The sequence below is a fragment of the Lacerta agilis genome, chromosome 2 (assembly GCF_009819535.1).
Source record: "Lacerta agilis isolate rLacAgi1 chromosome 2, rLacAgi1.pri, whole genome shotgun sequence".
Classification (NCBI taxonomy): Eukaryota; Metazoa; Chordata; class Lepidosauria; order Squamata; family Lacertidae; genus Lacerta; species Lacerta agilis.
Window position 1 is genome coordinate 13,367,768 of NC_046313.1, and position 142,956 is coordinate 13,510,723.

Sequence of the window (142,956 nt, forward strand, 5' to 3'; positions counted from 1 at the left end):
GATGGAAACCAGAGCACACAGAAACGCCATTTACCTTCCTGCTGCAGTGGTACCTATTTATCTACTTGTACTGGTGTGCTTTTGAACTACTAGGTTGGCAGCAGCTGGGACATAGCAATGGGAGCTCACTCCGTCACTGGGATTCGAACCACCAACCTTCCAATCACCAAGCCCAAGAGGCTCAGTGGTTTAGATCACAGCGCCACCCGCATTCCACAAATGGCTTAAGAAGGTAGATGTTCAAAGGGAAGAGTTGTAGCTCCATGGAAGAGAACCTCTAAAGTTCATTCCCAAGCATCTCCAACAAAGGCTGCGATGCCCCCTATGTGAAATCATGCAGAGCGGCTGCCAGCCATGGTGGACAATACTGAGCCTGATGGACGAATGGTCTGACTTGGTAGAAGACATCAGACCCTCCAAGTGTCACTATTTTTCAGGGACAGTTCTGGATTTGCAAAAGCCATCCCAGTTTCTGTTTTAATCTGGAAATGTCCCACTTTCCCTTAGGATGTTGCTATTTTCATCAAAAAATGTTGGAGGGTATGGTAGGGCAGTGTTTTTCAACCTTTTTTGGGCAAAGGCACACTTGTTTCATGAAAAAAATCACGAGGCACACCACCATTAGAAAATGTTAAAAAATTTAACTCTGTGCCTATATTGACTATATATAAAGTCATTTTTCAATTTTTCCCACGGCACACCAGGCAACATCTCGCGGCACACTAGTGTGCCGCGGAACAGTGGTTGAAAAACACTGTGGTAGGGCACCTCTATTTTCATTGGAGAAATATTGGAGTATGTGGAGTTATGCAACCTCCAAGCCAAGGAGCTAAGTAATTATACAACCTTTAGAAGACATCTGAACACAGCTCTCTATAGGGTAGCTTTGTAATGTTTTAAATTTTACTATGTTTTTTATAAATGTTGGAAGCTGCCCAGAGTGGCTGGGGTAGCCCAGCCAGATGGGCAGGGTATAACTATCAACAACAACAACAACAACAACAACAACAGAACAGGAGAACAAAGGGAATATTTTCATGGGAGAAATGTTGGATAGTATGCACCAGCTGCCACTGCAAGAGTCTCTGCCAACCTTTTTGACAGGTGGGAACCATTATGGTTTGAATACACACACACACGCACAAACACACAGAGAGAGAGAGAGAGAGAGAGAGAGAGGAATGACTGTGTTGAATCACCATGTTGGACTACGACCTGCAAGACCAGGGGTGGATCTACACCCAGGGGGGGAAAACGCTATAAATAAGTCAGAAATCAAATCGTTAAAACATAAGAAAGAAAAAAAAAACGCTATGGAAAACCGCTCAGAAATAATTCTTTTGCTCTCCAGTGTCATCTGGTGGTACATATTTATAACGCATTCAAAACGCTGTTCCTTGACTAATGTAGCTGAGTCCCAGGTTTCACATTCCTACTCAGCCATGAAAATAACAAAGTGGCCTTGGGTGAGACACTGTCTCTCAGTCTGACCTACCTCTCAGGGTGATTGTGAGGATAAAATGGGGAAGAGAACCACGGAAGCCACCTTGAGCTCTCTGCATGAGAGCTGGGATATCAATGTAACAATAAATAAGAGTTGTGGCCTCATATTGGCAGAGGCAAAAGGCTCCTCACTGCTTCGGCTGGCAAATAAGCCCAAGCAAGAAGCTTTTCTAAGAGTCAAGGAGGATTACTTTAGCCACTTCAGCCAACAGATGCAAAGAAGATTCTTTGCTGGTTTCTCTGCAGTTCTCCCCTTTGTCCCAAGCTGGGAGGTGGCAAGTGGACCAGATTCCTAACTAACATTCCCCCGGAATGACAGTCCAGCCAGGACTCACTTGAGCCTCGACACTTCGTCCCTGAGATAGGCAAATTGCAGGTGTGCTCTCTCTTATCCACTTGCACCCAAACCGCTCCAAGTCGAATCGTATGAAGAAATCAGATTTGCAGCTGTTTCTCTTTCTCCAAATGTTTTATCCAAGCAATAGCCTTCTTGTAGCTCTTCGTTTCCCAGCAACTGGCGTTCAGAGGCATGTGGGCGCCTCTGACTTTGGAGAGCCTTCAGCTTTTGTTGTGTGTGCGTGTGTGTGTAGGCACACCACATGGAAGTCACACACTGGGTTTTATCAAAGCTGCCTTTAAGACATGCAACATAATCTTAAACTGCTTTCAACAGAGGTTCACATTGGACGTAACTCCCTTGTGAGTTTAGGGTTCAGTCTTCATTGATAATAAATCAAACGATCCCTGTTTATAGTACATCCAACACACGCGGGTGGCGCTTTGGGTTAAATCACAGAGCCTAGGGCTTGTCGATCAGAAGGTCAGCGGTTCGAATCCCCACAATGGGGTGAGCGTTCGTTGCTCAGTCCCTGCTCCTGCCAACCTAGCAGTTCGAAAGCATGTCAAAGTGCAAGTAGATAAATAGGTACTGCTCCGGCAGGAAGGTAAACGGCGTTTCCGTGTGCTGCTCTGGTTCACCAGAAGCGGCTTTGTCATGCTGGCCACATGACCCGGAAGCTGTACGCCGGCTCCCTCAGCCAATAAAGCAAGATGAGTGCCGCAACCCCAGAGTCGTCCATGACTGGACCTAATGGTCAGGGGTCCCTTTACCTTTTAACACACGTTTAAAGCATATGGTCCCCCAAAGAATCCTGGGAGTTGTAGTTTCTTAAGGATACTGGGAATTATAGCTTTGTGGGTGGGGGAACTACAACCACCAGGATTCTCTGGGGGAAGTCATGTGCTTCAAATGCATGGTGTAGATTTATTTACTAGTAAAAGACTGATTGTGGTTGATAACAATGGTACAGCTTTATTTTATTTTTTGAATATGTTAATGCAAATGAGGCAAATGCCATCTTAGAAGGGGCATTTCCTCCTGTAAGAAAAAGAAGTGACGCTTCTCTCCTGAGACTCTGCCTGCTGTGCATAAAGTTCTTCATCTTTTTCTTCGGAACGATTGGCTTTTTTCTCGAGCGCAAGTTTAGAGCCAGTCAATTCATTTACCAATTGGCTGAAACTCCTACAATTAATAAATGGAAATAAAAGTGGGAAATGATGTGTGTGCCTTTCTCTCTGTGTGTATACTGTAGTCACTTTTCAAGGTAGGGTTGCCAACATTTCTCCCCGCTCCTGTAAAGGTGTGACCAGAAAGTTCGGTGAATGGTCACAGAAATCAGACAGCGAGAAATATTCGAACATACAATCGGATCAGAAATCCACGAAATGCTCACAATTGTGTACGGAGATGAATCTGTAACTCAAAAGACAGTGTATGTATGAGTGGTTTGTTTCCATGAAGGGCGACAAACCATCGAAAATGACCCTCGGTCTGGCAGACCGTCAATGAGCAGAACGGCAGCAAATGTTGACAGAGTTATTGAGTTATTGATGCGGGATCCGCGTTTGTCCGTCCGAATGACGGTGGAAGAATTGCATATTCCGCGAGAAATCGTTACTGAGGTTGCTGAGTTGTCCCACCCACCATATTCTCCTAATCTGGCCCCACCGGATTTCTTTCTTTTTTCCAGAACTGAAATCTGCACTGAAAGGGCACAGATTTTCCAACATTTCACACGTCCAAGCTGCTGTGACGAGGGAACCGAAAGCAGTACGAAAAGAGGACTTCTCCAGAAGTTTCCAACAGTTCTACGAATGTTATCAATGGTGCATTGTCTCAGAGGGGGCCTTCTTTGAAGGCCTGTAAGGTATGTATGTTCGAATATTTCTTGCTGTCCGATTTCTGTGACCATTCACCAAACTTTCCGGTCACACCTTGTATATCCAGTTGGCGATATGCTCAAGACATTAGCAGATCATAGAACTGTAGAACTGGAAGGGACCACGAGGCACACCCAGTCCAACCCCCTGCAATGCCAGGATCTTTTGCCCAACATGGGGCACGAACTAAGATTATGAGTCTCATGATTTACTGTCTGAGCTATGTTCCTATTTATCTACATGCTGCAAAAAGTTACATCTATGGATCCCTACATATTAAACCGCTGCAAGGGGAACTGGAGGAGGCCAAGTTGACCCTCCCTCCCTCTTTTGGTTTGTTTGTTGACAACCCTATTTTTTAAGGTGAGCGACGAAACATTTCTTCTAATTGCCACAAGGGCAGTAGAGTGGTGCCTTGGTTCTTGAACTCGATCTGTTCCGGGAGTCCGATCGACTCCCGGAACGGTTTGAAAACCAAGGCGCGGCTTCCGATTGGCTGCAGGAGCTTCCTGCACTCATTCGGAAGCTGTGGAAGCCATGTCGGACGTTCAAATTCTAAAAAACGTCCGCAAATTTCTGGGTTTGCGGCGCTTGGGAACAAATTTGTTTGGCAACTAAACCGTTCGGGAACCGAGGTACCATTGTACACAGTGCCATGTGCACTGCTGAAACCTCCCTCCCCAGCCTTCTTTTGCACCTTAAACTGCATTTTCCCTTTCCCAAGCACTGCTGCTTGGGGGTGGCTGGGTTCTCTTCCCTACCAATAGAGCCTCTGGCTCCAGCCTTCTGTTTCATCTGTGTGCTAGGCTCCCCCCCCTTTCCCTTTTCAACCCTCCCCCATTAGCAACATGAATTTTAAGCACAACCAGATGTAGGAGGTGAGGCTGACGGACCCTGCCCCTCTGCCTTTGTGCTCTCCGAGGAGGTTCTTAGGGGAGAGTTACCATCTCAAACCTCTCCTTCTTGCAATTTCCCCCCCCAGTTTTGAAAATCAGCATCTTTATTTGTTCCAGGCAGGCGATAGAGCCAGTTTATATATTGACCTCACAGGATGGACTAGAATTGGTTCAGTATGTTTGAAGCGGCAGTGTCTTAAAATGGTTGGAATCCTATATTTGTGCATTAGTAAAAAAAAAAGAGGAGGGGTAAAAAACACTTTGGCTGTCCTCTTCATCGCCATGGAGTCTGAATTCAACACTTCTTGCTCATGGAATTGCTTTTTGGAAATGACTACATATATATGGAGGGACGCGGGTGGCGCTGTGGGTTAAACCACAGAGCCTAGGGCTTGCCAATCAGAAGTTCGGCGATTCGAATCCCCGCGACGCGGTGAGCTCCTGTTGCTCGTTCCCAAATCCTGCCCACATAGCAGTTCGAAAGCACATCAAAGTGCAAGTAGATAAATAGGTACCGCTCCAGCAGGAAGGTAAACGGCGTTTCCTTGTGCTGCTCTGGTTTGCCAGAAGTGGTTTTGTCATGCTCGCCACATGACCCGGAAGCTGTACGCCGGCTCCCTTGGCCAATAAAGCGAGATGAGCGCCGCAACCCCAGAGTCGTCCACGACTGGACCTAATGGTCAGGGGTCCCTTTACCTTTACATATATATGGGGGGAAATTGTTCTTTACATGCAGCATTTTCAGAGGGAAATTCATGAGCAGGCCCTAACAGGAATCTAGGGGTCATTAACAAGAATGGCCCCATGGCTATAGGACTGAGAAATCCAGTTTTTTTTTACGCTACAACATCCCATTTAGAATGACCAACCTTCCCTTTCAGTCTTGAGTCATGTACGCAAGATCACTAAATGTAAAGGGGTTTTGACAGCAATTCTAATCTGCTTTTATGTTTAACATGCTTAAGGTGGTACAGTGGAACCTCGGCTTTCAAAAGCCGAAACCCCGGAAGTAATTGTTTTCGAACGTGCCTCAGAAGTCAAACAGCTTCTGAGGCACATTTCCCCATTTTCTCAATGGATTCTGCGGACCGTCCATTGTGCCTCAGTTGTTGGATGTTTCGGAGGTCAAACGCTCTTCCAGAATGGATTACGTTCGACAACCGAGGTACCACTGTGTTTGTAATACTAGGGTTCAGCCAAATTTCTCAGAAAACAGTTTTCTTCTATTTCTTTTCTTTTTGAAGTTCATCTCAAACTGTTACCAAGAACTTCGGTCTTCCTCTGGAGACCAGTCAATGAAATGGTATCCCCCCAATCCTGCTATATATTGGTTTTGGGTGCAACTGTGGATTCCATGTTGACATTGTTGGATATTATTTTAATATAGCTGAAGGAAACAATGGGCTTGGCCCCCAACTTCTCCTGGTGTTCCTCTCTTAATTCACTGCTTCCTTCATTCACCCATATGAACTAACAACAATAGACAGAAACTCTGAGATTACATCTTCAAGCTCCTTTAGTATGCTTGAAACAAAATAAAATAAAAAATTCCTTCCAGTAGCACCTTAGAGACCAACTAAGTTTGTTCTTGGTATGAGCTTTCTTCAGATCTGAAGAAGTGTGCATGCACACGAAAGCTCATACCAAGAACAAACTTAGTTGGTCTCTAAGGTGCTACTGGAAGGAATTTTTTATTTTATTTTGTTTTGACTATGGCAGACCAACACGGCTACCTACCTGTAATTAGCATACTTGGTTTTAGCTCATCAGGCCATGGAGATTTAAATTCATTTAAAGTTCCCAAGTGTTCCTTTACCACCTCTTTTCCTATCTTGGGCTGCAATTCCCTCTTTGCATCACAAAGAAGTGATGGGTGAAGAAAGAGGCAAGCAAAGCAGGTGCTGAGCAATTTGACCTTTTCTCTGTCACCCAACGGCATTTCTCCATCTTCTCCACACAAGGGACATACTACTTGCTGTGAAGGTAACATGAAGGTGCTGGAGGTGAAATAGTTAAACCAGGTTACCAATCAGAACCCAGAGACAGTTGGCAGTTGAGATAGAGAGCTAGTTAGTTGGGGGAGTGGGTTGGAATTGGGAGGTTGGCTGGAGTGGGAGGGAGTTAGGAAAGAGTGTGCGTAGGTGAAGTTAATGTAACAGGAAAACTGAGTCAAGACCAGTTAGGAGAATGGAAGACAAGTAAATAGCTGAGAGGTGATTAAGTGAGGGAGAGCTGGTAGAGGGTGTTATAGGTCTGGGAAGACACCCATGTTTGACGTTGTTTGCAATCCTTTATGAAACCACATGCTTGTTATTCTGTAATAAATAAACATAAGTTTGATGTTACAATTTAACCCTGACTGGACTGGTAGGGCCTGGTTGGTGGCAGCAAGGGAAGAGAGCATGGTGGCACAGGGATCAATCGACCGTGAAATGTCCGGGGACCCTGTGTGCGATCGCCACACTTGCGTGTTCTTCCTCCTTCTTTGAACGTAAGCAAATAAACCTTCCTTATTGCTTCTTACCCTCTCATGCAAGCCCAAGTTCATGGCTAGAACTGTGCTGTAAGTGAGTCAATTGCCTTGGAATCCAGAGTCATTTGTCTTGGAGTGGAAACGAGACCTCTGTTCTTTAAATGAAAAGAGGCACCACACGCATTCAATAAATAAATTGCCATATTTTTGCCCCTTCTTTTTTATCACACTGCTATGGAAAGAACAACTCTGCCTTGCCTCATTTGTGAGCTATGTCAGCAGAAAGAATTTGAAATTCGAAGAAAAGCTTGGCGCTGCACCGATGGAGAGGGATGGAGAGATAAGTAGTTTAGGCCCCTCTTAACAGACCACATCCCCCCCCCCAATTAGTGGCATAGCGATATTTGTTAAGCATGCAGATGCATTCATACTTGCGAGAGGTTGAAAAGCACATCCCAATTTTTCCTCTCTGGGGAGGAATAAGAAGGGAGAGTGTTAAATCAACCACCCAACACAACTTTACGTAACGTTAATAAATCAGACAAATGAAATTAGCTCAGGCCACATAAGCTGTTAATCAGCTTGCCACTCTGGCATGGCACTTGAAAATAAATTGGCAGACGCAAGACCACCTAGGTGTGAGCTGGGAAGTTTTCTTTTAATGAACATTGTAGTACAGTCGTACCTTGGCTCCCGAACGCCTTGGGAGTTGAACGTTTTGGCTCCCAATCAATCAAAAACCAGAAGCGAGTGTTCCAGTCTTTGAACGTTCTTTTGGAAGCCAAATGTCCGACAGGGCTTCCGATTGGCTGCAGGAGCTTCCTGCAACCAATCGGAAGCCGTGCTTTGGAAGTTGAACGTTTCGGAAGTCAAACGGATTTCCGGAACGGATTATGTTTGACTTCCAAGGTACGACTGTACAGGATTATGATCTCTCTGTCTTTCTGGTGGTCTTCTTGTCCCCAGTTTAATCATCGCACACATACCTGCTTGCAAGAAACTAGTCAATGCTAGATCTTTGATTTCTTGTTAGTCCCTTTTTAGAAGAGGGGCTGCTTGAAATCTGCAAGACTGGGAGCAGTTCATATTCAAATCTGAAAGCTGCACCTCCCAGACCCAGTTAATGGTTGTTGGTGTTCCCTAGAGCAAAAACATGGTGTAATCAGACTTGTGTCTTTGAGGAGATTTTCTCATCTCGAGCTGGTAATTTGTGAGATATGCACAACTGACAGCTCTCCCTTAGCGCCTCGTCAACACAATGGTTACCTATCCTCTGTAGTTTGCAGAGAAGTCAGGATTTTTGCAATAAATAGGAGAAAAAAATAGCTGGAATGTTTGCCCTCAAATGGCATATAAACCGACCCAGATTCTGCCTTCATCATCTGCTTTAATAACCGCTTCTAGTCTTGTTTTCACACTTCAGTCCAAAGCACTTAACAGTGTCCCTGCTACACATAGCTTTTTGTGATTTTTGCACTAGTGTTCCTTGGCGTGTGCCACCATCAACACAATGTGTGTTATCTTTTTTGGGGGGGTATTGTGTTTGCTGTTGTTGTTGTGTTGTGTGCTTTGTACTTTTTATACTAGTGGTTTTTCCCCCCAAAACGTAGGTTGGGTCTCCAACTGTTTTTGGACTACAACTCCCATCAGCCCTAGCTAGCAAGACCAATGGTCAGAAAAGATGGGAATTGTAGTCCTAAAACTGAACCAGAGACCCAAGTTTGGGAAACGGTGCTTTATACTGCAAACCACCCTGTGATCTTGGGATGAAGGGCAGTATATTAATTTGATAGAAGATAATAATAATAATAATAATAATAATAATAATAATAATAATAGTAATAATAATAATATGCGGGTGAAGTACCTCCTGAATACAATGTTTGTTTGATGATGCCACCCTCCTCCTCGTTTTAGGCACCCAGGAAAGTTACGAATGAGACACCTGTCATGGAAGGGGAACTTGTTTTTGTTAGAAAACTTTAAACTATACAGTGGAACCTTGGTTGTCGAATGTAATCTGTTCTGGTAGACCGTTGGACTTCTGAGGAGCGTTCGAAAATGGAAGCAATAACTTATGGGTTTTCGGTGTTCAAAAACGGAAATGTTTTGCTTCCGAGATGCTCGAAAACTGAGGTTCCACTGTACATGGTGTTTGGTTTTTTTTTTTTAATGTGCCTTTGTTAAATGCAACCTGGATCATTCTGTAGCAGCTGAAACCGAGGTGCAACAATCCTGTGGAAATATTGAGCACGTTTGTCTCCTTCCTCATAGCTTAAGGCAAACGAGTCCCGAACCAGGTGCCGGAGCTGTGCGAAAGTCTGAAGTGTGTCTTAGAAAATTAAGCCACTGCTCTGGATGCGTCCTCCCCACGGCGCCTGTGGGAGTGAGGAAGTCCAACGCCACATTGATTCCCCTTTTCTCCGCTGACATAAAGGCAGTGACAAGAGAACAAGGGGAGGCACTCTGGGATTCTCTAATGCAGCCAGCACAATTGCTGACAGCTACAGGGGGATAGAGACAGAAGCACGCTCATTGCCTGGACAGCCAAGTCCCGTCCTTGAGCCTTGACTGATTGGACAAACGGGAGATGCCAGGAGGCAGCAATAATTGGGCTACCCTTCAGTTGCAAGGCGGACGTTTGCTTATTGTCCTGGAAGCTGATTGAATGGACACACAAACACACACATATATAGGCATGTTGTGGGAATGTTGAGGAAGGTAGGATAGGATATATTGATTAAATATTATCTCTCCTCACACTAGTGAGCAAGCAGCAGAGCACATCCCTTGCAGATTGCTGGAAGCAAGTTGATGGATTCGTTAGAATCATTTAAATCAAGCAATCCCGTCTGGATCGTTTCTGGTAAGTTTCCCCTTTCATTTCCCTCTTAAAATAATAATAACAACACGGCAGTCTTCTTTAAAAGTAAGAGTAAAGTTTACTTACGTTCAGTTCACAGCAGTAATCTGAAGGCAGGCTTTATCTTGTGGTTACATTTGTAACATTGCAGTTACATTTGTAGAGAAAATAAGTCTGAGCGAAGCTTCGGACTTTCTGCCTCGTAGAACAGAGGAGCCATGTGCTGGCTAAGAGCCAGAAGAGGAGGTCCAAGAGAGAAGTCCACAAGGTGAAAATGGAAAAAAAGGGAAGATGCCTGAGTGGCTAGCCCGTTTACAGGATCTGCTAGGGTCACGCCCAGTGCCAGATTTACGTATAAGCTAAACAAGCTTTGGCTTAGGGCCACACTCTCTTGGGGGCTCCCCAAAAATTTAAAGGAAAAAAACACACCTGGACGTACATTTCCCGAAATTAAAGATAAAAAAACAAATAAAATAAAACCTACATACAGCAACAGTGTTTTGTTTTGTGTAGGCTCCTATGTTGTAAGTTCAGGGGTACCTCGATTTACGAACTTAATCTGTTCCGGAAGTCCGTTCTTAAACCAAAACCGTTCTTGTACCAAGGTGTACTTTCCCTGATGAGGCCTCCCACCGCCAGTGCCCTTCCACCATTCGGATTCCATTCTTAGACTGAGGTAAAGTTCGCAAACTGGGACACTACTTCTGGTTTTGCCGAATCGTCTGTAAACAGGACTGTTCTTGAACCAAGGTACCACTGCAATGGGCCCCGCCTGCTATCCTGCTCCCTAAAATATCACTGATTTGCTCATTTCTACAGTATATACAGTGGTACCTTGGTTCTCAAACTTAAATTTCAGTTCAACAATTACTTTGAAAAAATACGTATTTTGTTATGTGCAAATGGCTTTAGATACCTATTAGGTCCATAAATTACCATATATTCAACACAAAAACAGTCACAATCTGTTGTTGACAAAGGACAGTTGGACATATAAAGGGCCCCATTTGGCTGAAAGTTCATCTTAATCCTCAGGCCCTTGGCCCATTGATATTAAAAGATAAACATCGCTCCTCTTGGAGCAAAGCCATAGAAAACAAGATGACGAGCATAGGTCTACATCCAGCTTACCTGTGTTCACATAGTTACAACACAGCAAGGGCATTAGTCAAGCAGAGGTTAATGGCTATCGAGAGGCAAAATGACTTAAGTAAAGTGATGACGTACTATAATCTAGCATCAAAATATGAGGAATTAAAAGGGATAAAGGAAAAGGAGAGAGAAAATAACTGGAAGTCATTTAAGGATTATATCAAATTACATATTGAAAAGGCTTATCTCTTGGCAGAGTTGTAAAGGCTCAAGTAAATGGGAAAAAGAAGAAATAAAAGCAGATATAAGGGCATGCAGATAGAACAAGGAGCAAATACAAATGTTGTAATGGGGAGGTTGAGAAGCAACTGGGGGGGGGGAGAGAAATCTCCCAAGGAGGGGGGGAAAGGGGAATGAGTGTAAAAAGGATGTGAGATGTATGTTTTTGTCTTTGTCTATGTAACTTTTGTGTAATTTTTTTTTAAAATTTTTGACTCTGTAAGACATGAAATTAAATAAAATTAATTTTAAAAAAAGAATTCAATGTCTTGTATATTTCTGTAACACACACAGGCGTTGGGCTTTAGTGAATCCTTGAGAAGAGAAGAATTTCGAAGTAGGAGGCAAGCCGTTTACCACTTCTTGCTACGCCACTTGTATAATGAGATATTTAAAACAGGGTCTCCATATTTCAAAAAAAGTAAAAACCAGGACGCCCTGATTGCTGAGCTTTTTTTTTTTAGACAAACCCCAAAGTTGATGAGCTGCTCCTCCTCCTCCTTACAAAAATGTGATTTTTTTTTCCAATTGGCTTTCCTGAGACTTAGGACAAAGCGCCACATTTCAGAAATTCCCCCCGGATGTCAATTCTGCCTTTGAAATTCCGGGGAAATGGCGGCCCTAATTTAAAAGAAATCCGAATTCATTTTTGAAGTTGTGATGGAACGTGACGGTGGAAGCAGCCTCTGGGTCCAGGCTGACTAAGGCTTTATAGGTCATCATATTCTGCATTATTTGCCTTCCCATTCCTCACGGCGGGGCCCTGAACTAGATGTTTTAGTGAGCTATCAGCAGTGACACCAGGCTCTGTTTCCTGAATAGCGGCACAGCTATAAAGTGGGTCTTAATAGGCCCATCAATTAGAAGGAATGACTGTTAAGTGTGACCGTTCTTTGACCAACATGCTACGAACCTCTTGAGCTAAAAGCATTAATGTCTGCAGCTTGAACAAAAGTGTCGGGGGGTTGCGAGGCTCAGAACCATATGTAACCCAGGTCTCAAACCTTTGCTTGTCACTTGTTCGTCACCTCACGTACGGAACGGGGACCCGAGATTCTGTCCCAGCAAGGAAGAAGGGGGATTACGGACAACGAAGAGCCTTGCTTCCACCAGGAGACTCTTGACGCTTAATAGCACAGTGGTACCTCGGCTTACGAATTACTCGACATACGAATTTTTCGACTTACGAATGAAAAAAGTGCCTGCACGCCTACGAATTTTTCGACATCCGAAGGACATCCGTTGGCGGTTTTAGATGGGGTTTACTCAACTTACGAATTTTAGATATGGTTTACTCGACTTACGATTTTTTCTGAATTTTTCGTTTCCAATGCATTCCTATGGGGAAATCGCTTTTTTCGACTTACGAATTTTTCGACCTACGAATGTGCATTCGGAACAGATTAAATTCGTAAGTCAAGGTACCACTGTATTTTCCCCCTAGGAGCAAAGCTGCTCGCATTTTCTTAGCACAACTGTGCATTGCCTACTGAAATATAATCTAAGCTGTTGATCTGTCACCCCCCTGCCCCAGGTGAACCAACAGGCCAGGGCGGGGTGGGGAAGAGGAGGGAATTATCTGCGGTCACATGTTCTTTCTTTCTTTAAAATAAAAAATAAAATTCCTGGACTTGGGATTATCATATTTTTCTCCTTTTTTTGCTGTCAGACCACTAATGAGCTTCGAGGAATGTCAACTTCCCCGCAGGATCAACCTGATGTTTTAACAGGGAGGTGTCAGCCTGGATTTCTGCTGATGGTGTCTATGGCTGATCAAACGGAGAGGTAATTAAACAGCAGAGACTTTTTGATCATTGTGTTACTTTTGAAGGGGATCAGGAAGGGGAGGGGTTGCAGGGGAAGGGATTTTTAATCATAACGCTGGTTCGGCACCTGCGTTGTAAACGATTTTTTTTTAATGAATTGGAATAAATCAAGATATGATGCTATGTTGCTGCTGCTATAATATCCTGTTTAATTCTCATCATGGCTTATGGCAGCGACAATTTTGTTGTTGTTGTTCAGTCGTTCAGTCGTGTCCGACTCTTCGTGACCCCATGGACCAGAGCACGCCAGGCACGCCTATCCTTCACTGCCTTCCGCAGTTTGGCCAAACTCATGTTAGTAGCTTCAAGAACACTGTCCAGCCATCTCATCCTCTGCCGTCCCCTTCTCCTTGCGCCCTCCATCTTTCCCAACATCAGGGTCTTTTCCAGGGAGTCTTCTCTTCTCATGAGGTGGCACATGAGGTGATCCCCTTCATGGATCACTGCCTTGTCGTGGCGAAGGGGCTTGAATTACTCAGGGAAGCTATGGACAGGTCAAGATGGACAGGTCATAGTGGAGAGTTTGGACCAAACGTGATCCACCTGGAGGAGGAACTGGCAACCCACTCCAGTATCCCTGCCAAGAAAACTCCATAGACAAAGACAACAGGCAGTGACAATAAAACCCCATATACATAAACAACAACTTAAAGCATTAAATCAAAGCAAAAAAGGAAAATGCTTACAATCACAGCAAGGGACAATCACCTCAAACAGCAGCCAGTTTTCACATAAATCATATTGTAGAGTTTGTCCTAAATCCCGTGTCCTGTTCCCTTAAGTCAGGCATGGCCAAACTTGGCCCTCCAGCTGTTTTGGGACTACAATTCCCACCATCCCTGACCACTGGTCCTGTTAGCTAGGGATGATGGGAGTTGTAGTCCCAAAACAACTGGAGGGCCAAGTGGCGATGAACTTCCAGTTTATGCAACCTTGGTAAAAATAGGTACAGTATCAACTATTGTAATTACGTTACTATCGCCTGGAAATGCATTTCTTTTTTTTTCATATTCTTTTTATTGCATTTCACAAATATACATTTATTATTTACAGTTTATTACATATTAAATAGCATGTATTTTGGCCTCTTCAGGCCTGGACTTCCAACAACCCTTCCATCTGGTTTCAACAATATCAATTCCTTTGTTTTTATATTTATTACATAAATTATTGCTTTTATTTTCACATCTTAAATGATTAATCTTTATTTTATCTTGCAATAATAGTTATTTGTATCTACAAAGCTTCCTGTAATCCTATCAACGTATTCAATTGTACATATTTCCTTAGATAATTTGTAAATTTTTTCCAATCTTCAATAAATTTTTGGTCTCGCTGGTCCCTGATTCTCCCTGTCATTTTATCTAGCTCCGCATAAGTCATCATTTTCATAACCCATTCATCTTTTGTCGGTAAAATTTCCTGCTGCCTGGAAATGCATTTCACCACGGCATTCGCTTGACAGTATGCATCCTCATTTATTTCTCAAAACAAAATAAAAAATTATTTCCAGTAGCACCTTAGAGACCAACTAAGTTTGTTCTTGGTATGAGCTTTCGTGTGTGCATGCACACAAAAGCTCATACCAAGAACAAACTTAGTTGGTCTCTAAGGTGCTACTGGAAATAATTTTTTATTTTGTTTTGACTATGGCAGACCAACACGGCTACCCACCTGTAACTGGATTTATTTCTCAGTCGCTTCCTGGGCATCTTGAGTTTTTGTGCCCCTTTCACTAGCCAGCAGGTCCCATCTTCCAATTCCTCAAGGTTTGGAACGCACCACATACTATGCCATGCTTCGGTATTCAAAGTGCCATGCTTCAGTATTCAAAGCTTGTAGTGGCACTTTTGAATTATGGTGCTGGAGGAGACTCTTGAGAGTCCCATGGACTACAAGAAGATCAAACCTATTCATTCTGAAGGAAATCAGCCCTGAGTGCTCACTGGAAGGACAGATCCTGAAGTTGAGGCTCCAGTACTTTGGCCACCTCATGAGAAGAGAAGACTCCCTGGAAAAGACCCTGATGTTGGGAAAGATGGAGGGCACAAGGAGAAGGGGACGACAGAGGACGAGATGGTTGGACAGTGTTCTCGAAGCTACTAACGTGAGTTTGACCAAACTGCGGGAGGCAGTGGAAGACAGGAGTGCCTGGCGTGCTCTGGTCCATGGGGTCACTAAGAGTCGGACACGACTAAACCCCTAAACAACAACAAGCGGCGCAGTGCTTATTTGGGTGGAAAAACATTTGCGCAATATCCTTTATGCCAGGCTTCCTCAACCTCGGCCCTCCAGATGTTTTGAGACCACAATTCCCATCATCCCTGACCACTGGTCCTGCTAGCTAGGGATCATGGGAGTTGTAGGCCAAAAATAGCTTTATGCTCAGCAGGAGGTGGGAATCTCCTATGCGAGAGCAGTATCATTTCCCTCCTTGTTATAACCAACTAAAAAAAAAATACGGTGGCTGCAATCCTAACCCCACTTACCTGGGTGTAAGCTCCATGGGAACTTACTTTTGAGTAGACATAGCTAGGATTGCACTGTAAGTGTCTCCTTTGGGTTCATGCCTGCTGCTCTTCTTTCCTTCGGTTTAGAATTCTGGGCTTTCATTCTTCAAGTACCCGTGGCTTTCAAAACAACAACAGAAATAACTTCAACACCAGCAGTGATTTGGTATCAAAGATCCATTTTCCCAGTTGGAAAGCCATGTAGCTCCACTGAGCCTTCAATCACAAGTGTTTGCAATTGAGATACTGGTTTCGCAGTTGGTTCTGACTGAGGCCCTGTTCTGGTTCCCCATTTCCCTTTTGTTTTTGTTTTTTACTCTCCTGGTCTCTTCCACATCCCCCCCATTTCCCAGCCTGCAGGATTTTATTCATGCTGGTAGTAAATGGTTACTTGGGTAATTTTCTCCCTGGCTCAGTCCTCTTCCGTGCCCCTCCTTCTGGGGATCCTCTCCTGTTTCTATGGAGACAACCTGTAAATGTGAAGCCCACCGAGGCCAAAGGCAAAAGCTGCCACTAATTTTGACTGCAGCGGTGTGCCAATCTCCGGCGGTATCTTCTCTTACAAACAGTTGGGTGTCCGTACAACATTGTACTGAACAATAATCACTAACATAATGGAAAGCACACAGTAATACATCTGAAATATCACCACAGTCCCCAGTATAGTCTATGTATCCTCCAATTAATCCAACCCCAGAATAGCACCAAAAGCATATACTGTCCCAGAAAACTGGCCCTTCTTTGTGTGTCTCCTCCATGTAAGGTCTGGAGGGTGGCAACACAAGAACGGGCCTTTTTTGTAGTGGCTCCCTGTTTGTGGAATGCTTTCCCCAGGGAGCTTTGCCTGGCACCTTCATTATATGTCTTTTGGCACTAGATGAAAACAATCCTCTTTAACCAGGCCTTTGGCTGATTAATATCCTACAGCCTTTTAAATGTATCTATGGGAAGGCGGGGGTATTGTTTTGGTTGAATTAATTATTTGTGTTTTAACTGGTATTTTATTCTGCGAACTGCCCTGAGATCTTTTGATGAAGGGTGATATATAAATTTAATATTTAATATTTAACAACAACAACAACAATGAAATTACTTCCTAGTCATGTTGGGGTTATGCAGTCCATGTCTAGCTTTTTTAAAACAATCTTTTGTTATATAAAATAATGTTTTGAAAAACCCTCCAAACAATAACAACTTAGATATAGGTAGACTCTGTATAATCTGGTGCAATGGCATGAAGTTAAGAGGTGAATTTTGTAATATTCCTGTGCAGCATTCTCCAACCTGACACCCCCCATGTGTTTGGGACTACATTTCCCAGCAATCTCAGCTGCACAGCATCATTTGGAGTTGTTATTCCAGAGGATACCCTTTCAGACTGAGCATTTGTGACAGGGGTGGCCTGTCCTGTTGCAGCCTGAGGCAAAATGGGAAGGTGCCTTCTCTCCCCCCCCCCATGTGCCAGATTTATGTATAGGCTAAGTCAGTGTTTTTCAACCTTTTTTGGGCAAAGGCACACTTGTTTCATGAAAAAAATCACGAGGCACACCACCATTAGAAAATGTTAAAAATTTTAACTCTGTGCCTATATTGACTATATATAAAGTAATTTCCCACGGCACACCAGGCAACATCTCGCGGAACAGTGGTTGAAAAACACTGGGCTAAGTAGGCTGAAGCCTAGGGCCTCTAAATCTAGGGGATCTCGCCAGCGGGTAATCTCCCCTCTCCCAAAATTGCAAACCCAGGACTTCATGCTATGGTTAAATGCCATGAAGGCTGAACTTGATTCCTTAGAGAGGAGCAAGACATGGGAACCAGTTGCAGGCCTGCCCAGGCCACAAAAGGTGTACAAAGTTCAGTTATTGCAAAAGTTTTTTAGTGTTAATTTTATGCATTTTAAAAAAAAATCACCGTGGTATTTAACAACAATATCTTATTTCCTTTAGAGGAGAAATTGTGAACTGCAGAATTTTTAACACGTACCCGTCATCACCCTTGGCTTCGCTCAATTTTGTTTATAGCACTCTTCCATTTTCTTCTAGTTGTGAGGGTGGGGGACGCAGAGGGGCCTCACAAGTGGAGTAGCTTAGGGCCTCTCTTCATCTAAATCTGGCCCTGTCTCCCCCCCTTTCCAGTGGTGGGAGCAGGGGTGCCATGGATGGGGGGGCTGGGGAACCAAGGCCGCCCTAAAATTTTCAAGTAGGGAGCTGGGCCTCCTCAATATTCCGCAGCCCATCAGGACTACCCACAGCCTTTGTGGGCTCTGTTGGACCTTCCCACGGCTACAAAGGGCCCCGCTGGGCGTACCTGGGGCCACGATGCACCTTGTGAGACCTACTTGCAGCAGGCTGCGCCTGGCCTACCCACCGCTAAAGAGATCAGTAACTATACAACCTTTAGAAGACATCTGAAGGTAGCCTTGCATAGGTAAGCGCTTTTTAAAACATGATTAAGGTTTTATTATGTTTCTAGATATGTTGAAGGCCATCCAGAGTGGCTGGAGCAATCCAGTCAGATGCGTGAGATGTAAACAATACAATGATGATGATAATGATGGAATATGACTCCCTATTTTTATCAGGGGAATGCTTTTACATTTTGGATTTATAGGTACATAAGGGGGGGGGGGAAATGCTTTGCGTGAATTTAAACAAACGCTAACAAGCACCTTTGGAGAGGTGGATCTATACATGGGTGTAGCCAGGATTTGTTTTAGGGGGCACAGGCTTTATGTTGGGGACAGAACCGAGTTATCTGCCATGCAATTGGTCATTTAGTTAAGTATTTTTGTTTATTTACTTTTGTATTTTATTTCATTCACCCCCTTGGATACGCCTATGGATCTGTATCTACATATCTTTAATTGTGTATACACTTAACCAGATTACCTGGCCGTGATGTTTTAAGGGGGGGGGGGATTCCTTCTTTCCTAGGCAGCCTTCGACAACATTTTGCGGGGTTTCTCCGCGCGCCCAACGCGCTGTCACCTCCCCTCGCCTCCTCCCCTGGTACGCGAGGGGAAGATAAGCCCGAGTGGATGGATGGATGGATCGACGGACGGACGGACGAACGGGAAGGGTTAGGTCATCGGAGGCGGGGGGATCGAATGGGCGGTGAATCTGGAGCTGGGAGCCGAAGGGGAGGGGGGTGGAGCCGGCGAGAGAGGCGGGTGGGCGCATCGGGGAAAGGGGCGGGTCGGGAGCGGGAGACGCCGAGCGAGACGGGGAGGCAGAGCCTGCCTGGGCAAGCGGAGGGCGGCACGCAGCCTGGAGCTGCTCGACCAGCGGAGGCAGTAGCAGATCACGGCTCCGGCTCCGCGTTGTCCCGGCCGGGCGGCGGCAGGAGGATGCCGAGTTCCGCGGCCACCCACAGCTGCGCCGCGCCCGCCTGCGCCGCCGCAGCGCCCCGGCCACGCGGACCAGGGGGCTGCGCCGGGTTCCGCTAGGGACGCGCCGGGATGAGTAGGTGAGTTAGGGGGCGAGGCGCTGACAGCGGGCCGCTTAGGCGACGGGCCGGGCCGGGTTCCGGGCGGCCCTCCCAAGATCGTCCGGAGGGGGTTGGGCTGGGGATCGGAGAAAGGGAGCGCAACTCCGGACGGGACCTTTTGGACTTTGGAGTCTCCCCCGGGGCAGTGGGGGGTGGGAGACGGCGCTCGGGCTGCCTCGCGTCGGGGCGGGGAGGCGAGCCCTGGGAGACGGGGATCTGGTGTGCTCCCGATCCACCAGATCATCGGCAACGTAGGGTGGGCTGGGTTTCCCCGTCCAAAACATGCAGCTGCGAAGGCTTCCTTTCCCTGGAAACTAGCCTGTTGTCGTTTGTGCGATGGAGCCAACTCCTGGGGGGCGAGGGGTCTTCGCTCCCCCATAAAATATTTGAGGGGGCGCCCCCCACCCAAGTTGATGGGCATTGCCATTCAAATAGTGTGCACCGCGTAGTGTGATCGATTATGCGGGGGACGGCTTCCCACCCCACCCCCAATTTTTTTTTAGGTTGGCACCCCTGAGGGGAAAACACACATACATATGGGGGGGGGGGGTTCCTTTGCTTTGCAAAACGGCCTCTCCCGGGGCTGAGACCCGTGTTGGGGGACATATAGGGAGGGGGTTTTTTTTTTTTTTTTTTGCTTTTGCTTTCCCCCTTTTTTGGTCGAGAAACAGGAGTGTCTGAAGCTTCTGTGTTTACGTTGCGCAGGATAGGCGTGCGCCTGGTGACAGGGTTCTCCTCGTGGGTTTTACGCGCGACCTTTATGTCGTGCCAGACGCGAAACCTCTAAACCTCCTAGATCGCGGGTGGTGGTTTGGAATCTCCCGATGGCCCTTAATATCTAGATTACTGTTCTGGCGACGTTACTCTCTGAGAAGCAAAGGGGGTGGGGTCATTTTTCACTGGGGCGTGCGGGTTCAGTATTTGGGGATCATTCCCGTGCCGTCGGGGCATAAACTCTGCGCGCAAGAGCAAAGGTCGCCGGGGCTTGTGGGGCGGGGAGAGAGACCTTCCCTGCACGGCTTGTGGGTCTTCGGGAGGCTCGCTCTGTGCGTGTCTGGGGCTGGGAGATGTCCACTATTGCGCGTGGATTGCCTTTCGGAAGTGGGGCAGCAGATTTAGCCATCTGGGGAGCTCGGGAAGGGCCGTGGATGTTATAGGTTTGTGGAAAGTGCAGAATTAGTGCACTACATATGGAGAGATGTCTGTGGATGAGGGCAATGTAGGGCTTTTAAAGGGAACCGGGTGGGGTGCGAGGGGGGAGGAGATGCACTGCTTCTGTGTGAGTGCGTTTGTGTACATTTATTTAGCGCCAGTTGGAGAGCAGGGAGCAAACGCGGGTATATTTGGGGGCAACCAGAAACCAGGGCCCTTTGTTTGGATGCTGTGTCTGCCCTGACCCCTGGGGCGAGAGAAGCAGCCGTCTCTGGAGGAATTTTGATTCAGCGTGGCAGTGGCTGTTCCCTTTTCTTTGCCACCGTCCAGGGTCCCTCGCTTGCAGGCGGTGGGAGGGAGGGAGCGTGCGGGGTGGGGGGGGGCTTAAAAAAAAACCGGGAGCCTCCCTTGGCTACACATGCATTTCCTATTGATTGCCTTTGAAAATCCCCTCAGGTTGTGGGTTTAGTGAGTTGTCAATTAGCCCAACTTGCAGGGAGCACGCAGAGCGGCTTCAAACCATGTCAGTTTGAGGCAGCGTCTCTCCCATCATCCATGACATTATTTTGCACACGCAGGCAGGGGAAGGGGAGGAGGAGGGGAGCTGCTGAAGCCTGCGCAGGAATGGAGGGGATGGATGGGGATCATCTCTGGGGGCCCCTTCAAGTATTTGATTCTTGAGTGCTTCGTAGCCTGTTATTCGCATGCATGCATGTGTATGTGTGTGAGGCAGCTTTCATAAATGCACATGCGTACATGCGCATGCAGTTTATGGAGGCTGCAAAGGAGAAGATGCCTTTTGGGGGGGGGAAGTCTTCCTGGAATTCCTAAAGGAAAGCTTAGGTCGCTCTGATTAATCCCTATTTGTTTCTCTGTACCTCTTGCAAATAACAATAACAACAAATTTTATTATTTATACCCCAGCTGCTCTGGGTGGCTTCCAGCACATATAAAAACATAATAAAAACGCCCAACATTAAAAGCTTCCCAATGCAGGGCTGCCTTCAGATGTCTTCTAAAAGTTACCGTAGTTTTTTACCTCCTTGACATTTGATGGGAAGGCGTTCCACAGGGAGGGCTCCACAAATACGAAGGTCCACGTTGTTGTGGACGGGAAGGGTGGCAGATTTCGAGCACTGTGTTTTCTCCACTAACTTCAAATTAAGAAACCCACCTGGAGCCTATCCCAGGGATTATTCAGCCAGCAGGGCCTGTGGTCAGAGTTGATGGGAGTCGCAGTTCAGCAGTGTCTGGAAGGCACCAGTTTGGCTTCAGGAGAAGCTGCTTGCCCCCCCCCCCTGGTGTGGCATGGAAAAAAGCATCAGCATCAGGTGAGCCAATTTCTGGCTCATAAGGAGCATCGTCTTAAAACAGTGACCGTGATTAGGCTAGGCTGCCTAACAATTGTGCTTTCTGCCACTGGCATAGTTCTAAATCAGCCTTCCCCTGATTTTGTTGGGGCTGTGGCTCTCATCTTCCCTGACAATTGGCCATGGTGGTTGGGGGTGATGGGAGCCCAACAACATCCCAAGACTTAAACATGCTGCTTAAGGTGGGCGGGGTGTGTGTGTGGGGGAAGCTAGCTTTTGCGAAGCACCATTGCGCAGCTAAGTATTTTTTTTCTGAGGTAATTCAGCTGCCCACTGTTAGATCAAGCTGGCTGGTCCTAGTGGGTGTTTCTGCTGTTAAAATCTAGGAATGCTGAAAAGTAGGCTTGACCTAGATTTATATCCCTTCTTCTCTGCTTCAGGAATCTGTCCAGCAGACATATTAATAATGTTCCTCTCCCACCACTCCCAGTTGCCCCTGGGAAGAATTACTATACCCTAAGCCCAAACATGGCCCCTAGGTTATGTATCCATGGGTTTTTGAGCCCAGGCATTGTTTCTGTTTAATGTGCACATATTTACCGAAGGAAAGTGATCTCCAACGTGCTGTGCCTGTAATGGTGAGAAGATCTGTCTTTAATTACCAAATTGATTATGCCGATATGGGACATATGTGCTCCCCCCCTCCGAAATGACAGAGAATGCTTTGTGTGAATTCTGCAGTTTTTTAAGTTGAGGTGCCTGCCTGGTTTTAATTTTTTATCCTAATTTTATCTTCTGCAGTCCTGAAAGTGCTATATACCACTAGGGTGGACTCAACCACAGTTTCCTTGGCTGCGGCTTCTTCTTCTTCTTCTTCTTCTTTTTTTTTTGGTAAATTGTCAATGGCTGGCCAAATAGCTGCAGTTCAGTCATCAGGCAAAGCAGCCCAATACAGTGGTATCTCGGGTTACATACACTTCAGGTTACAGACTCCACTAACCCAGAAATAATGCTTCAGGTTAAGAACTTTGCTTCAGGATAAGAACAGAAATTGTGTGGCAGCGGGAGGCCCCATTAGCTAAAGTGGTGCTTCAGGTTAAGAACAGTTTCAGGTTAAGAACGGACCTCCAGAACGAATTAAGTACTTAACCAGAGGTACCACTGTACAAGGAAGGTTCTTCAATTGATTGTTTTGTATATTATATATTGTAACTACTGAATGGTTAAAAGAGAGACTGCAAGATTTAATTGGGTTAATCAGTAGACGGATCAATGAAAGTTTTAGTTGATTAATTGCTGGTACCAATGCTAATCACTGAGATTCTGAGTTAAGGCTACACTTGCTTTAAAAAACAAACAAACAAACAAACAACTATCATGCTTTTGGTGCATTACTGTAATAGGGAGTTTTAAACCCCCCCCCCCATTAAATATGATCTTGCAACAATGAGTGGAAGCATTTGATTGTTATGTTACAGGTAGGTAACTGTGTTGGTCTGCCATAGTCAAAACAAAATAAAAAATCCTTCCAGTAGCACTTTAGAGACCAACTAAGTTTGTTCTTGGTATGAGCTTTCGTGTGCATGCACTTTGAAGAAGTGTGCATGCACACGAAAGCTCATACCGAGAACAAACATAGTTGGTCTCTAAGGCGCTACTGGAAGGATATTTTTTTATTTTTTATTTTGTTTTGATTGTTAAGTTATCCTGCACTCCCTTCAGTATCACAAATGGATGCCTCTACTTAGGTTTTGACAAGATGCAAACGTGTTTCTATCTAATCAGTTGGCTGATCAACTAAACATTATTGAAGTGACAGGCACTGTTTCAACCGAAGCAACCCTGTGCACATTTACGTGGGAGTAAGTCTCGTTGATCTCAGTGGGATTTACCTTCTGAATGAGCATGCGTCGGATTATGCTGTTACAAAGGTTACTTTATTGCAAAAGCGGAGGTTTTCGTGATGCGGATCCTTGAAGGATTGTGAAAGAGAGTGCATCCTATAATTACTTTGAAGAAAATAAGTACTTAAGCTTTTTTGCACAGTTGTCCCTGATAAGAGATTCCCCCCTCCCCCTCCAAATTGAAGCATTTTTGTGAAAAGTCTGAAGGGAAACAGTTTTGCCTTTTTTAAAAAACAAACAAACAAACCTGTTACTCTGACTTCGGCAATTACCAGGATTAGTGATAAGGAGCATACCTACTAGCGTAGCGCATTTATTAAACTGAGCATTTGCCTTGGATCAATTTATGAACCGTGAACGATTTATTAACCATGGACGAGGTTATACTTTCTCTTGCCGCTTGACAAATAGTGTATTAACATCATTTGGAAAGGGGTTTGCTGTACAGTACAGCGAAGTAGGACAATATCTTTCTCAAACGCAGCCTTGGAGACTCTAGGAGGCCGAAAATGGTCAGTTTGGAGCTTTGCATGATGCAGTTAAAACTTGTGATCGATGACGTGCGTTACGTTCGCTTTCTGTAGCTGGCGACCTTTAATCAAGAATCCTGCCAGAATTTCCCTACATATAACCGAGGTGTTTTGTTTTGTTTTCTAGTGCAGGAAAAGGGAGCCTTGGCTTCTGGGGCTTCCTGGTCTTGAATGTGCCAGCGAGTGGGGTGGGGTGGGGGTGGGTGGGTGCCGTTCATGCAGCTTAAGCTGCAAAGAATCAGAAAGCTGCAGCTCCTTTTCACAATGAGTTTTTCTTTTAACTCGGCTCCAGAGAACGCTTTAACTAGCAGGCTTTGTCCCGGCTCCCATTCTCTCCTAGGAAGCCCCCCCCCTTCCCCTTCCCCTGCATTCTTTGGCCATTATCATTTTGGTTAAACAGAAAGGCAACTTGTGTACCATATGGATCATGTTAACAATTGCTTATCTGGGGAGACCTCTGTTTTCTACCCGCTTCTCCCGCACCTTCTCTGGCAGTTGGTATTTTTAATAATAGCATCTTAAGGCAAGCAAGTGCTGCTTGTGGAGCCAGTTTGACAAGGATTCTATTAAGAGAGAGAGAGAGAGACAAGGGGGCACATATAGAGCTTTCCTTCTGCCTGCGTTTCGCTTCCCACTGGATAGAAATGTTAGTTTTCTGTTTCTGCTGCTTAGCATGTCATGGATAGGAGTGTTCAATTAGTCCTGGAGAAAACATCAAGGCAGCCACAAGAGTTTGTGCTCCCCAAAGTTACTTGGAAACACTGTAGGACACTAGGTGAAAGCCAACCTTTTTTTTCAGGGGCCTTGGGGAGTGTGAGTGTGGGAGGCTGTTCCCGACACTCACAAACGAAGTCTGATTTTGCAATGTTTGTTGATGCGGGTTTAGCTTGGTAGCGACTCCCCAGGAAAGAGAGCTTTGGGAGTCTGGAAGGGTTGCGGCGGAAGAAGCTCATTGGAACATGTCAACTCTGTAGTATTGCTGCGGTAGCAAAACCTTCCGTGTTGCAGATTGTTAGGGCAGAGGCTGAGAATAAGGCAAGCAAGCATTATGTCACTAAACGGTGTTAGAAATTCAGATATATAAGCTAGGCGCCAAATGGCTCCTTAAACCAGGGTGACAGTCGCCAAAACGGAACACCTAGTTGCCATCTGGGAGCCAAACGGCTCCAAATTCAATCTTTTCAATACGACTTTTCAGTTTCTGAAACTAATTCTGGTTGCGCAGCTAAAATATAAGAGATAGAATTTTACAGGACGTGTTGTTAGCGTGTGAAAACAGTCAAGATCCAAGGATCCCCAGGCATGCACCTCCAGATGGTGGAGACATCAGGCACCATCCTTGCGCCCGGGCATCTTCACTTGGTCATAAGTGGTTGATAGCCAGGGGCAAAATGCCCCTGGCACCTGCTGAATTTCAAACCCTGGTCACTAGGCACATCTAAGATGCATTTTAGAGTACAGTCGTACCTTGGATTTCAAACACCTTAGCTCCTAAACAAATCAGCTCCCGAACCATCAAAACCTAGAAGTGAGTGTTCCGGTTTTCCAACTATTTTGGGAAGCCGAATGTCTGGCATGGCTTCCGATTGGCTGCAGGAGTGTCCTGCAGCCAATCGGGTGCCACGCCTTGCTTTTCGAACAGTTTCGGGAGTCGAATGGACTCCTGGAATGCATTCTGTTTGAGAACAAAGGTACGACTGTAGTTCAATTTTTTTTAAAAATGGGGCAAATGAGTTCTGAATTACCTCCCCTATTTCACCCCCCCTTCTTTGAGAATGATTTTTGGACCCAGGAGTCTGATTATAAAGCCTCAGTCCCTTAGACCAGGCACATCAAACTCCCAAGAGACTGTGATCTACTCCCATATATATATATATATATATATATATATATATATATATATATATATATATAAAACTGGCAGTGATCTACCCATTGTCATTGCCAAGAGTTGTTGATCTTTTTTTGGGGGGGTTGATCAGAGTTTTTTGGGGGAGGGTGACCCAGAGTTGAGCTTTTCTGGAGGATCAATCAAGAGCACCCCAGAGATTTTGCGATCTACCTGGCACACCCCTGCGATCTACTGGTAGTTCGCGATCTACCTGATGGACGAGCCTGCCTTAGACCAAAGCCCACTCCATTGTACCAACCATGTATCTCCTCCTGATCTCTTCCTTGCTATCTCTTGACTCCTTTTACTCAAATCCAGTAGGCCAGCTCTTCTCTAGCCTATCTCCAGGACGCTCCTCCATCGTGCTCCTGGGCCTCTCCGCTCTCGCTATTCCACAAAGTGCTGGGCCTCTTCTCCCCCTCGTTTGTTGGGTGACTTATGCCCAGACTTCCCAGTTTCCTCAGAAAAAAACCCTTCCAACCCCCCCCCCCCCCCCGCCAGCTTTCTCCTTGAGTTCTGTACATCCTACCCATGTTGCATTAGCATGACAAAATAGCATAAGCCCACAGCTGGCATGAAGCAGCTTTATACTGAGTTTAGACCATTGGTCCATCTAGCTCAGTATTGTCTATACTGACCACCAGCAGTGGTTCTTCTCCAGGGTTTCAGCATGGAAAGTAGACGCTCTAATTCTGAGCTTCTGTACCTTCCCACTGGGCCATGTGTTTAAGCTGCGCAGCTTTGTTTATGCTGCTCGCCAGACTCAGGGCACTTTCTAGGGATGCTGTTTGATGGCCACATCTTCCTTGTCCTCTCCTCCAAGTGAAGCATGGCTGGTTTCCTGAGGATCTGGCACCACCAAAGTAGGAAGGTTAGCTAGATTACAAGTACTGCTGGAGGAGAGAGTCGAAGCCAGCTGATGGTTGCATAGATCTCCTCCTTTCAGAAGTTTTGGGCTGCAGCAGCGGCAAAGAAGGCTTTGTTCTCTGCACTGCCACAGCATCTGCAGTGTGTCATTTGCTGGGGGTTTTCTTGATGGTGAATGGCCTGGTAAATCCGGGCTGTTTTCACCCAGAGCCAGAGATAAGTCCTGTCTGCTGTGATGAATTTGCCACCTACTTAGCAGATGAAGCTGCTGTTTCAGGGGGACTTGGGGAGGCAGCCGGCAGTTTGAACAGGGTGGCAAGGGAATTTGTCTTGCTCTGTTTCAGCTAATCTCTGTGGTGGAATGCAGGTGGCCTTTCTTGTGAGTTGGAGGCGTACGTTTTTCCCGGATGATGAAGCTAGGGCTGTTGCCCTGCTGTGGTGAGCTGTGTGTGTGCTATAAAGGCCTTCTATAAAGTTAAGCTGAATCCCTTTTTCCCTGAGCAGTGCACCGCTTTGGAAAATTTAAGGCTTCCAAATTTCCTGGTTTAATGCCTTCATGTGGTTTCCCTCTAAGTGAGCTTGGATGCTTGAATTCCCTGCTGTTTCTTGTGATGTTTCAGGCTCCCTGTCTTACTTGGCTCCACTTCACTTGTTCCCGACTTTCCCTGTGCCTGTGAAATCATCCTGCTTAGTAGACTTTTTGCCAAACATTCTGAGACAGCAGGAGACCAGCGAACCAACCCCCTTTATGGGAAACCTGATTTTGGATCTCCTGCTATTAGCAGGAGTCTGTCCAATCAAAGCCTCTAAATAATAATAATAATAATAATAATAATAATAATAATAATAATAATAAATATGTATTTATACCCCGTCCACCTGGCTGGGTTTCCCCAGGCACTCCGGGCGGCTCCCAACAGAATATTAAAAAAACGATAAAGCATCAAACATTAAAAACTTCCCTAAACAGGGCTGCCTTCAGATGTCTTCAGATAGTTGTTTATTTCCTTGACATCTGATGGGAGGGTGTTCCACAGGGCGGGTGCCGCTACCGAGAAGGCCCTCTGTCTGGTTCCCTGTAACCTCACTTCTCGCAGTGAGGGAACCGCCAGAAGGCTCTCGGAGCTGGACCTCAGTTGCTGTTTCCACATTGTCTCCTGACCCTGCAGTCTGTCACCTAGATTCCCAGTCTCACCAGTCCCTGCCCCTTTCTTACCTGTCTGGACTGCTTTCCAGGAGTTGGCGTGAATTCCATCAATGGATGATGTGTTGTGTGAAGAAAAGCACTTCCTGTTTTGTTTGCCCTGAATTCTCTGAATTTCTCGGTCCTGAACTGATAATGCTCATCCGTTTTATTGGATAACCTCCAAATTATAAGTCAGTGGTGAGGAACTTGTGGCCCTCCAGATGTTTTGGGATTCCATTAGTCCCAGCCAGCATTGGCCAGTTGCCCAAGGGAGTCTAGGAGTTGGAGTCAACATCTGGAGAACCACGGATCCCCCATTCCTGCTCTGGTATTGTGAAAGAGGGAGTAAAGACCTGTCTCTTGCCGTTTTCACCACACTGTCCAGATCTTTATTGAGCTCTGTCAAGTCCTGTCAAACCCCTGTCATGACCTGTCGTCCCCCCTCCTGTTAAACCAAGAAAGCCCAAACATGTTAGCTTTTCCCTTGAAGTGAAGGTCCCTTCGTCCCTTTGATCATTTGGTTTTCCCTTTCTAGCTCTGCGATATCCTTTTAAAAATGGGGCTACCAGAACTCCACCGACTTCCTAGCCTTATGTCCTGTCATCAGCTGCAGTTGGAGTGAAATGGGACATGTTTTCAACCTGCCTTTCTTCAGACAGTATTAACCCTGGCTGCCTGTTATCAGGAGACGCTGATCTTTATTGCACCATTTCAGCCTCCAACCCACCCAATGGACACGGGATGAATTGCTTTCTAGATCATGAAATAGTGCCATTAAACATACAGCTGTTTCCTCAAGTAGGTAAACAAACTTCTTCTACCTGAAATACCGCCTAAAATTAATTTCTAGCTTTGCTAGTGAAACTTACCACCCTAAAAAAAAAATCTATTCATTATATTTTATTATTAATATAATGAGAGCAATTTCACATGTGCTCTCCAAAACATAATAATTTTTCCTTTGGTCCCCCCCCCCCTGAATCCCCCTCCCATTTTTCATGGTGTTTTTACATTGTCCCCCATTGCTGCACCCTGTCTTCTCTCTCTCTTATATCATAACCACCACACAATAATTCCTCATTCCTTCTGTTGCTCACAGTTCAAATCCTGCTCACGAATTCATCGGACTATAATATTTCTTTAAATATTCTGGAAAAGGGCTTCCATTCTTCCGCAAAACAATCGCCATCACAGTGGTACCTCTTATTGAGAACTTAATTTGTTCTGGAGGTCCGTTCTTAACCTGAAACTGTTCTTAAACTGAGGTACCACTTTAGCAAATGGGGCCTCCCACTGCTGCCACATCACCACCGCGTGATTTTTGTTCTCATCCTGAAGCAAAGTTCTTAACCCGAGGTACTGTTTCTGGGTTAGCGGAGTTTGTAACCTGAAGCGTCTCTAACCCGAGGTACCACTGTAGGTTCTCTTATTTTAGCTGTTGGATTTGCTGATTCCACATAGTGTATCACATTCTACTTTGGTGAGGAAACGGCTTCCTTAAATTTTTGTGTACAGAAAATTCTAGCTTTCTGCCGTTACATACCGTATTTTCCGGCGTATAAGATGACTGGGTGTATAAGACGACCCCCAACGTTTCCAGTTAAAATATAGAGTTTGAGATATACTTGACTGCAGATTTTCCACCCGGCCTATAAGACGACCCCCGACTTTTGAGAAGATTTCCCTGGATTAAAAAGTAGTCTTATATGCCAGAATATACAGTACTTAAACAGCTTAGTCATCTTTTTTTTGGAACTTCTGTCCTGATAATCCCTAAGAGAAAAACTCCAGAGTAGGTTTTTTTTTGGGGGGGTAATAATCACTATAAACATATTTTTCATCTAATCATGTATCATATCCCAAAATAAGTATCATATCTTACAAGTCTACCACATATGGGGGGGGGGGAGATCAGGTATCATCACCATTCAAGCCCTCACATTTAAATTGCAAAAACATTGTGGAACACACAAATCTGTCTATCTATCTATCTATCTATCTATCTATCTGTCATCTATCTATATCATCTACCATCAACTAGCAGAGCTTAATGCTTCTTATGGAAAGAACACACACCAGAATTTGTATACAGTAACATACTGCTGTTGCCAATCATTTTGGAAAAAGCAAACCAACAGGAAAATAACTTGTTGTTGTTGTTGTTCAGTCGTTCAGTCGTGTCTGACTCTTCGTGACCCCATGGACCAGAGCACGCCAGGCACCCCTATCCTCCACTGCCTCCCGCAGTTTGGCCAAACTCATGCCAGTCGCTTCGAGAACACTGTCCAACCATCTCATCCTCTGTCGTCCCCTTCTCCTTGTGCCCTCCATCTTTCCCAACATCAGGGTCTTTCCCAGGGAACTTAAAAGAACTTATTACCAAACAAAAGCTTTCGTCAGGGTATTTGGTACGTAGTCGTATTGTTCCAGGGCCTCTGTTCTAAAACGGACTTGGGTGGATGACATGCTGTCAAAAAGGATGTTGCCGGGAGGGTGGATAGTGGAAGAATAATGGGATGTGAGAATATTTGTGAGCATGTATGTGGCTGTTTGAGCACCCTGATAGGCACAGCAACGCAGCCCTGCAGTTGTGCATGATGCTCTGTAATTGACAGGTAAAGAAGAGAGGTACTTGACTGCTTGCTAGACCCTTAATGCTTCCCCCCCCCATTTTCCTTTTTTTGAATGGGATAAAGCTCCAGTAATTGATGGCATCAGGATTAATGGTTGCAAAGATGTGTAATTAAAGGGCCAGGGGTGATGCACTGCTAACCCGATCAGTGCAGTGGAGGTTAGCGAGGTTGAGTGTTTTGAAGGTGATGTGTCTTCTCTGGAGTCACAGCTTGGATGGGAAGGTTTGGCGCTTGTTCCGGATGGCGGCTCCTGTTCGGCAAGCTGGCGAAGTTTGTTGGATACGCAGGAGCAAAAAACTCAGTTTAAAAGTGTGGCATAGTGATCACCTGTGACCCTTTTCTAAACCACAGGCATGCAAATGTTTCCGTTCTTCAAATGAGGATCGGCTACAATTCTTAGGAAGCAGAATTCTGTACAGTGGTACCTCGGGTTACATACGCTTCAGGTTACAGACTCCGCTAACCCAGAAAAAAACGCTTCAGGTTAAGAACTTTGCTTCAGGATAAGAACAGAAATCGTGCTCTGGCGGCGCAGCAGCAGCGGGAGGTCCCATTAGCTAAAGTGGTGCTTCAGGTTAAGAATAGTTTCAGGTTAAGAACGGACCTCCGGAACGAATTTACGTAACCAGAGGTACCACTGTATTCTGTACCTCATCTTCTAGTTTCTCTGTGTTTCTGCAGTGCTGTAGCATGCACAAAACACCCACTGTTTCTCTACTGCAAAGGTGTCCTATTTGAGAACGGGAAATTGGCAGCTGAGTGCCTTTACAACTGTGTGTGAGTGAGTGTGTGAATTTTGCAGAATGGCAGGAACTCAGGTGTCCATGGAAAAAACAGGACTACAATAATTGCTGGCCATCGTGGTTGCCAGAAATCTTTCTGGGATATGATGTAGTATTTGAGATGGAATTAAAAATAAAAATAAAAATAAAAATAAAAATAAAAATAAATAAATTTGTTCCCCCCTACCAATCTGGCTGGGTTGCCCCAGCAACTCTGGGCACAACACATATAAAAACATAATAAAACACCAATCATTAAAAACGATGTCTTCTAAAGGTTGCATAGTTACTTATCCCCTTGACTCAGGGACTCACACAATTCTGTACCCCTGAATGAAAATAGGGCTGCCTTCAGATGTCTTCTAAAAGTCAGATAGTTGTTTATTTCCTTGACATCTAATTGGAGGGTGCCACCACCAAGGAGGCCCTCTGTTTGGTTCCCTGTAATTTTACTTCTTGCAGTGAGGGAACTGCCAAAAGGCCCTCGGAGGTGGACTTCAGTGTCCAGGCTGAACGATGGAGGTGGAGATGCTCCTTCAGGTACACAGGGCTGAGGCCGTATAGGGCTTTAAAGCTCAGCACCAACACTTTGAATTGTGCTCGGAAACGAAAATGAGCGTGAAACTTGTATGGTGAATTAGAACTCAGTGCGCTAGTCTAAGAAGGAGAAGACTAGCCTCCACCATTGGTTTAGTGAGTTCCAGCCCCTCTGTCTTGCCTCAAAAGACATTATTAGGAGTTGTGTTTTCTAGTAAGCAGAAATTGAAGCACAACAGCAGCGTAGTGCAAGGAAATGTACCATAGGGACGCCATGCTATTTCTGTTCCTGATGCCAGGCTTAAGCGTGATTCTTTTGTAAGCCGCTTCGATAGCCTTTCGAGTGCTTCCCTTCTTGTGGAATATTCTCCCCAGGGATGCACACCTGATACTATCATTATCTGCTTTTAGGCACAAGACAAAAATTTCTATCCTCTCCTTTGCCCCTTAGTCTGGAGCAGGCATAGGCAAACTTGGCCCTCCAGATGTTTTTGGCCTACAACTCCCTCAATCCCTAGCTAGCAGGACCAGTGGTCAGGGATGGTGGGAATTGTAGTCTCAAAACATCTGGAGGGCCGAGTTTGCCTATGCCTGGTTTGGAGGGTATTTGGTATATTTGTGGCATGCTATTTGGCCGTCTTTTTAGTGGAATTGGCTGAGATACCCTCGCTTACTATTTTGTAGCTGGCCAGTGGATCTCTGGATTTTAGTTTAAAAAAAATAGTGAGCAAAGTAGATACCACAAACTTAAAAGTCTGCCTTAAATGTGGGCCTGAGACCCAGAAAAAAAAGATATATTAGCTCATAACACAGGGTGAGTATGGATGATATTATATTTTGCCCGCTGCTCTGGTTTGCCAGAAGCGGCTTAGTCATGCTGGCCACATGACCCCGGAAGCTGCCTGCGGACAAACGCCGGCTCCCTCGGCCAGTAAAGCGAGATGAACGCCGCAACCCCAGAGTCGTTTGCGACTGGACTTAACAATCAGTTGTCTTCCCAGAACGTTTCCGAGCACAATTCAAAGTGTTGGTGCTGACCTTTAAGGCCCTAAACGGCCTCGGTCCTGTATACCTGAAGGAGCGTCTCCACCCCCATCATTCAGCCCGGACACTGAGATCCAGCGCCAAGGGCCTTCTGTCGGTTCCCTCACTGCGAGAAGCAAAACTACAGGGAACCAGACAGAGGGCCTTCTCGGTAGTGGCGCCCGCCCTGTGGAACGCCCTCCCATCAGAAGTCAAGGGAATAAACAACTACCTGACATTCAGGAAATACCTGAAGGCAGCCCTGTTTAGGGAAATTTTTAAACTGTGATATTTTAAATGTATTTTAATGTTTGGTGGAAGCCGCCCAGAGTGGCTGGGGAGACCCGGCCAGATGGGCGGGGTACAAATAATAAATTATTATTATTATTAACTAGTGAACTAGAATTGTAGGGGTAGAAAACCATCAGACCATGGTCTCTGTTGTAAGACCGCATCTGCTGTATGCTAAACTACCTTTCCTAACACCAGTTGTCCAAGGAAAGAGTTGTGGTAGAAGGAGCCATTATAACCTGCTTATCAGTAAGGGGATACTGGGTACTTAACTCGATTCCGCTGCAGGATCAACTGTAGGGGAATACATCAATAATCCACCAGGTTCAATTTCCGATGCAGATATTATTTTTCTGCTGCTGCAGACAGTGATCCTGAATTTTCCTTCTGTCTGATTTACCGGTTCTTTCGGTTCAGCGACTGTAATAATTGGTGGCTGGGGGCATAAACTCTTTTGCAAGCTTGATGGAGATGGGGGAAACAGTCCGAATGCAGATGTTTCCCACCACTGCATTACTAGCAAAGGGATGCACATTTGAATATTCTTGCCTATAAGCACAACTAGGCACATGCAGCTGAACCTGAATGTGTTTTAGGCAGCATAAACAAACAAAGCCATAGTTATCTTGCGCTTGCAGCTAGCACTTTTCAGAATGGTCTGTGTGCCTCAAGATCCATATCTTCTCAAATTGTACAGATGTTTGTACATCATGGCAGGGTGGCAAAATTGAGTAGAAATTGTGGGGCCACCGGAGGAATGTTGCACTTGAAAAAATATCATGATGCATGGCTGCTGGAATAGCTCAGCTGACAGAGCTTGAGACTCTCAATCTCAGGGTTGTGGGTTTGAGCCCCATGCTGGGCAAAAGATTCCTGCATTGCAGGGGGTTGGACTAGATAAGCCTTTGTCCTTTCCAACTTTACAATTCTAGAATCTATTACCTCTGTGTCAGCTTGCTGCTCTAATTCACATTGTTTTGGATAACAACTTTTTCAGGGAGGGGGAGAACACATGCACAGAGGTTGTACAGAAAAGGCTATCCAAGGTACTCCCATGGAGATCTGAGAGCGTGGGGAGACAAAGGGGACAAATAAGTAGAAACTAGGGGACAGGTGTCACAAAAGGTTGCTGTTAGAATGGTAAAATGACCCCATGGACAGTGATGGCCTAAGATCTGTCTCTGAAAATGGTACATTTCCGTGCCATTGTAGCACATGCATCTGTGTATGCGTTGTGGATAGAGCTTGGAAGCTTGTTACGGAGATTTCGATGTATCTGAAATCATATGCACAGGAAATGTTTGTCCAACATTAGACTTTGTTAACTACAACACTTGCCCCGTTTATCCAGATTTCTTGGTCATTTGAACACTTTTGATAGCTCTCCAGATGAACGGGACAAATGAGATTGTGGCAGTGGAAAATTAAAAAAACAACAACACCCACCAGGCTGACTCTGAAGCCTAGCGACAGTATATAGGCCCTCGGTGGAAATTATATTAATAGCATGATGCTGCAGGCAATTTGCACCCCCCCCCTTTCTTGCAGGGTGACAACTCTTTAATGAGCAGCTGCTGAAAACATATACAGTTAGCTCCAGGGAGAAGGAGGGGGTCTGGCGCTAAGAAGTGGTTTTGTACGGAACTGGCAATACTCCGTGTAACCTTTGCTCAACACAGCAAGATTCTTAAGAGGCAAAGAAGGCGCCAAACCTCGCCTTTCTCAGAGGCAGAGGAATTTTCTTCTCTCTATGAAGAAACTGAAAACCAACAGGTTTATTTTGTTGCAAGGAATTATGTTTCCTATGTTAAGCTTGTGAAACTTGAAGCCAAAGAGATAGTGGATATACTTGTGGTTTTTTAGTGTGGTTTTTTTAAAATAGTATTTTGCATATCATTGACTTGCATGTCAATGAGGCTGCATGTACAACATCTGACATACAATGGTTTGACGTGCATGGCAGGGAGAACTTGTCATGTGGTCAGTGTTGGATATATAAACTAGGCCCCAAATGGCTCTTTAAACCAAGGTCACAGTTGCCAAAACAGAATGTCGAGCTGACATTTTTGGGCAAGACGCCTCTGAAGTCTTATTTTTCAAATGATGGACTGACTGTGACTGAATATCAGTTAAACATCTGGCTAGTTCAGATGACAAACCTGAGCTAGGTTAAGAACTTACGGAACTTAAAGAAGAAAATTCCCTTTGTTGTTCACTGCTCCTGCTCAGGCTGCACAGAAAAAGCATTTTGGTACCTCAAATTCGTTCTGATTGTGCAGATAAAATACAACAGAATTCTGCAGGATGTGGTATTATTGTGTGAAAACAGTCCAGATCCAAGGATCCCCAGGCATGAACCTCCAGATGGTGGAGATGTCAGGCGATGGCGCCCGGGCATCTTCACTTGGTCGCAAGTGGTCGATAGCCAGTTGCAAAATGCGCCTGGCGCCTGGCTAATTTCTAACACTGCTTTCGGCCTTCCAGATGTTCTTTGACACCAGTTCTCAAAAGCTTCAGCTGCTGTGGCCAGTTGTCAGAGATTATGGGACATGTACGGAGGGGCTCACAGGCTAGCTCCTTCCAGTCTAGACTGTGAGAAAGAGGCCCACCAAATTTTTTAACAGCAGAGCCATGTGACAAGAAAAGTGGGCTTTTTGCATAATTTTCCCTCTTCTGTTTTTCATACTTTATTTTGCACAGTTCTGTTACTGCTAACTGTAGTGAGGGTCAAAGTACAAGAACACTGAAACTCTGCTCCCCCCTCCCGCCACAACAAACACTGGAATCCTTATTTATTTAAAGCAACTCCTCTGGCTTCTGAGACGTAGGCAGGGATTGCCCATATACTTTCAGGCATAATTGCAATCACAAGTACTGTACCAGATTTATTTATTACTTATTTTGAAAGAAAGCTTGAGATCCTGGAAGAGGTGAAATCTGCACCCAGCACAACATTCTGTGGGTTTTTCTGTGCTCCTGAGAAATTGTGGCTTACACAGACTCCAGCTTCTGAGTAATGATCAGTGGGAATGCTTGCTTTGGCTGGCGGTAATTTATTTATGCAACACTGCCTAAATATTTTATGTTGACTTTTTTAATGTCACATCGTTGGGAAAGGCAAATTGTACAGCCAGGTGTTTATGGCATTCCTGTGTTTTCGAGGATGAGCAGAAGGGATGATTGATACCAGCTATGTGGTTTCTACAGTGAATCGCTATGAATGAACAAACTGATGCTAATTCCTGTTATGCGAGATGGGATTCCGAGAGACTAACCCACCAGATTGTACTGAATATACTGAATAACTTGAGTGATGATAGTGGAAAGTGTGCCTTCCTTTCTGGGCTTGTGTAGTAGGCTCTGGCTGGCTAGTATTTTGGGATTTGAACCAGGGAGGCTTGGGTTCAAAACACCACTCAGGGGTCTTTTTTCTTTTTTAAAAATAGGTATATAGTATATTTGTGTCAATGCTACTGAGGCCTTCTCGGTAGCATTGACACAAGACAGCATTACAAGAACCTAGAGAAAACGAAATGGCAAGGAGATGATTAAAACCTTTATTAAAATTCAAGAGCAGACAGCAGGACAGTAAAATCAACAACACAGATGCAATGAAAGAACAGTCATAAAATGCCTTAAGTGAAAATGAAATAAAACTCTCCTAAGAACCAGATTAGGGGACATGGGTGGCGCTGTGGTCTAAACCACAGAGCCTAGGGCTTGCCGATCGGAAGGTCGGCGGTTTGAATCCCCACAACGGGGTGAGCTCCCGTTGTTCGGTCCCAGCTCCTGCCCACCTAGCAGTTCGAAAGCACACCAGTGCAAGTAGATAAATTGGTACCGCTCCGGCGGGAAGGTAAATGGTGTTTCCGTGTGCTGCTCTGGTTCACCAGAAGCGGCTTAGTCATGCTGGGCACATGACCCGGAAGCTGTCTGCGGACAAATGCCGGCTCCCTTGGCCTATAGAGTGAGATGAGTGCGCAACCCCAGAGTCGTTTGCGACTGGACCTAATGGTCGGGGTACCTTTACTTTTACCTTTAAGGACCAGATTAAAGCATGGGGAAGGATGGGAACAGGCATAGGGAGGTCATTCCATAATCTGGAACCCACCGTTGAACAATGCCTTTCTCTCCTTCCCGCTAATTGAACCTCTGTTAGTGACCATAAGTCTCTACATGTGATGCCTTCAGAGTGCATTCAAAGAGCATTCTTTCATTCAAAGAGTTCTGAGCATTGTAGTTTACCCGTCACGGAGTAACAATTCCCGGCAGCCCTTAACAAAACTACGGTGCCCAGAATTCTTGGAGGGAAAGAATGTGCTTTGAACATAGGCACTGGGTTCTGCCCAACTTTGGAGGGGGGGGGGCCACATGCGTGACCTCATGCGCACAATGCACATATGTGATGTCATGCAGTGGGAGGAGGCCTCAAGATCCTTCAAAGCTGCAGGTAGGCCTGGCGAGGCCCGATGGGGAGGCCCTATGAGACCCAGCCCCTTGAGATGGGGTGTGTGCGCTCAGCTCTGTCCCAATGTATTGTTTTTGTGGGGCTGAGGACCTTAGCCCCATAGGGTTGGCACTTATGACTTTAAATGTGCTTTAAAGGTATATTAGTGTGTACAAAACCTGGAGTTTCCTGGAGATGGTGAACCTATGCCTGGATTGTACACAGGGGCGTAGCAAGGGGGGCAGGGGGGGCGGTCTGCCCCGAGTTCCAGGGGAGGGGGGTGACACTTTGGCCGCCCCCCCCCCGCCCCGCTGGGCGGGCCCCGAATGGGGGCATGTCGCCTTTTCCCCCTTCCAGCGGCTATTTTTCGGGGTGAGGGGCGGGCCAGCGAGGAGGGGGCGTCACGCTTGTCACTGGCATGACACCCCCTCCTCGCTGGCCCACCCCCCACCAAAAAAAAGCCGCGGAAAGGGGGAAATTCCCCCTTTGGCATCCACGTGCGTCGTGATGTCACGACGACGTCATGACACACGTGTCGTGCCCCTCCCCCAGGGGGGTGCCTCTGCGCCGCCCCCAGCAGCGCAGAGGCTTGCTACGCCCCTGATTGTACTTCTTACCCAATAATAATAATAATCAGAACACAGAAAATTACCGTAATATGTGGAAAGCTAGGATAGAACCTCTCTCTACTTGACATCTAGCTTCTAGTGAAGAGGGAATTCCTTCTTGTGCAATGAAGGAATATTATTTGGAAACTGGTATAGACACAGCTTTATCACCTCAAGGAGAGCTAAACCTCAGGACTGACCCTGGGATAGGCAATCTCTCTCTTGGCATGATTTGTTTTGAAACTAATATGGGGAACGCCCCCCCACATTGAATCCTACCAAGAGCTCCTTGGAAGGCTAGCATGATAATAAATGAAATAAAAACAGGTTGAAATTCACTTAGGCTATCGAGCATCGGCGCGAGGTAGCGAGAAAGCAAGCGGGCCGGCCAGAAGGAGATCCCAAGGGATTTTGTCTGAGATGCTTCCTTAATACACATGCATGCAAGCACACACACACACCTTTTGAGGTGGAATCCAGTGGGTTGTCGTGATAGGGACCGAGTGTGAGGGACACACACACACACACACACACAGGCCTGCTAAAGTGGTTAGGCAAGGAAAAAACCTGGCGGTTGGAAAAGCCATCAGCAAATGTTGCAGAGCAACACTCCAGGCCTTTCAGCCCATAGAGGTGGCATTTAGAAAAGAGCTGTCAGTCAGGGAAACAAAGGAAGCCTGGAGAGGCCTAAATGGGCCTAACATGAGCCAGATTGAACATGTCGTTCTCTGAGGCACTTCTTAGGGGTGGGGACTCCTGAAAGCTTCCTCCGCTTATAAGGAAAGGCCTGGAGCTTTGGGAATACGAGATTCCTTTTGATCTCTGCAGAGGGAACGCTGGCTTTTTTTGGATGAGGGGTGTGGGGGGGGGATTCAGATTTTTTTTTTTTTTTGGCAGGACCCCAATCCCCGAGGCAGGTTATAGCAATGCACAGCGCAGCCCAGGGTTGTAGAATGTAACTGGGCTCATATTCACTGTTGTTGCTGCTGCTGCTGTGTGTGAATGGGAACAATGTTCTGAAAGTGTGGGCCTGAGATAAATGTTGAATATCATTCGGTAGCAGCCACAACGCCAGCCGTGCTCATGTATGTATGACAGCTACTTTGAGGCCATTGCCCTTTGCTCCATGGTGAATCAGGCATGTTCATACAATGCTTTTGTTACCCCTAGATAATTGCATAGATTTCACAGAGTCCAAGGTCAGAAAGGGTCAGCTCATCATCCAGCCTGGCCACTTTTATTTTATATATATACTCCGATTTGCCATAGCAGCATATACATGGAACAGCTGCTGGCACACTCTAGCTTTTATGTTGCAAAAATAACTTCACTTTTCTTTTTTGATTTGCACGTTTTGGAAGCTGGTCTTTCTTTGTGGTAGTACGGAACAAAGCCGATTAAGCCAATAACATACCCCAACAACCATTTGTTAATTGTGGATAGCAGGGAGCCAGCGTTAGGTGCGCATGGATACACCTGAGGAAGCAGCTCTGATTTCCATGTGCAGGTGTGGAGGAACCATTTCCATGCAACCGTTCATGGCTTCTTCCCAGCAGAAAGTGGTACCATAAGCCTCGGCCCAGTGTACCTGAAGCAGCATCCCCACCCCCATCACTCAGCCCAGACACTGAGGTCCAACTCCGAGGGCCTTCTGCTGGTTCCCTCACTGCGAGAAGTGAGGTTACAGGGAAGCAGGCAGAGGGCCTTCTCGGTGGTGGCGTCCTCCCATCAGATATCAAGGAAATAAACAACTGTCTGACTTTTCGAAGACATCTGAAGGCAGCCCTGTTTAGGGAAGTTTTTAACATTAAATGTTTTATCACTATAATAATAATTCGTGTGCATGCACACTTCTTCAGATTGTTGTCGTTCAGTCATTCAGTCGTGTCCGACTCTTCGTGACCCCATGGACCAGAGCACGCCAGGCACGCCTATCCTCCACTGCCTCTCGCAGTTTGGCCAAACTCATGCCAGTCGCTTCAAGAACACTGTCCAACCATCTCATCCGCTGTTGTCCTCTTGTGCCCTCCATCTTTCCCAACACCAGGGTCTTTTCCAGGGAGTCTTCTCTTCTCATGAGGTGGCCAAAGTACTGGAGCCTCAACTTCAGGATCTGTCCTTCCAGTGAGCACTCAGGGCTGATTTCTTTAAGGATGGATAAGTTTGATCTTTTTGCAGTCCATGGGACTGTATCTGTATCTGTATCTGAAGAAGCATGCACGGACACGAAAGCTTATACCCAGAACAAACTTTTTTGGTCTCTAAGGTGCTACTGGACAATTTATGTATTTATTTATTTATTTCGACTGCGCCAGGCCAACACGGCTACCTACCTGAATCAATAAAATAATAATAATAATAATAATAATAATAAAAATAAAAATACATACATCTGCAGATAGACATTCCTGCAGTTTCTGAGCAAGTGATCACTTAGGAGCCCATTGCATTCATATAAGAGGAGGTTATACCTTTGGGTTGAGATCAGCTGGCTTTGGTGAAAGCGCCAGGAGTCCTGCTCCGAATCCTTCTGTACTCTCACCAACTTCCACATTCACTGCAGCCCCTTGTCCTGACCATTTAGAGTAGGGGTCAGTATCTGGATGCGGGGTGTGGGCTCTGCTCCCAAATGCCCTCACCCACCCGTGACGGGACACGTTGTCAAGTGGGCAGTGTTCAGAATTAGCCAGGCACCAGGCACATTTTGCGACTAGCGCACATCCGATTGCGACCACGTGGAGATCTCTGGATGCCAGCTTGGTGACTGGGGAAAGCAAAACGTCACTTAGAGAAGGATATGAAATATTGCCATTGAAGCTTGCATTTGTTTTATTCTGGATTGTTTTATTTGATGTTTTAATGTGTTGTAAACAGCTTTGAGATTTGTTCTTTGAAATATACGGGTAAAGTGGTATGGAAATTAAAATAATAATAATAATAATAATAATAATAATAATAATAATAATAAAGTCCATTGCAAAACAAAACTAACAAAAATGGTGCCTAGACATTCCATTGTTGTGACCGTATCCCAGGTTTAAGGTGCCATTTGGCAATTAGATTATATGTCTCTGCAGACCTACTGCAGGTAGGTCTGTCACCTGACATCATTATGGCCCCGTAATGGTCATTTGCAGGCACGGTTTGAATCCAGCCTGCACCTGCAGATGGACAACTTCAGAGGGGCTTCCCTATCAGCGCCAGTCAGCTGATTGGTGCTGTGAGTGACACCCGCTTGCGAAGGAACAGTTTGGAGAGTGCTTTAAGGCTGATTGCTCCTTTTTAGGCGTGGGGTAGTTGGGAGCAGTTTGGGGAAGACTAATTGGGACCCCTGGACCTGAGGTTCCCCACCGCTTGTTTAGAGATCTCAGTGGCCTGCCTCATCTCGGGAAGCGGAAGTGTGAAAAACGGAAAAGATGTTTGCAACTTCTTTGCTTCAATGCAGTTTTAAAACGCTGCAAAAGTGCTCTGGGGACGGGGAGGGATTTCAAAGCCACAGCCAATTCATTGCTATGCAGAGACAGCATCTTCTTCTAAGTGGGACTCCTTTCCCACAACCTTGGTCTGGGAGATGTCGAAATGTAGAGCCGAGCAGAGCAACTCCTCCTTGTATGTTTGTCTGCATGCATGAGCTTTCTGCCCTTATCTCACAAAATATTCCTCCTGAGGATCTGTGCTCCTTGCATTTTACCATTGCATGTTGCTGAGAAATCTCTTTTTGCCCCTTGCTGCCTCTTACGAATTTGCTTGCTTGTCCTTTTTATGTGATACTCATGAGCAGATGCAAAGGGGGAGGAGGATAGCGGCGTACCGAGGGGGGAGGCGATGGGGGCGGAGCGCCACGGGTGCTAGCCTGGGGGGACGTTGACACTCGGCGCCACCCCCCATTCGTGCGCTGCAGCCTTAAAAGTTGCCGCCGCTGCACGGAAGGGGTGCCGTCCGCTCGCGCCCAGCATCTTAGGTGGAGTGCGCATGTCCGCACATGCACACTCCACCCTGGATGCTGCACATGCGTCGTGACGTCAGGGTGCGTCATTTCCATTTTCATAACTGTTTAAATAAATATAAAAATGTATTAATCATTGACATTGTAAGTCAACCCTACTAGTGTTGTTAATTGTTTACAATTTCCCTTCAAATGTTGTACAAGTTTACTCCAGTCTTTTTGGAAAGCTTGATCACTCTGGTTTCAGATTTTCCCAGTCAGCTTCGCCAATTCTGCATATTCCATCATCTTCGCCTGCCACTCTTCTATTGTTGGAAGTTCCTGTTGCTTCCATTTTGGGGCTAAAATAATCCTAGCTGCTGTTGTTGCATACATAAACAATTTTTGATCTCTCTTCGGAATTTCCTCACCTACTATATCCAATAAAAATGCTTCTGGTTTTTTAAACAAATGTACTTTTGAACATTTTCTTTAACTCATTATAAATCATTTCCCAGTAAGCTTTTACTTTAGTGCAAGTCCACCACATATGGTAGAAATTCCCCTCCTTTTCTTCACATTTCCAACATACCTTATTTCTAGACTTATACATTTGGTGGCATATTTCTAAAGTCTCCTGCTAGTATCCCACGCTTACAGGAGTTAATGCCCACAGGTGGTATAACACCTGCATTACCCAGCTGGGTATATTTTGATTTTCTCTCTCTCTCTCTCTCTCTCTCTCTCTCGCACACACACATCACAGCCATGTACTGCAGTAGGTGTGCTCAATTCCGATGATCTACTGCTGCTCTTCGTTGCTATTATTGTTCAGTCCAGTGGTATACCTTCAGCTGTCACTGTGACGTCTGTCAAAACATGGCTGCGTTGGTGCCATGAGCTTCAACGAAAGCCTTGTTTGTTCTTTCGCTTTTGTTAACCTCCAGGCTTTGTTATCAGCAGGTTGAGTGGCTCAGATATGTTAATTCTCTCCCTTGGGGATCGAGCCTCTGTGTCTGTCTGTGTGTGTGTATGCATGTTGTGTGTAAATTCTCCGGAGCCTGGTTGCCATTGGGCAGGTGCCTAAAATGAATGTAAGCTGCTTCCCTGCCTCTTGTATCACAAGCAGAGGATTATTAATTCATTATAATCATATCAGGGGAAGGTTTTAAGATAAATGGAATAATTTCTTTGTTTGCACCTGTCTAGTTGTTCCTGGATTAGTTTGCCAACATGAGTTCCCTTTTAGAACCAGGCTATCAATAGACTCTTGAGAGTCCCATGGACTGCAAGAAGATCAAACCTATCCATTCTCAAAGAAATCAGCCCTGAGTGCTCACTAGAAGGACAGATCCTGAAGTTGAGGCTCCAGTACTTTGGCCACCTCATGAGGAGAGAAGACTCCCTAGAAAAGACCCTGATGTTGGGAAAGATGGAGGGCACAAGGAGAAGGGGACGACAGAGGATGAGATGGTTGGACAGTGTTCTCGAAGCTACTAACATGAGTTTGGCCAAACTGCGAGAGGCAGTGAAGGATGGGCGTGCCTGGCGTGCTCTGGTCCATGGGGTCACGAAGAGTTGGACACGACTGAACAACAACAACAACAATCAATATGTCACGTGCTTCAATGTGCCTTCTTAGTGGGTTTTTTTTTTTACTTTGGAAATGGTATGCTTGAAGGCTGGTGTGAATCCTGGTGTCTAGGGCTGACCGTTATATTATCCAAAACCCGTTTGGAAGTCCATATTGTGAGATCAGTTTGATAATTTTTGACCTGGCAATATATCACAAATCATGATTTGTATCAGGGCTGGGAGGTATATCGACATATCGTCCCAAACTGAAGTGCATATCATGATATCGGCTTCATAATTTTTGAGCTGGCGATATATCGCAAATCATGGTGTGTGTGTGTGTGTGCTCTGCAAAAATCACAGTGTGTGAAAAACCTTGAAGCCAGCCAATACCTCTACATAGCTCCATCCTTATTTCAGACATTGTGATATATTGGTATATTGTAATGTTTAGCTGGTGATATATCACAATGTTGAAAACCAGGTATCGCCCAGCCCTACTGTTTGCCTCTACATAGTTCCATCCTTATTTCAGACATTGTGATATATCAAAATATTGTGATGTTTAGATGGTGATATATCATGATGTTGAAAACCAGATACTGCTCAGCCCTGCTGGTTCCCACATTTCATTGTCACAATAAACACCAGTGTGTCCCCTCACTCTGTACAGGTTAACATATTCTCTGTTTTCCCTGGAACAGCTTCTGATTTAGGTCCTTTCCAAATAACCAGTTCTAATAATACATTTGTTGTTGTTCAGTCGTTCAGTCGTGTCCGACTCTTCGTGACCCCATGGACCAGAGCACGCCAGGCACGCCTATCCTCCACTGCCTCCCGCAGTTTGGCCAAACTCATGTTAGTAGCTTCGAGAACACTGTCCAACCATCTCATCCTCTGTCGTCCCCTTCTCCTTGTGCCCTCCATCTTTCCCAACATCAGGGTCTTTTCTAGGGAGTCTTCTCTTCTCATGAGGTGGCCAAAGTACTGGAGCCTCAACTTCAGGATCTGTCCTTCTAGTGAGCACTCAGGGCTGATTTCTTTGAGAATGGATAGGTTTGATCTTCTTGCAGTCCATGGGACTCTCAAGAGTCTCCTCCAGCACCATAATTCAAAAGCATCAATTCTTCGGCGATCAGCCTTCTTTATGGTCCAGCTCTCACTTCCGTACATTACATAGTTGTTACTAAAGCATAGTGGGGGGATTCTGATGTCTCACTTTCTGACATGCTGTTATTTTCCTGATTTCAAGCTGCAATTTTTGGTGGCTGGGATCGCCACCTCACACAACTAGAGTACAAATTGAGAAAGTATATTTTGGAAAGCGATCTCATGAGCCGCGTTCGAAATCAGCCAGGTGCCAGGCGTGTTTTGCGACCACGTGGAGATCTCTGGATGCCAGGTTGGCGACTGGGGAAAGCAAAACATCACTTAGAGAAGGATCTGAAATATTTTCCTTGAAGCTTGAATTCGTTTTATTCTGGATTGTTTTATTTGCTGTTTTAATGTGTTGGAAAGTGTTTTGAGATTTGTTTGTTAAAATACACGGCACTATAGAAATGAAATTAACAACACCAACACCAACACCAACAACACAATTGAAAGAAAATAGACGTTCCATTGTGGCGACCGTCACCTGGGTTTAAGGTGCCATTTGGCGATTAGTTTATACACCTGAGTTTCTGACATTGCTGGATACTTGTATAAGTGAATCTGGTCTAAAAGCAGAATAACGAATTGGATCTAAGTTAAGGGATTTTCGGAAACCCACGGTGTTTTATGAGTTAATGGGCACCCCAGTTTGAGTGGCAGATATCTCATGGGAGGCGGGACATTCCGCTCTTTAAAAGGAGGGAGCAGCCGTTAGAGAGGGTGTGTGGTGACTGGAAGAAGGAGGGCGTGGGGCCAGGATAGTGGTGGGTAGGTTGGGATAGGTTGAAGATGTGTATATGATGCTGAAAGAAAGAGTTTACACTGTTATGAAACTAAGCTTATAAACGATTGCATTACTGAAACCATTATGTTCTGAAAGAAATAAAGACTTCTTATTGTTGAGCTAAGAAAATATCGTCGTTCATTTGGTCCAGCGAGTTATGTATGCTCATGAGGAGGTGAACTCAGGGAAAGGACAAAACTGACCTGCAGGGTGATAGTTTGTGTCTTGGGAGTTCCCTCAGGAGGGGCTAGGGGGCGGAAACCTTGGCATCGCCACAGAGTTGCTAAGAGGGCTTAGCTAACTGATATAGTGAGGGATCTAATGAAAGAGAGACCCCGAACTGTAGGCAAAGAAGAGTTTAACCCCTGAAGCCCAGAGCGGAGGATATAACCGGCCACGGCCGCTGGACAGGAAAACTCCCGTTACTAAGAGATCCCCAGATTATAAATAAAAGGGGATTGACATCACAGACAGACCTCAGAGGGACAGGTGGGGTGGATTGAAATTTGACCCAGAACACCTGATTAGAAATTCACTTAGTAACAAGGGGAGAGTGTGAAGGGGAGGTTTGTCGCAACTGCCTTTCACAGCCACCTAGGTTCAGGGGGGTAAGAGTTAACGTCTACCTAAGGCTAGTGCAGCCTGCAAGTCAGGTTCTACAGGTGCGATGGGACTGTTAAATTGGCCACTCTTCCTTCAAAAGGAGTCTCTTATCCCCTGCGGTAAGGTTGCCAGATGGTCCCTTATATCTTTGAGTAATGTCAGTTATTTTAGAAAGATTATGAAAAAAGGCAACGCGTGGACCAAATAATGTAGGGCAAAATGTTTCTTATAATGTCAAATAATATGCAGCGAAATTTCTTATTATTGTCAAATAATATGCAGCAAAGACAGCATTCCGGATAAGTACACAGCATTCCGGATAAGTACACTGTTAATATACATGCTCCTTACGTGGAGCAGTGGTCATAGCCGTATGTAGTGAGTAGTAGTTACATACGGCTATGACCACTACTCCACGTAAGGAGCATGTATATTAAGTTATGAACTGAAGATTACACCGAAACAGTGTACTTCTCCGGAATGCTGTCTTCGCTGCATATTATTTGACATTAGTAAGAAATTTCGCTTCATATTATTTGACATTATAAGAAACATTTTGCCCTACATTATTTGGTCCACGTGTTGCCTTTTTTCATATCCTGCTTGTAGTTTGCAACACAGGGGTATCTTTTTTGTAGTTGTTTTAGAAAGGCTTTTGTGCATCGGAGCACAAAAGCTATCTAGAATGTTACGTGAGCTTCTCCTTTCAAGAAGCCTGCTCTTCATGTACCTCTGGCCTTCCCATTGGCTCAGTGCCTGTGACTGTCACAGAATGTTCGTGCATGCTCCGAGTGTTGAGCGAAAGGGCCTGTTGCAGTGTATTAATAATAGCAAGCGTAGCAGCTGCCGTGAGGAATTTTGAAGGCTGAGAGGGATGTGTTCAGTTACAGGGTCTAGTAACGAGAGGAACACCATCATACAATATTTTGGTGCTAGTTCAGTATGACGTTGGTGGAATGCCATTGACAAAGTAGGGCCGTGGAAGGAGTGTTTTTATTTATTTTGTAGGGACGCGGGTGGCGCTGTGGTCTGAACCACTGAGCCTCTTGGGGTTGCCGATCAGAAGGTTGGCGGTTCGGATCCCTGCAGCTGGGTGAGCTCCCGTTGCTCTGTCCCAGTTCCTGCCAACCAGCAGTTTCGAAAACACGCCAGTGCAAGTAGATAAATAGGTACCGCTGCGGCGGGAAGGTAAGCGGCGTTCCCGTGCGCTCTGGTTTCCGTTACGGTGTCCCGTTGCGCCAGAAGCGGTTTAGTCATGCTGGCCACGTTAATTGGAAAGCTGTCTGTGGACAAACGCCGGCTCCCTCGGCCTAAAAGTGAGATGAGCGCAGAGCAACCCCATGGTCACCTTTGACTGGACTTAACCACCCAGGGGTCCTTTACCTTTACCTTTACATTTTTATTTATTTATTTAAAAACATTTACCTCCCCCCCCCCCATGACTGCTTCTGCCACCGTTACGTCAAAGGCATTTTATTTTGAGATTTATTTGTGGGAAGGAGCATATTTAAAAGGCCCGGAGCCATTGACAGACAGCACCAGCTAATTCCAGTTTCATCCCCATCCTCCTCACTGCTGAGTTCTACCCTGAGACAGAAGAGGAGCTGGAAGCCTACAGGCAGTGGACTGGTTGTATGTAAGAAGGCAGTCCGTCAGGGGCTGGCTGAGGGCAGATTGAGGTTGCCCCAGTTGCCCTAATGGACCAGCCTCCATTTGGGTTTAATATAAGCCAGTCTTTCCTTTTGGTTAGATAAACCTTTTTCGCCAGGGTAACACGTAGGGATAGTTGTTAAATCGGTAGTAGGAAGGTCTGTCGTTCTTGATGGTTGGCATTTTTCTCATTCTTTAGCTCTCTTTCCCTTGCGCGCAAGCAGCCTGCGGTTCTCTCCTCTCCGCTCCCATCTGTTTCAGAGCGGACCCCGCCTTCCCTCTCCGGTCTTTGGCTGTCCACTTCCCATGAAAAATGCCCAGAGTTCTTGGTTCAGTGTTTACCTCGGGAAGTGTTCCCTTTGTTCTTGCTCAGGCCCCCGATGTGCTTTTGCCCAGCTACACAAGATGCTTTCATTCTTTCCTCCTGGAAATAAAGAAGGGCCGTCCCTTTCTTTCCCCTTTGTGAAAAGGAAAGAGGCCGGCTCAGCCAAAAAGAGGTGTCCGTGGTCCTTGCGGAGAGATTGGATCGGCTAGTTCACTTCCCTGCGCTGCCCACGTGGTGGAAGGCAGCATGTCCCTCCTCTGGCATTGTGTTTGCCAGCTGCAAAATGAGAGCTGCCAGAGTAGCTGTGTTAGACCGCAAAGGGCATGTCTACGCTACAAGATTATTTGGTTCTATTAAGCTGTCATAGCTTCCCTTCAAAATTCTCCAGGCGCACCTGGCTATCGGCTACTTGCGACCAAGTGAAGATGCCCGGGCACTAGGATGGCATCTGACGTCTCTACCCTCTGGAGGTGCAGGCCTGGGGCTCATTGGATCTCGCCTGATTTTGCACACTAACAGCACATCCTGTAGAATTCTATGCATGATGTTTTGTCTGCACAATCAGAACGGATTTCAGGAACCAAAAAGGTTTTCTGTAAACTATTGAAATTAAACATTCCTATTTGGTGACTTTAACCCTGGCTTAAAGAGGCATCTGGCACCTAGCTTATACAGGTGAAGCGGGTCCGAAGCGCCCTGTCCATCCCGGGGGTCAGGAGCCCCGCTACCGCAAAGCGGGGCTCCGGTTGGGGTGCGGGAAGAGCGTCCCGCACCCTGGGCTCCCCGGCAGCGCCCGCGGAGGCTCCGAACCCTTCCCTCGCTCCCCCTGTAAAGGGGGAGTGGGGGTGAAGGGACAACCGGAGCCGGGCTTCGGGGACATGCCCCAACCGGGATGCAAATGCGGCGACAGAGCCCGCGGTGAGCGTCTAAGTTCTACCTGTGAAGAATGGAGCTAAAGGAACCCGGTGGTCGTGAGTAAAGAATTTGAGTAGAAATCGTGCTTTTGGGACGATCCGGGGGGAAGGAGAAGGGCAGCCTGCCTCCCTCCCTTCGAGCTCAAGAATCTAACCAATTTGAGTGATTACTGCTACAGAACTGGTTACAATGTATTTAAAATCGACACATGAGACTGGCAAACTTTTCTTTCGGGAAGTTAACTAGAGGAAAATATCTCCATTTAAAGTTGCGGTATTTGCGCTCCAGCTCAGGAAAATGGCGACGAACAAAGAGGGGAGTAGAAATACGACACCCACTTCCTCCTCCTCTGCCAGTATGTTGGGTTTCGTCCTTGAACTGGTATTGAACTCTGGACTAACGGATGAACAGAGACTCACTGCCTTGAAGGTGGAACTGCTTTGTAGAAAAGTCAAAGTCTTGTGTGGGGGTCTGAAATGGAACCAATTGCCCACAGAGGAGGCTTTTAAAACTTTTGACATTTTGGAAGAATGCCTTGCCAAGGAGCTGAGAGGGTTGATGCAAAGTTGGAGAGAAATGAGTGAGCTACTTCGGAGAAGAAATTCGCTTTCTGGGGGTGGCAGCCCCAAGGCGACGTCAAGATTTCTTATATCCAGTCCCCGAGGTGTGAGCTCGGGGGCCAGGGACAGAGAATTAAGGTATTTACAAGAAGAAAAGAAATGTTACAAAGAACCGAAGAAGCTGAGAGATGATGAGATGGATACCTCTGATCTCGTGGCAAGGAGAGATTTGGACTGTGCCTGGATCTGTGGACGTTTGGAGAGGGAAGCTACATGGAAGTTTAGTGCTGAAGCCACCAGGAGAAGAATAATGGACAGAGGGGGTGTGGGGTGAAGCATTAAGTAAAATTTAAGGTAGCCTGATATGGTAAACTGAAATCGGAGGGTGAATACTGTCAACAATTTTCTGTTATATTTTTTATTTGAACATGAAAGGAGATATTTCAAGTTATCATGTTATTAGCAGCAATCTTAAGGATAGAAGAGATAGATTTGATCGAATGAGTTGTGAAGATCTGTGAGGGGGAGTATAAGTAAAGTGAATTTAAGTGGATTAAGTTTATGGATTAAGAGGATTGAGATCAAGATGTAGATTAAGATAAGAAATCGATAAGAATAAATGAAGAAGAATTATGACGAGGTATTATTATGATGATGTATTTTTAGTAAAATGTTGAAGATATAATTGATTGTAATTATACAACTGAATTTAATTTCTTTTTTCTTTTTTAGGAGAAATGGTTATAAAATAGATTAAGGATATAAACTCGAAGGTGAAAAGGCAGGGGAAGTCAACAGTCAAGATATGGAAATAGAAATTTTTTTTTTTTTTCTAGAAAGATGCAATAAGAAAACTTGACATTGTTTGTATTTGTTTTATTTGTTTTGCATTTGTTTAATTGTAGGTGTGGGTGTGGGTATATGTTGTTATAGAAAAATGCCAATAAATTCTTATAAAAAAAAAAAAAAGAAACTCGAAAAATTAGAATATCGTGGAAAAGTCCATTTATGTAAGCAATTGTTTTCATTAGCTACTGGAGTTTAATATATGAGATAGACTCATGACATGCAAAGCGAGATATGTCAAGCCTTTGTTTGTTATAATTGTGATGATTATGGTGTACAGCTGATGAAAACCCCAAAGTTGAAATTGTTAATTTGGGGTTCTCATCAGCTGTACGCCATAATCATCACAATTAAAACAAAGGCTTGACATATCTCGCTTTGCATGTCATGAGTATATCTCACATATTAGTTTCACCTTTTAAGTTGAATTACTGAAAGAAATGAACCTTTCCACGATATTCTAATTTTCCGAGTTTCACCTGTATATACAGCGGTACCTCTAGTTACGAACTTAATTTGTTCCAGAGGTCCGTTCTTAACCTGAAACTGTTCTTAACTAGAAGCATGCTTTTGCTAATGGGGCCTCTTGCTGCCGCTGTGCCGCTGGCTCATGATTTCTGTTCTCATCCTGGGGCAAAGTTCTCAACTCGAGGTAACTCTTCCAGGTTAGCGGAGTCTGTAACCTGAGGCGTTTGTAACTCAAGGTGCCACTGTATCTGAGTTTCTATAACACTACCTGAGAATGGTGGTTTAGGGCAGGGGTCCCCAAACTAAGGCCCGGGGGGCCGGATGTGGCCCATTCGCCTTCTAAATCCGGCCCGCGGATGGTCCGGGAATCAGCGTGTTTTTACATGAGTAGAATGTGTCCTTTTATTTAAAATGCATCTCTGGGTTATTTGTGGGGCCTGCCTGGTGTTTTTACATGAGTAGAATGTGTGCTTTTATTTAAAATGCATCTCTGGGTTATTTGTGGGGCATAGGCATTCGTTCATATATTTTTTTCAAAATATAGTCTGGCCCCCGACAAGGTCTGAGGGACAGTGGACTGGCCCCCTGAAGAAAAAGTTTGCTGACCCCTGTTTAGGGAGTGGTACAGATTGTTAGCTCCCCTCAGAGAAGTAAAACTCCCACTGGAAGACGAAAACGTCTTACATTCATTGGATGAAGCACAAGAAGAACAAAAATGTCAGCTGATAGATAAATCTTTGCAAAGGAAGCCCTTTGCTCTTTGGCTGCTGTCCCCTGCAATCTCCATTGCAGACTTTGGGAATCCTTGGCTTTAAACTATCTGTACGGAGCAAATCTGCATTAGTTGCTGTAAGGTTCTCAGTTAGTTGCTCATGAGTAAGCAGCCAGGACTCCGCTGTTTCCTTTAAAGATTTTATTGTGCAAACTATGTGCAGTGCAGAGCTAAAAAGTTCATGTCTGTATCAAGCAGTGTCAGTATCCGGGAATGGCCCCTTCCGGTTCTGACCCCAACAAAAGAGTTTCGAAAACCCCGCCTTCCATCCTTTCTTTTCACCCCATGACGTCTTTGGGGCGACGGAAATTGCGTTCCCCCTGTATCGCCCTCGGAACTGGGTGAGTGCTGGGTCTCTCTTACATCCCCAGAGCCTCTACTCCCTTTCCCCTGTGAACTGTCCCCCTCCTCGCTGGACATCTCGCAGCTCCTCTCGCTACCAGAGGAGGTGCTGCTGGCAAGGTGGGACTGGGGCTCTCTGTAGCATCCGGAGAGCCCTTCCACCACCTTGCGCTGCATAGGGGACAGTTCCCCGACAGTTGCCATGCATTATTTTATTAAGTTTTGTCACCAGGGGTAGCACAGTTAGTTGACGGAGAGTCTTGACGGAGGAAATACAGTAAGCTCACTCATTTCAGTGCTAACATACAGCATTTATACGCTAAGGCAGAAATGGGGAACTTATTAGTTCCCATAAAGCACTCTAGCCAGCATGGCCAGTAGTCAGAGATGCCCCCCCAAATCTGCAGTGCTACAGGTTTTCTATTCAACCATGCTGCGTTTGGAGACTTTTTTTTGCTCCAATTCTTTTTATTTTTTAAGGAAAATTTCCTATTGAAGCCCGTCCAAACTGTGGGTGTTTCCCCCAACGATTTCAAATGCAAGTTTGCAGGTGTGCGAAGTAGGCATTCTAAGGGCCAGACATGGCGAGATAAAACACGTGGCACAATCTGGCAGGGCTAGAGCGAGAAGCTTTTGGTTCTGCCTGCGGCTGCAGTCAAAGCTAAAGCTTGGGGTGTCTTTTTTTTGGACTGATGCATCCTCAGGTTAGCCCTGTCTGCCCTGGACAGGAATTGGGGCGGGGGGGGGGAGAGAAAAAACTTATTGCTGCAGTAGTTCCCAGGATGATGCAGCAAAGAGGCATGTATTGGGCCCTTGCGATGGTAGCTTGCGATCCATTGGATCTGCTGCACCCATTTGCTCTGCTGCAGCACCCTAGACCAGCCCCCAGAGTCATGCGCAGTGCACAGGTACAGAACCTACAAGGGTCTCCATTTTCCATGGGCAGTCCCAGATTTACAGAAGCCATCTCGGTTTCCGAGTCGATTTTGGAATGTTTCGCTTTTCCTTAGGACGCCCCTCTTTTCATCGGAGAAATGTTTGGGGCTGTGCAGGTGTTCGGTGACAGACACGTTGATGTGGAAATTGTTCTCTGCCACAACAAAGTCCGAAAGCCACTGTTTTGGGCCCACAAGAGCTCTGCAGTCCCCCTACGAACTGCTTTGGCCCGTCATCTTGTGCGGACATACTCGCCACAAGGAAATTCACCTCTGGGTCGGCTGTAAACATTTTGCTCATAGGTAAAATTGCATGTGGGTTTTCATAAGTTGTGATCCCTGTGCTTTTGCTTTTGTGGGGGTTACATTTGGATTCATAGGCAGCGCAGGATACCGCTGAGGTGCTTGGCGCCTGTAGCAGCAGTAAAATATCAGGTATTGGATCTAGGAAATCCCACGTTTGCTATAACCTCTTCGTATGGCCATGGGCCTTGCCCTTTTTGCCTCTGTTTCTCATCTGCAGCACAGGAATAGCAGTGCCCTACATCATTTGTTCCCAAACTTTGCCTAATAATCAACTTTTCTTCTCCAGGTCAGTGGGCTGGATTCTCTTACCATCTCTAGCTCATGTTCACAGATGGTTCCTATTAGTTTCCTTAAAAGCTGTGAGGCCCCTTAGTGGGAGTGGGAGGCCGGCTGTAAGTATTCCCTGTTAGCAACTCCCTGGCACATTTTCATTATTTTCAATTCATTATTCCTATATATATATATATAGGACGAGATGCCTGCTGAATGTCCCAGTTGGAGGGCTCCCACCAATAACTTTGTAGGAGCCATAACGATAGAATGAATGTGACTTTGAAATTAATTAGGATGTTCAGAGCCTTCCTCTAAAGGAGAAAACCCAGAAGGGAGAAATCCTTACAATAAATACATGGGTGTTTCTCCCCCAACAAAAATAGGCTGAGAGGGCAAACGGGGGTTTCTGTCCATGGAGCGGTGTGTGCTTCATGCTCTCCCAGAACTCGGTGTCTAAAAACATCCCGGTGAGACCATTTTAAAGGCTTTTCTGAGCGTGCCGGAACCATTTGCGCTGAACTAAGGAGACCGCTGCTTTTTATAGATCTGTGGAATCTGAGCGCACCCATTGATAAACAGGAGTGGAAATTAGATCTGCTCTGGCCTGCTTGTCTCCCTGCCACCTTCCTGACAGGGATTCCCTGCCAAAGCCTTCATTTTAGCTTTCTAAATAGCTACTTGTCAGCAGAGCTCTGGCAGGCAAAGGCTTAGCTTCTACCCCAGTAACAGATTATCTGGAGATCAAGGCTCACATTTTGCTACATTCTCCTGTGCAAGAAAGGCAAGAGTTGGGACTCAGCGGCTTGCAAAGTTATTGTATGCCCCGGGAGAAGAAATTACTGCATAATGTGCAGTTGAGTTTCTTCTTCTTCTTTTTAAAAAGCTTACTGTTTTGTTACTTGTTTCTTCTCCCCTGCATTTGCAGATGAGACGGAAATCTTGCAGAATGCATGAAATCAGATAAAGAGATTCCTAGGCAGCTGTTAATAGGACGGCAGTTAAATTTTATTGCTGGGCGCAACATTTTGTGTTACTACATTCAGAAACCCTGAAAATCCCATTTGTAGCCCACCCCCCACCCCCCGATTTTCTACCTTCTTGGATCATTTCCCACATCTGCCACAGGATTCCTGCAGGTTCTAGGCTACACGCAGATCAGGTGTAGAATTGGCTTCACTACCACTGTGTGGAAAAGACCCTGATGTTGGGAAAGATGGAGGGCACAAGGAGAAGGGGACGACAGAGGATGAGATGGTTGGACAGTGTTCTCTAAGCGACTGGCATGAGTTTGGCCAAACTGCGGACAGCAGTGGAGGAGAGGGGTGCCTGGCGTGCTCTGGTCCATGGGGTCACGAAGAGTCGGACACGACTGAACAACACCGCTGTGTGTGAACTAGTGAACCCTAGAACATGCACAACAGTCCTCTGGGTTTGCACATTTGCCAAGAGAGATCGCTAGTGATAGATCAGTCATGGTAAGCCAGCTTGTCAACCATTGCTCAGAGTTCCCTGGAACAACGACTTAGAAGCAGTTTTCCAGTTGTTCTTTCCAAGGAAGGGAGGAAAAGAGAGAGAGAGAGAGAGAGATGGAATGCCCTTCACTAAGCAACTTGAATTCCCCTCCAATTTGACCACCGAGTCCCTGCCTCTTCTCCTATCTCCTCGTATTCACATAGCTATCGCTCTTGCATTTCTTAGTTCTATCCATTGGTTGCCAGTATCCTAGAACAACCGCCAGGTTATCGTTTTCATAACCCTGCGCTGTCTCAAGAGACGGTGCGTACGATGGGGCACCAGCAAACCACCAGGAATGACACAAGCAGAAAGTTTTGTGGATGGGTGGTTCCCATGTCCAGGAATTAGATGGATGCCCTGGTCTGGGAGGGGCTGCAGGTTTGTAATCTGGGAGTTCTCCTGGATCCCAACTTGCTAGCCTAGCCTCAAGCAGCTTCAGGAGTGTTTGTGCCCATCTTAGGCTGATTCTCCAGCGACTGCCATTCCTGGGCTGGGATAGCATAGGTGGGGCTTCCCTTGAAGACAGTCTGCAGCTAGGGCAAAACGCATCTGCTAGGCTGGTAAGGGGCACAATCCTATGGCACCATGTGTCACTGGTCCTGAAAGGACAGAACTAGCTGCCAATGAGCTTCTGGGCCAAATTTATGGCATTTCTACTACTTTTTTTATTTATTTATACCCTGTCCATCTGGCTGGGTTTCCCCAGCCACTCTGGGCGGCTCCCAACAAAGGACTAAAAACAGAATAAATATTCAAATATTAAAAACTTCCCTAAGCAGGGCTGTCTTCAGATGTCTTCTAAAAGTCAGATAGATGTTTATTTCCACAGGGCGGGTGCCACCACCGAGAAGGCCCTCTTCTTGCCTGGTTCCCTGTAACCTCACTTCTCGCAGTGAGGGAACTGCCAGAAGGCCCTCGGAGCTGGACCTCAGTGTCCGGGCTGAATGATGGGGGTGGAGACGCTCCTTCAGGTATACCGGGCCGAGGCCGTTTAGGGCTTTAAAGGTCAGCAGCAACACTTTGAATTGTGCTTGGAAACGTACCGGGAGCCAATGTAGGTCTTTCAGGACCGGTGTTATATGGTCTTGGTGGCCACTTCCAGTCACCAGTCTGGCTGCTGCATTCTGGATTAGTTATAGTTTCCAGGTCACCCTCAAAGGTAGCCTCACGTAGAGCGCATTGCAGTAATCCAAGCGGGAGATAACTAGAGCATGTATATAAACTAAAACACCTTTCCCAATATCACCTGTCTCAGACCCTACAATCAGCAGGTAAGGCCTTGTTTGTGATGGTGCCACAGGGCGCTGCCTGGTTGACATTGACCAGTGAACAGGGCCTTTTCAGTGGCGGTTCCCCATTTGTGGAAGGTTCTCTCTGAGGGAGAGAGTGCACATCTATCTCCCTCATTACTGACTTGCAGGAAGAAGTTGAAAATATTCGTGTTCACCCAGGCGTTTGATGGCTGAAAGACGCTGTTCCTGGCAACCCTAAAATCACTGGTTGAACGTTTTATGTCTTAGCTCTCTTTGCAGCACAGTGCAGCAAAATGCTTATTTAAAAATAATAAAAACATGGTTTAGATCATTGATCCATCTGCTGTCCTGGGTGGCTTCAGGAGCTGGAGGAGGGATATAAATTGAATTGGGGGAGGGAATAAACGCATGATAGTTTCCAGGTGTCAGGACAGAGGTGAACTGGGTCATTTTGTAAAATAGGTAGCACCTCTTTGACTGCCTGGGAAGCCCCCAAGTACTAAGCATGCACACAAAAGTTTTTCGGGAACTGCAGCATTGGCGAGGTAAAGTAGGTAGCAACATACAGCAGATTTTCAAACTGTGCTTTTTGAGCTCGGCATGAAGGGAACCCTGGAAAGATACCATGCTGTCCGCCATCAATCTTTTCCCCCTCCTGTAACGTGTAGTCACGGAGGTGTGTTGTGGCAGGATGCTAAGTTCTGGTGAAGCGACGCTCCAGGAATGCGCCCTAAATCATCTTAGAGGTCCCTTGGCAAACGGGTTCAAACAGAAAATGCTCTTTAAAGGTAGAAAGCATTAAAAAAAGAAAACATTGCTTTCAGGAATTCAGCGTGCCAGCGAACGAAGAAAGCCAAACTGTGCTATCCTTCCCCCATATTGCATTTCCTTCCTCTTAGTGTGTGCTATTTCATGTTCGTTTGGTTATTTTTTTTAAGGGTGGCGGGGCTTCTGCCAAATTAGCTGCTTCTCCTTATCCTAGAGAGTGTCCCAAGATCCGCCAACAGACCAAGTATATCTTGCTCTCTTGCCTCCTCTTTGCTTTTTTGCTGCTCTCCTCCTTGCATTTGGCCGAGATTATCTGCTGTCACCCTTGACAGATGGGTGATGCTCAGCTGCTGGCCACATACAAATGGATACATATTAATTTTTCAGTTTGCTGGACGGAGAGCAAAACGGCACAGATGGGAAATGGCCTATTGGTCAGTGTGATGCCCAGCTGCTCGGCCCTTGATATATGAGTGGACAGAGACTGGACATTAGAGAGCCACAGGGCTTGTGGAAACAAAACCTGGTTGGGGAGGGGGAGAGAGAAAGTGTGTGTGTCTATGTGTGTGTGTATGGGGGGAGAGAGCAAGCACTGAAACCTGATCCCAGGCAGGGGCTGTTCCAGAGGGTGGGGGCAGAATAAGGGGCACCATTGAAGTTCTCCTCAATCCTTTTAACATATGTACATTGACCCTGCTTTGATTGCAAAACCATCCTTTCCTTTTGTCAACAAGAGTCACGAGTGTGTGCATTGTCTACTGGGCAAAAAAAAGGGGGGGGGGAGCAGCAGCAGGTCCAGATCGTTTCGTTTTTAACCTCTGTACCCAGCAGCCAGGAATCTTGGGAATTTTTTATTTTTTTAAGTGCCGTCTTTCCAGCCCAGCAATAACTTTGCATTCTTTGATGGTTTGCTTGTTTGTTTGTTTGAGTGTGCGTCTTGGCTTGGATCGAGTCAGTGGGAAGGATGTTGTCATTTTTGGGAATGCCTACACAACAGATGCCTGGGCTCCTGGGTGGACATTGCAGGGCATGATTGGAAGCGCAGGAAGTCCCCCTGGGGAAAAGGGGGAAAGGCAAGTACCATTTTCTTCCAGGGACACTCCCAACGCTGGAAGCAGAGAGGTGGCTATGCAGAATCTGCAGCCTGCAATGGCCCTACTTATCTCACATCTGCGCCTTAGATGAGGACCAGCATGAGCTTAGACCCCCAGCTTCTTTTCAGTCTATTGCCTCAGCCTCTAAAATCAGCGCTGCGTTGGGTGTGCCCTTATGAAATCTTGGGATGGGCATTAAGACCATCTAGTGCAGGGATCGGCAAGGTTTACCTCACCTGGGCTGGTTCACTCCTGCAGAGATGGCTCCATGGGCTGGATTGCGTCTGCACAGACGCAATTTCCAGCGCCGCGGAAGTGAGTCCCCCCTTCGCGCTGCGGCTCAGTTCGGGGATGGCACGTGGGCCGTTTAAACGACCCCCGTGGACCGCAGGTTGCCGACCCCTGATCTAGTGAAACCATTTGTTGTTCGGTGGCATGCCTTATGTCCATTGGCATAGCGTGGGTTGCTAGTGCCCAGGGCTGCACAGAGCGGGGTGGATGGGAGGCAGGGAAACGGATGCAGTACACATGCACATCAACTGCCCCTAACAGCGTCCACGTCACCCAGGAGATCGCAGCCGCAGAGGTAAGAAAAGAAGAGTCGTTCCATTGTCTGGAGAAGCCACTTCCTGGTTCGCGTGGAGAAGCTGTTTTCAACGGAGCCCAGTGATAGAAGCTGAACTGAGGCAGCACCAGGTGTTTGAATTTCACGCCCCTAACAGTTTTGCGCCTGGCGCAACCGCCCCTGCACCCCCCACGCCACTGCTTATGTCCGTATGCTGTCACAGCATCTTTCTTTGCAGTCAGTATATAGGAGAGGGGGTCAGCAGCTGATTGCTCTTGGGCCAAATCTTGCCCCCTTTTCCAAAGGAAAGCAGGACACGGATAGCCCAGCAACTGTGGCTGTTATATTGACCAACATTGTGCTTCTGGTATGGGTGTTGCAGCTTCTAAGCAGGCAGGTCTCCCCCAGTCGAATCAGCTGCTTTCCAAAGAACTGCATTCTGTGACCAAATTGCTTTGTGGTTCAAAGGGGCACGACTGGAATGAGGAAGGCTATCCAAAGTAAAGAGCTACACTGCATATATATTCTGTGATGTGATCCTGAATGTAAAAGAACCAGTTACACATCCATTGGATATGGTGGAAAATTCCCACATCAGTGGGAAAGATCCCAGAGAGATAATACTTTGCCTGACATCCTATCTCCAGTTATGACACTGATGTCTCAAGAGGGATTTCCCCAACCTGCTTCCTCGTGTAGTTCCTGGACTCTGATTTAAGATGTGACGATATGAGCATCCCTGGTTTTGTTTTTTAGAAGAGAAGAAGAAGGGTTTGGATTTGATATCCCATTTTTCACTACCCTGAAGGAGTCTCAAAGCGGCTAACATTCTCCTTTCCCTTCCTCCCCCACAACAAACACTCTGTGAGGTGAGTGGGGCTGAGAGACTTCAGAGAAGTGTGACTAGCCCAAGGTCACCCAGCAGCTGCATGTGGAGGAGCGGAGACACGAACCCGGTTCCCCAGATTACGAGTCTGCCGCTCTTAACCACTACACCAAACTGGCTCTCAGTTTTAGGGTACTTCAATACAGAAGTTCATTATGGAACAGGTGTAGCTCTTGCACGTAAGGCCTTTACATCATCCGCACAAAGTTGCCATCAGAATGTGAGCCTTCGCTACTTCTGCGTTTAATCTGGATTTCCCTTTATTGCAGAAAAAATCCACGTAGCATCTATAATGCGCTGCACATCTGCAGTCACTGCTGGTGTAGGAACTTGTTGGCACATTTTGGGGGCTCAGCCATTTGTCGCATGTGTGACGTTTTAGCGTGTGGTACCGGTACTTCAGTCCACTCGTCACCTGAGCACCATCGGGCTGTTTTGGTTTCTGGTGATGACGCTTCTGAGTTTGTTTCTGTCTGAATTCTAGAAGGCAGCTTGATGCTGTGGAACTTGGATAGGTAGTTCAAGCAGCAGTCAAAATGCTATGGTTACAATTTAGAGAGCCCGCTTGTTGTAGTGCTTAGAGCAGGCCTCTTCAGCCTCGGCCCTCCAGATGTTTTTGGCCTACAACTCCCATGATCCCTAGCTAGCAGGACCAGTGTTCAGGGATGATGGGAATTGTAGTCTCAAAACATCTGGAGGGCCGAGGTTGAGGAAGCCTAGCTTAGAATGTTAGACTGGGACATTGGAGAGTAAGGTATAAGCTCTCGGGGTGACCTTGGGCCAGTTTACTATGCCCCCGTTACCCTACCTCGTAGGATTGTTGTAAGGATAAAATGGAAGGAAGAGCCATGTGTTGCTCATTGGAGGAAAGGTAGGGTAGAAAAGTTAGCTAAAATTGTGACTCTGTGTTTAGAGGCATTGTGGGGGTCTGTGGTTGAAGACGGGAGACGGCACATCAATTCCAGGAAATATTCATATTTGATTTCTAATTCCCTTTTTATTGTTTCTTTTATTTTGTTTGTTTGTTGCATTTAATTGTATTAGAATTTGCACTCCGTCATCCGGCATTCAGCACCATTTCTACAGCAGGCAGACACACGGGTTAGTGGTCTGCCAAGGTGCTCAGCAATTTTCAAGTGATCTGTGGGGAGAAAAAAGTTTGGGAGCCAATGATCTAGAAGGCCACGGGTTCCCCAGCCCTGAGTTAGATGGTCTCAAAATTTAGACATAAAGTGTGTGGCATGTGGAGGGCAGATTGCATGTGCTCTGAGGTACAATGTATGAAAAGTCCTACATTACCAGAGCCTCCAAATATCCCTATTTCCCGGGGACATTTCCGGATTTACAAAAGGCGCCCTGGTTTCTGATTTGATCCCAGAATGTCCCGCTTTTCCTTAGAACGTCCCTGTTTTCATTGGAGAAATATTGGAGGGTATGGAGTTACCCGACCCCTGAGGCGAGGAGATAAGTAACAACTAGACAACCTTTAGAAGACATTGGAAGGGAAGTTTTAATGTTTAATGTTTTATTATGTTTTTATATATGTTGGAAGCCGCCAACATATATAAAAACAGAGTGGCTGGGGCAACCCAGTGAGATGGGATGAGGTATTATTATTATTATTATTATTATTATTATTATTATTATTATTCAGGACACCCCTATTTTCATCAGAGAAATGTTGGAGGGTATTAATTGCTCTAATCTGTAGGAGAATCTGTATGTGCTGATCTAAAGAGAAAATGACCTTTCTGCCCGTTCCTCAGGAGGCACAGAAATATGCAACCTGATGTGAGCTCCATGTCTGTGCGAATCTTTACTTGTACTTAGAGCTCTCTTATTTCAGTGCCTCAAGCAGATAGATTTTTTTTCGGGGTGTGTGTGTGTGTGTGTGTGTGTGTGTATTTATTTTAAATGCAAGCAAACTGTTGGCTGTTAATAATTTTGATTGCTTATGCAAAGCCACGCACAGCCAAATAACGCAGAGCCAAGGGAGAATATGATGAGCTTCCTGGAATAGATTGGCAACATTTTGCTTAATAACCAACTTTCCTTTCTGTGCGTGATCTGCTCCATTAGTGCAAGTGTGTTATCACGTGTCCTTTGTGGTTAAAGGTAAAGGGACCCCTGACCATTAGGCCCAGTCGTGTCCGACTCTGGGGTTGCGGCGCTCATCTCGCGTTACTGGCCGAGGGAGCCGGCGTACAGCTTCCGGGTCATGTGGCCAGCATGACAAAGCCGCTTCTGGCGAACCAGAGCAGCGCACGGAAACACCATTTACCTTCCCACTGGAGCGGTACCTATTTATCTACTTGTACTTTGACGTGCTTTCGAACTGCTAGGTGGGCAGGAGGTGGGACCGAGCAACGGGAGCTCACCCCGTCGTGGGGATTCGAACCACCGACCTTCTGATCAGCAAGCCCTAGGATCTGTGGTTTAACCAACAGCTATCTACAAATTGCGCGGCAGAATTAAAATCATCCAGGCCTCCCCTGCATTTTGTTAGGGATGCTTCAGAGGGAGAGCATGCAAAGAGACACAGAGATGTCTATGGCTGCTCTGGGAGTTTTGTAAGGAAAAATTGAATGATGCAGACTTTGAGGGACTCTAGCTTGTTAAAACTTGTGTCTTCTTCTTTGGCGATCACTCGTAGCCGAGTAAGATTGTCTTCCATAAACACGGTTTTAACAATGAGTCTGTAAGTGACTGCGGGCCAATTCTGGATCCATACGTCCTTCCACAGTGGGGACATAGGTTTCCGGGCGGGAGTTGATCACGGTGTGGATTTGCCAAGTGTGCTTTCCTCTTAGCATGTTTCTTGCTTGTGTCCTGAGTTCAATTGTCTTCAAAGCCCATCACACCTTTGGTAAAGGCTGTTCTCCGATTGGAGCGCTTGCTAGCAAGTGTTTCCCAATTGTTGGTGTTTATAGTACATTTTTTAAAAAATTGCCTTGAGAGAGTCTTTGAACCACTTTTGTTGACCACCAGCATTGCGCTTTCCATTTTTAAGTTTGGAATAGAGTCGTTGCTTTGGAAGACGATAATCAGGCATCTGCACAAAGCTTGTGTATATACCGGTAAGTGCCAACAGTGATTTACACCCAGACAGCGAATATAACCATGTGATCAGGCACTGAAAATTCATGTCCGTCCAATTGGTGGTTCCCCCCCCCCTTGCAGGTATATTTTGCAACATGCCACAGATGCAATCATAGTGCATTGGTGGTAGGTTTATACAGGGCTGTCCACCCGTCATTCCACTTTAGTCATTGTTCAGCGATGTTACAGCATCATGGTCTTCCAGAGGTCTTCCTGCATTGTAGTGCAATAAATGTGGGATAAAAAACCCCCATCTCTAATTCAAAACACTTGTGGGATGAAAAGTTACAGGATTTCAGCAGGCAAGGGACAGGACTTGAACTGACTGGAAGCCAAGCAGGATGTCTGCTGTGAAACTTTTGCAGATGCAAACAGTATCCAAAGTGTGATCGCTTCTAATCACCCCAAAACCATCATGAGCACAAATGATCAGGAATGAACAATAAAAGGGACATCTGTCAAGACCTTTAGGCACAGGAGAAATGGCGCCCTAAATACTGAGCCCAAGTAACATGTGTGTGGCATTTCATAGAATTGTATAGCTGGAAGGGACCCCAAGAGTCATCTAGTCCAACCCCCTGCAATGCAGGAATCTCAGCTAAAGCATCCATGGCAGATGGCCATCCAACCTCTGCTTAAAACCCTCCAAGGAATGAGAGTTCACAACCTCCTAAGGGAGACCGTTCCACTGTCAAACAGCTCTTACCATCAGAAAGTCGTTCCTGACGTTTAGTTGGAATCTCCTTTTCTTATAACGTTTCTTATAAGCCATTGGATCGAGTCCTACCCTCCAGAGCAGGAGAAAACAAGCTTGCTCCACCCTCCATGTGACAGCCCTTCAGATATTTGAAGATGGCTATCATATCTCATCTCAGCCTCCTCTTTTCCAGGCTAAATGAGCTCCTTCAACCGTTCCTCATCAGGCTTGGTTTCCAGACCCTTGATCATCTTGGTTGCCCTCCTCTGCACACCTTCCTAAATTGTGGTACCCAGAAATGGACGCAGTATTTCCAGGTGTGGTCTGACCATAGATTGATAGAGTTGGAAGTGACTCCCAAGGGCCAGCTAGTCCAACCCCTTGTAATGCAGGAATCTTCTTCCCGACGTGGGGCTCGAACCCACGACCCCGAGATTAAGAGTCTCCTGCTATACCAAGCGAGCTACCTGCATCTTTGCAGCCTGTGTCAGAGCTGAACACGTCAGCTGCCTCTTGATATAGCAGCCACCGATAACCGATACACCAGGAAGTCGAAGCTTTTCAAGGTTCTCTTAGCCAGAAGCTGCTACCCTATTTCTTTGTGATTGGCCTTAAGCGAAGAGGCCAAGGTGCAAATGTCTCTCTGGAGCAGTGGGAAAGCTTGATATGAAAAGGTTCTAGAAACGAGACTTCTAGAACTGGTATTGTTTAATATCGCATTACAGTGTTGCTCACTGTAAAGATGCATATATAATTTAACGAGGGTGGGGGAACATTTTTCCCTTAAAAATATATATATTCACACTCAAGGCCAAGAGGCAAGCACTTCGATTCCCATTACAGTAATTTCAACAGGAGAGGCCGAAACGCATGTGCTTAATTCTCTTATTGAAATAAATGGGACTTAAAAATGGCTGAATGATGGCTCAAGCGTTTTGTTTCTTTCTTGATGTATCCCCCATTAGCACACGCTGTTCGGGAGAGGAGGGATCTTCTTCCCATCATTCACTCCCTCCCTCCCAGACGCAAGCTAGATGCTCTTCGCTAAGCAACTGCACAGCAGAGACATACCCTCCATCATTTCTCAGATGAAAATAGGGACATCCTAAGGAAAAGCCAGACATTCTGGGATCAGATCAGAAACCAGGACAGCTTCTGTCAATCCGGGACTGTCTCTGTAAAATAGGGTCTGCAGAGAGTGCTTTTGAATCTAGGAAAAGACATACAGTGGTACCTCTGGTTACAAACTCAGTTGGTTCTGGAGGTCCGTTCTTAACCTGAAACCGTTCTTAACCTGAGGGTACCACTTTAGCTAATGGGGCCTCCCGCTGCCGCCGGCTCGCAATTTCTGTTCTCATCCTGAGGTAAAGTTCTTAACCCGAGGTAGTACTTCCGGGTTAGCGGAGTCTGTAACCCAAAGTGTAACCCAAAGTGTTTGTAACCCGAGGTGTTTGTAACCCGAGGTGTTGTTGTTGTTGTTGTTGTTGTTCAGTCGTTCAGTCGTGTCCGACTCTTCGTGACCCCATGGACCAGAGCACGCCAGGCACGCCTATCCTTCACTGCCTCTCGCAGTTTGGCCAAACTCATGTTAGTAGCTTCGAGAACAATGTCCAACCATCTCATCCTCTGTCTCCCCCTTCTCCTTGTGCCCTCCATCTTTCCCAACATCAGGGTCTTTTCCAGGGAGTCTTCTCTTCTCATGAGGTGGCCAAAGTACTGGAGCCTCAGCTTCAGGATCTGTCCTTCTAGTGAACACTCAGGGTTGATTTCTTTGAGAATGGATAGGTTTGATCTTCTTGCAGTCCATGGGACTCTCAAGAGTCTCCTCCAGCACCATAATTCAACCCGAGGTACATGTATAGAAATATTTCCTTAGCCCCCTGCTCTTGGGCAGGCCTGGCTTTTTGGTGGCCTTTCCTGATTTTGTAAATCCGCCTACACATGTACTGTTGTTTGCTTCAGGGGTGATATTACATTTGTGCACATCGGTGCAAAGTGCACGCTGATGTGCTCGTCTTGGGGCATGTAGGTAGAAAACACGGCTGTGCCTGGGAATTTCTAGATTTTGAATTGTTTTGCAGATATGTGCTTGCATGGGATGGCGACGGCTGGCTGTTTTTTTCCTGGAGTTGGTTAGGGGCTTTTGAAATGATGGCTAGGTTTTGTTTTGTTTAAATAATAAAAAAAGCGTGGGGGGGGGGAGAGAGAGAGAAAGAGAGAGAGAGAGAGAGAGAGAGAGGAAAGGAGTTTTTACTTCTGCTATGGAAGCAGCAGCCCAGGTTTGGGGAGCAGCAGGGGTGTGGGCTGGGGGAGAAGACACCCATTCAAAACACCGAACAGTTGGAAACCCCTTTGCTGTGGGTAGCAAAAGAGCTCTTGCCTCCCCTCCCCAAACAAAAACCCAGTCCATAGTTGCTCCTGAATAGATTAACCAGATTTCCATAATTAGAGTGCCGAGAGGACAATGGGATTCTCTGCTGACCGCCCTCCCCTCCTTCCTTTTGTCTTGCGCTTTTAGATAATGGAGAAGCCAAGAGGGTGGGAAACTGACGTGCCATTTGGCCACTGGACAGTAATTTTCTCACACTGCCAAGGGAGAGCATTGAAACATCTGCCTTCTCCGGGAGGAGCAGCGTTTTATTCACGTTCCATTTCAAATGCTTGACAACTTCTCTCCTCTCCCTCCGGGCCCCTTCCCTCTCTAACTCCTGCTTTTTTTTTCTTTCTTTCTCGCCAACCCTCCTTTTCGTATTTACTTACTTATTTATTTTTACATTTATTTTAAGGGCCTGCAACTGGTTCGGCTTCTTTTGGGGGGCCGGCCTGCATTTTGCTTCTGGTTTCCATCAAATATGGCCTTAATCACACATTCCGTCTTCTTATACCATCTTTCAGATATAATTTCCTACCAGCTCCACCAAAAATTGGGACAGAGACAGAGAGAGAGAGAGATCGCTTTTATAAATACATATATTTATTTCTCATATTCAAATGTCCAAAGGGCATTTAGCTTGACCTTCCAAGCAAAGCCTGCCTCCCGGCTGCCATCAGCAAATAAAAGATCGGATACAAAGAAATCGCCCTTAGTTAAAGCATAACTTTTAGAAGAGCAACTCACCCTTCGTTTGAAAGCTGCAAATGATGGAGAATTTTTACTCCCTCCCTTGGGGTGCTGTTCCAATGGTTAATCAACCTCATTGTTAAACATTGGTGGGGTGGGGTAGAGAATTTTGTTCCGTCCACATTTTTAAGTCGATGGCTATAATTCATACCTCCCGGATCCTTTTAGAGTTCACACTTCTCCAAATTTTTCAGTGCAGTTCTCGGATCAAAAACACAGCAACTTTTGTTAAGGAAAAAAAAAAGTCAGATAATATACGTTTTGCTACCCATTTGCATCTGAGCACAGTTTTTTAAAATACGTATGAGAAACACAAATCTACGGTATATTTATTTCGCATTATTTACATGGCATTTGATTGCAATAAAACCTCTTAAGTGGTTTACAAAAAATAAATAAAACATCAAACATATCAATAAAAGACGGCTGAAAACAGGGGTTTGAAAGCATTCAAAAGAGAGTTAAAATAAACAGTAAGCAAGAGAGAGGGGGGGTAGAGGTTAAAATACAGGTCAGCATTGTACATACTTCATCATCTGGATAAGATTAAAAATGGTTTACGCATGTGCCGAAAAGAGTGGAGCGAAGGCATCTGCCTGGTGTCATGAGGCAGAGAGTTCCAAAGACTCCTTGGAAGCGTGGAATAGGCATTATGCGGCACCTGTAGCATTGCCAGTTTCATAGATCAAAGTGGTTGGCTGGGCGAATAAAGGGTAAGGTGATCCTGCAAGTAATGCCGCAACAGGATGTCACAGACTTAGGAAATGAACGCATGCAAAACGGACACTAAGATGGAAATAAGACTTGATTTGTCCACCCCTAAACATGAGTTTCTGAATTCCTGCTTTATATTCTCCCTCTGTGTCTTGAACTCTAGTCTGGTGTGTGTGTGTGTGTGTGTGTCTGTCTGTCTGTCTGTCTGTCTGTCTGTCTCTCTGCTGGTGCAATGGACTTTGGATTTCCGCCAAACATAGCTATTTCGCATGCTTACCTGGCCATGGATTTTCTCTGCACGGCAGAGGAGCAGCCCCTTCTCCCTGATTGTAGAGGATAGCGCATGTAGCAGGAATTTTGTAGGAGAAATTCCAATGCTCGGATCTTATGTTACATGGGATGTGGAGGGTGCATGCCTGCTCTGTTTGCCACACTGAGAGAGTCTTTGGCTGCCTGAGTGCATGCACATGAGCCCTTTAGGTTTGGTCAGGGATGGGGAACCTGTGGCCCTCTGGATTTGAACTCACATCAGCCCCAGCCAGCATGACCAATGGTCGGGGGTGATGGGAATTGCAGCTCAACAACATCTGAAGGGCCACAGGTTCCTCGCCCCTGGGTTAGATTGAAATGATGTGGGCACTCCACATCTTACTTCATGTTGGGACTCAGCTACACAGCCGCAAATAAAACATTTTAAATGTGTTGTGAAGTGCAGTTACACAAATGTGACAACAGGTGGCGAAAGTGAGCTATGCAACATTCAATGTGCTTTTCCAAACGTTTTAAAATACTGTAAAGCATTTTCACAGCGTTGTGTTTTTTTTTAAAATATGTGTGTAGATTGCACCTTGGAGTCTAGCATTTTTTCCCCGTGTGGAATCATAGAGTTGGAAGGGACCACGAGGATCATCTAGTAGACCAACTCCTTGCAATGCAGGAATCTTTCACCCAACGCGGGGCTCAAACCCACAACCCTGAGGTCTGTTACCACAGATTGTAAACGCCAAACGTTTAAAGTGCATTCAGATTTCCCCCAAAGAATCCTGGGAACCAGTGGCATGCAGTGAAATTTTTCATAGGGGAACAGTTAGGGCCAGAGGTGCCAGCTTGTGAGGGTGATGTGGGAGGGGGCACAACATGACAAATGTGAGCCTGGTGTCTCCCTCCCTAAACCGGGCAGAAGCTTCCCAGGTTTTGGAAAGGAGGTGCAAGTAGGAATGTTTAGGGGACTAGCTTAGTTCCTCTACTCCACTGACAGCACGCCACTGCTGGGAACTGTACTCAGTAAAGGGTGCTGGGAACTGTAGCACTGTGAGAGTGCTACAACATTCGTTTGTCTTTGGAGGAAGTCATCTGCTTCAAATACAAGGCATGTTTCTATCTGATACAGTTTAGCAATTCTTCCGTGTTCTGCTCACATTTTGACTCAGAAAAGTTCCCTTTGCATTGCGTGTTGTTGTGAGGAGAGATTTAAGGATCCCTCCATTCTGCATTGTAGCGCGGATCAGTGAAAATTGCAGGATAAGGTAGGCCCATAGTGGGCTAGAGTGGTCATAAACTCTCCTGTCTCTTATTACATACATATAGTCTGGATTTAAATGGATTGTTCTCATAGAATTAATTACTCCTGGGGTGGTTGCAGTTCTGCGAGTGGGATTAAATTTTAAAGAACCTTCCGCTAAGAATTTCCAGCAAAGTACAGTTCCCACTGTCCTTTGCGGGGAAAACCCGACGATAGTGAAGGTGCTGTAAAAGTGACAGGACGTGATTTTAAACATAGCTTAGGAGTCTCCAGTTCATAGGAAAGACCCGAGGCTATTTTCATTTTTTTTAAAAAATAAAAAATGAAGCGTTTATTTGGAAATATCAACAGAAGCTTCATAAGGAGAAAGGGGGGGGGGAAATACCTGAATTGTTTTAACAAATCGTGCTGTAAATATTAGAGCACTGCTAGCCACAAAGAACAAAGGGCATCAAGATCCCCCCCCCCTCTGCTGCTTTCAGATGTATTTTATTTTCCTCTGGGGATCCTTTCCTAGGGGACTGTTTTCCTCCAAGACCCTCCCCCCCCCACATCATTTAGTAAAGTGCTAAGGTAACCTCTCTGAGGAATCCTCAGCAGCTTGAGAGCCCAATGGCGGCCTAGGAAACACCATCGGCATAATTAAGTTCACATGCTGCGGCCTTAGAGAGATCTGCTATGAAGCAAAAGTCCGACAAGGTTCTCTCAGTGCTAGGCTGCGGCTGCAGCACGGAAGAAAGCTCAGTGTTCAAAATCTTTGGAGCTTTAAGCCGGATGGTTAAAGTGCACATTTTCAAATTTGTAAAAGCCAGCATCGGATGTTTTAGGCGAAAGAGCTACCGCGTTTCATTTTTTTAATTTTATTTTTGGAAATCATTTTTTAATTCGATTTTACAAATGCAAAATGTAAACAAACCAAATACATCTCCATATACAGAGATTACTCTGAATCTCACGACTCACCCCCATCCCCTTCGTGGGTCTTGTTCTCAACTTTTATACAGGTGAAACTCGAAAAATTAGAATATCGTGGAAAGGTTCATTTCTTTCAGTAATTCAACTGAAAAGGTGAAACTAATATATGAGATAGACTCATGACATGCAAAGCGAGATATGCCAAGCCTTTATTTGTTATAATTGTGATGATTATGGCGTACAGCTGATGAGAACCCCAAATTAACAGTTTCAACTTTGGGGTTTTCATCAGCTGTACGCCATAATCATCACAATTATAACAAATAAAGGCTTGATATATCTCGCTTTGCATGTCATGAGTCTATCTCATACATTTAAACTCCAGTAGCTAATGAAAACAATTGCTTACATAAATGGACTTTTCAACGATATTCTAATTTTTTGAGTTTCACCTGCAACTGTATATTATTCCATAATCTATATTTTATATCAATCAGTATTATCCAAAGTATTTGTTACAAGTGAAATTAAAATCCTGCTAATGTTCCCATCTGCTTGCATTGTCTCCTAAATAAATTTCCCCCCTAAGCTTCCGCATTTCAGATCTCATGTCATTGGAATCCATTTCTGAAATGGATGCGTTTCTAAGCATAATTCAAAATGCTGACCTTTAAAGCCCTAAACAGCCTTGGCCCAGTATAACTGAAGGAGCGTCTCCACCCCCATCGTTCAGCCCGGACACTGAGGTCTAGCTCTGAGGGACTTCTGGCGGTTCCCTCACTCCGAGAAGTGAGGTTACAGGGAACCAGGCAAGAAGAGGGCCTTCTCGGTGGTGGTGCCCGCCCTGTGGAAAGCCCTCCCATCAGATGTCAAGGAAATAAACAACTATCTGACTTTTAGAAGACATCTGAAGGCAGCCCTGTTTAGGGAAGCTTTTAAAGTTTGACCCTCCTGGTGGTGCCGCAATAAAACTACCATCACATTTGCAAAGCTAAGCAGGGGCGAGTATGGTTTCAAGTTGGATGGGAGACTGCATGGTGAGATTCCTGCATTGCAGCGGGTTGGACTTAGATGACTCTCTGGATCCCTTCCAACTCTTCAGTTATATGATTTATTGTGTTTTTATAAGTGTTGGAAGCCACCCAGAGTGGCTGGGGCAACCTGGACAGGGTATAAATAATAGCACCATCATCATTATCATTATTAACCCAGGGCATCCAGGCACCTGGGATTTTTATAGCCTTGGTTGAGACCTGGCTTGCTTTCAGTAGGGACCAGTCAAGAGGGAGAATTTATGGATCACTGTTCTTAACTACGCTTCCTTTTCTTGGTGTGAATAGCAACGCTTTTTTAAAGAACCAACAACAACTTTGGATCGCATGCTGCATAGAGACCTGGTTCATGTATCGCAGATACCAAGCAGCTGAGCTATGTGCATTTTGCACCTTTGAGCCCCTTGCTATTTATTTTAAATATATTTATATGCTGCTAATTCTCCCAATCAACCTCAGGTTCCACCCATATATACCTACATACACACACACACATATGTATGTATGTATGTATACTAGGCTTGGAATTGCATGTCCAAAGCGAGCGTTTTATTGGGAAGCCCCCATTGTCTTCATTTTCCCTCCGAGTCCCTTTTATTTGTTTACCCACCCGCCCATTTTAATTTTATTTATTTACTCGGCCGGGAGTGGGGTGGGGGTGGGGGTGGGGGGGTAGGGATGAGAGCACCCTCTCTGCGGACCTTCCGCCTAATTGTGGCACTTTTTAATATATAATGGGGAGTAAATGAAGGCAGGCCGCCGGAGAGAGCCCGGTTAAAGCTGCCATTTAAAATCCTCCTGTGTAATTTTTGATATCCAGAGTGAAAGTACAAATGCCATATAAGTCAATTAAAGCATTAGGTAATCTAATTGTACTGTGGCCACAAAGTGGCTTAGAGGCTGAATGGCGATGCTATAACCCTGCTTCCCCCACCCACCCACCCACACTTCAGCGTTCTGTTCCCCCCTCCCAGGGCCTTTTGTGAATGAGCAGAGGACGAGGGACCCTGGAGAAGGGGGGGGGGCTAGGGTAGTGGATCTGGTGAGCAAATGCACACACATAAACACAACACACACACTCTCTCTCTCTCTCTCTCTCTCTCACACACACACACACACACACACCAACAATGCTAGAAAATTTCCCAGAAAACTAGAAAATTTCCCAGAGAGTGGGATATATATATACACAGAGTTTATGTAAAAGAACATTGTCAAAAGATCGATCCGTTGGCAGGTTTGGGTTGAGCTTCGGTGTGCAAATAGGATAATTATATAAAATAAAATTCCTAGTAAGTCCAACAATATGGAGAAAGTAAATTTTAAGCGCGTGTTTAAGGGATTTAAATCGGGAAATGCAAGGGAAAGATCGGAGCTCTTGGCAAATTTAATCACAAAGAGGTGTACAAAGCAAGCATTCATTGGTTAATGAATGAGTAACTGTTTATTTTTTATCTCTCATTTTGCCTATACAGTGGTACCTCGGGTTACATACGCTTCAGGTTACATACTCCGCTAACCCAGAAATAACGCTTCAGGTTAAGAACTTTGCTTCAGGATAAGAACAGAAATTGCGCTCTGGCGGCGCAGCAGCAGCGGGAGGCCCCATTAGCTAAAGTGGTGCTTCAGGTTAAGAACAGTTTCAGGTTAAGAACAGACCTCCAGAACGAATTAAGTACATAACCAGAGGTACCACTGTAATATCTATTGTACACTTCTGTTACAAAGTTTTCAATCAATGAAGCATTCAAAACACACACACACACAGGAAATGAAAATCTAGGATTGCAAGCTCTCTCTTTTTTTTTTTTGCAAGGATTCTGCCAATCTCTATAATGCGATACGTGCTTCTTCTTCGTTCTGTTTTTCCTCCCCTCCTCCTCCTCCTCCGCTTCTCTCTCTCTCTCTCTCTCTCTTCGCTCCCTTTCTCTGGAGCCTCGAGGTTTTGGAATTTGCTCGGGCCCCACAGCAAGGCTCCTGAAATGTCTCTACTCATTAGATCAGGAGGACGAGAGGAAGCCACGGGGCAGGGGCACAAACACCCAGGCACAATTAAAGTTACTTAGGTCGGGGGGAACTGGTGATGCATTCCTCCAGCTCTGCCCTTGATTGCTTCATTGTGTGCATTCCGCCGCCTGCTTGCTATGGAGCAGCTGAGACCAGGAGGGAGGAGGAGGAGGGAGGGAGGGGGCTTTGAGCCCCCCTGCAAGAGGTTCAAGCCGGCATGGCTGCCTTCTGTGTCTAAAGCTGGGCCCCACTTTGTGTAAGAACGTGGTTGCCCAGTCGAGTCACACCCAGAATAATAATAATAATAATAATAATAATAATAATAATAATAATAATAATAAATTTCAAGTTTTTCATTTATGCTAGGCATATATCTTTCAGGAAGTGGAAAAATACCCCAGCATAACGCTGTACACCAGTGGTTCTCAAAGGAAGACAATTATGCCAGTGTGGTGTAGTGGTTTAGAGCGGTAGACTCGTAATCTGGTGAACCAGGTTCGTGTCTCCGCTCCTCCACATGCAGCTGCTGGGTGACCTTGGGCTAGTCACACTTCTCTGAAGTCTCTCAGCCCCACTCACCTCACAGAGTGTTTGTTGTGGGTGAGGAAGGGAAAGGAGAATGTGAGCCGCTTTGAGACTCCTTCGGGTAGTGAAAAGCAGGATATCAAATCCAAACTCTTCTTCTTCTTCTATGGCGGGAAGATTCAAGGACAATCAATACAGGCATACCTCTAGATACAAACGCTGCGTGCTGCGTTCGTCACGGGTTACGAACGTGCCGAACCCGGAAGTACTGGAACGGGTTGCTTCCGGGTTTGGCAGTTCGTGCATGCGCAGAAGCGCCGAATCGCCTTATGTGCCGAATCGCGTCGCGCACATGCGCAGACGCGGTGCTTCAGGTTGCGCGCTGCTCGTGTTGCGAACGGGGCCCCCCGGAACGGATCCTGTTCGCAACCAGAGGTATGACTGTATTATATTTTGGGAAGAATTCGTGTTCTTATGTAGCTGCATTGCTTTATCTTTCCTGGATATCCCACGATTATATTATGATGTAGCTGGGTTATGTGTAACAAATCAAGCACTGCTAGGAGTTGTATCTCTCCCCCTTCCCCCCCCCAATTGTATTTCTTATCGATTAAAAAAAACAAAACAGCGTTGCACAAGCAATCCCCCCCCCCCGAAAGTGTGGCTCCGAGGGAAAAGTTTGAGAACCATGGTGCCTGCATGTGTGCAGATAGTAAAAAAAACAAACAAAGCACCCTCTTTGATAGTGATAGATTTTAAGAATAGCAGAAACAATCCTGAAGAAATTGGACCCGTTGCCAAGACAGGCATTTCCCTGGGGAGTTTGATCAGGGGGGCTGCAATGAGAAGGCCGGTAATGAGGGCGTCAGGAGCTTCTCTTGAAAGACAGCTTGCTTGTTACTGATGGTTTTAGCTGCAGGGAGGAGATCTGGTGCCGGCACACTGTTGGGAGCAATCCTAAAGCTTTACCCCTTCCTCTCAGCCTTTCCCCCTCCCAACACTTCTGTGTTAGGCAGCTGGGTCTGGAGCCGCCATTTTAATTCCCCACAATTCCCCCTGTGGGACGTGGTTCCGGGGCACCCTGGTGAAATTAAAACGATGTCCGCCTCCCAGTAGAGATCTGGCAGCTGCCATTTTGATTCCCCGCAATTCCCCGCCAGTGTCGCGACGTCTGCATGATTTTAATTTCCTGGACCGACGTTACATCGGGGGAATTGTGGGGAAATAAAATGGCAGCTTCCTGGCTGCCTAGTATTTGATTTGAGTGCTGCCACCAAGTAGGTCAGACTCGGGGGGCGGGCACCAAGAGAGCGTTGTGTATACGGTCGTACCTTGGAAGTCGAACGGAATCCGTTCCGGAAGTCCGTTCGACTTCCAAAATGTTCGGAAACCAAGGCGTGGCTTCTGATTGGCAGCAGGAAGCATTCTTGCTGCTGTAGTGGCATGCATAAATAAATTCCTATACAATTTAGGTAGTTCTGTCCCTATTATTCCCAAAAGACAAAACCTAATCCTGGTTTTCTTTGCTGCTCTTTCCTTAGCTCTTTTGTCAAACATGCACTGGACACCCGAGCATGCTCAGCCCCTGAACCAGTGGCCGGAGCAGCACCTTGATGTCTCCTCCACCACCTCGTCACCTGCCCACAAGTCCGACCTCTACCACAGCAGCCGGCAGCGCTTCAACTACGCCTGGGCCAACGATGACATCTCTGCCCTGACCGCCTCCAACCTGCTGAAGAGGTATGCCGAGAAGTACTCCGGAGTACTGGACTCCCCTTATGACAGGCCGCCGGGGCTCAGCACCTACGGGGATGGTGCCTTTGGGCCCCTCAACGGTCAGAAGGGAGAGATGGAGCCTTGGCCGATGTCGCACAGCTCGGAGGGGGCTTACCCTTTGACCCCCATGCACGACGGATTGCCTAGCTCCAAGGGGATCATCCCTCCGGCTGTGACCCCAGGGAACAGCCTCGGGACCTCCCCAGTGGTCTCCAGCAATCTGTCGGACTCCATTTACTCCAGTAACACATGCGGAGGACCCCCCACTTCTGGCAGTCTCGGGCCATCTCAGGAGTACCCTTCAGGCTACAGTGGGGCCTACCTGCCATCGGGCTATTGCAGCCAACCTGCCTCGGCGCTTCCGCCTCCACACCCGTCAACCTTGCATAGCTCAGGCCTCCTTCAACCCAGCCACCCTTCCACGGCGCTCGTCCCCAGCTACAGCTCCTCAGGACCCATGTACAATTACGCCTCAGGCAGCTACCCACCCCAGCCTGGCTATGGCACCATTCACCCTCCCCACCCGTCAGCCTCATATTTGCCCTCGGGCATTGCTGCCCCCACACCCATCCCTCCCTCCTCTCGCCCCCCTGTCGTCCCTGGGTACAGCTACCAGAGCCCCCTCGCTGTGCCACCCCTCGGCGGTGAGTCGGGGAGCTCTCTGAAAAGGAAAGCCTTTGATATCGCCGGCGGCGAGGATGACGGCGAAGGCCGGTATCGCAAATACAGCTATGAGCAACCAAAGTCTCCGTATCAGATGTCCGACAGCGGTGAATGTAGAGGAAATGGGTTCAGCCGCAGCTCTGAGGTGCCTTTCAAAGGGGGGAAGAGGCCCGCAGGTGTGGCGGCCACCACCGTGGCTTCGGAGGAGCCCGTGGGGAAATACAACAGCCAGCCCATGAAAGGCCTGGTGTCTACAGCTTACAGTGTGGGAGAAGCCCCGCTGAGGCCTAGCGAGACCTTCGAGAAGTTCACCCCTCCGGCTGCCAACGGGGAACATGGAGGGGAGTCCTTTGCCCTCAGGATGCAGCCCAAGCCGCCACCGTTCAGCAGCGACAACAGCAGCCAGACTGTGGAGGAGCAGCTGAAAGCCATGGACCCGTTTGTTCTGGAACTGGTGAACAACAAGATAATTGATTGTGGTCCTCCAGTTCAGTGGACAGACATTGCAGGGCAAGTCTCTGTCAAAGCTGCCATCGAGGAAGAGCTGGTGTGGCCCATCTTGAGGCCGGGTGCTTACACGGGGGCAAGCCGGCCACCCAAAACCATCCTGCTCTTTGGACCGCGTGGTGTCGGGAAGACCCTGTTGAGCAGGTGCGTTTCCACCCAGCTGGGATCCACCCTGATGAAGCTCAGCGGGACAGCCTTGGTCTCCAAGTGGAAGGCAGAAGCCGAGAAGATCCTGCAGGCCACGTTCTTCGTGTCCAACTGCCGGCAGCCGGCGGTCGTTCTCCTCACCGACGTGGAATCCCTCCTGGAAGACGCCGCTGTCCTGAAGTCCCAGCTCCTTTCCTACCTGGATAACCTTGCTACCTCAGGCGAGCAGAACGTCGTGGTCATAGCAACCACCACCAGGCCTGGCAACCTGGACGAAGCCACCCAGAGGAGGTTTGCCAAGCGCTTCTACATCTCCCCGCCAGACAGCGTTGCCAGGCGGCAGATCCTGCACCATGCTTTAGCCCAGCAAAACTACTGCCTCAGCGAGAGGGAGATGGCCTCCATTGTCCAACTCACCGAGAGCTATTCCGGCAGCGAGCTCCTCCACCTCTGCCAGCAGGTTGCGTCCAGCAAGCTGCAGAGCCTGCCAGGGCAGCTCCAGCCCACCTCCTACAAGGATTTCGAAAGCGTTTTCTGCAAAATCCACCCTGCCGTCTCTCAGAAGGAGCTGGACTTGTACGTGGAATGGGATAAAATGTATGGGTCTCAGCATTAGCGGAGAGAGGCCGGCTTCTTCTTTTTCGACGGTCTCTCTTGAGTGGAAGCTGTTGGGAGATATGATTTCCTTCTCTTTCTTTTGCTATTAAAAGCTTTGTCGCTCCGAGCGCTCCAGTCTCCCGAGAGGCCACAATCCACCTGCCTATGAAAAGCAGGCGATGGGTGAAGAGTCTTCTGTTAGAAAGTCACACCTAATTTTGGATGCAAGGACTTCCCCTAGATTGATTTGCGTACGTTTCCCTCCCCCCCTTAAAAAATGTCTGAAATTTTGACTGTGTGGTGGTTGTTGGGTCTCTATGTTTATGAAAAGTAGTTGCTCAATGAACTCAGGATAACCTATTTATTATTAATCTGTCCCGTCCCCCCCAGTCATCCCTTTCTGTACCAGCATTGTAAAGTATTCGGCCAGGTATTGCCCCCTTCCCAACATTTTTTAACACTGTACCTCCTGGTTATTTCCGTAGAGTTCTTAACTTCCATGGAAATGGCACGATGCAGTCATGCACTGCTTTATACTCTGATACAGACTCATTTCCAGGGGCATAATTTAGCCCTTGAGCATAATTTAGCCATCAAGAGCATATGTTGTTAATGCAGATGGCATCAATGGGTTTTAAGGGAAGGCTTTTGGGATTTTTTTTAATGTAGATTGTTTATTAAACTAGCATCCTTTTTATTTTTGTAATGTATGTAGTGGGTTCTCTTTTTCTTTTTTAACTACTCAGGAAAAATAATTTACCTCAAAACAAGAAGAGAGAAAAAAAGAATGTTTTGTTTTGTTTTTAAACTCAAGGAAAATAAAATATGACCTGGAGGGATTGCAAATGTGTTTTAACACACACTTGATTCCCGTATTAAAAAGCAAAAAGGTAAGGAGAGCGGGGGGAAAGAACAAGAATAAACTTGAAGTCGTTACAAAGATGAAAGTTGAATGTATTTCAGGGGCGTTTCACAATATATTATGTCATAACTTTATTTTTTATTTTTTAAAGAAAACATTTTTACCATAGCGTTTTGGTGGAGTAAGTGTCTTCAAAGGATAAGTTTTAGTGCTGTACTTTTGAATCCATGGCTAGTACCACTTTTTGAAGGAATGTTTCCATTCATTTCCAAATTCCGGGTTGCCAATCCATTTCCCTTCTGTTGTGGCCTCTGGTAGGACCTCTCAAGCTTTGTCACAGAAAGAAAAGAAAAACAAACAAACTCGAAACCACTAGTTCTCAAACTTCCCAAAGTATAATTTATGGGGAAGCAAATAAAAGAGGTGCAATTGCATTATTACAATTACATTTTTAACGTCTGTGTGTGTGTGTGAAGAGAGAAAGCAAACGTACATTTCAGCATTTAATGTAGGGTTTCCCAGACTTGGGTCTCCAGCTGTTTTTGGACAACAATTCCCTTCGTCCCTGATCACTGGTCTTGCCAGCTAGGGATGATGGGAGTTGTAGTCCAAAAACAACTGGAGAGCCAAGTCTGGGAAACACTGATTTTAATAGATGAGCCTAGAGACATTCGTCTCATGGAGCTGAGTTTGCCCTGTGAAGGTGCCACTCTGCCTTGACTATACCATAATACTGCAGAAGACACTTTTGTTCACCTATGGGCGCATTGTCCTCATTTACTTTGTCATGGCCTATAATACGCTGCCATCTTAGTGTGCTCAAAGTGAGCTTCACCAGTTGCATGCAACATGTGAACTGGCAGCCTAGGCTTTAACAGTGTGTGTTAAACTCAAGGTGCATCTCCTAAGCCAGTCCTGGAGAACCATTCATAAATTACTTCATATGGATATTGAGAGGGCTTTAGGCACATCCTAGCACCCAAAACTCAGTACTAACCATTTGCTTTCTGGAAACATGTCTTTATCGAGTCACTCTTGGTCTTCGGTAGTCCTGCATCCTTCTCTGTTTCTGTTCTCCAGCCTTTCTCCTCCCTCCTATTTACCTGCTTCCCTTAGAAGCCAACTGTTGACCCCATTTTAAGTTTCCATAGTTCACAGGTTTAGGCTTTGACCCTAAAGATACAGTCCTGTGCATGGTTTGGATTTATTTCAGAGTCCAAAAACTTACTAGGAATCCAGAGTATACTCACTTCCTTTTAAAGGCCAAAGATTGAACTGGCAAGAGTTTCAAGTACTTAAAAACAAAAATAATAAATAATTGTACGTGGTTTCCCTTTTAAGAATTTCTCACTTGAATGTATTACAAGTGTGTAAGGAAACTTTGCAAGCTGTTTTTGGGATAAGCTGGTGAAAGATTAAGTTGAATGGTATGTCCATAATTTTTTGCAGAGTAAGCTTGAGGGAGGAAAGAAAGAAGGAAAGAGGGGAGATGTCCGCCTTTTCCTGCAGACTGGGATAAGGAAATAGATTTACTTGGCATATTTGCATCTCTGAACAATTTTAGTCTTCCGAGGGGGGGCTTTTTCAGATTCCTAAAAGATCTATCTCTGCACTCCCCTACTGAGCAAAACCAGCAGTGGAACATTGACCCAGATATAACAGGGACACACACACACACACACACACACACACACACACACACACATTTTGAAGGCATGGGTTGATACCCTATTCAACTGAGGCTAGTATAACAAATAATTCCTCTCCTCCTGATATTCTGGAAGGCTTTGCAGATCATCTTGGAAGAACCATGCACTTTGGTCTTTGGCCTGTGAGATGGACCTGGTCAAATTTCTCATCCAAACCCGAAGATTGACTCCCTAGAATTAGTTTGCAAGGATATTTTGCTTCCTAAGAGTTGTTCACCGACACTCTGTAACAGGGGTTTATCCATAAACGCAGAAGATAGCAAAGCTCAGCTAGCCTAAATACACGGGGAAATATCTCAGTGCTGTTGACTTGAGAACCTGTATGTCTTGTTCTAGATTCTGCTAAGCAAGCCTGCCTTCATTGCATCTTCCAGGCCAGTTGTCTCTCTTTCTCTCGTAAGCTGATTTACATTACTACATAGTGGTAAATGGCTTCCTGAAAATCTTCAAAAAAATGTGCAGGGCTCCCCCCCCCCCCCCCCAGCCAGAGCTCAGGTGGATGCCAGTGCCGTTCTAAGAGAACAAGGGAGAAGTTCATGGTGAGCCCTGGCACCTCTTTTTCTAGAAAAACAGCACTGGCAATGTGACTGTGGTCAGTGAGAACATCTGTGGTGAGCCAGTGTGGTGTAGTGGTTAAGAGCGGTAGACTTGTAATCTGGGGAACCGGGTTCGCGTCTCCCCTCCTCCACATGCAGCTGCTGGGTGACCTTGGGCTAGTCACGCTTCTCTGAAGTCTCTCAGCCCCACTCACCTCACAGAGTGTTTGTTGTGGGGGAGGAAGGGAAAGGAGAATGTTAGCCGCTTTGAGACTCCTTCAGGTAGTGAAAAGCGGGTTATCAAATCCAAACTCTTCTTCTTCATCTTCTTCATCTGTGATACTTAATAATGATGGGATGAAGCTGCAGAATGGAGTGGCAGTTTTATCTGAAAAGTTGTAAACTGACAACTGCCTCTGATTTGAGGGTGAAGAGCTCTCATTTAAGTCTCAGATAAGCCAAAGCACTTAACACCATATAGAGAGAATGGAACCAGGAGACTTGGGTTCAACACCAGGCTTAGCCATGAATATCGCGGGTGGCCTGCTCTACTTACCTGTTTCATATGTAATAAAATAAAATAAAATAAACTGCTTTGTGGGGATCTAGCATTGTTAGGCACTTTGCACATTAAAAGTGCTATAAAGTGGAACACCCTTCCACCAGGTGTCAAGGAAATAAGCAGCTATCCTATTTTTAAAAGACATCTGAAGGCAGCCCTGTTTAGGGAAGTTTTTAATATTTAATGCTGTATTGTTTTAATATTTGATTGGGAGCTGCCGAGAGTGGCTGGGGAAACTCATCCAGATGGGTGGGGTACAATTATTATTATTATTATTATTATTATTATTATTATTATTATTATATGTTTGTTAATATAAAAGATACCAGCCAATTGTCCTCTTCAGACATTTTTCACCAAACAACCAATTCAGTAAGAGAATTTTCTTTATAAGTTCATTTCAAGAGCTGTTTCCATACCCTCCAATATTTCTCCAATGAAAATAGGCACATCCTATTCCATGATAGTGATTAATAATAATAATAATAATAATAATAATACCCCAGCCACTCTGGGCAGCTTTCAACATATATAAAAACATAATAAAACATTAAACATTAAAAAAAACTTTCCCTGTACAGGGCTGCCTTGAGGTGTCTTCTAAAGATTATCTAGTTACTTATCTCCTTGGCTTGGAAGGCTGTGTAACTCCATACGCTCCAATATTTGTCCGATGAGAATAGAGATGCTATATCATACCCTCACAGAGTGTTTGTTGTGGGGGAAGAAGGGAAAGGAGAATGTTAGCCTCTTTGAGACTCCTTCGGGTAGTGATAAAGCAGGATATCAAATCCAAACTCCTCCTCCTCCTCCTCTTCTTCTTCTTCTTCTTCTTCTTCTTCCAACATTTCTCCAATGGAAATAGTGACGTCCTAAGGGAAAGTGGGACATTACGGGGTCAAGTCAGAACCTGGGACGGCTTCTGTAAATCCAGGGCTGTCCCTGGAAAATAGGGACACTTGGAGGGTCTGTGTTTCCCGTTTTAATTGCAGCCGTTAGAGTCCTCTACAGGTTTTCCACACCTATCAGCTGATCACCCATCCCCACCACCCTTCTGAGTAATACCCCTCCCCACTCCCTCACTATATTTAAGGAACTGGTGACTTCTGTTTCAGTGTATCTGAAGCTTAATATTTGAGTTCTTTAAGAACTCTTGGGTGGATGCTATCCAGACAACACGATATATCGTCTGTTAGGGCTAGAACTGTAGCTTGTCACTACCATTTGCCTAAGTAATAGTAGTAATAATATTTTTTCCCCCAGGCTCTCTGCTTGAGAAACTTCAGGCACAGGGATCTATTTACCTGATATCTTCTGCTGTAAAGGCAGGTGCAAATAATTAATTCAGCTTCTCTGCCATTTCCTTTTCCTCCTTTATTATCACACCTTTGATTCCCTTGTCATCCAAAGATGGTCTCCTGGCTCTGATGTATTTGAATAATTTGTTGGTGTTGGTCTTTGGGCTTTTAGCAATGTGCTTCACGAAACACTTCTTTTTGCATTCCTCATTGCCTTCTTGCATTTATTTTGTCCGGGGTGTAGACAATTAAACAGGGAGTAGACAGAGGGTAGCAATGAACTCCTTGAGCTGAAGTTTTCATTTAAAACTGAAACTAGCTTTCATCTGGTTTTATACTGAACTGAAAGCTGAAATGTGGACTTGGACTGAGGCCTACTGTTCGGCTTCAGCTTATATACTGCACTTAACCTAAACAAGGACTGCTCATACTGAGAAGGGCTGCCATATTTGAAGAAGTGAAAATCTGGACAAATCGCTGCTTTTCGGAAATTCCCCCTCGATATCACTTCCGCCGTTGAAACCCCGGTAATATTGGGAAAATCCGGACATATGGCAACCCTAATAATGAGGCTTTTAAAAGTGAAGCTCACTCTGTAGTTTTAGGTAGTATCTTACACTTATTTTTTCAAAAAACGAACTAGTTTTTAACGGGTTTTAAACTGAACTGAAGGCTGAAACTTACAGCTGTGTCCTTCCCTTGCTCTCCAGCATGTATGTTATTCTTTTTTTTTTTTTAATTCAAAAGGCCCCAACCCTTTTAACCTATAAAACAGAACTTGATGCAAAAGCTGAGTCTACCTTTTGGATTCTCACTAACTAGATCTGTATTACGTGGAACTGCCGGTATGTATTTGCAGTTTTCTTTCTGCGTCTTTCCCTCTCTCTCTTTTTCACCCCTCATCCAAAATTGGGATTTAATCTAGGTTTCTGGTTTAGTGTGGCCCCCTCAAGATTTTCCCGCTAAGGTAAATGTAGCTCCCCCATGCTTGGATAGAGTTCTGCAAACTAGGTATCGGGTTTCGGAGTTAACGCCTGATCTCTTCCATTTTTGCAGGATTCAGCTCTTAGCACATAGTGCCCCTAATGCTGCCCACTTTTGCAGTTTAAGCTTTATTAAATCGGTTAGTACTTAGCTTTCTAGTCACCCAGCTCTCTTGTTACCTCGGTGCGTGGTCACTGAGGCTGGGAATTCTCTCTTGCTTGCGGACTGGTAAGATTACCCAGTTTGCTAACCTTTATCTCCCCCCCCCATTAGTGGTAAAGCAGCCCAGGGTGTGGGGTTTGATTTCTGAGCAAACAGCAAGAAGGGAAAGGGTGAAGTACCCTCTCTTGTCTTCTGCTCCTTGTTTCAGCCTCCGCACAGCTGCTTTCCATGAAAACGCTGAACTGCCCATCACCTGCGGTTTGGTCCTTATGGCTTACACACCTAAAAATGCAAACGTGTGAAGCCGCCCACCAATACCGAACCAACATTAACATGCCGGCTGATCTCTTACTCCCTTAGAAGTCACTGGAGAGAACGTGGGTGGCTCTTTGTGGTGTGACAATCAAGAACCACAGCATTTGATGCAACGGCTGCATCTTCTCTAAAAGCCAAGAAACAAATGAATGCCCCCCTCAGTGTCAAAACTGCAACTTAAGTGAGTGGTGGGAAGCCTTTGGTCCCCCCCCCTTACACTTTCTCAGCAAAGCAATTGCATCTGATAGCACTTTATTTTGGATTTAATTAACTATGGCTGTTACTCTTCCGGTGACACTGTTATGGATGCTGTGGTTGTGGTGGTTTTCCTGCTTGCGTATACAGGTGGTACCTTGGTTCTCGAACGGCTTAGTTGTCAAACAAATCGGCTCCCGAACGCCGCAAACCTGGAAGTAAGTGTTCCGGTTTGCGAACGTTTTTCGGAACGTCTGATGCGGCTTCCGCTTGAGTGCAAGGAAGCTCCTGCAGCCAATCGGAAACCCCAACTTGGTTTTCAAACAGTTCCGGAACAGATTAAGTTCGAGAACCAAGGTTACCACTGTATCCATTCTCGCCAGTGTTATTTCCATGGGAAGAGATGGTCCCTTTTCTATAATGGCTCACATTTCCTTTCCTTTCCATTTGCTTCAACTCTTTGATTGACACCTCCAGAGCGTAGCAAGGTTTGCTGTTTACCAGGGCCCCAAGACCAGCAGAGTGCCCACTGCTCTAACCGTACTACCATTTCCACTTGAAATTGTAGAATCATAGAGTTGGAAGGGAATCCAAAGGCCATCTAGTCCAACCCCCTGCAATGCAAGAATCTTAACTAAAGCACCCTTGACAGATGGCCATCCAACCTCTGCTTTAAAACCTCCAAGGGAGGAGAGTCCGACACTGTTCCACTGTCAAACAGCGCTTAACTGTCAAAAAGTTTTCCCCCCCAAATGTTTAGTCGGATTCACCTTTCTTGTAACTTGAAGCCATTGGTTCGAGTTCTGCCCTCCGGAGCAGGAGACAACAAGCTTATTCAATCATCCATGAGACAGCCCTTAAGATATTTGAAGATGGCTATCATATCTCCTCTCAGTCTCCTCTTTTCCAGGCTAAACATACCCAGCTCCTTCAAGCACTCCTCATAAGGCTTGCTTTCCAGACCCTTGATCATCTTGGTTGCCCTCCCCTGCACACGTTCCAGCTTGTCAACATCCTTCTTAAGTTGTGGTGAGTATTCCTGGTGTGGTCTTGCCTCCTCAGAGCTGCTATTTGCCCCATGGGGCAAAACCTGAAGGCACACAAGCAAATCTCTCTTCCTCCCTGCCCCGCTTTTTCTCTTAGCCATATTGGCAATAAACAGTAATATTCTGGAGACAGAAATTAAAACTAGCACTTTTCTGCTCCCAGCCTTTTCCGTTGACTCGTAAGCTTCAAAGATAATGCGTGAGTTCAGGAGTGAAAAAGCTCAGGTCAGGAGATGGAAAGAATTGCAGCGTCACTGTTTGAGCTGGGTGTCAGTATAATGCACTTCTATTTTGTTCTGGAAGAAACAATTGGCAGCTTCCATGCCATGCTATGAAATTCAGTAGCTTCCGTCAATTGGCTGGATGTACCCAATGCCATTCACCCTCTCTGTTTTCTAATACCAAGGCTGGATCTACACACGGTGGGTGGGGACACAAACTATAAATAAGTCAGAAATTAAATCGTTATAACGAAAGAAAAAACCGCTATGTAAAAATCACATAATATTTTTTTTGCTATCTGGCGCCATCTGGTGTTGCATGTTTATAACACATTCAAAGCGTTGTTTTTTGTTTTTTTGCCTAATGTAGCTGAGTCCCAAATGTAATTTATGGCACAGATTCCTGAAAATAATAACTCCTACGAGAACCAAATTTCTGTTCCTAAAGCAAATTTGCAGAAAAAAGTTGGTGGTTGCTTGGAACTTAGCAAACCGCTTCTGGCTGATTAAAAAAACTCAAAAACTGTCAGAAGTCAGGGAGGGAGCAAATCAAAATCAAATCAAACAAACAGACAAAAAAAAACCCGATCATGCAAATGCTGTTAACTTTTTGGTAAAATAAGCAAATGTTTGTGTTGGTTTTGAGCACTGAATTTGACATTCCTTTGCATGGAGCATAGCTTGCGTATGTAGCGCTTGGAGAAGAACTCCCCAGAATTTCTCTAGAGGTAATTGTGGTAGCGTTAGCTGAAAATGTACTGCGCGAAAGACAAGGGTATCTAGCCTGGCTAGAGGACTGCCTCTCAGAACCAAAGGTTTATATATGTCGGGCTGTGTTTTCCATTTTCTGGACTTCTCTTTATAAGACACGCCTAGGATGGCGCAATGTAAGGTGAAGAAGATACAACTTCATTTGTAACAAACAAGGCACATCACATCAACTTAAGGGCACTGCCGTTTTTTAAATTGCCCGTGAGATAGTTCTGGGGTAAGGAGGTGAGAAAATGGAGTTCACGGGGTTGTTGTTTTTTAACCCTTGCCTGTCCCTATAGGTGAGATGAGAGTGCTCACAGAGGTGAGTTTGGCTCATTCACACGGATGGGCAGATAGATGCCAATTGGTCATCTCGCCCCTTTTTAAAAATCAAATTACAGTGGTACCTCAACTTACGAATTACTCGACATACGAATTTTTCAACTTACGAATGGACATCCGTTGACGGTTTTAGATGGGGTTTACTTGACTTACGAATTTTAGATGCGGTTTACTCGACTTACGAATTTTTCCGAATTTTTCGTTTTCAGTGCATTCCTATGGGAAAATCGCTTTCTTCGACTTACGAATTTTTCGACCTACGAATGTGCATTCGGAACGGTTTAAATTCGTAAGTCGAGGTACCACTATAGCGCTTTTGTTCTTCTGCTTCTTTAAGGTGGAGGTGAGAAGGAACCCAGGAGCGGGTTGGTAGGGTGAATGCAGGATTGGGTTTACATAGGGGAAATGGGGCTGTTCTATACGGCCTCACTGATACAACAACAACAACAACAACAACAACAACAACAACAACAACAACAAAATTATTATTTCTACCCCGCCCATCTGGCTGAGTTTTCCCAGCCACTCTGGGCAGCTTCCAACAAAAGATTAAAAATACATTAAAAGTGAGTGAGGAGAATGTGATTATTAGTTTAGGGTAGACTTTCTCAACCTTGGGTCTCCAGATATTATTGGACTACAACTCCCATCATCCCTGACTGCTGGCCCTTCTCACTACAAATGATGAGAGTTGTAGTCCGTCAACATCTGGTGACCCACCGTTCAGAAAATCTGGTTTAGGGGAGACAAGAGGAAGCAATTTCGGGAGAATTGAGTTTTGGGGGGGAAATGAATTTGGAAATGAATTTGGGGGAAATATAATTCAAGAGGAAATCGTTACAGGGGCCTATACCTCAACTTGTGCTCAGGTTTCTGTTCTTGGATGAGTTACTTGTCTGTCAAACTCACTGGTTTACTTCTGCAGAACCGATGTGTGAGATTTGTTGTTTGGGACTCAAATTCTTCCTATTTCTGCTTCCAACAGCCATGATCTGGATGCCTTTCAGGAGGCTTACAAACAATCAGGGAACGAAAGCAACAGACATCCCCGATTGTTTGGGCCCAGAATGCTGGTATACTGTCTCTTGAGCATGGAAGCTCGTATTTTTCTGTCACAATTGATAGGAGGATTTCCCCATCCCCAGGTAGGGCTGGAGCAGGTAGAAGGAGTGTCGGGTAGATGGAGCAAAGAGTTTATGGCTTAGCAGAATAAGGTGGACTAGTCATTACTAGTAGCATTTTGGAAGCACCAGGGTGAGTGAGAGGGGAAAGGTTAAGCTACTCCCATATTTACACCATATCTGTGCTTGTTGTGGAATTGTATACATTTACACAAGTCACAACAATCACTAATAACTTCAGAAAATTCTGGTTGTCCAAATTCTGGTCCAACCTTATGCAATCGCTATGTGTTGGAGCACACCCATGTTGTCGCCAAAAGCAACAGTCTTTTTGCTCGTCACAACTAAATGCTTTTGATCACTTTGCTATATGATTGTGTGTGTGTGTGTGTGTGTGTGTGTGTGTGTTTAGGCAGTTTCTAAAATGAAGTAACAGTCCCTTTGAAAAGCTGTGGAAAGGGAGCAAAGTATGTCCAACTCTTGAGCATCATTTTTGTGCTTACTGACAAATGTTTAAGTGTGCCTCACACTCGTTTTTGGCACGCAGTTTGCTGTTAACCATGGGAAAGCAAGTTAGCTTTTGAAAACAAGAGTTTCAATGCCTGCTAGTCTCTCTCCCTCCCTCCCTCCCTCCCCTCTCTCTTCCTCTCATACCAAAGCCTATATCTGCTCCTTACCTACATGCCACGCGCTGAAAAACCACACACCACCCAAAATAAGCCATGAGGCTGTTGCTCGGTGATGTGCTATAAGCGTGTTGCCAGAAATAGCCCCTTCAAACGTGTGTGGTGGAGAGCAAAACCCACCAAAAACACACAGACTCGCGGCGTGGCAATTTGATGTTGAGTGAAGCCACATTTCGCGATCTCATAGACCAAGGTTACCAGGCGTCCTCCTTTCCCGGGGACAGTCCCCGGATTTACAAATCAGCCCCCTGACAAAATCCATCTATTTAGTAGGAAGTTGAAAAGTGTCCCCGGATTCATTGGGGGGGGGGGGAATAAAAATCTGGTAACCTCTGCATTTAAGGACCACTTTTCTCTCCCCCTGCCAAGTAGCCGTTTCCCAAATGGTTCAGATAAAGTAGTAGAAGCAGTGCTGTTTATTTTTCTAGAAAAAGAGGCGCAGGAGCTCTCCACGAACTTCTCCCTTGATCTCTTAGAATGGCAATGGTGCCCGTTTGAGAGACGCTGGAGCTCAGTTGGGAAGGGGGGGAAGCCCTGCTTATATTTGATGAAGATTAGGAATGCAGACAAGCTTCCTTGGAAAAAAGCCCTCCCACTACCCCCCATCTTTCTGAGCAATGTACAACTAGTCGCAGGAGAGAGTCTTGCTTGTGTCCTAGATTTTCCTCTCCATTCATGCCGGGCAGTGATGGGGGCCAACAGTTCTGGTCGGAACTCTGGGACAATGGATTTTGCATTCTAGAATGCCGCCCCCCCCCCACGCAGAACCTCCTACAATGCATAAGAGCCAAGCACATCGGTGGGAATAGGAATTCAAAAAAGCGCCACTCATTGTTTGTAAATCACAGGTGGGTTGTTTTTTGTGTGCGTTGCATCCACTCCAACAGTAATAGTAGAAAATCCATCATCATTAAAGTCCTACGACGCTGGTAAAAGTTAGACGGTTGGTTTTCCAAAGGGAGCTTCCCTTTGGAAAGAGGGCACAGTCTCTTAATATCATTCGGGTGCCTTCAAATGTATCTCATAGGTATCGCAGCTATATACCTCAGGAAGACTGCCTCTCTTTTTGCTTCATTTTGTTCTGCTCCTCCAAAAAGTGGTACTGGAATTTTGAAGACTTTTTTATTTTTAATCGTTTTTGACTTTGTACATCCTCTGTAACCATTTCTACCTCATTTTGCAACATATTGTACATGAAAGTATTTAATTCATGTCTTATTAATGTCTGAAAAAAATGCGTTTGAACTGTAATGGTCTACCTCAGAAAATACTGTATTTTAAAAAGAAAAGTATTTCACAGTATTAAAGAGATTACATGGAATGGAATCGTGTTGCGTAGTTTTTGTGTTTTTTTCTAAACTCGGCTTATCAATCCTTCTTGGATTTTTCTGATTTCAGTAATGGTGCTGAGCAACATCCTCGGGGAATGTTGCACTCTATTACACGAATAAATGCACACTGGAAACATCTTCAGGAAGCAGTTTGATAGAGTAGCAGCAATAGGAAAAAGGGGGGTTTTGCACATGTGATATGGAGTTTAGGGTTTTCTTCAACATACTGTCTCTGCCAGCTGTTGCAGGTTCGCTTGTAAAAAAAAAAAAAAGCTTTGAAATATACTCGGAGTCAAGTGTGAATTTCATGCTCTTTATTCTGCTCATAGTAGTGAGGAATGCAGTTTCCCCAAAACGTTTGCTTTATATACACTATTTACACAATGGGCCCCATGTGATTGGCTAATTCCGGGATACTCCTGTATGCCAATCGGAGTGCGGATTCACTTCCACCTGGAGCTGGATTGGGTGGCTCCTGCAGACCAATCAGACTGCTGCAATCTCAATCCTATTGTTCTAGGACCAATCAGACTGCTGCATTTTGAATCCTATTCAACTCAGTACATAACAAGCTTATAGATAACAATGTACTCTTCTGTTCTGCGAACCTTATAAAAGCAAAATAAACACAAATATTCAGGAGATCCGAAATGTTGATGAAGCAGTACCAGCGGGTGATGGACTCATTGCATATAATCCCAAAGGTCCGACTTCAAAGCAGAGCATCACAGGGGCATTGAAAGGAAGGTTGATATAGTCATGTGCAGGATAACCCTTGGCATATTTATTTAAAAATGAGATCTTCTGAATTCAGTGGGAATTCAGTGTGTTTAGTTCTATACTTGCAAAAAAGTGCAGTTGGATCATACCCAGTGAAATTCACCTCAGTTATGTGCCATTCATATCTACTTTTCTGTATTTACAATGGCTGTTTCCCAAGCTCCACCATCCTCATCTTCATCGTGCTTTTGCGAGAGGAGAGGACCTAATTTACACAACCGGTTGTGGAAGTTAACGCCTGTGTAGGACACCTATGAGTCACAAACACAAATCCCTCTCCAGAGCAGTTTTGCATTTAAAGATGAGCAAATGAGCAAATGATGAATATTTTAAATGAATAAAGAGGTCTTTAAAAATATATATTATAAAGGGATGTCTGCCTGAAGCATATGGGAGGAGGAGCAAATGCTTGAGCTGCTGGTATGTACATCCCTCATGAGGGACGCAGGTGGCGCTGTGGTCTATATGTGGCTGAGAAATAATGATCTAAAGCTGCCAAAACATGACATTTGGGGGGCATCTAATGAGGGCAGCAGGAACTTGGGCAGCAGGGTTCATCATACATGGGAATTTAGGAAGCTGCCTTATACTGAATAATGTCATTGGTTCGTCTAGCTCTGCATAGTCTCTACACTATACAGACACGGGGCGCGGGTGGCGCTGTGGTCTAAACCACTGAGCCTCTTGGGCTTGCTGATCAGAAGGTCGGCGGTTCAAATCTCCACGACAGGGTGAGCTCCCGTTGCTCTGTCCCAGCTTCTGACAACCCAGCAGTTCAAAAGCACACCAGTGCAAGTAGATAAATAGGTACCGCTGCAGCGGGAAGGTAAACGGCATTTCCGTGCGCTCTGGTTTCCGTCACGGTGTCCCGTTGCGCCAGAAGTGGTTTAGTCATGCTGGCCACATGACTCGGAAAGCTGTCTGTGGACAAACGCCGGCTCCCTCGGCCTGAAAGCGAGATGAGCGCCACAACCCCATGATCGCCTTTGACTGGACTTAATTGTCCAGGGGTCCTTTACATCCCTCATATACAGCGCCGAATTTACGTATAAGCTAAACAAGCTATAGCTTAGGGCCCCCCACTCTATCTCCCCCCCTCAATTTCAGTATTGATATACTTAATTGTATTTCAGTTCAACAATTACTTTGATAAAATACATATTTTGTTATGTGCAAATGGCTTTAGATACCTATTAGTTCCATAAATTACCATATAGCATATATTCAACACAAAAAAACAGCGACAATTTGTTGTTGACAAAGGACAGCTGGACATATAAAGGGCCCCATTAGCTTCAGTAGGTTAGGGCCTCATCAAACCTAAATCTAGCCCTGCTCATATAGAGTACAAACCTAGTGGCTGAAGAAGTATTCTTCATTTCATTTCTGAACCACTCCCTAGCAAAATCCCCGAAGCGATTTGACAACGTAAACACCCAGCTACCAAAAGGTATACAGTGACTCAAACAGCAAGAGTTATATACTTTTGCCTTACCGGTTTGAACTTCCCTCCCCAAGTTTAAAAAAATTAGGTGGTTGTGTGAATCAAAACCAAACAAGCAAGCCGAGCTTTGTTAAGAAAGGGATATACAAAATCTGGATTGGGGGTCTGGGAGGTTTCATGTGCAGTCAGTGATCTGCAGTTGGGTCTCCTGGCTTGCAAATGGGGCGGCGGCGGGGGGGGGGCAGGATCCAGGATTCCATATGGTGGGATGCTGCTGCCCCCTGGCGGCACAACTACCAATCAAAATATTAAAGGTATTTGCATATACCAACCTCTGTAGTTCCTGGACAGAAAAGGATGCGAAAACAGGCCTCTCAAAACGCGTCACCTTGTTGACGAGCGCTGAAATTTGGAGGAAGAGAGCACAATTTCACCCAGCATCCAAAGGGTGCGGCTCCCAGTGGAAATAGGCCCGATTTCTCTATCTAGTCCCTACTAAGAAGTTTTGGTTTTGCTGCCACCATAAATGTTGGCAGCATTGTCGACTGGTTGCATCCTCTGAACAAAGCCTCAGACCTGGTACCATGCAGTGCCGGATTTACGTATAAACTAAAGCCATAGCTTAGGGCCCCAGAGGTGTGTGCTTGTTTTTGTGTCGTGTCCACCACCACCACACACACCCCGGCGCTTTCCCCCATGAAAACCCGTTCTTTAATGCTAAATGGGAGCAAACGGCCGTTCAGGTTCCCTGCGGATTGCCATTTGTTCCAATTCAGAGATAAAGAGTGGTGTTCACAGGGAAAACGGCAAACACAACACTTTAAAGCTCGGACCTGTGCCTAGGAACATGGCACAATAGGAAGACCGGATGAGCCCTTTCTCATTAGGAATGGAGTCATCAGAAGCAGTGCTGGATTTACGTATAAACTAAACAAGCTATAGCTTAGGGCCCCACTCTCTTGGGGGTGCCCCAAAAAATGTAAAGGAAAAAACAACAACTGGATGTACATTTCCAAAATAAAAGATGAAAAATAAATAAAATAAAACCTACATACAGCAACAGTGTTTTGTGTTGTGTAGGCACCTATGATGTAAGTAATGGGCCCCGCCTGCTAGCCTGCTCCCTAAAATATCACTGGTTTGCTCCTTTCTATATATAGGGTGCCTACATTCTGCATGGACCAGTTGCATGGCAAGATGTAGCATGCAGCTGCAGATTGCAGTGCAGCACAGTTGAATGTCGGTCAAGCTGTTGTACCTGTTATCTAATATTAAAGAGTGCTTGTAGACTGATGGTCAGGCAACACACACTAAGGATATGAGTCTTATGCCGACTGATTGATTTCATGGAATACATAATCTATTAATTTTGATCCCATTATGGCTTTAGATACCTATTAGGTCCATAAATTACCATGTAGCATATATTCAACACACAAAAACGGCGATGATTTGTTGTTGACAAAGGACAGCTGGACATACAAAAGCCCCCATTACCTTCAGTAGCTTAGGGCTTCATCAAACCTAAGTCCGGCCCTGTTGACCGTGTCGTGTGGGTGAGTTGGGGAACAGCATCTGCACTTAAAAATAGAACAAGAAACTATTCAGAGAAATTTCTCCGCAAAGTGGCCTTTCTCTCTGGGGCCGAGGGAAAGCGAGGCAAAAAAAAAATGGCTGGACTTCCTTCTTCGGAAAAACGGACTCTGCAAAATGTCTCGGCTCTAGGTCCTTCCAGAGTATTGCTGCTCTCTTCTCATCTCCACTTTGGTTATTCTCATGTGACACCTGAATTGGATCCTTCGTTCTTGGGAACCTCACGGTGTGAGCTCTGAGCTCACACAGAAAAGATTGGAGAGGATCAGGGCATTCATCACACGTCCTATTAGTTGGGGCAGAGGGAACATGGCCCTGCCGACAGCCTGTGTCTTCCCTACGCATCTCCTGAGCAAACAACTGTCTGTGTAGCGGCGGCATCGTGCTCCACCAACCTTGGTGTGACGGTGCTGGCTACCAGTTGGCGTCCAGGCCCCATTCAAAATGCTGGCCTTATGGGGCTCAGGAACCCACTAGCTCAAGGATGGCCTCTCCCCACACAAACCAGTCTAGACCATCAGACCCCTTTCTCCGTGCACCCCTCTGAGGGAAGCGCGAGGGTGGTGACTTGAGAACAGGCCTTCTCAGTGGTGGCTCCCATTTATGGAAGGCTCTCTTCAGGGAGGCACTTCTGACACCATCACGCTCTGTTTTTAGGCAGCAGGCAAACTAATTATTTTTCTCCCAGGCTTTTGGATCTTCCTGTTTAGTTTTAGTGAAGAGGGGTTGAGTTTGATTTGTGTGTGTGTGTGTGTGTAATATCTTTGATTGTTTTATTCTTGTGTTTTTAACACTTGCTTCTTTTTCTGGGGAAAAATGCCTATTAATTTTTTTTTCTTAATCTACCTGTGCTAATGTATTACATACTGGCAGTAGATTATTATTATTTCTTACATTTACATACCACCTGTCTTTTAGATGGTTTTATTCTTGTTTTTTTACCCTTGCTTCTTTTTTCTGTGAAACAATGCCTAATAAATATTATTATTACTCTACCTGTGCTAATTTATTACATGCAGGCAGTAGATTCTTCTTCTTATTATTATTTCTTCTTAATAATTTACATACATTTACATAAGCCATATTCTCACAACAACCCTGTGAGGCAGGTTAGGCTGCGAGGGAACGACTGGCCCAAGGTCACCCAGTGAGCTTCATGGCCGAGTGGGGATTCGAACACTGGCCTCCCAGGTCCTGGTCCAGCGCTCTAACCATTACACCACAGTTTATGTGAAAGAACATTAAAAAACGACACCCCACTTGTCTGGAGAGGTAAAGTCCAGCACTCTGCCACCACATTCATTGTAAGGCGGTGGTGAACAGTTCTTCTGTGTGCTTGCTGTCATTTCCCAATACCTTTCCCCATTGCTGGGTTGGTTAGAGTATAACACTGATAAACGCCAAGGTTGCAGGTTCGATCCCTGTATGGGGCAGCTTCCTGTTCCTGCTTTGCAGAGGGTTGGACTAGATGATCACCAGGGTCCCTTCCAACTCTACAATTCTCTGATTCTAGTGCCATCCAGATACACAGTTCTTTCAACACTCCTCCTTTCAGTGCTCAAAAGGACGTTTCCAAATGCCTCGAAATCAGCCGGCGCACATGAATCGAGGAGGATGGACCAGTTGTGAGCGTTCGATAATTAAAAAACCTTTCGCTAGCTTGGGGGAGAGATCTGCTTATGGCCCCTGATGCAACGGCCAATGAATGCCAGATGTGCAAAGCCCACAGTTTTGCCTCAACAGAGGCCTCTTGTCTCTTCGCCACACCATCCAAGCTACAAACTCGCTGGCGGAAGAATGTGCGATCGAACCCCCCCTGCGATGTGCAAAATTCTGGGCCAAGGCATTTCGTCTGCAAGTATCGCGTCCAATGAACTATTTCTCCCGGGGAAAAGGAAGGCCCAGAGGGATCGCCTTAATTGCGACTCAATTAAATAGCATTTTTACCAACTTCAGCCCAGCTTGAAGAGAGAAGTGTTTTCAAAAGCGCTTCTCTGCCCTTTGGAATCTATGAATGAAATTCAAGGAGGGAACACGACCCTTCGTGGGCCTCTTTGCTCAGTCACAAACCCTGGATTATTTGTTTTCATTCCACAGCAAGGCAGTAACTTTCTTTTTTAAAGTATGTGTGTGGTGGTGGTGGTGGTGATGGGGGGGGGGCAGATTCCTTGCAGGGAACAATAAGACCACTGTGCTTTTCTAAGAGGCTCTCTGGAAGATTTAGAGGACAGCGCTTTCCTACAGCTAGTAGAAGTTCTCCATATATCCGACACACACACATATATATATACACACAAATCCAAGGGTGCAATTAGAAAGATGTGAGAAACATGAATTTCTTATAAGTTAGTAGCTGAAAGTGCTCATAGGAGAATACTGTGCATGCAGAAATACAAGAATTTGGGAGGCCAAATACTACACCTCCCCTTGTTTATGGGAGCATCTTCTATTTTCAACACTTGGAATTTGTTTATTGTTTTTTATAAGGAATTTATTAAATTTTACCAATAAAACATACAATACAAAATACAACAAAACAACAACAACAAAACTACAAAAATACAAAAATCTAACTATCCTGATCTTATTCATAACATTATATTGGGACCTCCTCACATCCTCTCTTCTGCGTTCATTCCTAATCCTCTTTAGTAACTTTGTAACATTGTGAAATCCTCATTCTCATCTAATCTTAATCTTTATAATCCATAATCATAACTATAATCTTGATCCTCATAAAAATAAACATAACATATTTCTAACTACTTCTATCCTATTTTTATCTAACCTTTGGCAATACTGTAGCCTTAAACGTCCTCTGAGTTCAATTACAAATGCCTATCTTTTCACGTCGTTTCAAATAGCCTTCAAATTTCTTCCAATCCTCCTGCACCGTTTCTTCCCTCTGGTCTCGGAGTTTCGCGGTCAGTTCTGCGAGTTCCATGTATCCAATCAACTTCAACCCTTGAATTTGGATTCTCTTCTCCCTTCGCGCTGAGACCGTCACCATCTAGACACAGACCCTCCAAGTGTCCCCGTTTTCCAGCGACAGCCCCTGATTTACAGAAGCCACCCCGGGTTCCGATTTGACCCCAGAACGTCCCGCTTCTCCTTAGGACGTCCCTCTTTTCATCGGAGAAATGTGACTCCCGAGCCAAGGAGATAAGGAACTATACAACCTGCAGAAGACACCTGGAGGCAGTCCTGCATAGGGAAGTTTGACTAAAATGTTTTATTATGTTTTTATATATGTTGGGAACTGCCCACAGTGGCCGGGGCATACCCAGTCAGATGGGTGGGATAGATAGATAGATAGATAGATAGATAGATAGAGAGAGAGAGAGAGAGAGAGAGAGAGATAGATAGATACAGTAGAACGTTGGGCTAGTCACACTTCTCTGAAGTCTCTCAGCCCCACTCACCTCACAGAGTGTTTGTTGTGGGGGAGGAAGGGAAAGGAGAATGTGAGCCGCTTTGAGACTCCTTCGGGTAGTGAAAAGCGGGATATCAAATCCAAACTCTTCTTCTTCTTTTTTTGCCCTGATGATCACCACTTTACACTTGTTTGCAATGAACAGATTTTGCTGTTTTAATACCCATTCAGTCAACTTGGAGAGATCCTTTCGAGAATCCATTTTTATTCGATACGATCCTGAATAATTTGGTGTCATCAGCAATCCTGGTCCACCTTACCTGAAGCAACGGCATCATGGCCAACAGCCAACCCCCTCGAGAGTCTTGAACTGGAGAGAAGATTATTTATAAATAATAAAATTATCAACTTTTCTCTAGGTAGGATAAATCTTCGGCAGAGTACTGCCACCTGCTGGTTGAAGTGTGCATGCACACGAAAGCTCATACCAAGAACAAACTTAGTTGGTCTCTAAAGTGCTACTGGAAGGAATTTATTATTATTATTATTTTGTTTTAAGGTTGAAAACAGTCCATCTAAGCCAGGCTTCCTCAACCTCGGTCCTCCAGATGTTTTGAGACTACAATTCCCACCATCCTTGACCACTGGTCCTGCTAGCTAGGGATCATGGGAGTTGTAGGCCAAAAACATCTGGAAGGCCGAGGTTGAAGAAGAAGCCTGATCTAAGCGCTGGCACTGCCTTATATCAAGTGGTTCAGTTACCTCAGTGTTGTCAGCACTGACTGGCAGCAACTACCCCAAGATATGAGGCAGTTTCCTTCAGGGGCAAGGAATCTCCAACAACTGCTGAAATACTACAATTCCCATCAGCACCAGTTAGCATGGCCAATGGTGGTCGGAGTTGTAACTGAGCTCAGCCACAAGCGCCTCTCCCAGTGGCAGAATGGAAGTGGACTCCCGCCTCCGTTTATGACATCAAATAATCAAGGAGATTTAAAATTCCACTGCGGTATTCCGAGAGAGATGTCCCCTGTTCTGGGAGTTTAGCCAGGTAACACTCTCTCTTTGTCCCCAACTTACAATCGATTCACAGCCAGCCTTCCCTCAGAGCTGAATCTTATATGTAGAGAAAGAAGACAAGATCTCATGATGCTTTATTGATTCATTTCACTGCATTTCTATCTATCCCACCTTTTCCTCCAAGGATCTCAAAGTAGCATAACTGGGTTCCAGACCCTCCAAGTGTCCCTATTTTCCTGGGACAGTCCCATGTTTACAGAAGCCACCCTGGTTTCCTATCTGACCCCAGAACGTCCCACTTTTCCTTAGGACACCCCTCTTTTCATCAGAGAAATGTTGGAGGGTGTGGAGTTAAGTAACTAGACAACCTTTAGAAGACATCTGAAGACAGTCCTGTATGGGGAAGTTTTTTTTTAATGTTTAATGTTTTATTATGTTTTTATATCTGTTGGAAGCTGCCCAGAGTGACTGGGGCAACCCACTCAGATGGGTGGGATAATAATAATAATAATAATAATAATAATAATAATAATAATAATAATAATAATAATTCCATCTCAAATACTACATATTTCAGGCAACCGCGATGGCCAGTAATGATTGTAGTCCTGTTTATTCCATGAACACTCAAGTTCCTTCCATTCTGCAAAATTCACACACTCACACAAACAGAGTTGTAAAGGCACTCAGCTGCCAATTTCCCGTTCTCAAATAGGAGACCTTTGCAGTAGAGAAACAGTGGGTGTTTTGTGCATGCTACAGCACTGCAGAAACACAGAGAAACCGGAAGGTGAGGTACTGAATACAGAATTCTGCTTCCTAAGAACTGTAGCCGATCCTCATTTGAAGAACGAAAACATCTGCATGCCTGCGGTTTAGAAAAGGGTCGGAGGTAATAATAACAGAATAGGACGTCCCTATTTTCATCAGAGAAATGTTGGGTGGTATGTGTTTCTGCCCCTCTGATTTAATTCTCACAGCAACGCTTTGATGTAGGTTAGTCTGAGGAGCAGTGACTAGCCCAAGATACCTAAGCCAGTGGGCTTCAGGGCTGAGTGGGGATTTGAACCCTTGCCTCGCAACCCTCTAGTCCAACCCTCTAAGCAAGTACTCCACACAGGCTCTTTGCTCCCTTCTCCAAACAAGATACCCATCTCTTTCCTCTCCTGGCTACTCTCTCCTCTCAGCCTCCAGGACCTTCTCAATGCTGACTCTCATCGGTACAGCCCTTTTCCTACTGGTGCGTCCTGCCTTGCCCGATGACACGGTGGCCGACGACATTGGCAGCCACATGATGGGCCGCATCTCGGAGCTCCTGTCCCCCGAGGAATGCCAGGCCTTCTACGCCAAGCTCATTGGGCCAGAGGAGGACGTGGACGAAGAGCTTCAACGGCTCTCGGCGGAGAGGAACCCCATTCGCAGGCGGCGGGAAATCACTACCAGCGAGGCCTGCAAAGCCACCCTCAACGGCTGGCTGGAGACGGAAGGGGACACCATGTACTGGGACCGCTTGGCGAGGGCTCTCCAAGCCGTTGGCCGCCCAGACGTCTCCCTGGAGCTGGGCAAGAACCTCAACCAAGACAAGAGCCTGGAGATCAAGAAGAATGTGGAGGGATATCACAAGACGGTCGAGCGCTTGACCTCTTCGCTGCTCCTGGAAGAGAACGAGATGGGTGGGAGCGAGGGGCCAGGAGGCCGGCTGCGGAGAGAGGGATCACAGGCCCAGCTGGAAGAGGGAGATTGGGACAATCTGGAGCTGATTATAGAGAGGAGGCCCCTCCCGCCATACAACAGGAGTCTCTTTCAGTGGGTCACTCCATTGGTGACGGGGGTCGTCGGGGGGTTCCTCTCGTCCTTCGTGGTGGTGGCTCTAGCAGTCTATTCTTTCTTCTGGATCCTGAACCAGGAAAGTCCCACCCCCACGACACCCAACTGGGACTCTGTGCCCGATATGATTTTCCGCTCCCCTTCGCCCAAGCGTGGGGCCATCTACTACTCGTTTCAGCAGTTCGATGGTCTGGGGAAGCGCGGCGGCGAGACAGAAGATTACGGTGATAACGGCAATAACGAGGAAGACTGGGAGAAAGAGCCCATTGTTAGGTCTTAAGTAAAAAGCCAGCCTTACTGCAACTTGTATTGTGGAGAATGTAGTTTAAAAATAAAACACATTTGCTTAGAGGACCAAAATTTGAACTTGTTTTACAGTAACATAACAATTGCCATGTTAAACCATGTCATTGTTCTGATGATAATGATTTATTTGTACCCCGCCCATCTGACTGTTTGCCCCAGCCACTCTGGGTGGTTTCCAACACACATAAAAACATAATATAACTTCAAACATTGAAAACTTCCCGATACAGGGCTGCCTTCAGATGTCTTCTAAAAGTTGTGTAGTCCTTTATCTCCTTGATATCTGATGGGAGGAGGCTGCATGGAAAAAAACAAACCTCTGCATGCTAGGTCAAATTCCCAAACACTGTCCTGGGTTGCTTAATACCCAGTGTAATCTCAGCAAGGGATGAAATGCAAAGGAGGACAAGAGTCTGGTAGTATTATGAGTGGCACAGACTTCCTGTAGATGCTGCCTTTTCTCCCTCCTACATGTCAAATTGCTCCTGCCAGAATTCCCTCTCCTCTTGAAGGAATAGAAGGCCTGTTCTCTTCCCAAGTTCAATCAATTCCTTCTCCACCCTTTGCTCTGAACAGGGCAAGGAGAAGCCGCAATGAGAAAAAAACAAATCAAAACTGAGAAGCTTCTATTTCCAAGCGAAATGTTATTAGCATACCCTTGGGGGTGCAATGGAGCGGATGTATTCTGCGTATGTAGAAAACAATCGCTTTTTAAAAAATCTAATCTCTGGCATGTAGTATGTGCAGAGTTAAAACTTTTAAGAGTGGGATTTTAAACCTATTGTTTCAGCTGTAAAAATAATATTAATAATCCTCTCCAAATAACTTCTTTACTGGGTATTTTAAGATGGGCATCCTTAAAGCCAAACTACAGAGGAGACAACTGAGTCACAATCAAAGGCAGAATTAAAGTCGCTTAAACATAACTGTTTCAGTCGATATAAACCCTCTTTAAGCTTTTCTCCTCAATAATGGAAAAGCACAGGGGTTTCTTTAAAGAGAAGGAAAGAAGTAAAACAACAGTGGGCTTGCGATTTGTGATTAGAAATGACTACACGATTTTGGAAAAAAATTATTCTGTAAATAGTGGAAATATACTCTCACAAATGTTATGAGAATCTTAAAAGAAACGTTCTGATCAGTAAACCTTTCGGGCAGAAACTCCCCCCCCCCCCGGGCTCTCGGAACGCGCCAAATCTCGAGTTTGAATTTGATTGGCCGAGTCAGCCTGTCATTCATTCACCCAATCGGAGGGTAAGGGGGTGGAGCCTAACTGTTTCATGCCGAAGTTTCCCCTCCGGTCGGATTCCAAAATACATAAACAGAAAGGCCACGCCGAGTCGCTTCATTTCGGGGAGACTTCGGAAGGAAGCAGTCATGTCTGGTCGCGGCAAAGGAGGCAAGGGGCTCGGCAAGGGAGGCGCCAAGCGCCACCGCAAGGTTCTCCGAGACAACATCCAGGGCATCACCAAGCCCGCCATCCGCCGCTTGGCCAGGCGAGGCGGAGTCAAGCGCATCTCCGGGCTCATCTACGAAGAAACGCGCGGCGTGCTCAAGGTCTTCCTCGAAAACGTCATCCGCGACGCGGTCACTTACACCGAGCACGCCAAGAGGAAGACCGTCACGGCCATGGATGTGGTCTACGCCCTCAAGCGACAAGGACGCACTCTGTACGGCTTCGGAGGCTAAGCTCCATACTGCGCATAATAATAGCTCTCAAAAGGCCCTTTTAAGGGCCACTCAATCTTTCTTTGAAAGAGCTGTAGACACTGGTTAAGAACTTACTCAAACCTTTACAATCTCACCCCACTCCCGTAGTGGACCCTACTCCAGGAAACTCGAGTGCGGCCAAAAATACACTAATTTATTTACCCACTCTTTTGGAAGGTTCTAAAACTCAATGGTTTCTAGAGCCAGTGTGGCGTAATGACAGCGTCTGATGCAAGAACAAGGCTAAAGTTATGCACGAAGTGACTGGTGCCAGCCTCTCGGTCTAACCTACCTTACTGGGTCGTTGTTAGGGTGGGAAGTGCGGGCTGTAGTGTAATCTGCCTTAAAACTACTTGAAGGAAAGGTGGGGTATAAGTAAATGAGATGGGTTGAATGAGGTGCCACAGGGGTAGCAGGCATGCTTTTTGTTCCCCATTTGCCTCTTTCAAATTGTACTCGGATTGAACCAATGAAATGGTGAAATTAACAAATCAGCCAGTCATTAGTGTGGCGAACGTTACAAAATGCATGAGGCCTCATTAATCACAGAATTGTAGAGTTGGAAGGGACCCTGATTATCATTGGTGAATCCCCTGCAACGCAGAATTTGCAGCTGTCCCATATTGGAATCGAACTTCCGTGCATTATGAAGAAAGCATTAAGTTGCCTGTTTAGAGGGCACCTAATGCAGCGCCTTGTGTATATATACATGGAATATTTCTTCTTTCGGATATTCATTTATCCCCTCACCTTTTTTTAAACTTTTGACAATAGATCCCTTTGCCCTTCCCAAAAGCAGGATAGGAGCACAGTCGTTGTAAGGATCTGTGCCGCGTGATGCATAAAAGCAATCAGGTATGTTAGGTAACATTTATTTAGGGAATTTACTTAAAGACATTCCCATGGATTAGTTACCCATTCATGCTTTATGAGCAGGGAGGAGGAACTAGGTGGATTTTATGTTTGCCCCATTCAATGCACGCCTGTGGCTGAAACGAAGGGTTGAGGATGAGGAGGATGTGTTAATATGGACACTAAGAATCATAGAATTGTAGAGCTGGAAGGGACCCAAAAGTCATCTAGTCCAACCCCCTGCAACGCAGGAATCTCAGCTAAAGTATCCAAGACACATGGGCGGGAGCATGTGAATATGACCTGATTGTCTATGAAAGATTCACCAAATAAAGAAACAAGTTTGCTTACAGTTGTTTTTCTCTCGGTCTCAGTCCTAGTAAAAAAAAATTGGGTTGTTGTTTTTTTTTACCTGCGAGTAGCAAAAGCCCCGGCACCATCCTCTTACATATGTAAAAGGCAAGACTGTAAAATACACGTTTCCTATTGGAAGCCAGCTTTGGCTGCTTTTTCCATTGATCAAAAACGAGAACCTTGCTTTTCATTGGTTGATTTAAGTCCGATGGTCTCTCCAGCCAATCACGAGCCGAGATTTACAAGTCAATGGAACGCATAAAATGCTGCAAGTTCCCTTTCCGAATTCTAGCTCGTTGCGAGTAGTACGTCGGTTCCGATCTAAGAGAAGAGCTCTATCATGTCTGGACGCGGGAAGCAGGGAGGCAAAGCTCGGGCTAAGGCAAAGTCTCGCTCTTCGCGGGCCGGCCTGCAGTTCCCGGTCGGCCGTGTGCACCGTCTGCTTCGGAAAGGCAACTACGCCGAGAGAGTCGGCGCCGGAGCTCCAGTTTACATGGCTGCCGTGCTCGAATATCTGACCGCTGAGATCCTGGAGTTGGCGGGCAACGCGGCCAGAGACAACAAAAAGACGCGCATCATCCCTCGTCACCTGCAGCTCGCCATTCGCAATGACGAGGAGTTGAACAAACTCCTGGGCAAAGTGACCATCGCGCAGGGCGGAGTCTTGCCCAACATCCAGGCTGTGCTGCTGCCCAAGAAGACCGAAAGCCACAAGGCGAAAAATAAGTAAAGGCTCAAAGCTTTTCTAGCACAGCCTGAAAAAACCAAACGGCTCTTTTAAGAGCCACCCACGGTGTCAAAAGAGGAGCTGCGATTCTGGTTTGCTAAAATCGAGCAAGTAGAAATGAGCAAGATATTTAGTGCGTTTTTATACAAGCATGCGGCTAGTAAAACTTCGATTTGATTAGACTAAGGCTTTTAAATTATCCAGGATAAAAAGACGGGGGGTATTAGTCTTTAAAGCAGACTAGCAATTCCAATTTGTCGGAAAAATGGCTTCCGGGTTACTTCGGACGCCATTTTTTTGTTTCGTGAGTTGTATTTCTAGAGCCTCGCACCCGGATCAGAGCTTTCCAAACTGTCGCGACACGTTAGTGTGTAGGTGTGTGGCTTAAAAGAGACTGGTTTAACCTCCGGTTTGCTAGTAAAACTGAATTACTGTGTGTCACCAACATGAAAAGTTTGGAAAGCTCTGCTCTAGATCAAGGTTGAAGCAAAAAGACTGTTGCGCTTTCTCACTTAAGTCTTCAGTAAGAAATTTATGCGCCCTAGTTCATAGAAGCACTCGAAATCCACCCTGCCATGTCCATCGCTTTTAGCCTCGTATTGCTGGCTGCTGCAGCAAACACTAGTTTTCACAGCCCTGCAGTTTAATTGGCTGCCGCTAAGTACTAAGCAACATCGGATGCATGCCCCATAGTCAACACTTTCCAAAAACTATCGCGGTACACGTCCATGATCTTCATCGCCTCCCTCTGTTTTCCTGTAATCAATTTAGCAAAGTCGATGACCAGTTTCTTGAATTCCTGTCTCCGAAACAAAAATCCGATCAGGAGATCGATCACTTCCGGGGTAGTTTGTAATCAGGGTGGCTAAGCAATGTTTCCAAATGGTGGTGAAACTTACGTCCCTGCCCCTCGCCCTGCCTTTTGTCAATGGCAGATTGCAACAAAAGCTTTTTTTTAAGTTGTCCCTGCAAACGTCTCCCAAACCAATAACTCGACTGAATGTGATGGAAACGCCTGGCGCTCCAGTGACTTTAATTCAGACCCTCGCAAAGCAAGATTTTTATATATCAAACCGGAAGCTGGTGGTGTGCGCGTGACTGTACCCTTTCTCATCGCTTATGCCGGCGGGGTGGACGTAATAGGGGAGAATGAAGCAAATACCCAATCGCGAACAAGCCCGGGAATTTCAAATGTTTCGAACGGCTACATGGCTATTTTCAGCCAATCAGAACAAAGCGAGCTAGCTATATAAATGGTCCGCAGCCCGCTTGCTCTTTTTATGATTTCTGGCGAAGTGAGGAAGGTGAGTTGAGTGCGTACTAGCTGCAAGGGGAAATGGCTCGTACCAAGCAGACCGCTCGTAAGTCCACTGGCGGGAAGGCTCCGCGCAAGCAACTCGCCACCAAGGCAGCTCGGAAGAGTGCTCCGGCCACAGGCGGCGTGAAGAAGCCTCACCGCTACCGCCCGGGCACCGTCGCTCTGCGCGAGATCCGCCGCTACCAGAAGTCTACGGAGCTGCTGATTCGCAAGCTGCCTTTCCAGCGCCTCGTGCGGGAGATCGCCCAAGACTTCAAGACCGACCTGCGCTTCCAGAGCTCTGCAGTGATGGCTCTTCAGGAGGCCAGCGAGGCTTACCTGGTGGGACTCTTCGAGGACACCAACCTGTGCGCCATCCATGCCAAGAGGGTCACCATCATGCCCAAAGACATCCAGCTGGCGCGCCGCATCCGTGGCGAGAGGGCTTAAAAGGAAGCTGTAGGCAGCCGCTCTCGCTCGCAGCCAACCACCCACCCAAAGGCTCTTTTTAGAGCCGCCAACTCTTTCAGCAAAAAAGCTGGTCACATTTTTGCCACGATTGTGTGTGCCGTTGTCGCCTTAGCGTCCCTATAGCCATGTAAAATGAATCCTACGGGGGTACCTGCGATATACCCGAAGGACTGAAAGTAAAGCAGCTTAATTTTTCTTTGCCCCGCTTTTTAAAATTTAGATCTCGGCGTAAAAATGCAAGATAAACAAAACATGCCAGTTACGTACCAACTACTGAGATGCTGAAGAGGTCAGCAAGCCGATTTAGTTGACCGTATGTATAGCAATAGCTAAAGAAAAATTTTAGGCTCCACGTAGAAGTTACTGTTTAAGTTTCTTGGTAAAGCCACTAAGGTTATAGTGATTCCGCGGTGCAAACAAGTCCATGTAGTGTACTGTGTATATCAGTTATTTGCATAGTTGCGTCTGTGGGACTGGTGGGATGTACACACCCCTGAAGCCAGCTTCTAGTTTTATTCTAGAGTATTCATTGCCCCCCACGATCCCAAGATATGTAGTTTCCTTTAAAGGAACACTCGTTAAAAACGCACAGCATTTGGCTTTATGTACATGATAAAATTACAGATACGCACATTTGGTTAAAAATAAACGATAAAGCTCTTTCAAAGAAAGATTGAGTGGCCCTTAAAAGGGCCTTTTGAGAGCTATTATGCGCAGTATGGAGCTTAGCCTCCGAAGCCGTACAGAGTGCGTCCTTGTCGCTTTAGGGCGTAGACCACATCCATTGCGGTGACGGTCTTCCTCTTGGCGTGCTCGGTGTAAGTGACCGCGTCGCGGATGACGTTTTCGAGGAAGACCTTGAGCACGCCGCGCGTTTCTTCGTAGATGAGCCCGGAGATGCGCTTGACTCCGCCTCGCCTGGCCAAGCGGCGGATGGCGGGCTTGGTGATACCCTGGATGTTGTCTCGGAGAACCTTCCTGTGGCGCTTGGCGCCTCCTTTGCCGAGCCCCTTGCCTCCTTTGCCGCGACCAGACATGACTGTCTTTTTCCGAGGTCTGCCCGAAATGAAGCGACTCGGCGTGGCCTTCCTGTTTATGTATTGTGTGATCCGACCGGAGGGAAAACTTCGGCATGAAACAGTTAGGCTCCACCCCTTACCCTCCGATTGATTGAGTGAATGAATGACAGGCTGACTCGGCCAATCAAATTCAAACTCGAGATTTGGCGCGTTCCGAGAGCCTAGAGGGGGGGGGGTTCTGCCCAAAGGTATTGAGCGTTTCTTTTGAGTTTTTAAAACGTTTGAGATTTATAGTTTCCCTATCTTGCCATTATTGAGGCGAAAAACCTAATGGCACTTATGAAACAGCAAGGTTTAAGCAGTGTTAATTCTGCCTGGATATATGGTTTGATTTCAAATGACGTTATGAAAATGCTATTTGGAGAAGATTATTATCATTAAAAGTGTTTAAAACTTCGGGTTTTAAAGTCCACCATTAAAAGCAGCTAGCTTCTCTGGACATACACACCAGAAGCTAGATTTTAATAACTGGTTACTTTGTATGTACACTTAGTGATTTGCTTTAGTGGTTCAAAGCTTATTCCAAAGAACAGCAGTCAGTTCCTTTCCAATCTTTCTCAACGCTCCTTGAGGCCAGACAAAAAAGAAGAAGAAAAGGGGGGGTAACCCCAACAGAATAGAATTCAGATACTGTACCAGGCTTCTATTACACCCTACTTTCCAAGGTCTGCAATAAATGCTTTTGCAATTATAACAGCAATAATCACATGCTGCAAGACTAAGAGTTTTTATAACTTCCAGTATTAGAATGCAGCAATCCCCTAAGCCCAGAGGTTTTCAACCTTTATGGGCCCATGGCTCCCTTGACCAACGACATTCTTTCTGCAGCACCCCTGTGGGGCTCAGGAGCCCAGTTGTGTCACCCCTTGCCTGCAGAGCCAGCAGCCCCTCGCCCCTTTTCAAACACCCTCCCTTGTGGAGTGTTCCCTCAGCCTCCTCTCCTCTCCCCACTCCTTGGGAGTCTTCTGGGTAGCCACAGATGCCACCCCTGGTCTCCGAGCGCCCCCCCCCCCCGGCACCTCCTCACACTCCCCTTCGAGGCACCATTCGCCTGGGGAGATACAAACAGGCTACAAACAGGCGTGCAAGCCTTTGGGAGGCAGAGACGCAAGAAGGCATCAGAGGAGGGAGGGAAGGAAAGAGGGACAGAGCCCAGGGTTGCCCATGGCACCCCTGACCATCATTCAAGGCAGCCCAGGGTGCCATGGCACACTGGTTGAAAACCACTGCCCTAAGTTGTTTGTTGTTTAGTTGTGTCCGACTCTTTGTGACCCCATGGACCAGAGCATGCCAGGCACTGCTGTCTTCCACTGCCTCCCACAGTTTGGTCAGACTCATGTTGGTAGCTACGAGAACACTGTCCAACCATCTCGTCCTGTCGTCCCCTTCTCCTTGTGCCCTCAATCTTTCCCAACATCAGGGTCTTTTCCAGGGAGTCTTCTCTTCTCCTGAGGAAGCCAAAGTATGCCTCAGCTTCAGGATCTGTCCTTCCAGTGAACACTCCTGGCTGATTTCCTTCAGAATGGATAGGTTTGACACTGCCCTAAGTACAGAACCCAAAAGAAAACCAAGACAAATGGAGAATATCTACAGTTAACCAATTGGAAGCTGAGCTACTCTTTGTATCCAGTGGGAATGGGGGCAGTGCAAGCCACTTCATTTGTATTTATATCCACCAACTGAGAGCCTTAGTGATGGAGTTAACCAATCAGACAGCTGGAATCAAGCTGCTTTCATTTGCATATTGTTAGTATTGTAGAAGCGTTCCTAGGCTAGTATGAAAATTCCTGCGGCAGCTTAAAAGCTGAAAGTCCGCTGCATCAGGTGCGTGAAATACAATCTGCTAAATATTGCACACATGTATATTGGGGACTGGAAGGAGAGAGACGTAGCGAAGTGAGTTTAGGGGGAAGAAATCATTATCTACGACCAGGCAGCGACGATCACCTAAAAGCAAAATAATTTCACTGGCCAATTAACAAGCACATTGATCACTGTCTGTTCCCACTGACTACAATTACCGTATTTTTCGCTCCATAGGGCGCACCGGACCATAGGGCGCACTTCGTTTTTAGAGGATGAAACAAGAAAAAAAAAATTCTTTTTCTGGTTTTCCTCCTCTAAAAGCCCTGTTTTTTTTAGGATCAGCTCAGATTTGTGCAGCTTTTTGCAAAGGGAGAAAAGCAAAGTTTCTTTTGCAAAGGGGGAAAGGCAAAGAGGAAAAACCCCTGTTTTAATGGTGTTCAACTCACATTTCTACAGCTTCTTAAGGAAAGGGAGCCGTTTCTACAGTTTCCAGACAGATAATCTAATCAACCAGTCACATGTCGCTGGGGACACAAACAACCTCCCTCTGCAGCACATTCAACAAACGAGGCCTGGGCAAGGAGGCGGGGCTGAAAGGGAGCCAGGGACTCTTATCTCTCTCCCGATCTCTTGCTGACCAGCTGCTGAGCAGGGTCCTTTCAACACCCCCCTTTCTCTTTGTAAAATAAACAGCACAATCCTCTTTTGGCCCCTGGGCAATTCGGCTCCAGGGACCACCATTCGCTCCATAAGACACACAGATATTTCCTCTTACTTTTTAGGAGGAAAAAAGTGCGTCTTATGGAGCAAAAAATACGGTACCTATGACCATCCCCTCTAACCATGTGTACATGTGACTGCCGGGTTAGGATTGCTCCTCGTGTATCTGATGAAGCCCGCAGTCATCCACCGAATGAAATCCATTTGAAAAAGCAGAAAAGAAACTTACTGCATTGCTGGATAGTAACTCTGAATATCTCCATCTAGACGTCTCCATGCCACAGGCTCCCTGCGTTTTATTTGAGTGAACCACTGAACTTATTGGAAAGATCTGGCTGAACCCCATGGTGGAACTTACATATCTGTTAGTAGTTGGTTTGTCATAAAATTCCTGATACTCACAAAGTGTTTTTTTTTTTTTTTAAGGAAGACCCCAAAGCTGTTGAGCTTTTTTTAAGGAAACCACCAAAGTTGTTCAACTTTTTTGGGGGGGGGCAAACCCAAATTGTTAAACTTTTGGGGGGAAACTTAACCCCAAAATAGTGATTTTAAGCTTTTATAACTGTTTCTGCTGCCTTTTCCATCATGTTGCCATACGTCCGGGTTTTCCCTGGCATTTTGCTAATTAGGCAAAATTCACCCTGACGCCATTTTTACACCCCCAGACAAGGACATGTCCAGAATTTTCCTGATGTGTGGCAAGCCTTTGTAGTAGTATCCTGAAAGTGACCCTGCTGTTGCATGGACTGCTTTGAACTCAGGTTGGTGGTAGAATGAGAGTTATTAAACTGGATTAATCAATATTACTAAATAAAGCGGATTAAAGTTATTAGACTGGTTAGAGTGCGGTGCTGATAACGCCAAGGTTGCAGGTTTGATCCCTGTATGGGACAGCGGCATATTCCTGCATTGCAGGGGGTTGGACTAGATGATCCTTAAGTCCCTTCCAACTCGACAATTCTACGATTCTCTGTGGGTCCTGATGGTAAAGATTTCAATGCATCTCATCTGAAGGAGTGGCTTTGGGGGACAGGAGCTGAGAAAACTGTTGCTCTAAGTCAGCCATGAAAATGTTAGCAGACACGGAACAAAAAGCATTGGCCTTGTGGTCCTTGCCCCCTCAAATTCCCCCTGCCCCACAGTCCCCTAGTTGTTCGAATTAGCTTTCTTCACCCAGCCGCACTTTTTGCCTAGGTTTTAGGGTTTTGGGTTTACTGGCGCCGGCCTCTCAGGGGGAGCTGCGCGGCTTTGCCGGTGGCCTCACACCTTTCCCTGCACGCCCGCCAGCTGTGCCCTGTCAACCAGATGGCTGGCGGGCGTGCAGCTTCCTTCCCGAGCCCCCCACGGGAGGGGAGCGATCCCCGCAGAGGCTTGGGAAAAGGCCGACAACTCTGGGAAACGGGTGTGTGTGTGTGTGTGTGTGTGCTGGAGGGATCTTTGCACCACGGCGCCGGATATGCTTAAGACGGCCCTGGGTTTTAGTTCTCTTAAGATGAAATTCTTTGAATCTCGCTTGCCTTTGCCCTCTCCCCAGTCAAGGACGGTGAAGCAGATTCACAGACCGCCTTTTGCACCCCACAGCCCTTGGTGTAGTCGCACTGCATTATGTCTTTGGGGCATGGCAATTTATTGTTCATTTGCCTGAAATCAGGGCAAGGATTAATCCCTTACACAACCTTTACGACAAAGCAGAAATTGAAACAATGAAATACTTTGTTGGCCTTTTCTTTTTAGGTGTGAGGAAGTTCCTCTGAGGCTTTTGCGTGCCACTGGTTGGGTTTTCCCTCATCTGGTCTACTTCCTCTGCCTTCACTAGCAGTTTACACAGACACTGAACAAGCATAGCATTTCCTGAAAGCATCTCCATACCAGGTAAATGTTTTGCTTCCCAAATGCCTCTTTGAGGCGTAGTAACAGGGACTGTATATATATAAAAAAAGAATGCCGCGATTAAGAAAGGATAGAACACCCCACAGGCTGGGTCAGGCAATTTTGAACTTGCAGAATCCGCTTCTGAATAGGATTATCTTAATAACCTGTAATCTAAAGGTAATTGTTCTTAAAACAACAGCTCCAGAATATAGAGTGCATTGAATAGTTTCCCAACTAAATGAGCACAGGTTTGCAGCCATGTGTCACATACCCTCCAACAAAAATAGAGACGCCCTATTCAATTACCGGTATTATTATTATTATTATTATTATTATTATTATTATTATTATTATCATTATTATTATCATTATTATTATCATTATTATTATTACTACTACTACCACTACTAATACCACTTCCCTCCAAGATTTCTCTGATGAAAATAGGGATGTCCTATTCCATTCCATAATATCCTGCCAACCTAGCAGTTCGAAAGCACAAAGTGCAAGTAGATTAATAGGTACCGCTCCGGTGGGAAGGTAAACAGCGTTTCCGTGCACTGCTCTGGTTTTGCCAGAAGCAGCTTAGTCATGCTGACCACATGACCCGGAAGCTGTCTGCAGACGAGCGCCGGCTCCCTTGGCCTATAGAGCGAGATGAGCACGCAACCCCAGAGTCGTCCACGACTGGACCTAATATATTATTTTATATTATTATTATTATTATTATTATTATTATTATTATTATTATTACCCCACACAACTGACTGGGTTGCTCCATTCACTCAGAGCGGTTTCCAACATATATAAAAGCATAATAAAACATTAAACTTTTTTTTAAACTTCCCTATACAGTGGTACCTCAGGTTACAGACACTTCATGATACAGACTCCGCTAACCCTGAAACAGTACCTTGGGTTAAGAACTTTGCTTCAGGATGAGAACACAAATTGCAGAGCGGCAGCAGTGGAAGGCCCCATTAGCTAAAGTGGTACCTCAGGTTAAGAACAGTTTCAGGTTAAGAACGGATCTCCAGGATGAATTAAGTTCTTAACCCGAGGTACCACTGTACAGGGCTTCCTTCAGATGTCTTCTAAAGGTTGTCTAGTTACTTATCTCCTTGGTTTAGGGGTCACAAAGGTAAAGGGACCCCTGACCATCAGGTCCAGTCGTGTCCGACTCTGGGGTTGTGGCGCTCATCTCTATAGGCTGAGGGAGCCGGCGTTTGTCCGCAGATGGCTTCCGGGTCATGTGGCCATCATGACCAAGCTGCTTCTGGCGAACCAGAGCAGCGCACGGAAATGCTCTTTACCTTCCCACTGGAGCGGTCCCTATTTATCTACTTGCACTCTGACGTGCTTTTGAACTGCTAGGTGGGCAGGAGCTGGGACCGAGCAACAGGAGCTCACCCCGTGGCAGGGATTCGAACCGCCAACCATCTGATCAGCAAGCCCTAGACTCTGTGGTTTAACCCACAGTGCCACCTGGGTCCCCACATAACTCCATACCCGCCAATATTTCTCCGATGAAAATAGGGACGTCCTAAGGGAAAGTGGGACATCCTGGGATCAAATCAGAAACCAGGACGGCTTCTGTAAATACGGTACTGCCTCCGGAAAATAGGGACACTTGTAGAGTCTCCTATCTCCATTGTTTTAAATGCATTTTGACATGCCTAGCTTTGCATAGAGGCACGCAGACACTGAACAATTTCGGGATGTGTCATTGGTACACACCATTTAAATCACATGAACCACTCAAATCCCAGAAACTGTAGCTTAGACCTCACAGAGTTACAATTCCCAGAACCCTTGACAAACAACACTTCCCACTTTCCCAAAGGTTCTTGGAGACTGTAGTTTAGAGCTGCAATCCCCAGTACCCCTAACAAACTATGGCTCCCATTGTTCTTTGGGGGCTCTCGTGTGCTTTAAATGAATGGTCCATACCCAGCCGTTGTTACTTTCATTGGTAAAAAGTTGGGTGAGAAAAGAGTGCTGTGTCTGGGCTAGAAACGATTGTGTTTCTTTTCTTTACAAATAAACGCCCGTCGATAACAAGGGAAAGTACATAATTTCCTGCTCCCTCCCTCCTTTAATAAAATAATTCAACCCTATTGAAACCATGTGCCCATGATTGCATGAGTTGGGGATTTTTTTAAAGTCTATTTCCTCTTCGTAAAGGAGGTCAGGTAAGCAGAGCAAAAGTGACTCCTGCTCCACCTGTCATTCAGTAAACAATTCAAGGTTCTTTTCTTGAATCTCCCCACCTCTTGGTTCCTACGTGAGACAATGCTAGATGTTGAAAGTAGCTGTCTGGTCCTCTTTGCAGATTGGATATGTCACGGTCAGGGCCGGATTTAGGTTTGATGAGGCCCTGAGCTACTGAAGGTAATGAGGGCGTACCCAGGATCAAAACTGGGGGGGGGGGGCAAGCCATGGTCGTTCAGGTTCAAAAACAAAAACAGCTTCAAAAAACAGAAAAACCTTTCCCCCCCCCCAACAGAAAGCCCCAAATGGCTGAAAAACTCAGTTTCCCAGGATCCTCAGTCCTCGCAAAGGAACTACTCACCACGCAAGGGAACTCAGTTTGCCAAGCTCCCTTGCAACGATGAATCCCTGCAACGATGAATTCGCCCCCTGACACTGCCCAAGTCTCAGCCTGGATCCCCATTTGACCAAGCAGGGTGCAGGCTAGGATCCGGTCTCTGATAGGCACGCCAGCTCTTTGTCGGCATGAGGGAAGGGGAAACAGCCGGCGCAACACACACACACACAGAGAGAGAGAGAGAGAGAGGCCAACTGCCTCGGCAAGAGCGGAAGAGCTCAATTGTTATTGAGATTTTGGGAGGGGGAGAAAGACCAGTCGAGCTTTTTTTTCCTTTTAGGCTGCCGATAACCATTTAATATTTTTTTTTGCTTTGGGGGGGGGGAGCTGCTCCCCCTGCCCCCCCCCTGGGTACGCCCATGGCCCTTTATATGTCCAGGTGCCCTTTGTCAACAACAAATTGTCACTGGTTTTTGTGTTGAATATATGCCATATGGTAATTTATGGACCTAATAGTTATCTAAAGCTATTTGCACATAACAAAATATGTATTTTATCAAAGTAATTGTTGAACTGAAATATAATTAAGAAGAAGTATATTAACAGTGAAATAATTATTTATTGGAACGCTTTGGTTTTGGAACAGACTTCCAGAACGCATTAAGTTTGAGAACCAAGGTACCACTGTATGTAGAAATGAGCAAACCAGTGATATTTTAGGGAGCAGGCTAGCAGGCGGGGCCCATTATTTACATCATAGGAGTCTACACAACACAAAACACTATTGCTGTATGTAGGTTTTATTTTATTTGTTTTTTATCTTATATTTTGGATATGTACATCCAGTTTTTTCCCCTTAATTTTTTTTGGGGGGGGGGCCCAAGAGAGTGGGGCCCAAAGCTATAGCTTGTTTAGCTTATACGTAAATCTGGCACTGGTCACGGTTCCCAAACTGTGGTCCTCAACAGACCACCAGTGGTCTGTGAATTTCATTCAGGTGATTTGCAGCGTATCTATGAAGAACACTTACCATAGAACTCATATTGCAATCCAATAAAATCCAATAGAAGAAGAAGAAAGAAGAAGAAGAAGAAGAAGAAGAAGAAGAAGAAGAAGAAGAAGCCAGTGTTTGTCCGCAGACAGCTTCTGGGTCATGTGGCCAGCATGACAAAGCCGCTTCTGCCGAACCAGAGCAGCACACGGAAACGCCGTTTACCTTCCCGCCGGAGTGGTCCCTATTTATCTACTTGCACTTTGATGTGCTTTCAAACTGCTAGGTGGGCAAGAGCTGGGACTGAACAACGGGAGCTCACCCCGTCGCGGGGAATCGAACCACCAACCGTATTATCGGCAAGCCCTAGGCTCTGTGGTTTAGACCACAGCGCCACCCCGCGTCCCTAAAGGTAAAATACCTTACCTTTATAATATAGTATCATAAAAGGCAGCCATGCAGGTCTATAAGAAGCTCCAAACCCCATAGATGGGCAATATCTTTTATGAGTCAACCAAAATATGGCAAATTATTGCAAAAGCCTTTGAGTTAAATATTTATACTGAACACATTCACATTTTTAAAACATCCTTTAGCTATCTAAATCAAACTCAAGACGAGAAAGAGAATTCACATAAAATGTATAATATTTGATGTCTCACATAATCAGTTCTGTAGGTCCTTTCCTAAAACCCATACATTTTCCCCACCATTTCATCCCATTTTCTCTATCTGATGGCATGTGTACAGTTGCTGTGACTTTGTTCATTATCTGAAAATAATATGGGATATAGGATGCTGATGTTCTGTGTCAGGACTCAGCAGCATTAGATTTCTTCCAGTTTGGGGCAAAAACTCTCTTTGCAGCTGTGAGCATACTTTCAATCATCATATATCTATATATAATTCATAAGTATTGCTCTTGGAGAAAAAAACAGATTTATCTTCTGTACCATTTTGTCAGTAATTCTCATTCCAAATGATTCTGCAACTTTCCAGCTCCACGAAATACGGTGGAGAAAATCAGCCTCTTTCATCTTTTTTCCTGCATCTCAAACATACATTACATTTGTGTCTGTACATTTTATTCAACCTTTGCCGGCTCGCAGTACCACTGTGAGATTATCTTACAGAAGCTTTCTTTAAATGCCACATCCAATGTATCCATTAATCCCGCTTTATAAATATATTTCCATTTCCCCCCCAATCTGAGACACTGATTTAAATATCTTTCCCCATTGCATCTTGAATTTATTACGCTTAGATTCCACTTTCATCAGTATTTCATAAAAGTGTGCCAGCACACCTCTGCTACATCTAAAATGACCTAATATGCCTTTGCATCTCATCATAAAACATCTGATATAGTTCTGTAACGTAAATGTCAAATGTTTGCGCGCATGTACTGAAAGTTTGAGGAACTCATTCTGGACTTCTACAAACCTTCCCCCATCCCCCCAAATATTGCATCTTTTATGCACATCCCAAACAGTTCCTAGGGAGAAGATTGCAGCTGATTGCCTACCCACTGATTCTTGCCAAAGTGGAAGGTGGGGCGTATTTTTTCCTTTGTCAGGTGCAGACAGCGGCATACCTAGGTCTAGCTTGGCCCCTGCCAAGGGTGGAAGCCCAGGGTGTGCCTCTGCACTCTGCCTTGGAGTGGCTAGGATCCCACCCACTTGTGTGCTCCCCAGGGTGCTCCTCTCGGCTGTCTACACAAGGGCGGGGGGTGGTGGGAGGCAGGCTGACAGACAGACAGAGGAGGAGGGGAGGAGGAGGAGAAGTAAAGGGACCCCTGACCATTAGGTCCAGTCATGTCCGACTCTGGGATTGCGGCGCTCATCTCGCGTTACTGGCTGAGGGAGCCGGCGTACAGCTTCCAGGTCATGTGGCCAGCATGACTAAGCCGCTTCTGGCGAACCAGAGCAGTGCACGGAAACGCCGTTTACCTTCCCACCGGAGCGGTACCTATTTATCTACTTGCACTTTGACATGCTTTCAAACTGCGAGGTTGGCAGGAGCTGGAACCGAGCAATGGGATTCGAACCGGCGACCTTCTGATCAGCAAGCCCTAGGCTCTGTGGTTTAACCCACAGCGCCATTAAAAGGGGATACAGTGGTACCTTGGTTCTCAAAAGTAATCTGTTCTGGAAATCCGTTCGACTTCCGAAACGTTCGAAAACCAAGGCACAGCTTCCAATTGGTGCAGGCGCCCCAGAAACAATAGCCGACAGCCACATCGGACATTTGGCTACCGAAAAACGTTCGGAAACCAGAACACTTACCAGTACTTCCATGTTTTCAGTGTTCGGGAGCTGAAATGTTCGAGTACCAAGGTGTTTGAGAACCAACGTTCCACTGTACAGTGGTACCTCAGGTTACAAACGCTTCAGGTTACAAACACTTCGGGTTACAAATTCTGCTAACCCGGAAGTAGTACCTCGGGTTGAGATCTTTGCCCCAGGTTGAGAACGGAAATCACACGGTGGCGGCACGGTGGCAGCGGGAGGCCCCATTAGCGAAAGTGCGCCTCAGGTTAAGAACGGTTTCGGGTTAAGAACGGACCTCTGGAATGAATTAAATTCGTAACGCGATGTACCGCTGTATTAGTGATGAGGCGATAACCATCTAACACCATACCCTTCAACATTTCTCTGATGAAAATAAGGACGTCCTATTCCATGATCATTATTGACTGAATAGACTCAAAATTAGTAGTCTGTGGTAAGCAATCCATGTTAAACCAAAATTTAGCTACCAGCTCTGGGCATGTGATGTGTTTGTCTGTTAGGATCTTGCCAGCAAAATATATTTGCGTAAGGATTCCAGCATATTTCTAGGAACTCATGTTTATAACCAATTAAAATTCATCGTAGTGCTAAGGTGAACGTTCCGATTGTTCCTTGTGAAATGGAACTCTTCCCTTTACCTTCTGCCCTAAATCTGTTCTCCCTCAACCCTGTGGAGCAGATCTGGGGGTGGCCAGGGGGGGATGCACAACGGGAGGAGAGGGGGAAAGCCCTGTTGCAGCAGCAGTAATCGTTGCACCCGCAACTCAAAGCACATCAGTCCACCTAAAGAGGATAAGTAAAGGAAACCTGTGGTCCTTCTGTTTATACTATAATCCCTGCCCCAGTGGGTTGCCAATGTGCAAATTCAAACCTTGATTAGGTAACCAAATAAGCAGCACACAATCTTATAATCAGCTCCTCATTCCAATTTGGTCACCTCCAGACCGTTGGTATTTAGTGAGCGGGATTCAACCATATACCAGAAATTTAGATTCAATTAAATTAAAGAGAGTCAAAGCACTCGGTCACAACTAATCCACTTAAAAAAAAAAGTGGGGTGTGTGTAGTTAGGAAAGGGCTACTGTAGACAACCTAGTTATTCAACATTTGTTCTGATTTGCTGGCACAATGCTGACACGGTGGTTAGATTATAACCCCATCTGCATTATACACCTAAAGCAATTTAAACAGTCATTCCTTGCCCTAAAGAATTCTGGGAAGTATAGTTTCTTAGGGGCTCTGTGAGTTCCCAGAACTGTATCAATCAATTAATTAATTATCATTTAACTGCAAGTGTAACACAGTGAGGGGACATTATATTGATGTTGTTGCCAGTTTCTGGTCCCCCAGCCTCCTGGATGAACATGAATCTCCCCAAAGGGGCCCTCTTAGGTTTTGAAATGAGAAGGACCTATACAGAATTACGACTGTCTTTGATTTGGTATTTCCCTGGGCAAGAAAGTGATGCCCAAATCACCCCCTTTTCACCAGTCTGTCCTCCTTAATAACGTGGAGCATTTCTTGTAAGAAACAGGTCCTCACTTGGTTAGGCCTAGGACAACCAACTGGATAGGAAAACATTTAGCCACAAGAACAAGTTAAAGGCAGAGGTGTGGTGGTCTGGGGCCAAAGTGGGTTGAAAACCCATTACTGTAACAGGGTCCCCGTCTCCAGCATCCTAGAACCAACATAACAACAACAACAACAACAACAACAACAACAACAACAACAACAACAACAACAACAACAAAATAATAATAATAATAATAATAATAATAATAATAATAATAATAATAATAATAATTTATTTATACCCCGGCCATCAGGCTGAGTTTCCCCAGCTGCTCTGGGCAGCTTCCAACAAAGATTAAAAATACATTAAAACATCAGGCACTAAAAAATTCCCTAAAGAGGGCTGCCTTCAGATGTCTTCTAAATATCAGATCAGGGGTCAGCAACCTTTTCAGATGTGGGCCGTTCCACCGTCCCTCAGACCATGTGGTAGGCCGGATTATATTTTGGGGAAAAAATATGAACGAATTCCTATGCCCCACAAATAACCCAGAGAAGCATTTTAAATAAAAGCACACATTCTACTCATGTAAAAACACACTGATTCCCAGACCGTCTGCTTGCCAGATTGAGAAGCCGACTGGGCCGCATCCGGTTCCCGGGCCTTAGGTTGCCTACCCCTGTGTCAGATAGTTGTTTATCTCTTTGACATCTAATGGGAGGGTGTTCCACAGGGTGGGCGCCACCACCGAGAAGGCCCTCTGCCTGGTTCAGCATGAAAGGGAACCTTTTCACCACTGAGAAATCTTCTCATTATTTGTGCTGATTGGAGCCAATCAGAGTGAAATGGGGGTGAGCTAGATACTGAGGATTTGCTCCTAAATTCACTCTGGAGAAGGCACTTTTGGAGTAGATGTGCAGACTTGCTCCTTTAGCATTAAAAAAAAAAAAACTCAAGTTATGTAATTTCTTCCTGTTGTTCTCTGGGTCTGAGGATGACAGGCTGCACAACTGAAATGTTGGATAGTTGCCTCCATAGTTCAACTTGGTGATGGTGGTTATTGCTTGGTTATTGATTATTGACAGTGATATGGGAAGGGCCATAGCTCAGTGGCAGAGCATCTGTGTTGGATGCAGAAGGTGCTAAGTCCCCGGCATGGCTAAGAAAGAGATAGCCCCTGCCATAAATCGTGGAGAGCCGCCATGTTTGTCATTGCATGCAACACTGAGCCAGATGAGCCAAACGTGTGACTCAGTAGAAAGCAACTTCTGATGCTTCCAAGGAACAGTTCCTCTTCTGTTAGCTGCTTAGGTTCTGGTGTTGAATAACCTTGTTCTGTAAAAAAACTTTGCAGCCCTGGAATGCCATCTCTCAGTTTCATATCCTGGCTCATTAAGCCTTGTGTGTTTGCGTTTCTCACACTGCGGGTTTGTAAATTGACTTTGTCACGTTGCACGGAGAGGTGACATTCCTTCTACCTCCTGTCTCTGTGCAAGGACTGAGGCTGAACCGTACACCATAGTCTCTGAGTGGTGCAAGACTCCAGGGGTTCCAGGCACTTACCCGAGGTTTGTAAGGTCCCGACCTTGAAGGACCAGGTGTGCAGCCTGGGAGTTATTTTGGACTTACAGCTGTCCATGGAGGCGCAGGTCAGTTCTGTGTCCAGGGAAGCTATCCACCAGCTCCATCTGGTACTCAGGCTGAGACCCTACCTGCCTGCAGACTGTCTCGCCAGAGTGGTGCATGCTCTGGTTATCTCCCCCTTGGACTACTGCAATGCGCTGCACATGGGGCTACCTTTGAGGGTGACCATTCATTTTTAAAAATATTTTTAAAACAGTGTTTTTATACATTCACATCATTTTCAATTGTTACAATCCTGGGATTACTTAGACTCCCTTGGCAACACCATGACAGAAACCAGAGCGCACAGAAGCGCCGTTTACCTTCCCAACACAGCAGTACCTATTTATCTACTCGCGCTGGTGTGCTTTCGAACTGCTAGGTTGGCAGGAGCTGGGACAGAGCAACGGGAGCTCACTCCGTCGTGGGGATTTGAACCGCCGACCTTCTGATCAGCAAGCCCAAGAGGCTCAGTGTCTTAGACCACAGCGCCGCCCACACTTTAACCTTTACCTTAGAGGTATTTATATCAAGCTAGGCATACAGGGGTCTCCTAACAACTCTCAGCACCTTTAGCAAAACTACAGTTCCAAGAATTCGGGGGGGGGGGGGGGAGAGAGAGCCACGACTGTTTAATGTGGTATGATAACTGCTTTAAATATATAGTGCAGGTGTGACCTGCACTTCAGACCGTGTGCAGGGACACAAGATGGCCTCTTCAGCTGACCTGAGTAAACAGACAGGCTCCTCTGTGAAAGAGGTAGCAGCCACAGGTGTCTCCTTTTCTTTGCCACGGGGCAGGGCAGGGACTGCCTCTCTCCCCTCTTGGACTGTGCTAATCTCTAGCAGGAGAGCCAGTGTGGTGTAGAGGTTAAGAGTGGTAGACTTGTAATCTGGTGAACCGGGTTCGCGTCTCCGCTCCTCCACATGCAGCTGCTGGGTGACCTTGGGCTAGTCACACTTTTCTGAAGTCTCTCAGCCTCACTCACCTCACAGAGTGTTTGTTGTGGGGGAAGGAAGGGAAAGGAGAATGTTAGCCGCTTTGAGACTCCTTTGGGAAGTGATAAAGCAGGATATCAAATCCAAACTCCTCCTCCTCCTCCTCCTCCTCCTCCTCCTCTTCTTCTTCTTCTTCTTCTTCTTCTTCTTCTTCTTCCAAGGGCAGGCTGCCTTGCCAATAGAAGGGACATTCTCTGCAGCCGTAAAACCTCTTCTTTATGACGCAGCCCACCAGCTTTTCAATGGCATGACTGTAATGGCTCTTTTATCAAAACTGGAGATGTGTGTGACCTTCAATATTTTTTATTTTTATTTTTTTAGAAAACCTTTTTCGAACAGGTGCTGTATCTATTGTGCTGTCTTTAGTATCTCAAAGCATCTATTTCTGGTGCGTTGAAAGCGCCAAGAATGGGGCCAGGGAGTGTGTCAGGTTGGAAACGAATCAAGAAGCAGAGGATTCTTCACAATGGCAGCTGTTTTGACAAGTGTGAGAGAGACAATGTTTGCTTCATGATTGCTCTGTGCAGCTCTTAACGTTTTCATGGTTTTATATTGTTGTATACTAGCACAGCGATATTTTATGAGACAGCAGCATTGTTGTAAGAAATTAAGGTCTTTTTTATATATATGCAATAAATGTTCATAAGTGTTCCAAGCAAACAAGGCCACATGTTTGAAGCAGCACAGGAAGACAGGTTTGACACCATTTTGACTCTCAAAACTGACCGAATGTTTACCAAATGGGTCTCTGCAAGGAAGGAGGGGTGAGGGATTTAATTGTCCCAGGAACTAAAGAAGATTACTATCTCAAAGGAATGCTGAGAAAAGGCAATCAGACGCCCTTTTGTGTGATGTATCTGAGGGATGGGCTTGGGGCTGCAGCTCTTCTGCGATGTATGTTTGAGGTTTCTGGGAGTGGGGCTAGACTCCAGGAGGGATTTTGAAATGTCTTTATAAGAGCATGCCTGCATTGTTCTGGGTCTTTTCCCCTGCAAAACAACGTTGTTGCAACAGCTTCAATAAAGATCAAGCTTACTAGCTGCTTTGCTTCTCAATGTTCTCTGGTTGGCCTCTGTTTTTTTTACTCCTACTGTTGTAAGAATTTTAAGGTATTTTATTTATATATATTGTTATTAACGTACCAAAACAAGTAAGGCCACATGTCTGAAAAAACAGCACAGGAAGACAGGCCTCACTCCATTCTGACTCCCAACTGACCAAGTATTTCTTTGTCTCAGGAACAAAAGGGGGGGTTGCCCCTCCAGATACTGAGCAGCCCTCTGCCTGAGTGATAATCTCTGGCATCCTGATACCCGAGTGTCAGACAAAAGGGTGTGATTAACTTGGCTGGGATATAGGGAAATGCAGGGGCGTCGCTGGGGAGGGGCGGTGGGGGCGGTACGCCCCCAATGACAGGGTGAGCAGCGGCGGGTGGGGGTGACAAGCGGCGGCCCCTCCCGCCACTCCCACGCGCCGCCGCTCCCTCCGTCACCCCGGGAGCAGCAGCACACGGATGGGGTGCTTCTGCCGCTTTTTTTCGGCGGGGGAGGGCCCGACCAGCGAGGTGGGGGTCACGCTTGTCACCCCCTCCTCGCTGGTCACCACCCCCCCGCCGAAAAAACCGCGGGGGGGGGGGGGGCGGGGAAAGCCTGGAAAGGAAGCAGAGCAGGCGCGTTTAAGCGCCGCTCTGCTTCTTTTTCCGCTTTCCGCCGCTTTTTTTCAGCGGGGGAGGGGGGCCTGACCAGCGAGGTGGGGGTCACGCTTGTCATCCCCTCCTCACTGGTCACCACCACCCCGCCGAAAAAAAGCCTCGGAAAGGGGGAAATCCCCCCTTTCTGTATACACGTGCGTCGTGACGTCATGATGACGTCACGGCGCGCGCGTCGTGCCCCTCCCCCAGGGGGTGCCTCTGCGCTGCCGCCGCCACCAGCAGCGCAGAGGCTAGCGACGCCACTGGGGAAATGTAAATATCTTTTGTTTCACTTGATGGGTTTTTGGTGGAGGGCAAGAGGAGACATGGGGGCAGGGTCCAAGATGCTCAGATCACTGCTACCAGACCCTCCCAATTTTTGATGTAATTCTGATGTATGGAGGGGTGGTCTTGAGCTGGAGGGGGGCAATTTCAAAAGTCTATATAGGAGCTTGCGCACCTTTGTTGGAGGTCTTTTGCTTGCAAGGCACCCTGCTGCAACAGTTTCTAATAAAGGGCTATCGCCTTTCTTTGGGAGATTCTGTATCGTCTCTATTTATTCATAAGTGCACTTGAGAGGAGGGGAGCCCTACTAAGGCTCTCCCCCGGGTTCGTGGACTCCCTTCTGGGGTTGAACCTAATTTTTATAACACTACCGATGGAGAACCTGCAAATGACTTTACAAGGGCTCTTGTGTACCCCATAAGGGAATGAGGCCAGATTTTTTCTTATAACAAGTGTTGTGTATTGATTCAAGGGTTATCATATCTGTATTATTAGTGCCTGTATTCACATTAGGGGAAAGTAACAGCCTTCCTGTTCCAGAAGGAACAGCTACTATTGGTACATTCAAGTTGCTGCATTTGGATCCTCAGTCTTATTGGTTCCCACCAAAAGGCAGCTTTGTGATTGCTTGAGATTGTTCCCTCCAAATGTACTGTATCCTCTACTGTCCCTATAAATGTAGCTTCCCTCTCCTCAGTTCCCCAGTCCTGTTTGTCTGAATAAAGAGTGCTACATGAAGAAGCTGTCTCCTGCCTGCTCTGTCAGAGCTGAAATCACTTGCTGAATCACGATCCCCACGTTACAACAACAAGCATATTAATACTTTTATAATTTTAAGAAAAACATATATGCTGAGGTGAGATTGGAAGACTTCCTGGTTCTCACCAACATATTCTCTCTCACACACACATACACACACACACACACACAATGATGCTTACACACAGACCTTTATGTTTAGGCAAGTCTCTCAGCAATCTCCCCTGCTGTTTCCTCTCCAGGAAAAGCTTTCTTTTATTTATTCTGCAAAAATTATATCTGCAATAAAACTCCCCGTGGTTTACAAGGAGAATAAATCATTTAAATTATCAATAAGTGGCAGCTGAAGACACTGTGTTTAAAACATTAGAAGCGGAACTGAAATCGATAGCCTGCTAAAACGAAATGAAAACCCATGTGAATTTAGCACATCTGGATTGGCTTTTGCCTAAACAGAAGGATTTTAAGGAGGTGCCGAGTTCAGAAGGTGCCTGCCAGCTGTCAATAGGCAGGGAGTTCCCAAGTAGGCACTGCCACCCTAAAGGTTTGATTCCTTACAAGTTGTTGTTGTTGTTCAGTCGTTCAGTCGTGTCCGACTCTTCATGACCCCATGGACCAGAGCACGCCAGGCACGCCTATCTTTCACTGCTTCCCGCAGTTTGGCCAAACTCATGCCAGTCGCTTCGAGAACACTGTCCAACCATCTCATCCTCTGTCGTCCCCTTCTCCTTGTGCCCTCCATCTTTCCCAACATCAGGGTCTTTTCCAGGGAGTCTTCTCTTCTCATGAGGTGGCCAAAGTACTGGAGCCTCAACTTCAGGATCTGCCCTTCCAGTGAGCACTCAGGGCTGATTTCCTTCAGAATGGATAGGTTTGATCTTTTTGCAGTCCATGGGATTGTATCAGTATCTGTATCTGTATCTGAAGAAGCATGCATGCACACGAAAGCTTATACCCAGAACAAACTTTGTTGGTCTCTAAGGTGCTGCTGGACAATTTATTTATTTATTTCGACTGCGTCAGGCCAACACGGCTACCTACTTGAATTAATAATAATAATAATAATAATAATAATAATAATAATAATAATAAGGGCTGATTTCTTTAAGGATGGATAAGTTTGATCTTTTTGTGTATCTGAAGAAGTGTGCATGCACACGAAAGCTCATACCAGGAACAAACTCAGTTGGTCTCTAAGGTGCTACTGGAAAGAATTTTTGATTTTGTTTTGACTATGGCAGACCAACACGGCTACCCACCTGTAATTTGATCTTTTTGCAGTCCATGGGACTCTCAAGAGTCTCCTTCTTACAAGTACAGAATGATTATTATATGGCACCTGTGATGTTGTGTTGCCTCTCCCCTTGTTTCCAAAGGAGGAACCAGCAGCCCACAAATTTCCCTTCAGGAATGTGGGCAGTGCCATACAGAGAGGTGGGAAAATAAAAGGCTGCCGTGATATAAACCTGAAGTTTCCTGGTCCAGCCCAGTATGTTGCAAACGCTTGCTTGCTTGCTTAGTGCTTGACCATCAGGGAACGATTCAAACGGCAAGACACACGGAGAGCTGTCTTTCAACCTCTTTTCAGGATGTGGAGGGAACTGCAGATGGTGGCTTTTTACCGGGCTGTCTTTGCAGAATTCCTGGCCACTGCCATCTTTGTCTTCTTTGGCCTGGGCTCGGAGATGAATTGGCCAGAGAAGCCCTCTGTCTTGCAGACTGCCATCACCTTCAACTTGGCTGCAGCCACCGCTGTCCAGATAGCCTGGCATGCCAGCGGATCCCACCTCAACCCGGCAGTGAGCTTGGCCTTCCTGCTTGGCTCTCGCGTATCGTTGGTGAGGGCAGCCTGCTATATACTTGCCCAGATGGTCGGAGGCATCGCCGGAGCGGCCGTCCTTTACGCGGTGACTCCTGAGGACATACGAGGAAGTTTAGGCACCAGTACGGTACGTCTGTCTCCGTTTCTGTCTTCTGAAGGTTTGCCGTCGTCGGGAAAGGCGAGGATGAGGCAAGGCCTCTCAAAAACAGCTAGGCTGTACCTGGGATGTTTCTGTTACATTCTTTAAAAATAATATTTCATTAGAAGAATGTCGTTCATAAAAAGAGAAGGGAGGTGAGAAAAGGAAGGAAGGAAGGAAGGAAGGAAGGAAGGAAGGAAGGAAGGAAGGGAAAGAAAGAAAGAAAGAAAGAAAGAAAGAAAGAAAGAAAGAATATGGTTACATCACCATACCTTAATATACAGATGTGTATATTCTTATTATCCTGATACGCATCTAATTGTCAATTACTCTGTGTAAACTGTTTGTTTGTTTGTTTGTTTGTTTGTTTGTTTGTTTGTTATACCCCGTCCATCTGGCTTGGTTTCCTCAGCCACTCTGGGCAGCTTCCAACAGAATATTAAAAACACGATAAAACATTAAACGTTAAAAACTTCCCTGAACAGGGCTGCCTTCAGATGTCTTCTAAAAGTCAGATAGTTGTTTATTTCCTTGACATCTGATGGGAGGGCGTTCCACAGGGCGGGCGCCACTACCGAGAAGGCCCTCTGCCTGGTTCCCTGTAACCTCACTTCTTGTAGTGAGGGAACCGCCAGAAGGCCCTCGGAGCTGGAACTCAGTGTCCGGGCTGGACGATGGGGGTGGAGTGAGACGCTCCTTCAGGTATACTGGGCCAAATATCGTGGTATTTATCCAAAGAAAGTCTGGGTCAATAAGCTGAATGGGGTTGGTACACAACACAACATCAGAGCAGAGCTGTGGGATGGGGAAGGGGAAAGTTTCTGTCGTCTATAGGTATGCCACCACTATTTCCAGGTTTCTTTTCCACTTGGGTGGAGATCTAGAGGGTCTCACCTGGTTCTGGGCAATAAGGACAGACTAGGGATTTGACTGTTTTACAATGCCCACCTCTCCACCCAGCACTCTCCCTGCCTAAGCTGACGGAGGTGGTCTCGAAGGTGGGGTGGAAGACTCCCAGATAGTTGATCCTGGCGGACTTGGACCTCCATGCTGAGGACTCCAACTCTGGGGCAGCTCAGGACTTTGTGGTTGCCACAGTAATCATGGGGCTGTCACACATGTCATTAAGTTTATGGCAAATGTAGTTCAATGCAAGAATGTGCACGTTGTAACAACAACAACAACAACAACCCTTAATTTCACATATAAGCTTGTGGGGTCTGAATTGGTGTGTGCAGACCCTCCAAGTGCCCCAAGGTTCTATGTTCTTCCAGCCAAGGGAGGGCATAACACATGGGTAGGCAAACTAAGGCCTGGGGGCCAGATCCAGCCCAATCGCTTTCTAAATCTGGCCCGCAGATGGTCCGGGAATCAGCGTGTTTTTACATGAGTAGAATGTGTGCTTTTATTTAAAATGCATCTTTGGGTTATTTGTGAGGCATAGGAATTCGTTCATTCCCCCCCCCCAAAAAAAATATAGTCTGGCCCCCCACAAGGTCGGAGGGACAGTGGATCGGCCCCCTGCTGAAAAAGTTTGCTGACCCCTGGCATAACATGTTCCCTCCAGGTAGCATTAGGGATGGGGAACCTGTGGTTCTCCAGGTGTTTTTGGACTCCAACTCCCATTAGTCCCAGCCACAATAGTCACAGACCTTCCAAGTGCCCCTATTTTCCAGGGACAGTCCTGAATTTACAGAAGTCATCCTAGTTTCTGATTTCATCCCATAATGTCCTGCTTTTCCTTAGGACTTACCGTACCTATTTTCATCAGAGAAATGTTGGAGGGTGTAGGTTATGCGATACTTGAGCCGAGGAGTTAAGGAACATTACAACCTTTAGAAGACATCTGAAGGCAGTCCTGTATAGGGAAGTTTTCTTAATTAATGTTTAAAGTTTACTTATGTTTTTTATGTATGTTGGAAGCTGCCCAGATTGGCAGAAAGGAAAACCAAGGCCTCCAGATCCCTCTCACATCCTTACTTAACAGGTGAGGAGGTTGTCACTTTTCATGTGGTAGTGAGTAAGTCTAAGAGATTGGCAGCTTTGGTAGTGGTATACTGTGGTCCCCCCTGAAAGCTGTTTCACTATTTCCTCCTCCTCCTACCCAGGTGAGAGTCAACGTCTCGTCCGGACAAGCTGTGTCCATCGAGCTCGTTTTGACATTGCAGCTGGTTCTGAGCTATCTTGTGTCCACCGATAGCAGCCGAAACAAAGGTTCTCCAGCTATCATGATCGGTGTCTCAGTTGCCCTGGGACACTTAATTGGGGTAAGTGGAAGGACCTGGGGCGGTTTAAAAACTACGGGGGAATCTGATGAACAAAGGAGGCAGTAGCTTTTGCTGATGACCAACTAATCTGTAGAATGCTGGAAGGAGATGCACCCCCAAGAGAGTGGGGCCCTAAGCTATAGCTTGTTTAGCTTATACGTAAATCCAGCACTGCTTCTGATGACTCCAGTCCAGTGTGGTGAAGTGGTTAAGAGTGGTAGACTCGTAATCTGGTGAACCGGGTTTGCGACTCCGCTCCTCCACATGCAACTGCTGGGTGACCTTGGGCTAGTCACACTTCTCTGAATTCTCTCAGTCCCACTCACCTCACAGAGTGTTTGTTGTGGGGGAGGAAGGGAAAGGAGAATGTTAGCCGCTTTGAGACTCCCTAGGCTAGTGATAAAGCAGGATATCAAATCCAAACTCTTCTAATGAGTAAGGGCTCATCTGGGCTTCCTATTGTGCTATGTTCCTAGGCACAGGTCCGAGCTTTAAAGTGTTGTGTCTGGCGTTTCCCCTGTGAACACCACTCTTTATCTCTGAATTGGAACAAATGGCAATCTACAGGGAACCTGAACTGCCGTTTGCTCCGATTTAGCATTTAAGAATGGGTTTTCATGGGGGAAAACACCGGGGGTGGGGTGGGGGTGGGCACGATACAAAAACAAGCACACACCTGTGCCTAGAAAGCATAGGGCAAAATGTAATTGTGGATAACCCCTGACTGTAAGTGACTTATAGAAATCTGGATGTGGGGACCTGCTATAGCAGGGATGGGGAACCTGTAGCCCTTCAAGTTGTTTGTGAGACTCCAACTCCCATCAGCCTCATCCAGCATGGCCTATGGTAGGGAGTGATGGGCACTGCAGTTCACCAATATCTGGAGGGCTGCAGGCTCTCCATCCCTGAGCTCTTGGCATGTTTGTTTTCTCCAAAATTATTGCAGCTCGAAGTCGTGCATCTGATGCCCTTCACTTAATGGAGATTCAGAGAAGGGGGGAGGGTGAACCCAGCAAAATATGCTTGTCCAGACACATCTCTTCCTGTTTCTCCTTCCTAGCATTACTACACCACCTGTTCCATGAATCCAGCCAAATCTTTTGGCCGTTCAGTTGTAGTCGGGAACTTTACAAAGCAATGGGTAAGTCGCCTCCTTTCTGACCCTTTGGCCCCTGTTACCACGAAGTCAGAAGGGAGCGGGGATTGTGTCCATGGGGTGAAGATTCAGCCACTACCTGGGATGGCCCAAGGCCTAAAAGAGGCCCCGATTCTCCTCACAGGACCTATATAGGATAGCCTATATGATATTGAGCGACAGACTAATCTGGCCACAATAAGGAAATTTTATCCATGTTATGATTATTGCCCAGCTAGTCATTTGACACTATGGCACCCTATTTGCAAAATTTAACAATTCCAAAATACAGAGGCGCTTTCACTTTCGCAAGTTTGAATATACTGCCTTCGGCTTTACTTGAGGGTTGATTTCAAAAAATTCCACTGGGGAAACGGTTAAATGCATGGGGTGAATGTGGCCTAACTTCCCTGGATCAGGGCCCCTTTCTTTCATTCTGATGCAATTCTTTTCTACCCCTATGAAGTGGGAACAAGTGATGTTTTGGGTAAATGAACTGCAGCCTCCTCTAGCCTTCCATCAGCACAAACTGTTTCTTCTCTTTGTCCCTGCAGATATTCTGGGTGGGGCCACTGGCTGGTGCAATCCTGGCCTTTGTGCTTTATACCTTTGTCCTTTACCACGACCCAAAGACCTTTGCGGAACGACTGGCTATTCTCAGGGGCAGCTATGATGCAGAACCTTTGGAGAAGAGTAAAGACCAGCCGACAGACTCTGTATCTCTGCCCATGCCCAGCCTTGTACATAGACTCTAGACTCCTAAGAGCATCCCATGGAAGAACGTTGATGGCTTCTCCTGTTTTTAGAAAGGACTAAGTGAGAAACCACTCTTCTCTCTCTGGCCACGAGAGGGCCCCAAGTGCCTTTTCTCTGAAATCTGAAGTCAGATTTCATATGCACGGTGCCAAATTTGCAACGACTCTTTTAGCAAGAGGAATGGCAGACAATAGGAATGGATCTGTGGTGTTGTATGGCCAGTGGGAGTTGGGAGGCACCGTGTAAACATGTGCATGCAATGCAGCGGACGGGCAAAGAGGAAGCCAGTATGGAGGCTCATCGCTTGCGGCGCCCAATGACTGTGAATGCTGCCAGCTAAGGTACCAATGATGGTGCTCTCAAGGTTTAAGTCTGCCGTCATCTGTGCAAAACCAACTAAACCAGGCTTCCTCAACCTGGGCCCACCAGATGTTTTTGGCCTACAGCTCCTATGATCCCTAGCTAGCAGGACCAGTGGTTGGGGATGATGGGAATTGTAGTCTCAAAACATCTGGAGGGCCCAGGTTGAGGAAGCCTGAACTAGACTGTGAGCAGTAGGGTCTCGACTCGCAGACCTATTTTCCAGGGACAGTCCCAGATTTACAGAAGCTATCCCGGTTTCTGATTTGATCCCAGAATGTCCCACTTTTCCTTAGGACAGCCCTATTTGCATCGGAGACACGTTGGAGGGTATGTGACTTCTGATGGAGCCTCAGTTGACGAGGGTGGCGCTGTGGTCTAAACCTCTGAGCCTCTTAGGCTTGGCGATCAGGAGGTCAGTGGTTTGAATCCCCGCAACGGGGTGAGCTCCTGTTGCTCTGTCGCAGCTCCTGCCAACCTAGCAGTTTGAAAGCAGGCCAGTGCAAGTAGATAAATAGGCACCACTGCGGCGGGAAGGTAAACGGTGTTTCTGTGCGCTCTGGCTTCCGTCACAGTGTCCTGTTGCGCCAGAAATGGTTTAGTCATGCTGGCCACATGACCTGGAAAGCTGTCTGTGGACAAACACCGGCTCCCTCAGCCTGAAGACGAGATGAGTGTCGCAACCCCATAGTTGCCTTCGACTGGACTTAACCGTCCAGGGGTCCTTTACCTTTACCGATGCAGTCACCCACCATATAAATCACCAGATTGTACATGGTGCAAACTCATACATTCTACTGAGCACACCAGTCTCTTGCCTTAGAGAGCCAGTATGGTGTAGTGGTTAAGAGCGGTAGACTCGTAATCCGGGGAACCGGGTTCGCGTCTCCGCTCCTCCACATGCAGCTGCTGGGTGACCTTGGGCTAGTCAGACTTCTCTGAAGTCTCTCAGCCCCACTCACCTCACAGAGTGTTTGTTGTGGGGGAGGAAGGGAAAGGAGAATGTTAGCCGCTTTGAGACTCCTTCGGGTAGTGAAAAGCGGGATATCAAATCCAAACTCCTCCTCCTCCTCCTCAGCTAACTGTCGAAGAAGGATCAAGGATGCTCTTAGCTATGGATGCTTATTGCCATCATTGGTCCTTCGCACCTGCTGTGCTCTTCATAACTCCATGTATGCAATGCTAGCCATGCTCAGCAGAGATCCATTTAAATTGGTGCTGGAGGAGACTCTTGAGAGTCCCATGGACTGCAAGAAGATCAAACCTATCCATTCTTAAAGAAATCAGCCCTGAGTGCTCACTAGAAGGACAGATCCTGAAGTTGAGGCTCCAGTACTTTGGCCACCTCATGAGAAGAGAAGACTCCCTAGAAAAGACCCTGATGTTGGGAAAGATGGAGGGCACAAGGAGAAGGGGACGACAGAGGATGAGATGGTTGGGCAGTGTTCTCGAAGCTACTAACATGAGTTTGGCCAAATTGCGAGAGGCAGTGAAGGATAGGCGTGCCTGGCGTGCTCTGGTCCATGGGGTCACGAAGAGTCGGACACGACTGAACAACAACAACAACTAAGGTTTACCAATTTCAGTGGGCCTATCCTGGGGAAAACTTAGCTGGGTACAACCCTACATTTCCAAAGCACTTCTAGAAGAAGCGTCTCTTTACGGGATGCCATGACCTTATCGCAGCAGCAAATGGAGTGATTTCCTAGTCGTGAGACCTTTACTGCTGGCATGGCAGAAGGACAATGATTGAAGGAGGTTCTACTTTGCTGTGCATAATATAAGCCAGTGAAGCCAAATATTCGGGGAAAGGAGGGGGGGAATTAAAGCACCATATCACACAAAGAGACTTAATATGAAATAAAAAAACCTCAGTCTAAATTAACTAGTTGCATGTTATATACTTAAGCAAAGGCAGTGAAGTATAGGTGGGTTCCCACAAGGCAAGACACAGCGATAACAGCAAGAACCTTTATTTAACTAACAGAACTGGACAACAGAGGCAAAGCAACTGCTTATATACATTTCTGAAGGCCTTGGCCACTCCCACTCCCAACGTGATTGGCTATCTAAACTTCCAAGCTGTGAATCGTAACTCAGAGTTTAAGGGCCAATGGCAGAGGCCCAAATCCTGAGTTGTTCTGTGATTGGATATCACGTATCGAATCAGAACACAGGGCTCAGAATCTTTAGTCCAGACTCAAGCTCAGGCAAACACAGACCACCGAATACATAACAGGTGGGTTTCAGAGCATGCACAGAGTTTCTCACAGAAAGTATGGTCTGACTTGAGTACCTTTTCAGAATCCTGGTTAGTTGATTTCAGGAGACCGAAACCTGAGAGTGAAGTCTCCCATTTTTATGGGAAAGTAATACAAAAAGGGCCCTTTACAGAGGTAGACTATTGTTTTGTTGGTGAGTTATGCTCAGTTTTTTATGTTAGTGGTCTCTGTGGCCAATCAGAACGTTATTTAGAAGCTAGATCAACCACCTTATAAACCCTGCACTTAAAAGGGCTGGTCAGTTCTGACTGGAATCAATGTAAAAAATAAATTTTAAAAAAGGCGTGGGGTAGATTAACTTGAGGGTGTTTGTTGGGGAATAAAAACAAACAGGATATCTGTCTGCTGCAGACTTCCAGAGAACTGGCCTGATTGGAGATCTTTTAGGGGACACTGCTGATCTTTATAGGAATATAGGAAATTGTCATTCTGCCTTCCGCTCAGTGAGAAAATAAAAGTGCTGTGATTTGTGCTGTATTTGTCCACTGTCCCCCCAAATAGGTGACCCAGACTCTGCTGAGAGAGACCTCAAAGGCTGGGGGTGATGTTTCCCTCCAAACACAGCACATAGAAATACAGTTCCTTCCCCACTTCTCTGCAACAAGATATCCCTGCAAGATGTTGACAAACCCTCCATGTTATGATGGCCACCTTATTTTCCATCTGTTTGCTTACAGCCATTTCCTGATGCACACAGTGAAGCAGGCAAAGCTTTTAACGGCACAGTGATAAGTGCTGGGAGAGACACTTCACTGTCTTAATTTCTGTGTGTCAGGAAACTGCTAAAAACACAGGAGTTGTGCCTGTGTTGTTAACCTTGCGGCATTCATCTCCTGCCAATTGCGGTGATGGGTGTTTTGCTAGAACGCAGCACTCAAGACACTTAGGAGATGGAATCTCAAGACAATGTTGCTGTTTACATAAAAGCGAGACTCGCAGCCATTGGGCATTTCAGTTCCTGTTGCATTTCCCCAGAATATTAGGTCTTGGCTGGGCTGGGTTTTGCCTGAGGGTAGACACATTCCTTCTAATATGAGCAAATGCTTTGCTTTGGAATTAAAATGACCAAGGGCTGGAGCAACCCCTACATGAGGAAAGATACAAACTTTTGACGCTTTTCAGTTGAGGGACATGGTAGAGGTGTTTAAAATTAGGCAAGGTGTGGGGGAAATGGAGAAAGTGGTTTTCCCTTTGCCTCTTGTAATACTAGAATCAACCCAGCCAGATGGGTGGAGTATAGACCATAAACTTGACAGGTAGACCATAAACTTGACATGAGTCAACAGTGTGATGCAGCAGCTAAAAAAGCCAATTCTGGGCTGCATCCATAGGAGTATAGCATCTAGATCAAGGGAAGTAATAGTACCACTGTATTCCGCTCTGGTCAGACCTCACCTGGAGTACTGTGTCCAGTTCTGGGCACCACAGTTCAAGAAGGATACTGACAAGCTGGAACGTGTCCAGAGGAGGGCAACCAAAATGGTCAAAGGCCTGGAAACAATGCCTTATGAGGAACGGCTTAGGGATCTGGGTATGTTTAGCCTGGAGAAGAGAAGGTTAAGGGGTGATATGATAGCCATGTTCAAATATATAAAAGGATGTCATGTAGAGGAGGGAGAAAGGTTGTTTTCTGCTGCTCCAGAGAAGCGGACATGGAGCAGTGGATTCAAACTACAAGAAAGAAGACTCCACCTAAACATTAGGAAGAACTTCCTGACAGTAAGAGCTGTTCGACAGTGGAATTTTCTGCCAAGGAGTGTGGTGGAGTCTCCTTCTTTGGAGGTCTTTAAGCAGAGCCTTGACAGCCACCTGTCAGGAATGCTTTGATGGTGTTTCCTGCTTGGCAGGGGGTTGGACTGGATGGCCCTTGTCGTCTCTTCCAACTCTATGATTCTATGATATGATAAAATTATTATTATTATTAAATTCCACGTGGACAGTGATACTGGAGGCAATACAGCCATCATGACTACTAGGGTTAACTTCCATGAACTGCTCTCATTCTCTTTGAAAGACGTCCAAGTTGGTTCTCTTCACGGCATCTTGCGGCAGTAAATTCAGCTATACAGCTGCAAAAGTAATGTGTTAAGTGTGTTTTAAATGCATTATACAAATGGGACACTAGATGGCGATGGCGAGCTTATGGCAAATTCAATATATATTTTTAAACTTTTTTTAAAAAGCATTTTCATACTTTTTTATATGCGTCTAGATTCCGCCTTGGTTTAACTGGGCAATGTGTGTGAAGAAGTATGTTATTTTGTTTATTATAAATGGGCTTCATAGCAACTTTATAATAATTTTATTATTTGTATCCCCAGCCACCCTGGGCTGCTCCAAGTTCTTTCCAGCACCAGAATACAACAGAGACAATATGGTTAGAAAAGGATACTGGCTCCTTTACCAAAAAGAGAAATCATTCATCTTGATATGATTCAGAGCAGTTTGGAAGAATAAAGACGGCCCTTCCTAAAATCCATATAATCAATGTCAATAAGGGGACGCATGTTCGCTTTTGAGGCCGACCGAATGCCAGCCTTTAATTCGCGATCCACTTACAATCTCTTGTCCCCGCTTTGTAGATTTCTCTTTTCTTACAGTGCCAGAGTCCTGTTGAGACAGCTTCCGCATGGAATTGAAATTTCATTCGCCCTATTGACAGCAGGGACGGTCCGGGGGCACGAGGATGTTCCGGCTGCAGACAATTTATCTCTGGCTACAAATTCACCCGCTGTCTTCCCAGCTTAGCTCATGTTACAAAAATGACAGCCCATTTCTTTGGAATGATTAAGGAAATGGACTTTTTTGTTGAGTGGCTTGCTCCTCTGCCCTCCCTTCTGCATCCTTCCTTATGTGGTGCCATTCCAATGAAAAGTGATTTTTGCTTTTAGTCCAGTTGGTCCAGCTGCAAAGTGCTTTTGCAAAAAAATATGTCTCCCATCCTGGGATGGGAACCAGCTAACATGAGGCTCTCACTTCTGGGCACTGGCTGTAACCATTCCCAGTCCATGCCTTTGTTTTGTTTCTGGTGCTGCTCAAAGGCCAGATACGGTGTGTGTGTGTGTGTGTGTGTGTGTGTGTGTGTGTGTGTGCCCCATCCACACAGTCTCTAGAAGCCAACTGAAGTCCTAGCACATTCTTGCTGCCCCTCCAACCCTGCTTTTCCCAATGTGGTATCCTCCAGATGTCTTTTTTGAAAAAAGAAAAAAAAAGACTACAACTCCCATCATCCCTGGCATTCCGCCGCCTTGGCTGTGGCTGATGGGAGTTGTAGTCCAAAACATCGGGGGGGGGGCACCAGGCTGGGGGAGGCTGCTCCAAGGTGCTGGAGAGACTGAGGTTAAATGAGTGGAAGGCCCCGTCCTCTGCATGAGGAAACAGGGCTTGAAGGCAGTTCTCTTCTCTGCTGGCTCAACTGCATTGAATTGTGGCGTTGAAAGGGACCACAAGGGTCATCTAGTCCAACCCCCTGCAATTTAGGAATCTTTTGCTCAAGGTGGGGCTTGAACCCATGACCATGAGATTAAGAATCTCATGCTCTACCAGGTCTGATTTGCATTAGGGCTGCAAGGTGCAGGGCTGCTCTGGGACCACCTGGGCTCAGGGCTGGATTTAGGTTTGATGAGGCCCTAAGCTACTGAAGGTAATGGGGCCCTTTATATGTCCAGCTGTCCTTTGTCAACAACAAATTGTCATTGTTTTCTGTGTTGAATATATGCTACATGGTAATTTATGGACCTAGTAGGTATCTCAAGCCATAATGGGATCAAAATAAATAAATTATGTATTCCATGAAATCAATCAGTAGGCATAAGACTCATACCCTTAGTTTGTGCTGCCTGATCATCAGTCTACAAGCACTCTTTGATATTAGATAACAGGTACAACAGCTTGACTGACATTCAACTGTGCTGAACTGCAATCTGCAGCTGCATGCTACATCTTGCCATGCAACCGGTCGATCCAAAAGGTAAAGGGACCCCTGACCGTTAGGTCCAGTCGCAGACAACTCTGGGGTTGCGGCGCTCATCTCTCTTTCCTGGCCGAGAGAGCCGGCGTTCAGCTTCCGGGTCATATGGCCAGCATGACTAAGCCGCTTCTGGTGAACCAGAGCAGCGCACGGAAACGCCGTTTACCTTCCCACCGGCGCGGTACCGATTTATCTACTTGCACTTCGTGCTTTCAAACTGCTAGGTTGGCAGGAGCAGGGACTGAGCAACGGGAGCTCACCCCGCCGCGGGGATTCGAACTGCCGACCTTCTGATCGGCAAGCCCTAGGCGCTGTGGTTTAACCCACAGCGCCACCCACGTCCCTATGCAGAATGTAGGCACCCTATATATAGAAAAGAGCAAACCAGTGATATTTTAGGGAGCAGGCTAGCAGGCGGGGCCCATTACTTACATTATAGGAGCCTACACAACACAAAACACTGTTGCTGTACGTAGGTTTTATTTTATTTGTTTTTTATCTTATATGTTGGAAATGTACATCCAGTTTTTTTATTTAGATTTTTGGGGGGGCCCCAAGAGAGTGGGGCCCTAAGCTATAGCTTGTTTAGCTTATACATAAATCTGGCACTGCCTGGGCTTCTTGTGAGATCCAGCGCCGAGGGCCTTCTGGCGGTTCCCTCACGGGGAGAAGCAAAGCTGCAGGGAACCAGGCAGAGGGCCTTCTCGGTAGTGGCGCCCGTCCTGTGGAATGCCCTCCGATCTCATGTCAAAGAGTTAAACAACTACCTTACATTCAGAAGACATCTGAAGGCAGCCCTGTTCAGGGAAGTTTTTAATCTGTGACATTTTAATGTATCCTAATATCTGTTGGAAGCCGCCCAGAGTTGCTGGGGAAACCCAGCCAGATGGGCAGGATACAAATAAATTATTATTATTATTATTATTATTATTATTATTATTATTATTATTATCATCATCATCATCATCATCATCTCTCGTAACACTAGAATTTGTGGGCATCCAAGGAAGTTGAACATTGGGAGGTTCGGGCCAGACAAAAGTGCTTTTTTATGCAGCGCAAAGTTACTTCCTTTCCAGATCTTTGGAAGTTATAGTCGCTCTCTATTCTGGCTTGGTCAGACCACACCTGTGTCCAGTTCTGGGCGCCACGATTTAAGAAGCATATTGACAAGCTGGAACATGTGCAGAGGAAGGCGACCAAGATGATCAAGGGTCTGGAAAGCAAGCCTGATGAGGAACGGTTGAAGGAGCTGGCTTCGCTTAGCCTGGATGAGAGGAGATTTAGAGGAGATTTGAGAGAGAGGAGATTCTGACTAAACAGGAAGAGCTTTCTGACAGTAAGAGCTGTCTGGCAGTGGGTTTCGACTAGATGACCCTCGGAGTCCCTTCCAGCTCTGCCGTTCTATGATTCTATGATTCTGCGATTCTCCGCCAGTTCCGTTGTGTACCTCTGATCATTCTTCTCCACCCAGTCATCTTCAGGCAGGTAGGTCCCTTTCAGAACATCAAGCCTCTCGGACAGGCTTCTTGTGTCAGGAGCGAGGATGACGTTGTAGATCAGAGAGGCCACAATACCGCCCGTCAGAGGTCCCACCCAAAAGATCTAAAGAAGTGCAAAGAAAGCATAGGTTCTGGTGAGTCATTCCTCAATGGAATAATTCCCAATTGGAGCAGCTACATAGCTGTTTTCCCCCTTCTCGGCCAGTAGGGGTGCTATTGAGGTATACCACACCATCATAGAGTTGGAAGGGACCTTGGGGGGTCCTTGTGGTTTCCATCCTCTGCTCAGCATGCATAGTGGGACGATGGGGGAAGGAGCCAAGATATGCTACCCAGGTTCTGCTGCCAAGTGCAGTCTTGCTGTAGCCCATCCCACTGGGACATAGCAGTTGACCACAGCAGAGTCAAATGGCTTTGGAACTGTCTCGAGGTGTTCAAAGGAAATGGTTCTGGATCCATGCACAATGTACCGTATTTTTCGTTCCATAAGAAGCACCTGAACATAAGACGCACCAAGTTTTCAGAGGAGGAAACGGGGAAAGCCCCTTTTTTTGAGGATCAGCTCAAAGTTGTACAGCTTCTTTTGCAAAGGGGGAAAAGCCTTGTTTGGGGGGATCAGCTCACAGTTGTGCAGCTTCTTTTGCAAAGAGGAAAAGCCCCATTTTTATGGGGTTCAACTCACAGTTCTGCAGCTTCTTTAGGAAAGGAAAGGGAGCTGTTTCTACACTTTTCAGACATAATCTAATCAGCCAGTCACACGTCGCTGGGGAAACAAACAGCCTCCTCTGCAGAAAACTAAACAATGGAGGCCTGGGCAAGGGGGCGGGGCCGAAAGGGAGCCGGGACACTTATCTCTCTCCCGATCACTTGCTGATCAGCTGTTCAGCGGCTTCCTTTCAACACCCCATTCTCTCTTTGTAAAAAAGAAAAAGCATGACCTGCTTTTGGCCCCTGGGCAATTCGGCTCCAGGGACCACCATTCGTTCCATAAGACGCACAGACATCTCCCCTTACTTTTTAGGAGGAAAAAAGTGTGTCTTATGGAGCGAAAAATACGGTAGCTATACTCTGAAATTCTCTTATGTTTTGTGCTCATCATTCCTGTTACTTATGGCCAACGTCAGCTCCTGTCATCACACATGAACATTCTCAACTGGAGCTGCTGCCAGAGATTATTGACAATTGACCGATCCTCCTGAGCCCATAATGGCATCTCCCTTGTGCCACTGCCGCATAAACACTGCATGTATTTTACCCACAGGGAGGAGTCAAGCCTTGAAATGTCTCTGTGACCCCTATAATGCAATTCTCGGGGCACAACGGTACTATTTGTTCCAGTTCTGTATAATCACAGCAGACTCTAAAAACAACCACTCTGAGCCTAACACCCTCCTGTGAAAAAGCATAGTGGAAGAAAAATCTTAGACCCGCACCATAATTTAAAGCACGTTACTTCTTCCAAGGAACCGTGGGAAATGCAGTTTGTTAAGGGTACTGCGACTTGCAGCTCTGTTAGAGGTAAACTACAGTTCCCAGAATTCTGGCAACTGTTGTTTACCCGTTAAGGAACTCCAGCGAGACAAGATTCTTCTGTTCCTTATTCTGGGCTGAAAGAAAGGTGAGTCACGTCGAGTCCCTGATCTTGCTAGAGTTGGCTGACTTCCTTTCACATTACTCCAGCATCTAATTTATCACTTGAGCATGTAAGCAAATTAAAGGCTGAAGCAAACAGAGGAATGATTATCTCAGGATAACAGATTGCCTAAACAGGGGGCCCTAAGATAAGGCCCATAGCTCATCTATCAATTCCCACACCCGTACTTCATAAACAAGTGGTTTTAATTAAGACAGAGACCGACAAGAATTGAGTCTTGTTTGTATAGTACATCTAATTAATGCATCGGCCATTCATCCATGTGCCAGGGCCTGGAAGCCAGGATCTTGCCCTTTCTATGCCTGTTTTCTAGCACCCTGGGAATCTGATGCTAATTGAAGATGAGGGTGGTAGAAAATCAGACCCTCCAAGTGCCCCTATTTTCCAGGGACAGTTGTGGATTTACAGAAGCTGTCCTGGTTTCTGATTTGATCCCGGAATGTCCCCTTTCCCCCTCAGGATGTTCCTATTTTCATTAGAGAAATGTTGAAGAGTATGGTAGGACATTCCTATTTTCTTTGGAGAAATGTTGGACGATGCGGCATACTCCCCCCCACAACGTTTCTCTGATGAAAATAGAGACGTATTCAGTCATCATCATCATCATTTATATTCTGCCCATCTGACTGAGGTCAAAGAGATAAATATCTATCTGACATTCAGAAAATACTTGAAGGCAGCCCTGTTTAGGGAAGTTTTTAACCTGTGATATTTTAAATGTATTTTAATATCTGCTGGAGGCTGCCCAGAGTGGCTGGGGGAACCCAGCCAGATGGGCGGGGTACAAATAATAAATTATTATTATTATTATTATTATTATTATTATTATTATTAAGCATTTTTTAAAAATCCCCTATACAGTGGTGCCCCGCTAGACGAATGCCTCGTTAGACGAAAAACTTGCTAGACGAAGGCATTCGTCTAGCGGAAGGCTGCCCCGCAAGACGAAAAAGTCTATGGGGCTGCCTCGCAAGACGGGGAAAAAAATTTTGTCTAGCGAAAAAAAAAAACTTCCGGTTTGGTGCCAGTCAATGGCGGACGGGAGTCTGACGGCTCCGTCCTCCGGTAGGCTATAGGGATTACCGTGCCTGCGCCACGGGTCCCTTAAAGCCACGGGAAGAGCGTCCCGTGGACTGCCAGCTTCGTGGGTCCCAGACGTGCCGTCTCCGCTCCTGATCGACCCTCGTAAGGGGGAAAATCAGGCGAGCGAAGCTCCGGCACCGGACTGAAGAAGCGACTGCCTTCGGAGGATCAAAGCAGCGATCCCGCCAGACTCGAGCACCCGGCACTTCCGACATAGAAACTTCCAAAGAAACTCTGTAAGTAAAAGTTTTGGACTGTTTGACAAGCTTGGAGAACACTGCTTGCAGAGGAAACTTTAAAAGGAAGCCTGTTCCCTTTGAACTGTTTGCGCGAGCTTGGTAGCGCTAAAAGATCAAAGCCGCGACTAACGGGAAAGTTTTGTGAACTCTGCCAAACTTTTTAAAAGTTGATTAAAAGTTGTTTAAAGGATGTTTAAAGACTTAGAAACAGTTGATATGGCAAAAGAAGACGCCCCTCACCCTCTGGACTAGGATTCCGGGTCAGCAGCGGGCTGCAATATATTGTTGCCATTTTTTTTTCTTTGTTGGTGCTTCAGTGACTGTTTACCAGTGGAGACATTTTGACTTCTTTGTAACCAGATACAAGCTACTTTACGGATTTGGTGGTAACACTGCAAGTTAGAAACTGTTACTGGCTTGGGCTATTTAAAATAAACCCTTCTTGGCTTTAAGGAATTTACTACTTTGGAAAATTTGAACTCTTTGCCTAAAAGTTGGATTTTTGGGACTGGTGTGGGCTCCTGGCTCAGCAGGCTCTTTGTTCTCAGAACTGAGCTGCTGGCCACCTGGTGTTTACTTTTGGGACTGTTGGTCTTCTGCTGTGAATGTCTGAGATTGTTACCACAGCAACTGGAGTGACCTTGAGATTACAATTGCAGAGCCCACAGGAGATGGACACTAGATCTAAAACAGCTGGCTCTAGCTCTGCACAAAAAAGAGGCTCTGTCTCCCTAACTCTCCAGGAACAAATGGAGAAATTGGTTGCCAGTGTGGCAGAAATTGCAGCAGGACTGAATAGTGTCACTGAAGGGTTGAAGCAAACACAAGAATCAGTTGCATTAGGAAATACAACAGTGAACTCTGCAATAGAAAAATTACAAGTTGATATAAAAGCTGATATTAAAAATTCCACGCAGACCCTGGAAAAATCAATTGGGCAAATTGAGGAGAACGTAAGGAAGAACAGAGAAGAAATTAATAGAATTGGGCAGGAGGTGACTACTTTGAAAAAGGACTCTGAGGAAATTAAAGTGGTCAAAGAAAAAATAAAAAAGGTGGAGGAAAAATTGGACAACTTAGATTTGGAGCAGATAGAGAATATTGGAACACGACAGAGAACTGTTGAAGAGTCTCTTGCTTTTCTGCAACTCCATCAGAGAGAGGGAAACATCCGTCTAAGGGGTCTTCCAGAATTGGAAGGGGAAGACCTAAAAGCTTATATTGTGGAGCAATTTTCAACATATTGGGAGCTAGAAGAGGTAAACGTCTCAGCGCACATAGTGAAGGCCTTCAGATTTGGACCAAGAGGTTCCAGAGGAAAGAAAAGCAATAAAACAGTCAGCGACTGTTTGATTGTGTTACACGATCGACACGATAGGGACTTTTTTCTGGACTTGCATTACAGAAACAACCTGGTGGTACAGCAGAACAAAGTAATTTTTTATAAGGACATCCCCAGATTTTTCCTGGACAAAAGAGTTCCTTACAACGACTTGGTGACTGAGCTTAGAAGAAGAAAAATCCCCTTCAGTTGGGAATTTCCAGAAGGTCTTGCATTTACGTTTGAAGGGAAAAAGATAAGAATAAGGTCCTTGGCGGAAAAGCAAAAGTTTTTGGATAAGCATCTGGAACAATTTAAAGGTACCCCACTTGATCCAGCACAACTTTACAGGTTCCCAGAAGTATTTCCACCACCGCCGGGACTACCAGGATTACCAGGACCAAGCCAGGATCCAGAGAAAGACAAGAAAGGAGAAGCAACTGGAGGAGAAGAATAAAGAAAGGAAAATGGCGCTCAAGTTAATGACATGGAATGTCCGGGGATTGAATCAGAGACCAAAGAGACGCAGAGTGTTTTACAGCATAGAAAAGAAGAATTTGGATATAATATGTTTACAGGAAACTCACATAGCCCGACGTCATAGAAGATTACTACAGAACAAAAAATTAGGCCAAGAGTTTATATCATCGGACAAGGTCAAGAAGAGAGGAGTAGTGATATATGCAAAGGAGAAATATAGCCCAAGACAGCTTTTTAAAGATGAAGAAGGGAGATACATCGCAATTGAAATTAATGTACAAGGCGAAAAATTTGTAATTCTGGGACTTTATGCACCAAATGATGGAAAGTCGATTTTTTACAAAAAAATACATGACTTGCTGTTGGATTATTTGGATTTTAAGGTAGTTTGTCTTGGAGATTTTAATGGTGCAGTTTCCACATTAATGGACAGATCTCAAAGAACTAAATTAACGAATGATGGGAAACTCCCAAAGACCTTTTTCGAAATGGTGGATAATTTGAATTTGGTGGACTCTTGGAGATTAAAAAACCCTACAGATACAGAGGCAACTTACTTCAGTGAATCTCAGCAGTCATGGTCGAGGATAGATTACATCTGGATCTCGAATGAATTGGCTCCAAAAATACAAAAGGCAGAAATTGGTCCCAAAACGCTTTCAGACCATAATCCGGTACAGTTAAATTTAAAAATGATTTCCAAGGATTCTTTTAGATGGAGAATGGA

The 142,956-nt window shown here is 45.9% G+C and overlaps 7 protein-coding genes across 7 annotated transcripts in view; 5 read left to right on the forward strand and 2 right to left on the reverse strand.

Moving 5' to 3' along the window:
- The first annotated feature begins 18,901 nt into the window (after window positions 1–18,901).
- Window positions 18,902–77,215, forward strand: FIGNL2 (fidgetin like 2). The gene is made up of 2 exons (XM_033138668.1): window positions 18,902–19,130; window positions 75,018–77,215. Exon 2 carries the CDS (start codon window positions 75,032–75,034, stop codon window positions 77,183–77,185), a length of 2,154 nt encoding a protein of 717 aa, XP_032994559.1. The 5' UTR covers window positions 18,902–19,130; window positions 75,018–75,031; the 3' UTR covers window positions 77,186–77,215.
- A 21,474-nt stretch (window positions 77,216–98,689) lies between these two features.
- On the forward strand, window positions 98,690–99,606 carry LOC117043033 (transmembrane and death domain protein 1-like). The gene has a single exon (XM_033142656.1). The coding sequence runs from the start codon at window positions 98,704–98,706 to the stop codon at window positions 99,604–99,606; it is 903 nt and encodes a 300-aa protein (XP_032998547.1). The 5' UTR covers window positions 98,690–98,703.
- A 1,383-nt stretch (window positions 99,607–100,989) lies between these two features.
- Window positions 100,990–105,058, forward strand: LOC117040716 (histone H3-like). The gene is made up of 3 exons (XM_033138671.1): window positions 100,990–101,302; window positions 104,540–104,565; window positions 104,607–105,058. The coding sequence occupies exons 1-3, from the start codon at window positions 101,010–101,012 to the stop codon at window positions 105,020–105,022; spliced, it is 735 nt and encodes a 244-aa protein (XP_032994562.1). The 5' UTR covers window positions 100,990–101,009; the 3' UTR covers window positions 105,023–105,058.
- LOC117040715 (histone H2A type 2-C) lies at window positions 102,862–103,423 on the forward strand. Its single transcript, XM_033138669.1, has one exon. The coding sequence runs from the start codon at window positions 102,889–102,891 to the stop codon at window positions 103,276–103,278; it is 390 nt and encodes a 129-aa protein (XP_032994560.1). The 5' UTR covers window positions 102,862–102,888; the 3' UTR covers window positions 103,279–103,423.
- A 708-nt stretch (window positions 105,059–105,766) lies between the features above and the next one.
- LOC117042887 (histone H4) lies at window positions 105,767–106,110 on the reverse strand. Its single transcript, XM_033142529.1, has one exon. It carries the CDS (start codon window positions 106,078–106,080, stop codon window positions 105,769–105,771), a length of 312 nt encoding a protein of 103 aa, XP_032998420.1. The 5' UTR covers window positions 106,081–106,110; the 3' UTR covers window positions 105,767–105,768.
- Window positions 106,111–124,798: 18,688 nt separating this feature from the next.
- On the forward strand, window positions 124,799–129,554 carry LOC117040718 (aquaporin-6-like). Its single transcript, XM_033138673.1, has 4 exons — window positions 124,799–125,168; window positions 127,289–127,447; window positions 128,508–128,588; window positions 129,137–129,554. Exons 1-4 carry the CDS (start codon window positions 124,809–124,811, stop codon window positions 129,335–129,337), a joined length of 801 nt encoding a protein of 266 aa, XP_032994564.1. The 5' UTR covers window positions 124,799–124,808; the 3' UTR covers window positions 129,338–129,554.
- Window positions 129,555–137,354: 7,800 nt separating this feature from the next.
- The window catches only part of LOC117038834 (aquaporin-5-like), a 16,966-nt gene continuing 11,364 nt past the window's right edge, over window positions 137,355–142,956 (reverse strand). Inside the window, exon 5 of the mRNA XM_033135783.1 lies at window positions 137,355–137,555. Coding sequence (XP_032991674.1) covers window positions 137,355–137,555 — 201 coding nt within the window. The remainder of the gene's footprint in view (window positions 137,556–142,956) is intronic.

Coding starts and splice junctions, on each gene's coding strand:
- FIGNL2 (XM_033138668.1), top strand. CDS start 75,032: ATGCACTGGACACCCGAGCATGCTCAGCCCCTGAACCAGTGGCCGGAG.
- LOC117040715 (XM_033138669.1), top strand. CDS start 102,889: ATGTCTGGACGCGGGAAGCAGGGAGGCAAAGCTCGGGCTAAGGCAAAG.
- LOC117040718 (XM_033138673.1), top strand. CDS start 124,809: ATGTGGAGGGAACTGCAGATGGTGGCTTTTTACCGGGCTGTCTTTGCA. Junction 125,169..127,288: donor GAAGTTTAGGCACCAGTACG/GTACGTCTGTCT, acceptor CCTCCTACCCAG/GTGAGAGTCAACGTCTCGTC. Junction 127,448..128,507: donor CCCTGGGACACTTAATTGGG/GTAAGTGGAAGG, acceptor TCTCCTTCCTAG/CATTACTACACCACCTGTTC.
- LOC117043033 (XM_033142656.1), top strand. CDS start 98,704: ATGCTGACTCTCATCGGTACAGCCCTTTTCCTACTGGTGCGTCCTGCC.
- LOC117042887 (XM_033142529.1), bottom strand. CDS start 106,080: ATGTCTGGTCGCGGCAAAGGAGGCAAGGGGCTCGGCAAAGGAGGCGCC.
- LOC117040716 (XM_033138671.1), top strand. CDS start 101,010: ATGTCTGGTCGCGGCAAAGGAGGCAAGGGGCTCGGCAAGGGAGGCGCC. Junction 101,303..104,539: donor AAGCGACAAGGACGCACTCT/GTACGGCTTCGG, acceptor AATGGTCCGCAG/CCCGCTTGCTCTTTTTATGA. Junction 104,566..104,606: donor TGCTCTTTTTATGATTTCTG/GCGAAGTGAGGA, acceptor ACTAGCTGCAAG/GGGAAATGGCTCGTACCAAG.